This window comes from Meles meles, chromosome 15 (genome assembly GCF_922984935.1).
Source record: "Meles meles chromosome 15, mMelMel3.1 paternal haplotype, whole genome shotgun sequence".
Classification (NCBI taxonomy): Eukaryota; Metazoa; Chordata; class Mammalia; order Carnivora; family Mustelidae; genus Meles; species Meles meles.
The window spans coordinates 58,972,208-59,094,103 of NC_060080.1; the positions used below are offsets into that span (position 1 = coordinate 58,972,208).

Here is a 121,896-nt window from a genome sequence, read left to right on the forward strand (position 1 = left end):
AAAGACACTTGAGAGTCACTACAACAGGCCCCTCCCCCAGAAGATCAACAAAATATCCAGCCAGGACGAAGTTCATCTATCAAGGAAAACAGGTTCAATACCTAAGACAGCAGTGGAATTCCAGAGGAGGAGAAAGCAAAGCACGGAACTCATGGCTTTCTCCCCATGATTCTTTAGTCTTGCGGTTAATTCAATTTTTTTTACAATTTTTTTTTTCTTTTTTCTTCTTCTGCTAAATTTTTAAAAACGTTTACCCTTTTCTTTTTTAACGTTTTTTGACTAGTTTATCTAAAATGTATATTTTTTCTTTCTTTTTTATATATTTTCTTTATTTGTTTTATTTTTAAAATTTTTTTCTTTTTTTTTCTGAACCTCTTTTTATCCCCTTTCTCCCCCACCAAAATTTGGGGTCTCTTCTGATTTGGTTACAGTGCATTTTTCTGGGGTCTTTGCCACCCTTTTAGTATTTTATTTGATCCTTCATATCCTCTTATCTGGACAAAATGACAAGGCGGAAAAAAATCACCACAAACAAAAGAACAAGAGGCAGTACCGAAGGCTAGGGACCTAATCAACACAGACATTGGTAATATGTCAGATCAAGAGTTCAGAATGACGATTCGGAACGTTCTAGCTGGGCTCGAAAAAGGCATGGACGATATTAGAGAAACCCTCTCTGGAGATATAAAAGCCCTTTCTGGAGAAATTAAAGAACTAAAATCTAACCAAGTTGAAATCAAAAAAGCTATTAATGAGGTGCAATCAAAAATGGAGGCTCTCACTGCTAGGATAAATGAGGCAGAAGAAAGAATTAGTGATATAGAAGACAAAATGACAGAGAATAAAGAAGCTGAGCAAAAGAGGGACAAACAGCTACTGGACCACGAGGGGAGAATTCGAGAGATAAGTGACACCATAAGACGAAACAACATTAGAATAATTGGGATTCCAGGAGAAGAAGAAAGAGAGAGGGGAACAGAAGGTCTATTGGAGAGAATTATTGGAGAGAATTTTCCTAATATGGCAAAGGGAACAAGCATCAAAATCCAGGAGGTGCAGAGAACCCCCCTCAAAGTCAACAAGAATAGGTCCACACCCCGTCACCTAATAGTAAAATTTACAAGTCTTAGTGACAAAGAGAAAATCCTGAAAGCAGCCTGGGAAAGAAGTCTGTAACATACAATGGTAAAAATATTAGATTGGCAGCAGACTTATCCACAGAGACCTGGCAGGCCAGAAAGAGCTGGCATGATATATTCAGAGCACTAAACAAGAAAAACATGCAGCCAAGAATACTCTATCCAGCTAGGCTATCATTGAAAATAGAAGGAGAGATAAAAAGCTTCCAGGACAAACAAAAACTCAAAGAATTTGCAAACACCAAACCAGCTCTACAGGAAATATTGAAAGGGGTCCTCTACGCAAAGAGAGAGCCTAAAAGTAGTAGATCAGAAAGGAACAGAGACAATATACAGTAACAGTCACCTTACAGGCAATACAATGGCATTAAATTCATCTCTCTCAATAGTTACCCTGAATGTTAATGGGCTAAATGCCCCAATCAAAAGACTCGGGGTATCAGAATGGATAAAAAAACAAAACCCATCAATATGTTGCCTACAAGAAACTCATTTTAGACGTGAAGACACCTCCAGATTTAAAGTGAGAGGGTGAAAAACAATTTACCATCCTAATGGGCATCAGAAGAAAGCTGGAGTGGCAATCCTTATATCAGATCAATTAGATTTTAAGCCAAAGACTATAATAAGAGACGAGGAAGGACACTATATCATACTGAAAGGGTCTGTCCAACAAGATCTAACAATTTTAAATATCTATGCCCCTAACGTGGGAGCAGCCAACTATATAAACCAATTAATAACAAAATCAAAGAAACACATCAATAATAATACAATAATAGTAGGGGACTTTAACATTCCCCTCACTGAAATGGACAGATCATCCAAGCAAAAGATCAACAAGGAAATAAAGGCCTTCAATGACACACTGGACCAGATGGACATCACAGATATATTCAGAACATTTCATCCCAATGCAACAGAATACATATTCTTCTCTAGTGCACATGGAACATTCTCCAGAAAAGATCACATCCTGGGTCACAAATCAGGTCTCAACCAGTATCAAAAGATTAGGATCATTCACTGCACATTTTCAGACCACAACGCTCTGAAGCTAGAACTCAATCACAAGAGGAAAGCTGGAAAGAACCCAAATACATGGAGACTAAACAGCATCCTTCTAAAGAATGAATGGGTCAACCAGGAAATTAAAGAAGAATTGAAAAAATTCATGGAAACAAATGATAATGAAAACACAACTGTTCAAAATCTGTGGGACACAGCAAAGGCAGTCCTGAGAGGAAAATATATAGCGGTACAAGCCTTTCTCAAGAAACAAGAAAGGTCTCAAGTACACAACCTAACCCTACACTTAAAGGAGCTGGAGAAAGAACAAGAAAGAAACCCTAAACCCAACAGGAGAAGAGAAATCATAAAGATCAGAGCAGAAATCAATGAAATAGAAACCAAAAAAACAATAGAAAAAATCAATGAAACTAGGAGCTGGTTCTTTGAAAGAATTAATAAGATTGATAAACCCCTGGCCAGACTTATCAAAAAGAAAAGAGAAAGGGGGCACCTGGGTGGCTCAGTGGTTTAAGCCGCTGCCTTCGGCTCAGGTCATGATCTCAGGGTCTGGGATTGAGCCCCGCATCGGGCTCTCTGCTCAGCAGGGAGCCTGCTTCCCTCTCACTCTCTCTGCCTGCCTCTCTGCCTACTTGTATCTCTCTCTGTCAAATAAATAAATAAAATCTTTAAAAAAAAAAAAAAGAAAAGAGAAAGGACCCAAATCAATAAAATCATAAATGAAAGAGGAGAGATCACAACTAACATCAAAGAAATACAGACAATTATAAGAACATACTATGAGCAACTCTACGCCAACAAATTTTACAATCGAAAAAAATGGATGCATTCCTAGAGACATATAAACTACCACAACTGAACCAGGAAGAAATAGAAAACCTGAACAGGCCCATAACCAGTAAGGAGATTGAAACAGTCAACAAAAATCTCCAGACAAACAAAAGCCCAGGGCCAGACGGCTTCCCAGGGGAATTCTACCAAACATTTAAAGAAGAACTAATTCCTATTCTCCTGAAACTGTTCCAAAAAATAGAAATGGAAGGAAAACTTCCAAACTCATTTTATGAGGCCAGCATCACCTTGATCCCAAAATCAGACAAGGATCCCATCAAAAAAGAGAACTACAGACCAATATCCTTGATGAACACAGATGCAAAAATTCTCACCAAAATACTAGCCAATAGGATTCAACAGTACATTAAAAGGATTATTCACCACGACCAAGTGGGATTTATTCCAGGGCTGCAGGGTTGGTTCAACATCCGCAAATCAATCAATGTGATAGAACACATTAGTAAAAGAAAGAACAAGAACCATATGATACTCTCCATAGATGCTGAAAAAGCATTTGACAAAGTACAGCATCCCTTCCTGATCAAAACTCTTCAAAGTGTAGGGATAGAGGGCACATACCTCAATATTATCAAAGCCATCTATGAAAAACCCACCGCAAATATCATTCTCAATGGAGAAAAACTGAAAGCTTTTCTGCTAAGGTCAGGAACACGGCAGGGATGTCCATTATCACCACTGCTATTCAACATAGTATTAGAAGTCCTAGCCTCAGCAATCAGACAACAAAAAGAAATTAAAGGCATCCAAATCGGCAAAGAAGAAGTCAAACTATCACTCTTCGCAGATGATATGATACTATATGTGGAAAACCCAAAAGACTCCACTCCAAAACTGCTAGAACTTGTACAGGAATTCAGTAAAGTGTCAGGATATAAAATCAATGCACAGAAATCAGTTGCATTTCTGTACACCAACAACAAGACTGAAGAAAGAGAAATTAAGGAGTCAATCCCATTTACAATTGCACCCAAAACTATAAGATACCTAGGAATAAACCTAACCAAAGAGGCTAAGAATCTATATGCAGAAAATTATAAAGTACTCATGAAAGAAATTGAGGAAGACACAAAGAAATGGAAAAATGTTCCATGCTCCTGGATTGCAAGAATAAATATTGTGAAAATGTCTATGCTACCTAAAGCAATCTACACATTTAATGTAATCCCTATCAAAATACCATCCATTTTTTTTCAAAGAAATGGAACAAATAATCCTAAAATTTATATGGAACCAGAAAAGACCTCGAATAGCCAAAGGAATATTGAAAAACAAAGCCAACGTTCGTGGCATCACAATTCCGGACTTCAAGCTCTATTACAAAGCTGTCATCATCAAGACAGCATAGTACTGGCACAAAAACAGACACATAGATCAATGGAACAGAATAGAGAGCCCGGACATAGACCCTCAACTCTATGGTCAACGAATCTTCAACAAAGCAGGAAAGAAAGTCCAATGGAAAAAAGACAGCCTCTTCAATAAATGGTGCTGGGAAAATTGGACAGCCACATGCAGAAAAATGAAATTGGACCACTTCCTTACACCACACACAAAAATAGACTCAAAATGGATGAAGGACCTCAATGTGAGAAAGGAATCCATCAAAATCCTTGAGAACACAAGCAGCAACCTCTTCGACCTCAGCCGTAGCAACATCTTCCTAGGAACATCGTCAAAGGCAAGGGAAGCAAGGGCAAAAATGAACTATTGGGATTTCATCAAGATCAAAAGCTTTTGCACAGCAAAGTAAACAGTTAACAAAACCAAAAGACAACTCACAGAATGGGAGAAGATATTTGAAGCGACATATCAGATAAAGGGCTAGTATCCAAAATCTATAAGGAACTTAGCAAACTCAACACCCAAATAACAAACAATCCAATCAAGAAATGGGCAGAGGACATGAAAAGACATTTCTGCAAAGAAGACATCCAGATGGCCAACAGACACATGAAGAAGTGCTCCACATCTCTCAGCATCAGGGAAATACAAATCAAAACCACAATGAGATATCACCTCACACCAGTCAGAATGGCTAAAATTAACAAGTCAGGAAATGACAGATGCTGGCAACGATGCGGAGAAAGGGGAACCCTCCTCCACTGTTGGTGGGAATGCAAGCTGGTGCAACCACTCTGGAAAACAGCATAGAAGTTCCTCAAAATGTTGAAAATAGAACTACCCTATGACCCAGCAATTGTACTACTGGGTATTTACCCTAAAGATACAAACATAGTGATCCGAAGGGGCATGTGCACCCGAAGGTTTATAGCAGCAATGTCTACAATAGCCAAACTATGGAAAGAACCTAGATGTCCATCAACAGATGAATGGATAAAGAAGAAGTGGTATATATTCACAATGGAATACTATGCAGCCATCAAAAGAAATGAAATCTTGCCATTTGCGATGACGTGGATGGAACTAGAGGGTATCATGCTTTGTGAAATAAGTCAATTGGAGAAAGACAACTATCATATAATCTCCCTGATATGAGGACGTGGAGATGCAACATGGGGGGTTAGGGGGATAGGAGAAGAATAAATGAAACAAGATGGGATTGGGAGGGAGACAAATCATAAATGACTCTTAATCTCACAAAACAAACTGGGGGTTGCTGGGGGGAGGTGGGGTTGGGAGAGGGGGAGGGAGTTATGGACATTGGGGAGAGTATGTGCTATCGTGAGTGCTGTGAAGTGTGTAAACCTGGTGATTCACAGACCTGTACCCCTGGGGGAAAAAAAAAAAAGGATGAATACCCAACTTTTGTAGCAACATGGACGGGACTGGAGGTGATTCTGCTGAGTGAAATAAGTTAAGCAGAGAGAGTCAAGTATCATATGGTTTCACTTATTTGTGGAGCATAACAAATGACATGGAGGACATTGGGAGATGGAGAGGAGAAAGAAGTTGGGGGAAATTGGAAGGGGAGGCAAAACATGAGAGACTATGGACTCTGAGAAACTACCTGGGGGTTTTGAAGGGGCGGAGGTGGGAGGTTGGGGGAACCTGGTGGTGGGTAATAGGGAGGGCACGTGTTGCATGGAGCACTGGGTGTTGTGCAAAAACAATGAATACTGTTAACGCTGAAAAAATAAATTTAAACTTAAAAAAAAAAAGAGTATTTGTAAGAAACTATGGCAGGTAAGCAAAGGGAAGCTGTTATTCACATTTATGGATAAGTCAACCAAATGCTCAGGTTGAAGTGAAATAGCCCTTTATTTATTTATTTATTTAAAATTATTTTTATTAACATACAATGTATTATTTTCCCTTGTCCTCTTCTAAACTCCATGATGTTTGAGTTTGTGAATCATCAGGCTTACACATTTCACAGCACTCACCATAGCACATACCCTCCCCAATGTCGATAACCCAACATCCCTAATTTATATTCAGACATCAAAACCACTTTTAAATCACTGATTATTACACTGCTCTAAAACAACTGTTGCCTTTTGTACCTATTACCAACCAAAACACTCTCAAAATTTATTATCTAGGTCTTGATCAAAAGTATCTAAGAAGCCATCGAGTTCCTACATTTGACCCTGGGTCATTTGATCCACTTTTTCTGTCTTATCTAGTAAAATTCATGGTCAACTCAACAAAAATTTTGTCCTGACCCAGAAGTCCCAGGTCAGTTTCCAGGTCAAGACCGAGGTATTTGCACAACCAGTTCAATGCCCCATGGGTACAGTAATGGAGTACTATCCTCTCACTGGCCTGCAGGTTCTGTGTTCCAGTTTACTGGACAAACCAAAATGGACTCCAACCCATAGTTCCTCCCTTTAAGCATGAAGGGCCATGTTTTGTATCTCATAACCCAACCCCATGGTTGTTGCTGATTGGATCAGGGGATGGCATCTAATTCAAGGAAAGCCCCTTTGTAGACTGCCCAGAAACGTACATAGTCTGGTTCAAGAACACTTTCTGATAGTTGCCTGACTTGGACGAACTGAGTTCTCTCTCTTTGAAAGATGAATGTTTCAGGAATGAAGAGATGCAATGATGCAGAGAAAGTAAACTGGCCATTGGAAGTGGGGGAAGAAGACAGACACAAAAGAGAGCATAATAAAAGGGAATAGCTAAGTTACTCTACTGTAGAACAGCAGAGTAGATGTGGGCAACAAGGATCATGAACAACCTTCCAGTTCTATTTTCTGAGACAGCTGGTCACGGTTCTTTTTCCTGAGATGTTTTGTTTATTCAAATTTATCTGAGTCCTCATGAGCCCCAGAGCTTTGGTCAGATATGGTTAAGTTTTAACCAAATGGTTAGGGTAATGTGTAACATGAGTACCTCAGCAGTTTAATACAATGAAAGTTTATTTCACTTTTTGCAGAATTTGCTCCAGATTTAAAAGACAGTTCAGGGCATATGTTTTTCAAAATTCCAGATTCCTAGCTGAGAATTGGTCACTGACTCAAAAGTCCTCCTTATATATGATGTAACACTTCTGCTCCCAGTAATTGTCCAGAGCTTATCACAGGGTCCTGTTAATGACAAGGGAACTGAGAAATGCGATTTTCCAAGTACTGGGAAGAAGAAAACTGGAAATAGGAGTGAATCAGGTACCTAAATATGGGATACCTTGCTACCGTACTTTTAACCTTTTCTTGGTGCTTTACGTTAATCATTTTAGCCCTTCCTTTGCTTCACTGAAACCCACCAGGTAGTGTTACATTCATGTCATTTAACTCACATTTGATTCACTGTCAGACATACCTAGTCATGCCTCTCTAGTCACTAGCAAATTTGATGCTTCACAATAAATTTAACAAAAACTTGTAGCAAGCAGGGACTTGCACTGTTGAGTAGATGCTTTCAGTAGATGCTTTTTTTTCCCTACTAAAATAAGAACAGTAGCAGAGAATGACAGATTTTTGCCATGTGTCAGGTAAGGCAGGGGAGTAGGGTGAGAAGATAACGAGAGCTACTGGGATCATCTCGGCAAGATCAAACTACTGTAATTTATTTTTTTGTAATTCTGTAATTTACTTCTTCTCTAGGAAGAGTAAGTTCAATCTAAAAAGATAAAAAGGCGGGGGGGGGGAAGATGGAGCTAAAATTTACTGAGTATCTACTATGTGCCATCATTTCATACAGATATTACCTAATTTACTTACAACCAAGGAGTATCTATGGGTTAGATATTACTATTGTCCAGCTGGTAAAATTGAGACATGAAGAGGTTATATGATTTGCCCAAAGTCACACAGTTATGATGACTGAGAATTCAATCCAGGCTCCTAAATCCAGATATTCAAATCCATGCTTCAAACCCAAATCCACAATTTCATGAAACACAAACAGCAGCAAACCTAAAATACATCTTGGAAGACACAATCCAGATTATCTGGGGCTATTCCTAAAGGAAATAAAGTTCAGGAAGGATTGAGTTGATTTTAGAAAAATCCCTGAGGATTTTGAAGATGGTGATCTCATGCATTTAATTACTTATTCATTTATTCAAAAAGATTTAATAAATGAAGACCAAAAGGAAGTGAAGGTAAAAAGACAAAATGGAAAATCCCTGTTCTCAAGTTGCTCATGGTATTTAGGCATAGCCCCACAAGTAAACAGACAATTATGATGATATAGTGGAATTAGAGTTGTGATAGAAATAAGCAAGTGATGTTGAGAGTCCTAAGTCAGTGTTGCTATGTAGTTCCCTGTGAAATAGACTGTAAGGTGGAGATTTGTACATAGGAGTCTTGCTTTCAGGATTGATCACCTGTAGGGGAAGTGGAAGAAACTGAGCAGAAGAAGAAGCTGGGCTATGATGCAGTTACAACAAAGTTCTCAGCCTTATCACAGGAAGATTATAGGGATAGGATGCCCTGCAGAATTGTCCCAACCGGGAAAATGGGACCAAGCCTCTGTACTTCTGCATCAACTAGTCATTGCATATGGGCTGCCCATAGGAAGGAAGGCATAACCTTAACCAAGTGGTTTTCTTCAACCAAGGTCAATCTCCAAAATGAACTTGGCTGAGATCTGTTACCAACACTCTCAAAAGTTAGGGAATAGAATGTTTCAGTCCTGAGGCAGTAGAGGAATCCAAGCAGTCCCACTGGAATCCACTGGACCCACCATACCCACCTTCGTGGAAGGTTTTCTGAAGAGAACGGTTCTGGAGCTAAGTCCTAAAGGACAAGCAAGGGTTATCTAGAATGGCACATATGAAGATATAGCAGCCGGGGGAAAGTTTAGGGCAGTTTATCATGCCCTTGGGAACAAATAATGCATAAGAGAAAGCAGCAAGTGCTGAGGTTTAGATGTAGAGGTCAGATCCTGCAGAACATGGCACACTATGATAAGGAGTTTGACCTTCTTCCTGAAGGCAATGGGAGGGCATTCAAAACTTTTATTCAGGGAGTGATATAACCAGAAAGATCATTCTGACAATAGGTGGATAGTATATCAGATGGAATGAAACTGAAGGAAGAGAAGCAGACTCATTAGGAAGCTATGACAGTGATCCCAAAGAGAAGAATAATACCTGAATTCACAAGTAGCAGTAGCAGTGAGGACAGATAAAAGTGAATATTAAGGATATTGCAGAGATATTAAGTGGGCAAAACTGAGAAAACTCAAGAAATCAATTAAATGTTATGGGTAGGGAAAATTTTAAAGTCAAGAGTAACTCAGAAGATGGTTCCACGTATTGTTGATATAAATTCAGAGGGAAACATTTGTGGAGCATTCACGTGGGGATCTCCTCCAATAGATATTTGCCCTCCTCTGGAGCTCAGGAGAGAAATCTAGGTTGACGACCGAGTCAGAATTCACATATGGATGACAATAGAAGTTATGGGAATGGAAAATTGTGTTCTGATGTACATAGACACAGAAGAAAAACTATTTAAGGTGAAGAGGAGCAAACAAAGAAGAGCTAGGAATGTAGGTAGAAAATCAGGAGAAAGGGATGCCTTGGAACTGAAAAGAGAAGATAGTGTTAATAAGTTCCAAGTGCAGTTGAATGCCACTGAAAGATTTTTTAAAAAGACAATTTTCCATAGTATTGAGTAAGTTGGGGGTCACTGGTGACCTTGGCAAGGAACAGTTCATTGACATGGAAAAGATAAAACAAAGACAATAAAAGAAACATGACGGACCTTAAGGACATTATGCTAAATGAAATGTCAGTCACCAAAGCACAAATACTGTATGATTTCCTTAATATGAAGTACACAGAGTTGTCAAACTCACAGAGATAGAAAGTAGAATGGTAGTTACCAGGGGCTGCAAGTGGGGAGGAGGAATAGAGAATTATTGTTTAACAGATATAGAGGTTCGATTTGGGAAGTGAAAAAGTTCTAGAGTTGGGTGGTCAAGACAGTTGTAGAGCAATGTCAGTGTACTTGATGCCACAGATATACTCATTTAAGTTTTATGTTACGTGTATTTCACTGAAAGAAAAAAGAATAAATAGATTAAATGAGAAGTGAGAAAATGTAGGGACTGAATGTAGCCTTTTCTCAAGAAGCTTGGTTGGGAAGAGAAGGAGTGAGAGAAGGTAATAGCTAAAAGAGGGAGTATGGTCTTGGACGGCATTTTGAGAACCAGTAGAGAGACTCCCTGGAGGGGGGCCTGGGTGTCTCAGTTTTTAAGCATCTGCCTTTGGCTTGGGTCATGATCCCAGGTCCTGGGATTGAGCCCCACATCGGGCTCCTTGCTCAGTAGGAAGCCTGCTTTCCCTCTCCCACTCCCCCTGCTTGTGTTCCCTCTCTCTCTGTGTCTCTCTCTGTCAAATAAATAAAATCTTAAAAAGAGAGAAAGAGAGACTCTCTGGAGATGTCAGAGGTGCATCAAAAAGAAGCAGTTCTGTGATCTGAGCAAGACAGAAAGATGGTGAAATGAGGGCCTTGAGAGCAACAGTTGAATCTCATTCTGGTGAACACTGAGAAGGGTGGAGTAACATAACAGAATAACGACCTTTGACCCAATAAGGATAAAAAAAGGTCTTGCTCTGCCCAGATGATGAACTTCAACTGAGAAAATTTAGTAAACCATTAATGCTTTCTTGAGGTTTAAAAATCAACATCTAGGAGCACCTCAGTGGCTCAGTGGGTTAAGCCTCTGCCTTCGGCTCAGGTCGTGATCTCAGGGTCCTGGAATTGAGCCCCGCATCAGGCTCTCTGCTCTACAGGGGGCCTGCTTCCCCCTCTCTCTGCCTGCCGCTCTGCCTCCTTGTGACCTCTATCTCTCTGTGTCAAATAAATTAAAAAAAAAAATCAACATCTAGTTCATTTGACTGTTTTAAGCAGCTAATAGTTGCCACACAGTCTTTTACAGTTTACATTGGTCAATCACATAATATAGTGTGTCATATGCAATGAATAGACACAATGATAATATTGTGATATGTAAGTTTTTATTTTCCCATTATATGTTGGGTGACGTTTTATCCAATAAAGGACAAAAACATACATGAACTTCAGAACTTACTAAAATGTCAAAAAAAAGAATTGTCTAAATTTTAAGGGAAAGTATTGTCTGAAAGTTACACTCTTAAATAGTTCCCTTTTTCACTAAATTTGAAAATACTATATACTTTTATAGTATGTTATTTTAAATACCTAGAAGAAAAATACATTCAAATCACGGGTCCCCTTGAGTCGCTAGGGAAAAAAGTAGTAAAGTAAAACAACAAACTATTTTCTTCAGAGTGAAAAACAGAAGGGTCTTTTTAGAAGCACCACATTTAATTCATATATTTTTAGTCTGTCTAAATGGTCTGTGCAAATTAGTATCGTACACATCAGAAATAATGCTCAAACATTGCACTGTATTTATTTGTCTAGACATAAAAGTTTATAAATTACAAAGATAGAAATCTTTAATATACCTTTTTGTGAACATACACATACCCTCACAAAGTGCTTGGGGAAGTCATGGCTGTTGGCCATAATTATGTGAATTTGCATCATTTCTTAGTTATATAGAGACACAGCACCAGGAAATCAAATACAAACAGAAATGCTCTCTCACTTCCAGTCCCCTGACGTGAATGGAGTTTTGGGCTTTCTGTGGCAGTTTTTAGATTTACTCTATATAAATATGTAGATGGTTATAAGAGCTCTCCTGTTGGGTACATGTGTATGAACTTGTCATTAAAAAAACTTCAGGGTCATAATATGAAGTGGTAATAATGATACTAATATACAACTTTCTATGCCACTGTATGCAATTAACCTCAAAAAAAAGTAAATTTAAAGTCTATATTTGGCAGAAGGATGTCATAACCATCATAAGAGATGTGTAACACAAGTATGACACAAAAACAAGTATGTCTTAGGAAGCGCCAATATCACACCTGTTGTGTGTGCATGGACATTCGATATTGAGGATACGCCACATTCAAGATGAGAGTTCAAATTGTCCCCTGAGGTCTGGAACATGTGAACCAATTAAAAGTTGTAAAGAGAAAAAGGAAGGAAATTAAAAGATTGGTCTTCTCTGAGAAGCTGTCAAGCAGGTGAAGATAAGATTCCCTATCAACATTTTCTTTTTTCTTTTTTCTCCATTTTATTTTATTTCTTCTCGGTGTTCCAAAATTCATTGTTTATGCACCAAACCCAGTGCTGCATGCAACATTTTCTTCTAATAAGCAAGGAATAGTTACGTCCCGTCTTTATGTCTTAGCTGCTGCTAGAATGCTTCCTTTTCTTTAAAGGGGAAGAAAACAGGACATTGTGTTCTTTTAATGAATTTACTATCTGAGCCTCATCTAGGTGTGTAAAGTACTGTTCTAAGTCAATTGCTCAATTGTTGCTTTGACAAGGCCTGTCATACTGATTGAATGTTTAAATGATTTCTTAGAAAATAAAATAAGAGTAAATGTTTTTAAAAGGAGAAATGCTGTCCTAATAATAGATGGACTCTTCCCAACTTACAGACTAATCAATATACATACATGTGCTATTTGAAGTCTTAACCTGGAAGAAGGAATTTTCAGAGTATCTCTGGTATAATACAGCTTCATAATAGATCTCTCTATGTTGTTATAAACTCAGATCATGTTTCATAAAATACCTGAAGCCCATCAGAAGACCTGTTCACAATCAGTTACTCTTTATTAATTAAATGCTCTAAGTCTCCATGAGTGTGGGACCCACCTATAAAAACTCTCTGATGTTCCCAAGCACCGTTTAGAAACAAAGTCAAAGTAAGTGGGGCACCTGGGTGGCTCAGTGGGTTAAAGCCTCCACCTTTGGCTCGGGTGGTGATCACGGGGTCCTGGGATTGAGCCCTGCCTCCGGCTCTCTGCTCAGCGGGGAGCCTGCTTCCTCCTCTCTCTCTCTCTCCGCCTGCCTCTCTGCCTACTTGTGATCTCTCTGTCGAATAAATAAATAAAAATCTGTTTAAAAAAAAAAAAAGAGGTATTATTCCACATAGGAAAATTTTCCAGATACTTGAAGCTCATTCCTTTGAATCCCTTTGAATGTTTAATTTTAACCATATCTATTTTTAAACTTTTAAAAATATGCAGTACTTTCCCCTGTTTTCTTAAACAGAGAGTGATCAACATAATGTCACTGATTCTTGATTATCGGGGTCTTAATTGTACACATTTTATTGTACCACTGTTACATTCAACCACTTCATGTATTCAACAAAACTCTCAGGCTGGTGTTGTATGTTCAGCGCTCTTGCCTTTTATACAGAATTGTAGACAAAATGCTTTATAAGTTCCTGTGTTTCTTGGGCTTGTAAGATGGGTGAGGTGTAGGAGAAAGAAATTTAAGTTTCATATTAGACAAACATGAATTCAAACCCCAGGTCCACTATTTACTAACTATGCAATTTGGGGGGAATTTATTTAGTACTTCACAACCTCAATTTCTTCATCTAAAAAAGGGCTGCTTCTAAGTTACAGAATGGTTGCAAAGGATGAATTCAATAATAAATGTAAAGGGTCTGGTGCTCCCAATCCTCAGCCTCCTGCTGTTGTGCTATTGACATCAGTTCTTGCTCCTACCAGCTCACTCCTCTCACAGTTCCCCAGCCCTGTAGACCTTGACAGCAGGGGCCTCCCCAACCTGTTCATCACTGTGTTCACAGTTCCTGATGTCTGCCATTAATGCCCGAAAGGGTGGTCTCTGGTAAAACACTTGTGTTGGAATCCTGACCCTCCTGGTTTCTGTGTGATTGTGGGCATATTTAACCACTTCCCTCTACTTCTGTTTCCTTGTCTGAGAAGGGAGGAGAATCATAATACATACCTCATAGGATTAAGTTAGCTATTTATGTAACTATCCCTCACACATAGTAAATATAACGAACACAATAAATGTTAGAGTCTATAATAACTGGGGGTTAAAAAATATTGCTTCTAAAAAAAATATTGCTTCTAATTTTCTGTGACTAGGGGAATGAAATATCAAGTTTATTTAGATGAGTTTAATATTAGCACATTTTCTACTAATACAGTTGTGAGTTTTAGTATATAGCTTTTTAAACATTTTTTTGCCTTTTTTTTTTCCTAGCAGCTCAGAAGTTTTACCTTTGGGTTATTGGGTCCTGTTTTGATTGCTGGATTAATGATCTCAAGATAATTGGGATTTTTATGCCATAGAACTATGAGATAATCTATCTTTTTTTCTTTTTTCCCCCCAGTGTCATTTGGTTCCATTTTCTCTGTTCCATTTATGAAAATAGATTTGAAGTTTCTTCTAAGCTAACCGGTTTACCTGTGTGCAGGTATAGAAATGTTTGCCTTTTATTCATGTGTGGTTGACCATATCAATAGCCTAGGTCACAAATGGCCATGTCATCAGTAAAAATGCATAGCAGTTACATTTCTAAATCTTAGTGTCTAACTTATTTCAAAATGGAATGCTTACATTATGTATTACATTTCTTTATGTTAAGTATCACCTATTCGTCTTCAACTCCTGGCTCAGTCTAATCATCCTGTTGAATAATCCATTGGAATTTGAAATTGGAGAGTGAAAGATGAGGGTAGAGAACTATGGTTATGGAATGAATAGCAACAAATTGCTTTGAATAGCAAAATAATCTCATGAGTGTTATTATATGGTTCTAATTGAACAATGAAATTTAGAAATTAAATAAACAAAAGTTCAAACCGAACCTGCAATTATGAAAGTTTTTTTTTTAATTTCATATCAATTCTACTACTTTACATGTATAGGACAAAGTTTTTATTGAATTCCTGTTTATTCTTCTCAGTCAGCAAGATCACTTCTGAGTGGCAGAGCTTTCCTGAATTCTAGTCTTCTGGGGGATAAGAATTACTTTTCAGGATTTCCCTAAATGTTGTTAAATCTGGTAGTAAAAAACTAAAATGTAGATGTCTGTCATAGTAAGGATAATCTTCATATGAGTCAAATTGCGTTCTTTAAAAGTATATAATACTAATGGGCTTTTCCAGTACCATTTCCCCCTCTACATCAAGAAGATTTTTCCCCTACTTCCTAGAGATGATCTTTGAAATTCTTAAACCCAGAGAGAAACTAGTGAGTGCAGGCAAGATGTTCAATAAGCAAAGGGAGACCCAGGCTAGTGACCCATGATTTAGAACATGCTGTTTATGAGAGCGTCTTAGGAGAGGGAATTATAGGAGGGTTTTATGGGAATCCTGGTTGGGGCTTGGAAGGAGGCTGGAATCTCTCACCATAGGGATATAAGTGTTGTGGTCAAGCACTAGAATGTCTGACTTGACTTCAAGAAGTATCTTCAGCCTGATATCTAACCTCGAGAGAAATTTTAAGGGTAAGTCTGAAGCAAAAATCTAGTGGTATATTTTCTGCTATTGCCTCTCAAGAGAATGGTATTAGGGATAAGAGATGGAAAAGTAATTGTTATGGTATATTTGGAAAATATGGCCATTATGCAATGTGTTGCCTCTAGTATCTCTGATAGTTCTTTATACCAACATTTGCTTAATTTGTGGAAAGCCAAATGTATGACTATAATTTACAGAGGCCTTGGGGAGCAGAAAAATCTATCTCGATATGTAAATCACCAGGCATTCAGTTTTATTTATTATGCTGATCCGCTGCCACTTAATTAATCAGACTCTTTACAAATTGTTTTCGAGGTTCATACCTAGAATAAGACAATTTTTTAATCCATATTCTGGACTCACTTGGTCTATTTTTACTATTTTCCCATACATTTTATGGGGATACTATTTTATGTATTTTCCTATACATATACCCTCAAGTCCAAGTCAGAGCTTTTTTTCTTTTCATTAGTGAGGCAAAGGCTTTTCTGTTTCTATTACTTCTCAGCTCCCAGGTAAATTGATTCTTCTCATCACCACACATCTTCATTAGGTCGTATGTCTCTCACTCCCCATTCACTAAAATATGTTAGAACTATATTCTTTGCATTCATTATGTACAAAGCTCTCAGTCTTTTCTTCCTATCAAGTCAGATTTTAAGCTAGTTTTTTAGGCACTTTTACATTTATCTTTCTAGACATCATGCCATTTCTACCTCTACATTATGATATTGTTTTTCTTACCTAAGCAGGTTTCTTTTTTAGTAAAAAAGTTAGCCTATCTAAAACCCAATCTACCTACATCTGCTATCACAATGAGTTACAGTTACACTTAAATATACACATGTTTTGAGACAGGATACCCCCATCAAGACTAGTTCTCATGGGACTATAGTCCTATCGAGCTTGCTGAAAATAATAAATTTATTCTTCTTTTTAGTTGCCCGATTTCTGGGGGATTAGAAAGAGATGCTAACCCTCTTTTATGTATAGAGTTGATTCTCATTCTTCATGGAGTATGTGTTCATGAATTAACCCACTAGCTAAAATTTATTTGTACCCCCCAAATAAATGCTCATAGTGCCTTCACAGGTCATTCATGGACATGCAAAGAGCAGCATGCAAAGAGTGAGTTACCTGGCACCCGCATACTTAGCTGAGGCTGAACAAGGCAATGCTCTGCCTTCTTGTCTCAGCTCTCATAGTGGAAATAAATGTCCGTTTTGTGATCTGGTTAGCACCAAATTGTTCAAATTTTTTGCTTTTTTTATTTTGGTGATTTCAATGTTTAAAATGGCCCACAAACAGAGTGCTGAGGTGCTGTCTACTCTTTCTAAGTACAGGACAGCTATGACGTTGCCCTCAGAGAAAATAAGCATCTTGGATAAGCTTCATTTAGGCACGAGTTATAGTGCTGTTGACTGTGAGCTCAATATCAATGAATCAACAATATATACTAAATAAGTTGTCTTTAAACAGAAGTATACATAAAATAAGTTTATTTATCCCTCAGTTGACTAAAATGTTGTGACCAGATGCTCACAGATCTTAATCTTGTATTTCCTTGAAGAGGCATGGTTCAGTATTCACTAATTCAGTGTTTGCAGCAACTTTATAGATCATAGCTACTATGAATAATGAGATTCAACTGTGCATGTGTGTATGTAATTTCTATGTAGCAAAATTACTGCCACTGGCTAATACCAGTTACTGAACCACATATTATAGTTTATAATACACCTCTGAAAATCCTCTAAATTAAATCTTGTGAAATTATAAACACATTTACCTTTGATTCAACAATCTTATTTCTAGAAATCTATCCCAAAGTTATAGTGGCAAATAAAAGAACACCCATAACTGTGAATCTTCTAATGGAAGCACACAACTCCACCTTTGAAACAGTCTTGACAAAATTGAACTTGAATCTTTTATGCCTCTAGATCTAACTATCAATTTACAGAAAATTCAAGGGACAGAGGAATATGTAAAACATATGCAGATGCATGGGGCGCCTGGGTGGCTCAGTGGGTTAAAGCCTCTGCCTTTGGCTCAAGTCATGATCTCAGGGTCCTGGGGTTGAGCCCCACATCGGGCTCTCTCTGCTCGTCAGGGGCCTGCTCCCCCCACCCCACCTGCTGCTCTGCCTACTTGTGATCTCTCCCTCTCTCTGTCAAATAAATAAATACAATTTTTTAAAAAACATATGTAGATGCAGTCAACAGAATCCAGACTAGACATTCTACTGGACAAATGACCTTATTTCCTCAACAACAACCAACCCCCTACAACCACCTACACATATACACACACATCACTTAAACTTTAAGAGACTTAAACACTGGTAGTCTTATGGAAGAATGTTCATAGCAGCTTTACTCTCAATAACAAAAACTTTCGTTAACCAAATATCCATCAACTGGAGAAAGGAGACACATATTATAGTAGTGATAGCAATTATAGGAAGTAGACTAAATGAATCTCACAAACATTATATTGAGAAGAAGCTGGACTTAACGAGGAGAAAGGCCTAGAACACACACTAATGTGAGGTTCAAAAAAGTCAACATAGAAGTTTCCTGTGAAGTAGTAAGAGGCACAAGGGGACTATCTAGAGAGATGTAAATTCCTATGTGATGATAGGGATATGGGTTATATTGACATATCCATTTATCAAAACTGTACAGCTAAGATTTGTATGTTGAAATATATGTAACATTTTATCTCAAAACACTGTTTAAAAATAAAGGAATGGAAGTTGGAGAGTAGGTAGAAGTAGAGATGATACAAGGAGATAGATCACTGGTCATGGTTGAACTGGGTATTACATATATATATATTACACTGATACAAAGCTTTTTAAAGAAAGAGACTTAAGCGATAATAACAACCAATGGCATTTTGGCCATTAACAACTGTCTGGATAAGACTACAAGCTCTATTACAAAGCTGTAATCATCAAGACAATTTGGTACTGGCACAAAAACAGACACATTGATCAATGGAACAGAATAGAGAGCCCAAAAATGGACCCTCAACTCTATGGCCAACTAATCTTTGACAAAACAGGAAAGAATGTCCAATGGAAAAAAGACAGTCTCTTCAACAAATGGTGTTGGGAAAATCGGACAGCCACATCCAGAAGAATGAAACTGGACCATTTCGTTATACTACACACAAAAATAGGCTCAAAATGGATGAAGGACCTCAACGTGAGACAGGAATCCATCAAAATCCTTGAGAAGGACACAGGCAGCAATCTCTTTGACCTTCCTAGAAACATCACCAAAAGCAAGGGAAGCAAGGGCAAAAATGAACTATTGCGATTTCATCAAGATCAAAAGCTTTTGCACAGCAAATGAAACAGTCAACAAAACCAAAAAACAACAGACAGAATGGGAGAAGATATTCGCAAATGACATATCAGATAAAGGGCTAGTGTCCAAAATCTATAAAGAACTTATCAAACTCAACACCTAAAGAACAAAGAATCCAATCAAGAAATGGGCGGAAGACATGAACAGACATTTCTGCAAAGAAGACATCCCGATGGCCAACAGACACATGAAAAAGTGCTCCACATCACTCGGCATCAGGGAAATACAAATCAAAACCACAATGAGCTATCCCCTCACACCAGTCAGAATGGCTAAAATTAACAAGTCAGGAAATGACAGATGCTGGCGAGGATGCGGAGAAAGGGGAACCCTCCTACACTGTTGGTGGGAATGCAAGATGGTGCAGCCACTCTGGAAAACAGCATGGAGGTTCCTCAAGAAGTTGAAAATAGAACTACTCTATGACCCAGCAATTGCACTACTGGGTATTTACCCTACAGATACAAATGTAGTGATCCGAAGGGGCATGTGCACCCGAATATTTATAGCAGCAATGTCCACAATAGCCAAACTATGGAAAGAACCTAGATGTCCATCAACAAATGAATGGATAAAGAAGAGGTGGTATATATATACAATGGAATACTATGCAGCCATCAGAAGAAATGAAATCTTGCCATTTGTGATGACGTGAATGGAACTAGAGGGTATTATGCTTAGCAAAATAAGTCAATCGGAGAAAGACAGTTATCATATGATCTCCCTGATATGAGGACGTGGAGATGCAATGGGGGGGGTTGGGGGGTAGGAAAAAAATAAATGAAACAAGTTGGGATTGGGAGGGAGACAAACCATAAGAGACTCTTAATCTCACAAAACAAACTGAGGGTTGCTGGAGGAGGAGGGTAGGGAGAGGGTGGTGGGGTTATGGACATTGGGGAGGGTATGTGCTATGGTGAGTGCTGTGAAGTCTGTAAACCTGGCGATTCACAGACCTGTACCCCTGGGGCAAATAATACATTATATGTTAATAAAAATAGTTTTAAAAAATTGTCTGGATATTTGAGTGTATTAAGGAAATATTCAGGAAGTTATTTTTAGGTGTGATAATCATGTTATAGTTTTGTTTTTAAAATAAAGATACCCAGTTTTTAAGAGACATGTATGAATATGCAGATAAAATTATATGGCATCTGGGATTTGTTTTGAAATAAGCCGGTGGGTGTAGTGGAGGTAGAGACAAAACAAGGTTGGCCAGGAGTTGAAATTTCTTCAAGCTGGATGATGGATGCATGGGATTCATTGGAATACTCTCTGTTCTTCTGTATATTTTGAAATTTCATATAATAAAAGGATTTGTAAATAATGCATTAAGAACATTCTTCCATAAACTGAAAAACTCCAGGCTACTAAGTCTGGTCGAATGAATGGAACGATATGACTTGGCTAATGTGCAACTCTGATTTTATCAGAGAAGAGACAGGCTGGGGGCAGGAACCCTGGCTGGTAACACTAAAAGGGGGCGTGTGGTGACTCAGGTTGGGAGGTTGGGAGTTTTATACAGTGACACAGCAGGGTGGGGTTGTGAAGAAACTGATCTCTGAGAGGTAACTGTGGAGGCAGGACAAGCAGGAGACAGATGCTTAAGGCAGGTTGTGAAACTGAATGGGGGAATCATCTGAGAAAATATTAAAGCAGTACCAGTTCAGGAGACCTGGTTGGGAGGGATCAATCCTGAAAAAATAGAGCTTAACTAGGAAAAGTTTATTGGCAAAGTCCAGGATTCCTGTACTCAGGCCTACAAAGAGATGTTAAAACAAAATGAAATGAAACAAAAACCAATGAGTTTAGAGAGTAACTTACTACTTTACTTACTAATTCAAAGAACTAGAGAAGAGTACCAAGGAGGGATTGGGTTGTCGGGCACCAGCTTAGTTGGGAGGATGAAACAAGGAGACTTAGAGTGAGCACCATGAACTTATAGTCCTATAACTTGCCAACTTTAAATATGGCTGTTTACCCTAAATTCCCTCCACACCCCAGCCTGGCTCCCCAATATTCCCTAATTATGCCTTGAAAGTGTATATACTACCACTCCAGAGATGGTAATGCTTCACAGTCAGTGTATTTCTTTTGTACTTGAACATGAAGGAAGTAGTATTTTAGAAAGTCAGAAATGTTCTTAAAGGTATCAGTAAAAGATTTTTTTTTAAACATTTTATTTATTTATATGACAGACAGAGATCACAAGTAGGCAGAGAGGCAGGCAGAGGGAGAGGAGGAAGCAGGCTCGCTGCTGACAGAGGACCTGATTCGGGACTCAATCCCAGGACCCTGGGATCATGACCTGAGCCGAAGGCAGAGGCTTTAACCCACTGAGCCACCCAGGCGCCCCAGTAAAAGATTTTTTAAAAGAAGAATATAGGTAGTTGTGGCAAAATATTTGAAACTGCCTTTAAAAATGAGTGAAAAGTTAAAAAAAAGTGAAAAGTAGACTTCCACAGTATGGCTGACTGAGGTAATTGTAGCCACCTTTTCTCATACAAATACATAGACATCCTGGGTAAGTTAACAACATAGTTGAACTGAGAGAAATCCTTATTGCCAGAGGGGGAAAAGCATTGCGTCAGGAGAAGGGGACTCAAAGCCAGAGACCTAAATCTGTTTTAAGGGCCTGGGGCCAGGGTTTTAATGCCCCTAAAGGGATTTGTAGTAGTCTGGCAGTGCTGAGGTTAGAGCTGGGACCTCTGCTAACACCAGGACTTTCAGATAGCTGAAAGCCAATGTCCAAGCTCAAGGCAGTCAGGCAGGAGGAAATTCCTCCTTATTTGTGAAAGATTCAGCCTTTTTGTTCTATTCAGTCTTTCAACTGATCAGATAAAGCCTACTCACATTAGGGAGTACGATTTGCTTTATTCAGTCTAGTTATTCAAATGTCAGTATCATCCAAAAACACCCACAGAGACACACCCAGAATAATGTATAAGCAAGTATCTGGCCCAGTCAGACACATAAAATTAACGATCGCTAGTACTTATCTCATAGAGTTGTGTCAAAGATAAAATGAGATAACAGAGCAGGATGCTTGGTCTAGGTAAGATCTTAGTAATGCAATAAATGTTAACTGTTGTTATTACTCTACACACTCTCCCTGGGGAATATTTTTTTAAAGATTTATTTATTTATTTGAGGGGGGGCGGGGCAAAGAGAGAGGGGGAGAGAAAGAGAAGCAGATTCCCCACCGAGCACAGATCCTGTAGCAGGGCTTGATGATCTCAAGACCTTGAGATCGTGACCTGAGCTGAAACCAAGAGTTGGAGGCTCAACTGACTGAGCCACCCAGGCACCCCTGTCCCTGGGGCATCTTACCGATTCTTGGGTTCAGTGATGGCATGAGTCCTCAATATTTATCTCATGTCTACTGAATATCATCACATTCACTTCAAACTCTGTTGTCCAAAATGAAACTCATTATTCTCTACAAAGTTGCTTCTCCTCCTGTGTTCACTATTTTAATGAGTAACTTCAATGTATAATGCCCAGTTATACAGCCAGGAACCTCAAAATTACCCTTCTCTCCTCTTCTCCTCACTTCCCACATCCAATCAGCAATTAAGTCCCATTCATTCCATCTCTTGAATGTCTTTGGTATCTGCTCTCTTCTCTCCATTCTCCACAGCTACTTGGTTTGTCCATTATCTCTTACCTGAATCATTACATATTCTTTAACTGGTCACCCTGCTCAAACACAAATATGATTTATATCACTCCTTGGTTTAAATTCTTTCAACAGTTTCTCATTGCCAAACTCCACGGCATGGTATGGCATGGTATGGCATGGCATGGCATGGCATAGAAAGATTTCTGTGATCTGATCCCAGAAAAATTTACCTAACCTCATGATTCAGAGTGCCCACATCACACCCTATGATCTGGCCTGAACTGCTTATAGGTCTCCAAATGGGCCATGCTATTTCATCTTCCGTGTTTTTTCTTATAGTGCAAGCTGTATTGAAACGTCCTTGGTCACCTGGTAAGTACCTAGTCTTTTTCAGGACTCAGCTCAACCACTACCTCCTCTTTGAAGTGTTTTCTGACTGTATTCTCATGTAAAACGATTATTCCCTTGTCTACATATCCACTGTTTCCAAAACATACTTCTAGAAAAGTGGTAAGATTTTGTTTTACTTATCTATTTCCTGGCTTAGAAGCTTTTGGAGTTTTGGAAACATGACTAATTAATCTTTTACATCCATAGCTTGGCACTATGATCAATGAGTATTCAATGAAAGAATTAATGCATGAAATTTGAAGTATAAAAATACAAGTAATTATTCCGTGAACATATAAATCAATAGGGATGGAAACGCAATCTAAATCTTCTCTCCATGAGTTTTCCACTTCTCTCATTATTTAGTATTTTTTAAAGATCCAGAATGACTGCTTGCATATGTGCTGGTTGGCCTAATACTGAGAATATATAGGCTGCATTCTTTGGTATAAAAGCATACTCCTTTAAAACATTAAAATCTTAACTAGCTTGTCGTTGACATTTTCCAAATATATCGAAAATGTCAGAGACAGCATTTGGGGCCTACAAATCTTTTGAGTGAAAGCCCAGGCCTTCAAATTGTGTGCCATTCACAGGTTTAAAATAGGAACATGTTCCATGTTGACTGTGAGCTATTTGGAGACTCTGAGAACATTAAAAGAGAATAATTTTATTTTAGGGAGGACTATTGGAAGGTAGAAGTTTTAAGAGTAACCTACATAATATATGAATATTAAAATGCATGCCTCTCCCCCAAAACACACATTATTACTCTCAAATCTGAGAGTCTTAGCAAGAGTTCAATATGTGGTCTAGGTCTTCCTGATCCCAAAGAGAAGACTGCCCGCATTTCTAGTTTAAAAAAAAAACTTTTAACATACATGAACTAACAGGATATAATCATTTGTCAGTATATAATATGAGAAATTTGGACAAAAATATGAAAAGATACTTTCATATGCTACAGATGAAACATTTGCAATAAAAGGAGAAAAATAAGTTTGTAACAGTTTTTTTCAAGGCATAAGGAAAGATTGGTGTATCTAATTCATCCTCATTTACTAGCAAATTAGATTAATTGCATGATGTTTTGGAGAAAGGTATCAATATTGTGATTTTTTTCCTTTATATTCATATTCTAAAAACCACTGTCATGTATGTTTGGAATGAGGGTAGAAACACAGTTTTAGTTGATTTTTATATGGTCCGATGGTGGAGGAAACATTGGAATTTACTGAGCAAATTCTCAAGATCAAGAATTTTTTAGAATTTAAGAGATCTAACAAAACCCAAGTTATAAATCCTCCAGGATCTACTTTCTTACTGAAATGACTAGGTATTTGAATATACCAAATTTGAAAGTGCGATAAGCAAAAAGGATAGCTGTTATGGTCAAAGAAATGTTCAGTATTAAACTAGATACCTAGACTGAGTAGATGCTGGAAAGTGAAGATGCACTCATTTCCTGTGACTAAAGTTTCCTGAATTCAAAGCAGGGCAGATTTTGAAGAACTGTACAGAAGTGTATGGTGAACACAATTTCAAAAAAGAGAATCACTGATTTTCATATATAAATGAATACCACCTTGATTTTCTACCTGACTTTAGAGTACAAACCCCATAATGTCTAAATTGGGCTATTTCCACATCATTATGTTGGCTGTTTCAAAGCAATAATATTGACTGAACATTTGTTCTATTCCAAGGACTTTACATGTATTTCCTCTTTCAAGAAAAATTGATTAAGCTAATAATAAGTGATGCTCATACAAAAGATAAACTATTCCCGCAATTTTAGTGACAAGTACACAAACTCCAGAATTATGTTGAAGTTGCTGCCAATGAAACCAAATTTTGAGCGATGTGTGGGTCTACCTGATTTCATGAAGCTACTTTATTTCCTGAAACAGAAGAGCATGTAGCTCTTCTGATTATGTTCAGCTGTACATACATAGAATACAAAATAACAATGCCTATAAATAAGAAAGAAGTTTACTTCTGTCTCACTTAAAAGAGGTGAAGAGATAGAAATTTCCAGAACCCATGTCAGCTCTATGGTTATTAAGGATGCAGATTTCTTCATATTTCTGTTTCTACATTCACACATACTTTTTTTTAAGATTTCATTTTCTCTCCACTGTTGACTTATTAGCTATACCTGTTTTATTTTTGATGGGAGTTCTAAGATTTAGAATGCACATTTTTAATTTATCACACCTGACCTTCAAATAAGAGTACATTTCACATATAATTTAATTCTAACAATATAATTCCATTTCCCCGTTCCATCCTTTGAATTATTATTGTCAAGCATTTTACTTCTACGTATATTATGAACCCTATAAAACATTGTTATATTTTTAAGTAGTAATTATCATTTAAAATTTTTTAAATGGGGGGGGCCTTTTGTATTTACATAGTTACCATTTCCAGAACTCTTCATTCTTTATATAAATCCAAGCTTCTGTGTGTGTATGTGTGTATTTAATGCTGAAAAAGTTGCTTTAACATTTCTTGTGGTGCAGTTCTGCTAGCAACATTCTCTCAGCTTTTGGTTTCTTTAGCTTTCATTTTTGAAAGATATTTTCTCTAGATAGAGGATTCTATGTGATGGACTTTTTTTTCTTTCAGCACTTTTTAAAATCCCCTTTCATTGTCTTTTGACTTGCATAGTTTCTGATCAGGTTTATTGAATTTTTGTCTTTGTTTCTCTATACATAAGGTAACTCTCTTCCCCCCGGCTGCTTTTAACATTTTCTTCTTATCACAAGTTTTCAACAATTTAATGATGATGTCTTTTGTGGTGGTTTTGTGAGTATGTGTGCTGACTCTGCTTAGGGCTCATTGAACTTTTTGAGTCTCTAGGTTTATAATTTTTATCAAATTTTTAGCTATATTACTTCAAAGAATTTTTCTGTCACTCTTCTCAACTTTCTCTCATCTGGAACTCCAGTTGCACAAAAATTAGAATACTTGGTATTATCCTACCAAGATCACTGAGGTTGTTTTCCTTTTTTTAGCTTTTGTTGTCATTTGTTTTAGTTTTTTTCTTCACATGCCAGACTCTACTGCCTTGTCTTCAAGTTTACCAATCTTTTTTCCTGAGCATCCAATCTGCTTGAGTGTGAATCCCACCCAGTGAAATTTTTATGTTCAATGATATTTCATATTCTTATATATTTAATTTCTCCTTCAGTATATGGAGTATATTTATAATAATTTTTAATGTTGTTGACTGCTAATTCTGCCATCTTTGTCATTTCTGTGTTTATGTTGACTGACTTTTCTCCTGGTTATAGATTACATTTTCCTACTTCTTTGTATGTTCCAGTTCTCTTGCTAGTTCCCAGGCATTTTCATGATCTTCCTGCCTACGCCTTACGTGCTGGTGTTCCCCAGGATGCTATTATTGATTCTTCCTTTTCTGCTCTACATACTCCCCCTGGGATTATTTCATCCATTCCCATAATTTTGACTGCCATCTTAATGATGCTATATTCCAATTTTAACTTCTGCTGTCCAGATCTCTCTTCAGAGCACTAGAGTCATATATATATACATATACATATGTATATATGTATGACTGCCTACTCCACTTCTCCACAGAGATGTCCAGAATTATCTCAAACTCAACATATCCAAAGTGAATTCATCAAATTCCCCCTCAAAAGCTGTTCAATCTCCTGTATTCCTTAACTCAGTGAATGGCATCACTAGCTCATAAATCTGTAACTCTATATCCCTATAATAGATATTGTGGATCCCCCCACCCCCCAACCCGTCAGCCTTTGTTCTTCATTTTCTGGGCAATCACCTCAGTTTTCATTGGGATAGCCATACCTTCTCATCACAGCTTGGGGGAATCTGACTCCTTTGGGTCTATGGAAAGGGTATATGTCTTTATCCTTAAATAATTAGCCTCATGTCATCCCCTGGCCATGTACAGACATGTGAATCAATTCTTGAGGCTTCTGGGAAAGGTGTTTTCTCTCCTTCCTAAAAGAGTTTTCAAAAACTACTCTTTTTTTTCTTTTCATGTACCCAGATGATAAAACTTAAAACCATAGGAATTTCATAAAACCACTATCACTTGACCATAGGCTAATACTAAGGAAGGAAAAGCAATGAAACGAGAGAGAAACATGACATCTCTGAACTGTTGAATCATTCAGCTCTGTAGCTTACCTTTTCATTGGACTTTCTATCTAAGACAGGTAATACCGGTTTATTGGTTAAGCCAGTTAGAGCTGGGTTTTTGCTGCTTGCAACCAAAAGCATCATAATTAATAACTTTCCTTCACCTTTCACCCCCAAACATAGGCAATTGTTCACTAGATTCCATTAATTTTCTCTTTTAAATAGTGTCTGATTACCCTCGGTTCTGTCACTAGTGTCATTGTCACTGCCAATGCCTTAGTTCAGGCTCTCCTCTTTCTTTAAATGCATAAAATGCATTTCTAAAATACATATCTTATCAAAATTTCATCTGCTTACAGTCCTGGCATGAGTTTCCATTGCATCTAGAAAAGAGTCCACATTCCTTAGCATATTGTATAAGATTCTTCATGATCTAAGCAGTTTCCCTTACTTTTTCTGTGTCTTCTCTCACCACTCCCTCAAAGCCATTCCATCAACAATGCTGAACTCTTTGCATAATCAAAATACTGAACAGTCTCCTGCCTCCAGCACTTTGCTCTTACTACCTTTCAGCTCCACCCCCAAGGCTCCCACCCACTTCTCTCTTCCCCTCCTCCACCAAAATGCACAAACACGTTGACACTAGTCATCTTCAAGTCTGAATGTTTTGAAAGCATCTCCTGACCTTGCTTGAGTCTGGGGCAGCTGTGTATCAAAGTACCCGGTGTACTTTCCTGTTACAGTATTTATCACATCGAGTCCCTTTACTTACCTGTGTCCTCTGTGCATGACAAGCACTTTCAAAACAAGGAAACTTTCTTTTACATTCTTGTATCTTTACTTCTGAGAACTAATAAAGTGCCTGGAACATAGTATACTCAATAAATGTTTTTTTTGAATGAGTAATTATGTGGTCTACAAGCATAAGGATTTCTGATCTTGAGATTCTATTTGAAAACATCAATTTTTCTTTCACGAAAGGTGTTTCTGATTTATAAGCATTAATCTTTTTCTTCCAGGATATGGGCTTCCGGCTAGGCAGAACAGGAAAACAAAAGAGGTTGCTTGGGACAGGTTGCCTTTAGTCCTGTAGAGATCCAGTAACTGTATCCTGCCTTTCACCACCCTCCTCCACTACCAATTTGCACCTGAGTGCTCGATATGGGTGTAGACTTAGCTGACCAGCCCAGCAGCATGCGTAGACCTTAGTTCAGACTTCTGTTATTGCCAAATGAAAGTTTGCCAATATATGTACAGTAAACAATTTTCAACGTCCCACGTATTGTTTGAATTTATGCATATTTCTCAAAAATCGTAGACTGTAAAATAAACAAATCTGGATTATTTTACACTGAGCAAGTAAAAAAATACCAATCCAATCCTGAACTTTTACCTTTACTGGTCTTAAAGTTTGATGTGACTAATTAAATGAAAAAATTAACTATGGGATACCGACAGTGTTAATAATAGTTTCATCACTCGTTAGGTTACTGGAAGGCAACTACATTTCTACAAGTCTTAGGTAAAACAAAACAAAACAAAACCTTGAACTGAAAGCAGAGAGGATTCGTTTGAGGGAAGGGAAGGAAAATGGTATTTGTGATTCAGAATTTTGAAAGAAAATTAAGCAGCAAGGAAGACCGAAATAGCGACAGGAAGTCAGACTTCACTGGGCACTTGTGAGTGGTGAAGTTAGGAGCTGGGGGTGGAGCAAAGTAGGAAGGACTAGCTGAGGGCGGGATCCCTTACAGCACCTTAAGACAAGAAGGGCCTTGTTCAGCCGGCTGCAGCAAAGAACACGTTCTCTTCCTCGGTGTGTCGGTGACCATAGTAACAGTGGGGGCCGACCCTCTATCCTTGAGCATGCGCAGTGCGAAAGAGCGGGCAGCCTCCTGCACAAGGTTTCCCTCTTTTCTTCAGTCAGAAAACTACAACTCCCAAGAGACCACTCCGCGACGCGTCACCGCCTCCCGCCGTGGCCCTGCCTAGTCCCCTCCCTCCTGCCCCGCCCTCCTGTTAGTCCCCTCCCCTCCCTGGGAGTGTGTGTCAGTGACCCAGAGGCGGTGTGAGGCGGAGGGACCGTCGGGGGGCGCCGCCGCGGCCGCCGCCTCCACCAGCAGCCCTAGCCGTGCCGCGCGTTCGGATTTGCCTCGAGCCCTCCGGGAGCGCACCACAAAGCAGACTCCGCGCTTTTCCCTCCGCCCGCGGCTCCTCAGCACTCGGTTCCGTGGCCAAGTTCCCTCGCGGGGCTTGGCCGGTTGGCGAGGAAGGCGGCGCAGAACGCTGGGCTCTCTGCTCGCGCTCCTCGCGTACGCACACTTCACCCCCTCGCTCCGGCTCTCGGGGCCGTGCTGGGATTGCGGCCACCAGCAATTGTCCGGTGAGTGTGGCCACGGCGCGCCGCGGGAGGGATGGTGACGGGGTCGCAAGGGGTACGGGCAAGGCGGGCGCGTAACTTCCTCGGCGGCTGCTCGGGGCGACGGGCCGGCTCTCCCCACCCGCCTGCGCGCCCCCGCGCTGGAGGCGGCCGAGAGCGGAGTTTGCGGCGCGGACATCCCGCGCCCTCGCAGGAGGAAGCGCCTTTGTCAGGAGCCGGTCCGACGCGCCCTCCCCCTCCGCCCGGGAGTCCCGCGCTCGGCGGCCAAATCCTAGCCCGGCGCTGTGCGCGCGGCCGCAAGCTGCGGGAGGGGAGCTCTGCGGGGGCAGGGAGGAAGAGAGAACTGAAAGAGAAACAAAGGGGGCGGTGGGCTTTTCTTTTGTTTGTGTGAATCTGCTAACTTCTTTCTCCTTCCTTACATAACGCAGACTTCCAAGTTAGTCATTCTTTTTATTGTTGTGATTATTGTCATCTTCTCTGCGTGTCTCTCGCATTTGCTTTCATCTCTGGATCACAGAGCGTTCAAAAACACTAATTAATTACACCTCTGGGGTCCCTACGAAACAAGTTAATATGCCCGTTTTCGTAAGTGGGTACACTGAGGTCCGGAAGAGCTCTCTAATTGATGGATGCTCTTGATCTCCCGCCGCGCCTAATGTCTGAGGACCTGAAAGCATTTATGAGTAAGAACTCGTTCTCCAATGCCCCATGGAAAAGTTAAAGATGCTCATTTTAGTTACAGGTTAACTGAAGTCTAAAAGAAGTCCGGGTAATTGTTAGGTAGTTCAAACAATAATTCTTGAATAGTATTTGAATCTTAAAACATCAAAGGACTCTTGGAAAATGCTGTAAATCATAAACTCGCCTCAGCATCTACTTTTATTTTTGTACACTCAGGTCTCTTATGAGGCAAGAGAGCAATGATGGGGGGCAAGAGGGCAGAGGGTTTGTTTTTTTTTTTAATGTAGATTTGACAGATATTAATCGCTACACACAAGGAAATTTGTCTTGGTTTTAACAGCATCAACAGCCTTCCCATCATGTAGTCGTCAAACAGTATGTTAACAAAAAATTGAGGGAATATTTCATTCATACGGTGCCGATTGTGCCATGGACTGAAGCTTTAAGTGTTTGAAAAGGTCATCTGTTTGTTTTGGTTCAAGGCTGTGTACTTTTCCTCCTCTGCAAAATGTTTTGTTTTGGTAGCAGCTGATCTTTTGTTTCAGAACTGGCTTTGTCTTTTTCTACATTGAATATGTATTATAATTGAGGAGAGATGTAAAGTGCTTTTTTTTGTTTGTTTGCATTGTAGTGTGAATTTAAATTTTTGAATTGTGGAGAAGGTTCAGTCTTTCAGTTCTTCTGTTACAGTTTATGTTTCCTTTAAAACAGGAAATGTTTTCTCAGTGATCAGATTTACATCTCTCAAAATGTCTTTATTGTACAAATATATCATATGAATTCCTTTTGTTTTTTATTCACACCAACAACCTCTTCTGGAGGAAAATGCTTAACTCTGAGGACAAACTTGTTTATTTTGGTAGTTAACCAAACTGAAGGGTACCAAAAATTTAAATTAAGCATCTTTTCTCTTAGTTATTTCCTGAGGTGAATAATGATTAGAACTGTAGTAACAGTGAGTACTTTTACGTATCCTAATTACTCCTAAATTTAACTTTGTGTAATATATTTGTCCCCAAATTTTAGATTCTGGTGGTTCCATCAGAAAAGGAAAGTGAGATGTTTGCTCTTTTCATATTTCTCTGCAGTCCTCTAACCTGCCCCCTTCCTGTAGTATATTTAAAGAGGTCTTGAGTTTAAAAAAACAGTTGGAAATCGAACAGTTAAGTGTATGGAAAGTTGCATGTAGTGAAGTGGTTTTAATGCCTCATCTAATAAATTTGTACCTTTTAAAGGGAAAACTGTCATCTAGGTTTTAATTAATCTATTAGAGGTGCTGTATTGCAATAATGGTAGTATTTATTGACTTAAAGAAGAAGCTAGAAATTGTGTCTTAGTGACAGGTCTGGGGTGAAGGAGGAGAAACTGTGCTCTCCTTAAAATTGTCATTTCAGTAACCTTGCAGTTAGTTGGTTACGTTGAACTTTTTCTGAAAGCTTCTACAAACCAGATTTGCCAGAGGCATTTGTGCTTTAAGGAAGCTACTGACACAACATCTTTACTCAGTCACTGGAGTCCAAAAGCAGGAGCTAGTGTTGACTGGCAAAGGCTGGCATTGCAGGTTTCCTGATGTCTTTGGGGGAACCCTTAAAGAAATGACTGAAAAGCACAGGTCAGGGAACTGAGTCTGGTACCACCGAATGCTAGTCAGGCATGTTTCAAGGGGAAGCCTCTGTAGATTGCTATTTGACTTTGTTTCAGCTTCTTTTCAGATTGCCATAATGTATATTGGCATAATTGTATATTCAGAATTTTGTGATTCAGAATATGCCTTATGGGTAAGATGATAAGGACTATACTGTAGTAATCCTGCTTTGTGAACAACTGTTTACAGACAGAAACTTCTGGGGCTGATAAATATTTTAAGCCCGGACTTAGAATTGAAAACTATCTTTCTAACATTCTCACACACATACATCTTACCACTGCATATCAATATAGATCTATCCTTGTATTTATTAAATTAAAAATATTTGTATGGATTATTTTATTACAGATATTTTACCTGTACAGTATATATTAAAATTTCAAAATGACAGGTATGTGATGGCACTAAGATGGTCCCAGGAGTTTCTTTGGAAAAATCATGTTATTCCAAAAGTTACATTTATGTCATTTAATTAAAAAGAATGAAACAAATTTAAGAGCCAGTAGAAAGGAGTAAGAGGAAAATCAACAGAAAGAAGGAAACCTGATGATGTTTTTAAAGAGTACAATATAAAAGATTCCTGGCAACATTATATAAGGGACAAAATTCTAGCTAAAATCTATAAACAGTGAATTCCACTTAGCACTTTCTGTTTATAGATTTCTAGCCATCTTTTCCAGATTCCTTCTAAATATATTACACAGAAAAAGTAAACAAATCATTCTTTCAAGGGATTTGGGTTGTTGGAGATTTTTTTTTACACATGTGTTAAGGGGGTGGGTGGGTTATTGTTGTTTTTCTTTAAGTTTGACTTCTGCCAGAGAAGATTTCCCCCACAGTAATGTGTGGGAATCTCAAAACAAGAAATATTGGTCACTGAAACTAGACATAATTTCAAGTTATGCTACTAGCTTTTTCTTACATTGTCTTGAAAGACTACTTCTAATTTTCCTTTCAAAGACTGAAAATAATTGCCTAACATATTACAGTTAGTAGGCCCTACATAAGTTCTGTTGTTGTTACTGAATTAATTTGCAAGTAATAAAGAAGCAGCAATGATTTCTTAAGGGAATATCAGGGAATTTGTTTTTTTTTTTTCCTTTTTAAATAGAAATAAGTAATCAAAACATGAATATCTGATTGGAGCCTTTCAATTAGCATAGCTTCCTTCAGAAGTAAACTTAGGAAAAGAGCTTCATCAGGTAATTTAAGAGAAATGAATTGTAAATGAGTCTAAGAAGATGTGATTGTTTTTTCAGAATGTGTAGGCCCTGTTTTAGATTTTTTTTCTTTGCTTCAGTAAACTCTGTTTCAAAGAACAAGAATCTACATAGTATTCCTTGTATTACCCCTATAAGACTTTTTATACACCTCAAAATACTGTTTACAGAAAAATAGAATATGTTGCTATTGCCTGTAAATGGCAAAATCCAGACATTTGTCATTCCCCAGTTAATTTTGACCATTCATGTCATTTAAAAAAAAAGTTCTAAATTCAATACACATGCAATTTACTTCCTTTTCAAAGAATTTATTACTGATTTTTCTTTTATAATGAACCCTTGGGATGTTGCTAATTCTAAAAATATGTGGTACCCCTAGTTTCCCACCATCTTCTGCAGTTTCTTTTCCTATCATTTTTTGGGCTACAATTTACTTTATCCCCTAAACTGTCTAAAATGAGCTAAGAAAAGTTTTCACATACTGAACTAGAAATATAGTCAGTTATTTATGATGCTAAACTTCAGCTAAATTTCATTGTACAGTGTGCATTAAATTTGTTTTGGAGATAGAAGTATGCTTACTTTGAAAGAAGGAAGGTAAAGTAGGGATAACAAATTTCACCTTGGGTACCAAATCTGGCTCCCTGCACAATATTTAGAAAACTGGGAGTCCCAGTTCAGACTCAACAGGAAAGAGTGCTATGATTAGCAATCTCTGCTATTGGGTGGGCAATGGACTTCTGACATGAACGCCAAATATTCATTTGGTATTTATTGGATGTCTTTTATGTATTGGGCCCTGGTCTAGATGCTAATATCACTCACCCAGACTAAAAGTAAAAGCTCTACCTTAATGGTGTTTACATTCTAAACCAAGACACAGGCAATAAAATAAATAAGTAAAATACTTCATGTTTTAAGGAGAAATGGCCTCATTTCTTCTTCTTTTTTTATTTTTTTAAAGATTTTATTTATGTACCTATTTGAGAGTGCTAGAGAGCATGAGCGGGATGGGGGAGGATGGAGGAAGAGGGAGAAGCAGACTCCCTGCTGAGCAGGGAACCCTGATACAAGGCTCAATCCCAGGACCCTGGGACCATGACCCGAGCCTGAGGGAGATGCTTAACTGACTGAGCCACCCATGTGCCCCAAATGACCTCATTTCTTCAAAAAATAAATAATGAGAAATAAGAAATGGAGAGGAAGCTGTAAGATTAAAAGAGACTTCAGAGGCATATCCACCAAATGTATACTATATGGACCTTAGATCCTGCTTTGAGCAAACTAACTATAAAAAGATGTTTGTGAAAATTGGGGAAATTTGGACATTAGATATTTGATTAAAAGGAATTGTTAGTTTTTTGTAGGTGTGATAATGTATTATGGGGGTTATAAATAGTCCTTTTAGAGATCTAATGTATTTATGAATTAAAATACCATGTTTGGATTATTGCTCTAAAATAATTTGGAGGGGCGAGGGGCATAAATGAAACAAGATTGGCCATATATTGAAAGTTGTTGAAGGTAGATGATGGATACCTGAGATTTTTCATAGTCTATTTTTGTGTATGTTTGAAATTTTCTGTAATGAACAGTTTATACACAAACACATACACACACAGAGGGGAGGGGAGGGAGTAAACCTTGCAGATAATCCTGGGGCAGGACACAGGCAAAAAGAACAGCAAGTATGATGGCCCTGAGGTGGAGAATCTTGACTAGAATGCAAGAAACTACAAGAAGACGGGTGTGACTGCGTTAGAGTGAGAGAGTAGCACGAGGTTGGGTAAGAAAGGTAAAGGGAGGGGGCCAGGAGACCAGATGGTATAAGACCTGGTTGGTTATCCATCCTTGCTTTAAAGTAAGGACATTTATTTTATATACTTTACTTTAGTCACCCTGAAAGCTATACACTTATTTCAAAAATACTAGCATTATTCCAAATATTTTTGGAGCTACCTTTTTTTGGTAATTGCCTTCTAAGCCAGTTGAAGAGCCACACACGAAAATAACTCAGTACTTTATATTTGTTTCTTGTTTTTAAGGAAAAAGGGGGTATTAGCCACATGATATCTCATTTCATTTATCAGATATGATTCAGAAAGGATTTTGGACAGAAAGAAAATAGGAAATAACCTCAGGCTGTTTCTAAAATTCACATCTACTCTGAGAAGGCAATTACTATTTCTAAAAATCAGATCTACTTGTAGACTGAAAAGGAATTTTAATAATGTTTTGGACAATTGTAGCATCATTTAGAATAAGGATCTACCTCTGAGAGTGACTAATACGGAAGAGGCTATTACACTCATTGAGATACTTAAGTTTTGTCTAATGCATTAAAACACGTATACACACAAGACCATGCACACTTCTTAATAATTAGGTTCTCAAAACAATCATTGCAGGTAAGTTTCCGTGTTGTGTATTCAAGACTGAAGAGATGGCATTTATAATGTAATGAAGTTGTATTACTTTCTTGTTGCTATGGCATATACTTGGGGAATTGAAAGACTAGCACACGTTTAGTGTTAGAGACTAATCTGATTCTTAAGTCTTATATTCATGCTTTAGTTCTCAGATTAGTAGTTGCTTCCGGAACATGATGCCATAATAAAGAACTGTGTTTAAATCTTTTATTACTGGGGCACCTGGGTGGCTCAGCCGTTAAGCGTCTGTCTTTGGCTCAGGTCATAATCCCAGGGTCCTAGAATCGAGCCCCACATCAGGCTCCCTGCTCAGCAGGAAGCCTGCTTCTCCCTCTTCCACTCCCCTTGCTTGTGTTCCCTCTCTCACTGTGTCCTTCTCTGTCAAATAAATAAATAAAATCTTTTTAAAAAAAATCTTTTATTACTATAGAAAAATTGATCTCATCCTCCAAATGTTTGAAACTCCCTCTCAAAGAAACCCTCCATATATATGGATTTTTAAAGTCTTCCGTTCCTGGGACAATATACATGTGGAGATTACTAACTTTGAATGTCTTTACACTAAATTACTTAAAATTGAGAAAAACCAGGCTTTTTTTTTTTTTTCTTAATAAATTACTTAAAATGATAAATGATTTTCATTCTCTGTAGGGATAAGTTTTCCAACCTGAGAAACTAAACTTATTTCAGTGAATTTTACTGTGTTGATAACATTGAATTTTAAAACAATTTTTATAGTTAATTATGCATAATAGGAGGGCTTTTCTCTTGTATTTTTCATCAATAATATGTAGGATTTAATGAGATAAGTAGACTTTGTGAACTTTTATTATATAATAAATTGCAAGGGCACCTGGCTTCCTTAATCAGTAGAGTATGCACTCTTTATCTCAAGGTTGTGAGTTTGAGACCCATGGTGGGTGTAGAGATTATTTTAAAAAAATAAAATCTTAAAAAAATAGTAACAAAAAAGTTGCATAAAGTGACCACTGAGAATATAAGTAGGTAAACAGTATAAGTATACTTTAAAAAGCTCCCTATTTTAAACATTTTTCAGAAAACTCTTCAATTTCTTTAATTCAATCAGAGTTTTTGGTCCTTTTGGTGTGTATATATGTGTAGGTGTACATATAGATAAATAGAACCTTCCTTCATATACTGTATATATTATCAGGATTTAGATGTTAGGTTGGGTTATTTAATGTATTTTAAACACTAGTCTATTGACATGAAACAGAGCCCATGTTTAATTCCTGGGCTTTCCATTAACTCTGAAGATCTTTACAGGCTATCTTTGATTCACCTGTAAAATACAATAAAAAGAAAAATAGTTTTTCATGATGAACTTTGAAATTCTATGAGGGGAATTTCATGGTATGTGGCTCATCTTAGAAATTGTTTTTAGTCTGTTGATTTGGTAGTAGGATTATGAATCTTTTTCATTTCCATTTTTGTGGAATAAATAACTTACGATGGAGGAGGAAGAGTAAGAGGGGGAGGGGAAGAGAAGGAAGGAAAGAAAAAAATTGACTCTCACAAAATAGTAAACATGTCCATAGATAATTCTTGTAACTTGGATCTACTTAAGTGTCCATGACTTAATGAGCTAAGACTCAAATTTATAAATTAAGTGGAGAATAGTAATAATAATACACCTTCCATTTCAAGAAAAAAAGTTGCTTTGCAAAAGGGACATCTTAAATTTCATATTGGCTTAAACTTTGTCACCATGATAAAGCCTGTATTTATTTTGGGAAATAATAACAATAATGAATTGATAATAATGTTAATAATGATGGTGATGATAATTAACAGTAATAAAGAATTATTTGAAAATTCATACTTGGGGCACCGGGTGGCTCAGTTGGTTAAGTATCCAACTCTTGATTTTGTCTCAGGTCGTGAGTTGAGTTGAGCTCCATGCTCAGCGGGAAGTCTGCTTCTCTCTCTCTCCCTCCCTCCCTCTGTCCCTCTCGCTATTCACCTGCTCGCACGTGCACTTGCACGCACTCTCTCTCTCAAATAAATAAACCTTTTTCAAAAAAAGAAAGTTCACTCTATTAAACTCTGTAGATTTTTATAGCATCAGGTTCCAAGATGTTCTTTTCAACTTGTGCTTTGTAAGATATTAGTATTACACATCTCTGCAGCTCTCACTTCATCTCTCTCTTACTTTCATCTCTTTCTCACTTTGTCACTGGCTCTGTTTATCTTCCTTTGCTTGCTTTAGTGCCCATTGCTTCCATGTTTTCTACAGGTCTGCCATTTTTTATACTTACAGAGTGGGCTTGGAATGAATGAAGAGTGTTAAAGAAGTAACAGGTAGGTGACAAATATAACACTTGTCCTATTTGTGTCTTCCCTACTTAGCTTCTTTTTATCTTTTCTTGCCCCCCTTTTTTGGTGTGTGTTCTAGCAGAGTTAGCATATCCCATCTGCTAGGCACTAAGAGATAACTATGTGACCCAGAGAACACAGTACTTTTTGAACTGAATAATGTAGGAAATAGTAGTACACTCATTGAACTGAAAGCCTCATGAGTTAATTCTGCATCCATCCAGAACCTATACCTAACTAGCAAAGAATTTTTTTAAAGATTTTATTTATTTATTTGACAGACAGAGATCACAAATAAGCAGAGAGGCAGACAGAGATAGAGGAGGAAGCAGGCTCCCCACTGAGCAGGGAGCCCGATGTGGGGCTCGATCTGAGGACCCTGGGATCATGACCTGAGCCAGAGGCAGAGGCTTTAACCCACTGAACTACCCAGGCGCTCCTAAACTAGCAAAATTTCATAGAATTAGCAACCTAGTAGAATTTCAAAGGCTATTTTCAGCTCTTGGTGCATGTTGTCTTTTCCAAAAACATCAGTCAGGGACTTCATCATCACTGTAATAATAAATGGCCTTGGAAAAAAACTGTGTCTGGACTTCTGATAAGGTGCTTTTTGACAATGAAAAGGAAAGGATAAGAAAATCAGTAATGTGGTAAAGAAGTTTATAACTTCTCCATCCTTGCGTGTAATAAATTACAAGGTGATTGGCCCTGATTTTTGGCTAGTTAGATGCTCATTGTAGTGTTCAACATGTCAGTTGGCTTAATCCTTAGAAGGCCTCATAAAGTTTAATTTTATTTTTTAACAATAAGTAAAAACAACTGGAGGCGATTTATTGGTTCCTCAAAACCTTAGTATTGGACAGACTTCATGTATCTGAAAGCTTTTTAAATTACTTACTGCTTTACTCTAATTTTTGTTTAAAATGGGATGATTCAGCCTCTGAGCTAAGTCCTATCAGTTCACCAAAGGAGCAATAAATTTTGAGTTAGGCCCTTAAACTGTTCAACCTAGAATCATGTCTGTGACTTCAGTGACACCAGACCTTTTTTTTTATTTTCATCACTGATACTTAGTTAACAAAAAGAAAGTCACAACTTGATGGTTGTGTCTCTTTTAGAAATGGTATACCAGTTTATTTGTATATAGTTCACCTCTTAAAGACCAGTCTTTAAAGGCTTTAGCCAGAATCTGCCTCCTTAAGCTATCTGTAAAATGGCTTCCAAAAAGGATTTGCTAGATTTCAGGACTGAGTAGGTTGTTAATGATTCAGTATGCCCCCTCATTCTCCTCCTACTTCTTAAATTGAAAGCTCCTTCATAGCATCTAGGTGCTCTGAGTCATCATGGCCAAACTCTAAAGAATTTTAACATGGAAAAACTCACCATGATGTAAAATTGTCAGAAAATATGACAGAGTCATATTTCTGAGTCAGAAATCATTCACTGATCACTATGATACAACCTAGAGATTGTAGGCTTCATATAAATATTTGAATGTACTAACATGTAAGTCGTTGTTATAGGACTTATAAATCATGAGGACTTGTTTATTCTCAGTTAAATTTTAATTGGCTTGATTTTTGCTATACACAAAAAGGATTTTCTCTTTTATTGAATAAATGTATCAGGAAAAGCAGGTGGATTCTGGATAAAAACCAGTATACCAGCAGTCAAGAGACTTGGAGTTCTTGTCCATTTATTTGGTGTATGACTCATATTGCATTTAACCTCTTTAGGCCTTAGTTTCCTTATCTTTACAAGGTTAACAACTCTATGGTAGCCCTCTTTGGGACCAACCCATGGCAGATATAACTTAATAGCTGACCCCAAATCAGCTCATACTCCCTTTTTGGTACTGTATTGTCAGCAGCTAGATAGTTGGCAGTCTAGATGAAATCTGCCACCTCAACCTTGTAAGGTGTCTACTAACTCCATGATTCTAAATGACTTGCCAATAGAAAGTCTTTTTCTTAGTCTTTACTGTTTTTTCACGTTAAATGATCGGAGTTGAAACTTACTCTGTGAATTAAGAATTCTTTGTAGTTCTGACTACATGGCTGTAGTCTGGATAGCATGTATGTGTTTCATTTAGGACTATAGACTGAACGTTTGTATCTCCCCAAAATTCACGTGTTGAAACCTAATCCTTAATACGATGATGTATTTGGAGGTAGGACTTTGGGACAGGGTTAGGTAATGAGGGGCACCTGGGTGGCTCAGTGGGTTAAAGCCTCTGCCTTTGGCTCTGGTCATGATCCCAGGGTCCTGGGATCGAGCCCGGCATCGGGCTCTCTGTTCAGCGGGGAGCCTGCTTCCCCTCTCTCTCTGCCTACCTGTGATCTCTCTGTCTGTCAAGTAAATAAATAAAATCTTTGAAGGATTAGGTCATGAGGGCAGAGATTTCATCAATGAGATTAGTGATCTTATAAAAGAACTCAGATATCCCTCACTCCTTCTGTCAATCTGAGGACACAGTAAAAAAAGATGACCATCTTTGAACCAGGAAGCAGGCCCCTCTCCAGACACCTAATCTGCTAGTTTTGATCTTGGACTTCCCAGTCTCTGGTACTGTGAGGAATAAATCTATTGTTTATAAGCCATCCATTCTGTGGTATTCTGTTAGAGCAACTCAAATGGCTAAGGTATATTGTGATGTTAAAAACAGGGGTGCCCGGCTGGCTCAGTGGGTTAAAGCCTCTGCTTTAACCTAAAGCCTTCGGCTCAGGTCATAATCCTAGGGTTCTGGGATCCAGCCCCAAGCCCCGCATCTCTGCTGAGCACGGAGCCTGTTTCCCCACCTCTCTCTCTCTCTCTGCCTGCCTCTCCACCTACTTGTGATGTCTGTCTGTCAAATAAATAAATAAAATCTTAAAAAAAAAAAAAAAATTGGTGGGGGCACCCAGGTGCCTCAGTCAGTTAAGTGTCTGACTCTTGGTTTCAGCTCAGGTCATGATCTCAGGATTCGAAGATCTAGCCCAAAGTTGGTTCCACGATCAGCAGTGAATCTTCTTCTTTCCCTTTCCCTCTGACTTCCCACCGCTCTCTCTCTCTCCCACTACCCCCATCTCTAAAATAAAAAAGTAAGTCTTTAAAAAAAAAAAAAATTGGAGAAAATTCATGGGAACACTTAAAATTCCAAGTGAAGTGAAAACATTCAAAAGGTTTGGTGAAGACTTGTTTTAAACTCATTTCAACTCCTAAATGTTGTGATGGCAAAACTGCAGGTTAGTGAGGTTCAATGTGATGTGTCTGTTTGAAAGGTACATAGTGAATCAGAATTAATACTAGCCTGAGAGGCAAAAGGCCTGACTTCTAGCTCTGCAAACTGTTTTCTAGCCTGGTTAGTGTATTCATCTATGTAATGGTATCAGACCATTGCTTCTCAGGCATTAATGTGTTATGCAAGTTATCTGGGGGTCATATTAAGATGCATTTTCCGATTCTATAAGTCTGGATGAGCCTTGAGAGCCTACATTTTTAACAAGCTACCAAATGTGTTGATGCTGTATACCATGGAACATATTTTATAAAACTATTATGACAGTTTGATGTTCTTCTGGCTGGGTCTTTAAATATTAACTCTACTTCTTTTTCTCCAACTCCTTCACATGAAATTTTATTAAACTTGTTTTTGAAGCCTCATTTCTCTAGGTTCATTCCCCTTTTTCTCAGTCTGATAGCTCCTTTAATTTTGTTGTTTTTCCCTTCCCAGAACCGACTTCATAGGTGGTTAATTCAAGTTACAAGTAAGGTAGTATACAGAAAGAGGCTTTGATATAAAGAAAACTGGATTTAAATCCTTCTGCCACTGATTAACAGCTCTGCTGCCTTGGGCAGTTGACTTAGTTTACTTAACCTCTCAAAGCTTTGAATACCTTCTTAATAGGGTTGTTGTAAGGAACAGAAATACATAAAACCCTCAGCACAATGTCAGGCATGATGTAGGTCATCAAAAACTGGAAGCTGTTTTTATTCCTCCCGATATCTTGATTTGTAGAGGTGGAAGAAGAGAGGAAAAGATCTGTTCCCCAACTCAGGACCTCCCTCCTGTGTGCCACATTTAAATTTTCAGCTGCCTACTAGACCTATTAATCCAAATTCTTCAAACTTACCATTGTCAAGAAGATCTCTTCATTCTTTCAGTATCTGTTCTATCTCCTTCAATCCTGATGGAAGTTAAGGTTTCACTCTATAAATGCCCAAGCCAGGAATTTGTCAGTTTCACCTTGGTTTCTCAAGTACTGCTTTTCTCTTTCCTCAATGCCACATTCCCCTTTGCCTGGGCTCTCTATCCTTTCACCTGGGCTCTTTTTATCTGATCTTATCTTGTTGGTTCTAGTCTCCTCCTGTTTTTCACACCCTCTTCCTCTTCACACATCCTCCATAGTGCTTTCAAAGTTATTTTCCTAGAAATTTTTTTTCTTACGAGTATTTCTTAAACACTTTACTATGTAGAAGGCAATGTTCAGGCATTGAATATATGGTGAGAGAACAGAATGAGACAGTTCCTAATGAAAAATCACAGACTAGGAAGGGCAGTAGATATTAAAAACAAGTAATATACAAGTAAATACAGAACAGGGTGCTGAGAGAGATTAACAGGAAGGCACCTGTGTTATATTGTATATTGGATGGTCAGAGAACACTTTCTAAGGAATTAACATTTAAGTTGCTATCTCAAGAATGAGGAGCCAGCTAGGCAAACAACAGGGAATGTTGCTTCAGGCTGAGGGTATAGCATGAGCAAAGATGCTGAGTATGTTTTAAAAGTGATATGGTAGGGCGTTGTTGTAGACAGAATATAGAAAATGAGGAAGAAGGGGTTATTAATGACTTTCAGGTTTTTGCTGTGAGCAATTACTAGATTAATAGTGGTTCCATTTACTGAAATGGATAGGATAGGTTAGGGCAGGGGGTAGAATCATGACTCTAGTTTGTCAGGTTTGAGAGTCTGAAAAAAATATAGTCATGTCAGTCCATTCTGGTTCTCCAGTTAAGCATCTGACTCTTGGTTTCAGCTTGGTTGCAATCTCAGGGTAGTGAAATCAAGCCCCATGTTGGGGTGGAGTCTGCTTAAGACTCTTTCCCCTTCTCCCTCTGCCTTCCCCAGACCTCTGCCCCCAGCTTATGTATAAGCATGCACGTACTCCCTTTCTCTCTCAAATAAATAAATAAATCTTAAAAAAATGCCAAATTCTGTCTTGGTTTATAAAGTCCTTAAATTGTTGACCCTCATCTACCTTTAGCTTCTCTCTTACTTTCCTTCATTACTGTGCATGAGTCATAATGAAATTCTCATTGTTCTCAAAAATGTTTTGAACCTTTGCATATGTTATTGCATAGAATAAACATCTTTGGCTGATACCTTTTCATCCTTCAAAGCCAATCTTCAATATTACTCTTTTATATAATTTTCTCCAAGTTCTCCATGTTTAGTTTAGGGTCTCAGGCTTTTTTACTTTTTATTGTCATTTGGTTAATATTTGTTTAATACCTCTGCTATAGCACTGATCACATTGTATTAGAATTTCTCTTTTGACATGTCTAGACACATTTTACTAAACCATGAGCTATGTGGATCCAGAGATCTAAGCTTACTGCTTTTGTGTTCCTGGGGTCTAGTGCATAGGAGCTCCTCAAAATGAATGAGTGGGTATATTTCTTATACAAAGCAGTCTGACCATACCCCCTGAACTGGGATGAGTATTCTTTGCTTCCATGGGGTGCAGACACTACTTTTACCATATTACATTGACTTTAATTGTTTTACATACATTTCTTAAGGACAAGAACTGAGTCTTGGTTTTCCTTGTTTACCTAGTGCCCAATACTGTGCTTAATGTGCAATGAGGAAAATTATAGTAGGCTTATAGTTTCCTGGCAGAATATTTCACCAATATAGCCTTCCTTGGATGGGCATTATGGGCGCTGGAGTTAGGAAGAAGGGAGACCCAATATAATTATCAGCGTATCTCAAATGTTTGCTTGCTGTTTTTGATAAAGAGATGTGTAAGTGTGTTTAAAATAAATCCCATTGTTCCTTTGAAATGGCTGTGAAGATCATTTACTGTCTCCCTGCTGTATCAGTGATACTTTTTTTTCCCAGTATTTATCTTACTTGACCTCTCAGCAACATTTGACATTGCTGGCTACTTCCTACTTTTTGAAGCATTCTTCACTTCCAGGATGCCATACACCATAGACCAGTACTTTGATGCTGTCGCTTTTTAAAATCTCTTTTAGGAGGTGCTACTGTTCTTTCAGATTCCTAAATTTTTTTAACTCCTTAAGGCTTAATCTTGGGCTTTCTTCTCATACTGTATACTCATTGTCTAGGTAATTTCATTTGTATGTTGAAGGTTTTCAGGTTTGTATTTCCAGCCCAAGCTCCAGACCTGTATGTATAATTGCCTCTAATGCTCCATGGATGTCTCAAAGGTACCTCAAATTCCCATGCTCAAAGTCAAACTTATGGGAGCCTCAGCAGTACCTGGCTATAAAAGTTGTTGAAGAGTGATTTATTACCCTTCATAAAAATTAATTTCCAGGGTTGTCCTTCTCCCCCACCAAATTCTCTTTAGCAAGAAATAGTTTCTATACTAAAGTAAATATTTAACTGACAATATAAAAATCCAAGTACATATAAATTGACTATCAAAAGAACTACAATAAATCTTTATTGAACTACTACTATGAGCTAAGCACTTGGTCTAATTCTCAAAACAACCCTTTGAAGTGGGTAATCCTATATTGTTGTAAGGTAATAGACTGTATTGTTTTTAAGTATGGACTCTTAACCAAGACTTCTCAGGTTCCCATCCCAAAAGCCAGCCCTACCACTTATTAGCTGTGTGACCTCTGGTGATTTACTCATCTGGACCTCAGTTTCCTCATAAAACAGAGAAGATATTATTTGTCTCCCAAAAACATAATTAGGAGTTAAAGAACTAATATGTAAAGTTCTTTCAAAAATGCCTGGTACCTATTATGATAAGCACTGCATGCATGTTAATATTATTACTTATTGGGCGCCTGGGTGGCTCAGTTGGTTGACTTCCAGGATTGAGTCCTGCATCGGGCTCCCAGCTCCTTGGGGAGTCTGCTTCTCCCTCTGATCTTCTCCTCTCTCATGTTCTCTTTCACTCATTCTCTCTCAAATAAACAAAATCTTTTAAAAAAAATATTATTACTTATCTTGGGCTTATGGGTGAGGAGATTGAGCCTCAGTATAGCTATTAAATGACAGTGCCAGGAGTCAACATAGACAGTCTGACTACAGAATTCCCTCAACCACTCTATTTTATTTCATCTCAACTAATAATAATGTATCTCATCCCCTTGCATACAAGACTCCATATGATCTCACTGTGATCATACAAGTATTGTAATTCATTCTAATACTCATACCTGGTGTTTAAAATGTAAAAGATCTAAAATATGCAGTTAAAAGCTCACTTGAATATGATATGGGGAAACACAAGGATATACATCTAAATTCCATATTACTCCACATGCATTGTTTTTCTCTTTTTCTTGTTAGCTGTTAAGTCTCCAAAATCCCTAGAAAGGAGGAGTACTAATTTTATATTAGAAAGGAGGAGTACTAATTTTATATATTAAGGTATCTTTAGTTGTTGTGAATTACTTACTCTTTTAAATCTTATTTTGCTAAATATTTTCAGAATGACTTGGAAGCTCAAAAGCATGTCATATTCACATATTATGCTTAAAATCAGTAATTTTTATGGTTATGCTTAACTATACCTTTTGAAATCATGTAGGTATTTGCCTATTTTTAAAAGTCATAGACATTTCAATTTCTCAAGGAAAAGTTTTCCTTTTAATTTTTTCAGCTGCTTTTTGAATCAGAACTTTGACTTTAGTATTTTGAGGTCTTGTATTAGATTTTTTATGTAGTTGAATCTGCTAAATTTTGTAAGTTTTAGTCCCTGACTCTCATTTAGGCCTTTAGTTAAAAAAAAAAAAAAAAAAGTACATCTGGTTATAGTTTCTATAGATGATTTACTCCCCCACTTCCCCATTGCTTATTATTTCTTTTTTCCAGTGTTGGTTTTTTATTCTTATTTCTTTGTGGCCACAAGAGAAATTCCTTTGTTGAGACAATATAAAGGCAGAAGAGAAAAAGTCTTCTATAGCCTTTGAACTTAGCAAGGAGGGGATCTTGAGAAGGAGAGTGGACTTTGAAAAACAAAATCATTTATGAAGAAGAGTCTGTTTTACCGTGTTTTTGGAACGGAATTCTGTGGCCCAGTGTAATTTACTCTTGGGGAAACAAACTCTATTGTGACAGAAAACTCCACTCAGACTGGCTTAAGAGGGGAAAAGTTTTATTGGTCTGTGTAAACTGGACCAGGATAGGTGTGGCTTCAGGAATGGCTCCACCCAAGGATTTAATAATGTTAAGACTCAATTTCAGTGCTTTTCCTGCCTGGCACTATGTCCTCTCTGCTGGCTTTATTCTCCAGCCCTACCTGAGTAGAAGATAACTTTAACCCCTTCAGCTCCTAAATCCCTGCAGGGTTATTTGTATCCAGAAAGATGTGACCATCTTTTTCCTAGAAGGCCCAGCAAAAGCCTCACTGCACCTTATTGGCTCAGACTGGCCTGCTCTGTGGCCACAGGAATGTGAAGCTTGGATTGTCTGGGAGTGAGCCATATGCCTACCCATCAAGTTTGAGGGCATACGTAGTCAACTCCACCAGATATATATAGACTGTAATTTCCAAAAAGGAAATGAGGATACCATTATATTGCAGGAAGGGTGATGTATGCTGGGCAACAGAAAATAGATGTCCTTAACTCTTGTTGTACATTTTCCATTTTAAGAGTTGTGACTTAACTAAAGAAAGACCAGTTTGATTGTTGTTGGTTTTTTTTAATTTAGTATTCAGTGCTAATTTGGAATTTGTATGACTTCCCTTCCAAATTACTGTTTTAAAGCAATATATAAATGGAGTTGCTAGGACTTTTCAACTTTGAAGAGCTTTGAGAATATCAAAATTTTAAAATTGGGACTACTTTAACAAATTCCATACTATTAATTTTTGTATTAGTTATGGAATCACATTTGCGATAACTAGTTCTTGTAATATGCAACAGTCTTTAGGGATTCACATGTTTTTCTAGGTTAATACTTCTTTAATGCCTTAAGCAGATTGGGCTTTAGACCAAAAAGTTCATAAAGAACCATGAAATCTGAGGTTCTCCTATAGATACTCAGGGCCCTGGGGAGAGGAGGAGCAGTAAGTGGTGATGAGGGACACTAACAAAGGCTTCGTGTATTCATTTCTGTAACTGATTTTAGTCTGAAAATGGAAACTCAGTTATTACTGAAAAGGCAAATAAAGTACCTATTGTACTTTTATTCTTTTTGACATCAAAAATATGAAATGAAGTGGAAAATTGTATTTACATTTCAGTCTCTAATATAATTATTTAGATAGCTCCTCCTACTTATTTTTTTTAAGCTTTTATTTATTTTGTCAGGGGGAGATAGAGAGCACGCACACAAGCAGGGGGAGCATCAGGCAAAGGGAGAAGCAGGCTTCCCTCTGAGCAGGGAGCCTAGTGTGGGACTGCATCCCAGGGCCTTGGGATCATGACCTGAGCCGAAGGCAGAGGCTTAATTGACTAAGTCACCCAAGGGTCCCACTCCTTTCATTCTTTATGTCACATTCATATATATGTGAATGAGTACAAATATCCCAAAAGGCTTTACCATCCTATAGTGTTTAGAAAATTTTAGGTTTTTTCTTTTAAATTTCTTTCTCTTTTTTTTTTTTTTTTTTTAATTTTGTTTATTTGGGGGGGGGGGAGGGGCAGAGAAATTCCCAAGTAGACTCCACACTGAGCACAGAGCCTGACTCAGGGACTGAGCCCAGAACTCTGAGATCATGACCTGAGACGAAATCAAGAGGTGGACGCTTAACCAACTGAGCCACCCAGATGCCCCCAAATTTCTTGACACAACAGAAATATTTATGCTTTACTCACCAAATTAAAATGAAGACTTCAGGGGCGCCTGGGTGGCTCATTTGGTTAAGCACCTGCCTTTGGCTTGGGTCATGGGGCTCCCTGCTCAGCTGGAAGCCTGCTTCTCCCCTTCCCCTCCCCCCTGCTTGTGCACTCTCTGTCTCTCTCAAATAAATAAAATCTTAAAAAATGATAACAAAATGAAGACTTCATAAGATCTAACTTAAACATACATTTAACATATTCTTTTCTTTTATTAACTAAGTTCTGCAAAATGAGCAAGGCAATTTTTCCCTTAGAAGAGTTTTCAGCTTTAATAGGAGGTGGCACAAGACCCATATCTACTGTAATGCAAAGCTGGATATAAGGATAAGTATTTAGGAAATGAAGACTTCTCACTGGAAAAGGCATATCAAATGGGTCTTGAAACATTATCAGAATTTTTTACAGGTAAATAGCGACAACATTAAAACAACCATTGTTTACTGAGCATTTAATTATAATCAGTTTCTTTTTTTTTTTATTCATTTGACAGACAGATCACAAGTAGGCAGAGGGGCAGGCAGAGAGAGAGAGAGAGAGGAGGAAGCAGGCGCCCTGCTGAGCAGAGAGCTCGATGTGGGGCTCCATCCCAGGACCCTGAGATCATGACCTGAGCCAAAGGCAGAGGCTTAACCCACTGAGCCAACCAGGTGCCCCATAATCATTTTCATTTTTTTTGTCAGAAACATGTGATATATCATTTTTAAATCTGGGGGAAAGTTGGAAGAATTTGAATTATGGTGGATCCTAAAGACACGTGGTTTAAAACTTAAAAACCAAAAGTAATGGATCTTATTGGGACACATCATATGGGACGCTTTCTATTTCAGCCACCACAATAACTCTTTGTAGTATAAATAGAAGTTGAAAACCATTTCTAACAAAAATTACATTGTTTCTCAAGAAGTAATCGATGATTTAAATAAAAAAATACTACACACATTTCCTTTAAAGGTTCTAGATTAATCTTCTAACATTGTTAAAGAAATTCCCATGATTGTATATGGACCAGCAATATTAGTAATTGTAGTCTGTACTCTATACATCTTCTAGAATCAACAACATATTAATGTGCTTGGTTTTTATATATGTATTAATGTGTTTTTCAAATGTAAGATCATTCATTTAAAGTGAGCTTTCCAAAATACAGTGTGACTTTAAATGAGTGGTCTTGGAAAATTTATAAATACTCCAAATGTTTACTGAAGAACATTTTTCATAATCACAAAGAAGAGAATAATATATTTCATAGTTATTAAGAAGTTAAGTCTTCTTTTGAAGTACTAAGAGGAGTAATTAGGCAAAATCTATTCAAATATTATTTTAATTGCAGTTTATTGAGTTACATATAAAAAAGAGCCCAAATTAGTTTAAACAAATAAGATTTGAATTTATGGTATCCTGAGACTTGTATTTTTTCATTGAATGTCAGGGGTATGTTAAAGTTCCCACATTTATGTTTCTCAACAAAAGATTGTTCTGACAGTAAGTTTAAGTCATTTTCACAAATTATTGCTGTCTAAAAATTTCCCTTGACTTCACATTTTGTTCTGAATGTCTTAGTTCTTTCCTCCTCCTACACAATGTAGAAGGCAAGTGAAGCAGGAGTTGCAAAGTAACACAGTAAATTTAAGAATGCTGGCTTTTTTCCAAAACAAAAAAACCTTTATTATAAGAATGCTTTTTATTGATACCGGGGGGGGGGGGCTTTTGGCAAGTGTTCAGTAAATGTGTGAATAACCTAATTGATTTAGCTGGAATGAATAGCAGAAGCTTTGCCATTTGTCCTTGTAGATATTTGGCTCAGTAAACACAGTAATAGACCAAACACTTTATGGTGAAAGGTTAAGATAAAAAAAAATCCACCGAACTTACTGATCCAAATATCAGCAATTTTATGTCTGTGTCAGGGACTTCAAAGAGAAAGAATAATATGTTAATTAAAATATGTTTTATTATATTATGAAAAATTAATTGTTAACTTATATAAAACCCAATTTTTTGACAGCTGTTAATATGTGAAAATATTAATAGAGGAGATCCTTGCTGAGAATTGTAAGCTATATGAATTTTAAAGATGTGTGTAGAAATTTAAACGTATTGTCATATACTCTACAATAAAACTCCAGTAAAAGCAGAAATCATTATTAGGACAAATAATTAAAGATGACAGTAGAAGCAAATTAAAATTTTTTAAAAATTCATTATAGATATCACATTAGTTTTAGCTCAGTCTTTAACTGTTTAAAAATGTAAAATTTTAGGAAATTTTTGAGATCCTGTAAAAAAATATTTTCCCTAGTGAGAGGAAGAGAAGAAAGAAATGTTGATGGCAATTGAAATGCATACAGTACTTTTATTCATTCATTCGTTCTTTCATTTATGTGAGAGAGAGAGAGAGTGTGTGTGTGCACCCAGGGGTGGGGAGTGGGGGGTAGAGGGGCAAAGGGAGAGAGAGAATCCCAAGCAGGTTCCATGCTCAGTGCAGAGCAGACCCTGGGCTCAATCTCACAACCCTGAAATCATGACCTGAGCCAAAATCAAGAGTCAGCTGTCCAACAGACTGAGCCACCCCAGTGGCCCTATAGTGCTTTTATTTATTTTTTTTTATTTTTTTAAGGTCTTATTTATTTATTTGATAGACAGAGATCACAAGGAGGCAGAGAGGCAGGCAGAGAGAGAGGGGGAAGCTGGCTCACTGCTGAGCAGAGAGCATGATGCGGGACTAAATCCCACAGCCTGAGATCATGACCTGAACCGAATGCAGAGGCTTAACCCACTGAGCCACCCAGGCGCCCCGCTACGGTGCTTTTAAAAAGCACATTACTGGGCACCTGGGTGGCTCAGTCAGTTAAGTGTCTGCCTTCGACTCAAGTTATGATCCCAGCGTCCTGGGATCAAGACCCATGTTGGGCTCCCTGCTCTGTGGGGAGGTCCGCTTCTCCTTCTTCCTCTGCCAGATGCTCCCCCTGCTTGTGCCATCTATCAAATAAATAAATAAAATCTTTTAAAAATTAAAAATCAAAAAATAAGAAGTGAATCCAGCTTTCAGTTTTAAAAGCATAGAAGTAGGGGCACCTGGGTGGCTCAGTGGGTTAAAGCCTCTGCCTTCAGCTCAGGTCATGATCCCCAGGGTCCTGGGATCGAGCCCCACATCGGCCTCTCTGCTCGGCAGGGAGCCTGCTTCCCCCTCTCTCTCTCTCTGCCTGCCTTTCTGTCTACTTGTGATTTCTCTCTGTCAAATAAATAAATAAAGTCTTAAAATTGCAAATCCTCTTAAAAAAAGCACAGAAGTATACCATGTATAACTTTATTTGCTTATAAAACCATCACATGATTTTAAAAGGATATCTCAGAAAAATTCTAGCGGCAAAAAAGGGTGTTTTTCCTAATTTTAATAGTTCCTTTAGAAGAGGAATATTTCTCATTTAATCTTTGTATCTGCAGCTCCTTGCACAGTAGCTGACCCATTGTAGGCACCATGTAAATGTGTACTGAACTAACCTCAATTTTAGAAATTCCGAAATAGGACAGTGTTATCTTTCTGGGCTTTAAAACTATACTTCTCCCCTCCCCACACACCCACTTTTGTATCTCAATTTTGGTACAAATAGGTTCTCAGTTTTGAGTGTGAAGAAAACTGGTTGATATTTTCATCTCCCCAATCTTAGTTTGAGCTGAAAGTACTTAAAAGAGAACTGGATTGAACAGCATACCATCTTTTCAGGTATCTACAGTAGAGAATATAGTTTCTAAATGATATGAATGGGAAGAATCTGTTTTTATCTGAGATGATTGATGGAAAAAAGTAAGTCAACCAAGGAGAGAAGCTTTCTGAAAAAAGGATCTACTCCTATCTAGCAGTCAGTCCTAATGAATGTAATTAGAGGGAAGCTAAATTCTGATTTTCAAATGTTAACTGAGGCAAAAACCTAGATTTTCCAGATAAGTTCCAATATCAGGTATAGTAATCCTTTGACAACAAGGAATAGAACTGTGATTAGCCAAGTTGCATTTGTTTCAGTCAAGCTCTCATTGGAAACAGACTTGGAGAAAAACAGTTAAAACAGCATTAAATGAATACATTTTTAGCAGAACAGAGTTCCGGAAGACATCCACTACCAATTCAAGCCATATTCACCAGGGTCAAAAACTCAACTCACTTAACATTGTTTAGGAAATACTGTTATGGTATTGTAATCTACTAAAGCATAGTCTCCCAACAAGTGTATATGGAATCGTGCCTCTGAAAAGTTTTCAAATCAATTTTTTTTAATTTTAAGATTTTATTTATTTATTTGAGACAGAGAGGGAGAGCGACAGAGAACACTGGCAGAGAGGAGAACCTAAGAGACTCTTAATCTCAAAAAACAAGGGTTGCGGGGGGAGGGGGTTAGGAAGAGGGTGGTTGGGTTATGGGTATTGGGGAAGGTATGTGCAATGGTGAGTGCTGTGAAGTGTATAAACCTGGTGATTCACAGACCTCTACCCCTGGGGCTGCTAATACAATTTATGTTAATTTAAAAAAAAAAAAAAAAAGCAGGCTCCTGGTTGAGCAGGAAGCCCGACTTGGGGGCCCACCCAAGACCCTGAGATCATGACCTAAGCCAAAGGCAGAGGCTTAACCAACTGAGCCACCTAGGTGCCCCTCAAATCAACTCTTAATGGCATGGAATTTGATGGGGTTTATGCTTTAATTCTACCTTGTTGTATTGTTTTTGTTTAATAAGCATCAGTAAAAAGGTTAATAACAACCTGGGCTTTTGCAAATTAATATGTTTTGAGGAAATGTTTTTTCTGGTCTTGCTAGTCTATCCATCATTGAAAAATATGAGGTAAAGAATTTTCTCTTGTGAAGCTATAAAGGGGAATCAAATTTTTGTTTGCACTAAAATTTTTTTTTAAATGAAGTGTTTTATTTTGGTGTATAATACTAAAAGTCATAATTGGTGATTTCTTTGGTTTTCTTCCAACTTGCCCACCCAGCTTCTCTGTATATGTGCTGCCAAAGCGAGCACAACCCAGCTTCTCTGTAAACTCAGACTTGGTCAAATTTGTCCTGGTTCTCAGTACCTTAAAATATAAAGACCATGTCAAACATCAGAGATTTCTTTTGATCAGTTTTGACCTGCCTGGTTTCAGATAGTTTCATAAGCATCTTCTAGCTCCATATACAGTTTTTTATTCCCATTACATATTTGTATTGCAGAAGCATCTATGCAACTCACCTCACTTGAGGAGCCATATTACTGGCCTGTTCTTAATCCATTCACCCTGAGAAAAAATAGAGATATAAACCCATCCCTCTCTGGTAACCTTCCTTAGGAAAAGAGCCCTCCCTCTGGGAGATGTTGAACAATACACAACAGTACACAAATGCTGAGGGATCCCACACCAGCCCCCTATATTCATCAATATAGATTTTCCTAAATACTAAAAAATTGATAAGACATGTGAGGAGAATCAGTAACTAGAAAAAAAAGGCCATGCTGCCTGTGCCTTTGGGGCTTCCCATAGCTTACTTCATCCATTTTGGCTTAATGCATATGGCATATATTTCCCTCTCCATATTCAGATTGACTTCTCATATTGGTTTACTCTATTCTGAAAGAGAACTCTTTTTTTGAGATGACTTCCCAAGAATCCCTAAAGTGAGTTTCATGTCTGCTACTACAGCCTACATTTTGGGTCATACTATTCTAAAATTCCACCCAAATTTGGCAAAAACCCATTTTTCCATAATTTGGTGGTAATCCAGACTAAAAATATGAATTTGACATAATACATTATTTTTATTGTAGACATTTTTGGCAGACAGCGTCTGGCCCTGGTTTGATTGATTGATTGACCTTTGCTGTGTAGAATGGTGGAAAGGACAGGGGCTTAAATTCAGATCATAACTTTTGCCACTCAGTTACAAAATGACCTTGAGCAAATTATTTAGCCTGTTTTCCATATCTGTTATAAGTCAGTTATAAAGTTTGAGTTTAATGTATATAAAGTTCTTAATACCTATTACCTAGTAGATAATATGTTTGGTTGTGTTTTTTTTCGCCTCTCTGAAACCTTGTTTAAAAATTTTGATTAATTCCAGGATAAAGTTCAGTCTCTTTACCTTACCCTGATCCTTAAGGCCCACTATATAGGGCACTTCTTTGCCTTTTAGCTTTATCTCACTCAGTTATTAGACATTTATTCAGTGCTGGCTGATAGTGACTGAGCTTATAGAGACATGCTGCTTTGATTTCCGGACTTACTGTTTATTGGTCTAACCAGTCCCTCACTCGAGGGAACCTGCTTACTTGTTCTTTCCTGAGACTAACTACAGTTTTTACTCCTTCCCTTTTTTTGTCTTGATGTATGTGTTTCTTCCACCTGACCTGCCATTTCTCTGGTTTTGGTAGTCTGTCCATCATCTGTTTCACAAGGCCCAACTCAAATACCCCTCCTATGAGGATTTCCCTGGATGTTCTTCCACTGAAGTGGTAATACTTTTCTTTGAGGTCTAACAGTACCTCTGGTCTTTTGCTTTAATATAGTTATCTGTCCTGTACTGATTTAGGTTAGGCTGATTGATTTGTACCCTTTTTCCTAACAATAAGGAAATAAGTGGTGGTATAGGGAATCACACCATTTGCATTCATTTGAATACTCCCGTAGCTTCTGGTATTATAGTGAATGCTCACTAATAATTTGTTGGATTAGTAATTGCATTATTAGTTATCTAGATGCACAAAATTAAAAGTAAGGAGAGGGGTGCCTGGGTGGCTCAGTAGTTAAGTGTTCAACTATTGATCTCTGCTTAGATCTTAATCTCAGGGTTGTGAGTTCAAGCCCTACATTGGGCTCCACACTGGGCATGGAGCCTACTTTAAAAAAAAAAAGTAAGGCGACCACAGCCCTCAGTATGAAAACTGTTCAAACATCTAAGTTAATTAAACTGTAAGGGAAGCCTACAATTGCTGTTGTAAGTAGAAAACAATCACAAATAAGCATTTAATGGAAAATACTAATCTAGAATATTGGAAGAGGGATGGCTCTTTATAATCTTGTTGTGTAGCGAGATCATCATCTAGTAACCTAGAAATAATAGCTTTTAAACTATTGTTAGTTATTTAACCAAATAGGACTGTAAGCTAATATTTGTAGCTAATATTTCCTTTTATAATAAGGTGGTAAATGTAAATGAAGTGTATTCCTGAGTTGTGTGAGTCATATTAGTAAATTATGGAACATGTGGGGTGGGGCATGGAAACCCCCGATTTATAGCCTGTTAGTCAGAAGTAGAAATAGCCTGGGATTTGCAACTGTCATTGGAAGTGGGATGGTCTTTTGGGACTGAGCTCTTTAACTTGTGGGATCTGAGTTAACTCCAGGTAGGTAGTGTCAATTGAATTGAATTGTTGGACACCACTTGGTGCCAGAGAATTGATGAACTGATTGATGTCAAAGGTAACACTGCTCTATTGCATTCATTGAAGGTGATGCAAGATGTCAGCAAAACATAAACCAAGAAAACTCATGTCTGCAGTTAAAGCCAGATTGAAACAATATGAGGTTAGAAATTCCAAGCCTAATTGTGTATTTTGTGATTTCTGGTACCAAAAGCATTTGGTTTGGGAAAGTCTTAAGCTGTTTGTAAAAACTTGTAGAATATTCAAATGATTACTTCCTTCCATTTCTCTGGTTCAACAAGTAATAGGAGTTAAAATAGGTAGAGTTTTTTAATTTGCAGATTCTAAAGTTGGATAAGTTCTTCTGATCTTTTATTCTTCAAAAGATCAGTATTTGAATTCCAGATGAACTCTAGTATTCAGTAATCTCATTTATGGCAGGGTTTTGTTTTTTTTTTAATGTGGTACTATTTTGTTTCTTTGTTATTTATTATAACAGCTTTATTGAGATGTAATTTATATACCATACAGTTTACCCACGTTAAAGTGTATTCTTCACTGGATTTTAGCATAGTCACAGAGTTGTACAACCATCATCACAATCAATTTAGGACGTTTTCATCAGCTGGAAAAGACACCTCATAGCCTTTAGCCATCAATCCTCAAACCCCACTTACCTGCCCTCATCCTGTCTCTGGATTTGCCTATTCTGAACATTTCATATAAATGGAATCATATAATAATGTAGACCTTTGTGAGTGGCTTCTTTCATTTAACATGATGTTTTCAAAGTTCATCCATGTTGTAGCATCTATCAGTACTGTCAAAAGTTCATAAAGAAAACAAAAGCAATATCAATTACTTATGTAGAAATTAGTAAAAGTTTATTGAGCACACATCAAAAATACAGTTTGCAAACCAGGAGCACTCAAACCAAAACATGGAATGAGGCTCAGAGGTATATTGTTATAAAGCACCTTATATAGTGTGAAGGCATGAATGTTAATTCTTTATGGTGATAACTTGCAATATTGGAATTTTCCTAAAGAGAACTGGTTACTCTTCACCCCTTATCAATTTGGGGGAACTATTTTGCTTATGATTTTTAGAAGTGAACCAGGTCAAGTTAACATCACTTACGTTGCTTAATAAGCCAAATTAAACTTTGTATGACTGCTCAGGGAGTTCTCAAGTCTGGTCACCATTTGTGTTTTATTCTAACAGGTCTTTATTCCTTTTTATTGCCAAATATTCTATTGTATGGACAGACGAAATTTGGTTTATTCATTCATCAGTTGATGGACATTTGGGTTGTTCCACTCTGACCATATGAATAATGGTGCCTTGCACATTCGTCCATAAGTCTGTATGTGAACATATGTTATCATTTCTCTTGGATATATACCTAGGAGTAGAATTTCTGGTCGTATGATAACTTTATGTTTACTCTTTTAAGGAACTGCCAGGCTGTTTTCCAAAATGACTGCTCTGTTTTACTTTCCTACCAGCAGTGATTGAGGATTCCACCTTTTCCACCTCCTTGCCAATACTTATTTTTATCTGTCTTTTACTATGGTCATCCTAGTGGCAGTACCTTTGATTTCTAGGTTTCTTTGATTTGTTTAAGGAGACTTCCAGGTTAGCAAAAGCCCACAAAGTGGGAGAGTGAACAGACAGTTCAGGGAGGCATAGCCCCTCTGATGAGCAAAAAGAAACAAATCTCCATGATATGCCTGTCATCAAACTTTTATTTATCTAATTTTCAGCTTCCTCTTTATGATATAAATTATTATAACAACCAGCACAACAAATAATAGAGCTAAAGGTGAACACTTGGCTGTCTCATATGATAATACTTGCACAGTATAAGATATGAGTTACATGTTGGGTGACTGTTCTTTTCTTTAGTGCTTGTGGTCTTGCCTCCAAAACTAGTGAAACAGATCAACAGAAGTCAAAAAATCTGGGGTTGGGGGAAGAGAAGAAGTCAGAACTTACCCTCTCTGGGTATAGATTTTTCTCATCTGTAAAATGAGGGAATTGAAAGGAAAATTGTGCAAGTTGAATAGGAAGGATATTTTTTAAGGTTCTTTCCAGCTTTAGAATGTGATTGTTTGGTGCAGTATTACCAGTGACTTTCTTCTCCTTCCTTTTCTTCTTCCTCTCCTTCTTCTTCTTCTTATTCCTTCTTCCCTTTTCCTTTTTCCTTTCCCCCACTCCTTGTTGAAAAATCTTAGGCTCCATTATGTCTTTTTCTCAGAAGAATTGGAGGTAGATGGACTTGGCAAGTGAAAAACCAGGAACATGTACTCACTAAAGACGTTATAGAATAGCCAATGCCATCTGTATGAATTTGCTTATGTATTAGAAGAACATGACCTACACATCATCAGTGAGGCAGAACTAAAGGATGAAATAATTTACACACCTGCTGTAGGCGTGGCTAGAGGTAAAGGGAGTATGAGGAGTAAGTCCTTAATTGCTTCCGTGGAAGTTTTCAGAGACCATTAGAGAAGAAGCACGCTCTCAGAGGTTAAGTTGTGTCCAAAGGTGAAATAAAAACCTAAACTACAACTTATAAGAAGAAAAACAGGACCATAAGAAAAGAAACATCTGAAAAGGCCTAGAAATTATGAGGTAAGTATACTTTGTTTTGTGTAGCCTTTTTCTAGAATAATTTTTAAAAGTTTTGAGGGTACTATAAGTTTATCACTGGTCCTGAAGCTCAACTGAGATACTTGCCTGAAGTTCAGACACTGTAGATAGAGACCAGAAGTTTAAGACATCTGTAAACCAAGCTAGATATGGAGTAGGGGGAAGGTTACTGAAATTCAGGCCCATTTGTCAACATTTGGGAACTTTGATTCCCACCAACCAAGAAAAGTGCTTAAAGTTTTTGTTTTTGTATTTGACTGGTCTACATGGTATTATTAATCAGACATTCTTATAAATAAAGCACATGTGAAAAGCAAAAAGTAGGGGCATCTGGCTGGTTTAGTAGGTATATCATCTGACCCTTGATCCTTGCAGTCATGAGTTCGAGCCTCACATTAGGTGCAGAGATCACTTAAATAAATAAAACTTGAAAAAAAGGAAAAGATAGAGAAAAGTAGAATTCAGACTGGGAAAGAAGAACTTGGGGATTTAATTCTAGCCCTTCCGTCCCTTATGTATATGGGCTTTGTCTCATTTATAAAAATAACTCACCATACTCACTTAGAAAATATGGAGGTTTTGTCTTTAATGTTTTCTTAGAGTTCTTTAAGAAAACTATATTCCCCCAGAAGACTATTTGGTATAAACACAGAGCTTGAAATACATAAGGATCTTTTATAATCTTAATGCTCTAGTGTTAATCATTAAGGTGGTTCAGGAGCTACTTATATCTCAGTTACCTTAGTTGTTGAGCAAGAAACACACTCCCAAAATTAAGAGAGTCGATATGTTGGTCTAAAGACTGGCACGTCCTCAGGTTTTGTTGTAGACTCATGCTTAAGGCATAGTCACAACCACATTTTATTTCGTATGAGTATTGGACCTGTCATGTCTGGCTTCTGGAGCAGTTTCATCAGCCCAGAATCATATGACAAGGCAGGATCACCAAAAAGCAAAATCTTAAAATATGTCCAGGTCATTTCTACAGATATATTTCCTGAACTGGACATGCATCTACACTAGTTAGAGGAAAGCAGACCACTGGAGCAGATTTTCTTCATGGTAACTGAAGGGGGCCTGCTCCCAGCAGAAGGGGCGAAGGAAGCATTATGCAGATTTACTGAAGAACAGCTTCAGGGGATATGACACAGATATGGAATGCTGGGAAGCAAGAGAAGTAAACTTGCAGCTATAACATGGGGGGGGGGATTATTTTGTGCCAGGGTGCCAGGTATTATAAGACTTGGGCCAACTGAAAGCATTTTTGTATAAGGGAGTATCAGCTCCTGTTAGTGGGTAGAGAGTATAGATGGGCTTGCATGTGCGGCTCATTGAACAGGTATGAACTAGCCTTTACTCTTGTGACTTAATTGGCATGCTTTAAAAAAAAATCTTAAATATAATTAAGCACAAATCAGGTTCACCTTTGACTGTAGAGGAATAACTGAGTTCCATGCACACCCTTCACCTTAAGAAAACACATGTCTTAGGAGGAATGGGGGAATTTGGAGTAGCAGGGAGTTAACCCTTCAAATGAAGTTTACAAGAGCAGCTGAAGTCAGTAAGTAGGGTGCCCTCAGTAGCTATTTGATGAACATTAAACAATCCCAACTCACTGTTGGGTATTGCTGTTGATTCTCCATGAGCACCAGATAAAGCTAATTTATTTTAAAATACAAAACTAGAAATAAAAAAACATGATCAATTGAAAATGTGATTTAATGTACAGCTGTTCTTATGCCTGGGTTAATGTAGTGTTTTGTAACAAGACCAAAAAAGTCTGATTCATTAGATAATGCCAAATGTATACTGTTTCTTTATATGTGAATTGCATTGATTCTTCTGGTTTCTTTTTAATGGAATATTTCTTAACAGATTTTTATATTAAATCTGTTAAAAATAGATTATTACACTATCATGGGAAGGTAGTTCGGTATCGTAGTTATACCGCTGACATTTTTAGAGCATTTATATAGTTAATTCAGTCAGCCTTTTAAGAAATAGAATACTGCCTTTTCAGGTGCCTTATTCCATAACTTGAAATTAAGCCTGTGTTAAAAACTGTTCTGTGCTTCCCTCTTACTTCCGTTTCTTCCCTTTTGGGCTATAGGCTTCCTTAGGGAGGACATGAGGGAGAACTGAGTTCCTACTTCAGCCAATAGAATTTAGAATTATATAGTGTTTACCTATTTTGCGTAACACAGGCCCACCCACACACATTATGAGGTGCTTAAGTGAAAGAACACTAGCAGACAGCTATTCAATGTGTGATTCCAAGTGTAATTGGGAGATGCTTTAATACTGTCTGGATTTTATCTACTGGTGAGAAGATTGTTTATCTAGCTTATGCTGATAGCAATGGAATAAAGAGGTAGGTATTCTGTAGCTTTATTTTAAGTGTCACATTGTCAGTACTTCAGGTTAAAGGTAAGGTTCTAAGAGGAACGATTTGAATCATAATCAGATCGCTTATGTTTAATTTTTTCACATTCAGCTTTAGAAGTATGTTATATATGAATTATATTTCCTTCTGTCTTAGAGAAAGGTTTGAATAAATCTCAGCTCTGAGGCTTTTGTGTTTTTAGGGAGGCTTTACACTGTTAATCTCACCTCCATCAGTCCTGAGAAAAATATCTATAGGTGTTTATTGCCTCTTGACTGTTGGTCAACAGAAACCTGCAAACTCTTCATGTGTAGTATTTTTCCAGTCCAAGCTAGTGTATGTAGCTTTTTTTTTTTTTACATGCTTTAGAACTTAATGTTGTCCATTATTTTCTTTTGAATTATTAAATTTGTGAATTTTGTTGCTCTCTGAAGAAAATTGTTTGGAAACCAGAATAATGGTGCTGTCGTTGTACTTTGGTTAGCTATTGAGAGTTTATTCAGAATCTTGTTTTTTGACCATAAATCTCCTCTTGAGATTCTCTCAAGAGATCTGGGCCTTTGAAATAAATACAATTTACTATTTAGACATTTTCACATGGTGGGAAAAAATTATTAAGATTTTTAAAAAAATATTGAGTCTTGCTTTATAAGGATTTTAAGTCATGTTCCTATCCTGAATGTTTTGTTGTTCTTCCTCTGATATGATGGGAAGAGATTTAATAATTTTAGATCTGATCTTTGATGAGAGGGGACTCCTTTCTGCTTTAAAATGAACAATCATAAGTTCCCAGTATTCCTTTCTAAAGCATTGTGTTTTCATTAAAAGAAAGGGTTATAATTGAGGTTTATTTTTCTTTTTATAGGAAATTTATTAAAAATTGGATCTTTTTGCTAGAATACTGACATGCTGCCTAGTAATGTGTGTTCATTTTTTGTCAGATTTTCTAATTTGTGAGGGGACGTATTCACTCTTGTACATGTATAAAATGGAAGTAATAGGGAAAGTTGCAAATTAGGAGGAAAAATTGATCGTAGTAATTTTGCATAATTAGGGTATTTGTAATGTGATAATATAACAATAATCACAGTAGAGAGAGGAAATTTGTAAAACTACCTCAGCTGTATATATGTATGTATCATTTTCCTAATGAAAAGAGTTAAGTAGGAATACCACACTGAGTGATTTAAAATATTCACTCTGCTAAAAAATAGATGTTCTTAGCCTCCCACACACAATGTCTCTAAATTACTGCTATAAAAATTTATGGGGAAAACATGATTTGGTCAAAGAAAGATCAGCTACTACTTTGAGAACTTTTCATGAACTAAAGAGAAAACTAAAATTCTCAAAAAATTAAACTTTTTTTTGTCACATGAATAATAGGTGTCATCTTATAATAATGTTCTCTTTCTATATAGCTGACCTTACTTTTAGAAACAGTATTGATGATTCATTTGTAATTTGAATTTTCAACTACATTTTTCCCTTCCTTTTTAATAGAATTTATAATGGAATTATGAAACTATAAGAGTTAAAGTTAACTTCCTTTTAAGAGCAGGGAATACATACACTAACTCTGACTCGACTTGGGTTTGCTGTTTTTCCCCGTTTTTGAAAATCAAGCATTTAGACCACATTCAACCTTGACACTAATTGCAATAATTTTTGAGGCCTTTGATTGTATTTCAAGCCTGTTGTTACATGTTACGAGTAGTAGAAAACTAGAACTTGCATGGTGTCAGTTATCTAGCAACAAGAGATTATACACATTTGTTTAGATACCAAGAAATAAAGATGAATCTCAGAGAAAATAAATCTAAAATGATGGAGCAGAATTACTAAGTATTAGTAAGACCTAACTAAATGTAGTGGGTATTTAGCAAGTACTTTTTTAAAGAAAAATTTACATTACATTAGGTCCTTGAAAATCCCTGGTTTAACCCTCACAGTTTGAATAATTTACCAAGCAGATGGCCCAACATCCAAATCTCAAAGCAACTTTGTTCTCATTCAGCCCTGGTGACAAATTCTATGAAGTGTGGAAAATACTATTGTCATTTTATAGGTAGAGCAAATCACTTACCACAGAATAGGTTTAATATTCAAGGACCTTGGATATAGCCCTCATGACTATCAGGGACTAGAATTCTCAGGGTTGGCCCTAGGCAGTCACAGCTTGAACTTTTACAGTATCTTCTCTAATCTGAAGAAAACAACATTGTAATGAAGTAATTTAGTGAATAATTCAGGAAAGTCCTTGACTTTCTAGCTTTTCAAGATTTTGTTTTAATGAAGTATACCAGAATTACACTTTGATGCTGCTTTTTCCTAACTCTTCTTCCTCCCAGCTCCCTTTCATAAACTATTTAAGATGAGGATTCATTCATGTGTGTAGGTGGACAGAACTCAAATTCAAACACTGTTAAAGATTTCTACCTGTAAAAGTACATATATTAACTGAATTTACATGTATTAACTGACTTAATCCACAGAACAACCTAATGAGGTAGGCACTGTTATAACCCTGACTTTATAGATAAGAAAAATAAATGTAAATGCATTAATTCAGAAGCTATGATACTATTGCATATACAGAGTGTTTTCTAATAAAGCCACCTACAGTAGATAGTAAAGTTGCCCTTCTGTGTCATAACTTCTGTTTCTTTCTTAAAGAAAAATCCATGAAACATAGTTCTGCAAAATTCTACTCTTTGTGGGAAATGGATCACTTTGGGTCTGGTATCACTCAGTCTATTGAGTGGCCATACTTGTATAACAACCTTCTTGACCAAGGGGCTGTGTGGATTGGCAGTTTCACATCAGAGAAAGGATGGGAGGCTTAGGAGGTTCTTTGACTTGATAGGACCAGCACAGCATGGAAATAATTATACTCTTAGGTTGTGAGAAGGCTAAAAGGAGGTCAACTTCGAGTTTTGAATTTGTTCTTTAATGCCTTTTATTAATTTTAAGGGGCTATTTTGTGTATTTTCTGTTTTTATTGTCTTGTTTTTACTTTTGATTTTGGAGTGATTTTATCTTATAGAAAAATCAGAAAAATAATTCGACTAGTTTACATATACCCTTTTCAGCTTTCTCTGATGTGAACAGTCTATATAATCAGATTATATTAATCAAAACCAGGAGATTAACATCTGTACAATACGATTAACTAAACTATAGATCATATTCAAATTTAACCAGTTTTCCACTAATGTCTTTTTCTGTTTCATGATCCCATACCCCAGACAGTTACTGCATCTCCTAATCTCTTCCAATCTGGGAATTTCTCAGTTCTCCTTTGTCTTTTATGACTTTGGCACTTTGAAGGAGTACTGATAGTTATTTTGTAGAATGTCTGTCAGTTTGCATTGGTCTGACATTTTCTGGTTACTAGATGGAGATTATATGCATTTTGTGGTGACATACCATGGAGGCAATGTGTCCTTTGGTGCAGCCTAATCAGAGGATACATGATATCAAATGTCTTATTATAGATAATGTTATCCTTGGTCAGTTGATTAAAGTGGTGTCGGCCAGGTTAAAACACTGCAAAGTTTGTTTTCTTCTGTATAAATAATAAATGTCTTGGGGGAGATATTTTGAGACTGTTGTTGCCTTTTTTTATTATTTACTTGAGAGAGAGAGAGAGCACACGTGCACAAGTGGTGAGGGGGAAGCAGAGGAAAAGGGACAAGCTGACTCCCCACTGAGTGCAGAGCCTGACTTGGGGCTCAATCCCACAAGACCCTGAGCTGATGACCTGAGCTGAAATCAGGAGTCTGTTGCTCAGCTGACTCAGCCACACAGGCGCCCCTGTTGTTGCCTTTTTTAAAATGCATGTAACTTGGTCAGTGTTTCAGTAAACATAAGGACTAGAGAAAACCCAGGTTATTCTCTTTCTGGGAGAAATTTAAGTGTCCAAAATAATTATTACATCATACTCTTTTTGGAAGGGCCCATAACCTACATTAGATTAATATGGTTTACCACTGGAATATGAAAAGATGACGAGGGGCTCAGTGTTCCATTTTTAATTTCATAGGTTAGTATACATTTAAAGTGGCTGCAAAGAAACCATTTTATTCATTTTTTCCATGTTTAAATTTTATTCAAGGGACTTTTAAACTTTTTTTTTTTAAGATTTTATCCATTTATTTGACAGAGATCACACGTAGGCAGAGAGGCAGGCAGAGAGAGGAAGGGAAGCAGGCTCCCCGCTGAGCAGAGAGCCTGACATGGGGCTCAATCCCAGGATTGAGTGTGACTCAAGTGTGTAAGCCCAAGTGTAACTTGTTTAGTTCATTTCACCCAGGTATACTTTCTAGGCTCTCTCCGAACCCATAGTAGAGTCTCCTGTTCTTATTTAGGAATTACCCCCACCCAATCTTGTATGGGATTTGATTTGTGGTATCAGAAAACCCAGGCTTTAACCCACTGAGCCACCAGGTGCCCCTCAAGGGACTTTTAAATTCAGCTTTAATCAGTTAGTTGAATTACTGAGAAAATTTTAAATGGCTAGTATTTATTCCTGTGTTAGGACAATAGCATGTAACATGTAGCCTGTAAACTCTCTTTAAAATTTTATATTAGGAATAGTTAGAGGATATTCTTGCTTATTGTTTACCATTGTAGTTCTCTCTGTACCCACCTCCTGCCATCTTTTAAATTTCGTTATTTCAGCAGTTCCAGAGAGCTAGAGTTATAACCTTAGTTTTCTTATCTATAAAGTAAGAATTGAAATAGTTCCTATCTCATTAAGGTTGTTCTGGGGATTAAATCAGTTAATACATGTAAAGTGCTTAGAACTGTGCTTGGCACCTGGACAGAACCCAGTAAGTGTTAGCCACTATGAAAAAAAAAAAAAAGGTAGCATAAGCGTGATTTGACTGCCAGTGTTGAGTGCTGACTTTAGAAAATGATAGAATTTTCCATGGATATACTCTTATCTGATGTTTTTGTTCCAAATAGCTGTCAAAGCCCACTGAATTTGCTGCTTTCTACAGACTTTTGTTTGGGATTTTAGTGGTTAAACCTAAGGGAATTTCTGGTCTTGCTTTCTGAGAAGCATATTCTCATTTTAGGAACTTTGGAAATCTGAAAGGGTTGCACACAGGCCAAGTATGGGCAGAGACAGTAAAAATGTTTGAGGCCTTATTTGAGGCTTTTTAAAATACATTTCTAGGTGTAGGGTATTAAGTGATCATTTGAGGTCAGCCAATCAGGAATACTGCCCTGTAGTTTTTTCTTGGTTGTTACTTTTTAGGATGGACATGAAGGCTTCTGTCCATAAGCTGTCTTGACTCACTTCCAGTATATGTTTTTCTTTCCGATGGTACCAGGAATTTGCCTTAGCGTAATACCTTGCTTTTCATCTTGGTTTCCTTTCTCCCTTTCCATTTTTTAAACAACCGTGCAAAGTCCACTTCATTTACTGAAGTTTTTATTATTGGTTGCTACCAGGAAACAGGATTGACAAATACAGTGAGCAGTGAGGAAGTAACAGTTTCAAACAATCTCAAAAAACACTAGTTATAGTTGCATAGTTGTTACTGTTCTATACCAGAGTGTAACTTGTTTAGTTCATTTCACCTAGGTATACTTTCTAGTCTCTCTCCTAACCCAGAGTCTCCTGTTCTTATTTAGGAATTAACCCCACCCAATCTTGTATGGGATTTGATTTGTGGTATCAGAAAACCCAGACTACGTAACTTGTAGGAGCCACAGTTTCTCCATTTATAAAATAGGGATAAATGAGTTAATGTATGTTGAATTAATATATGGGTTTCAGTTCTAGCTTTGCCAGATACTACCTTTTTGGCCTTGAACCCAGTAGTGGCCTTTCTGACTAACACACTCAGTTCCCTTATCTGGAAAATGGAGTTAATAAGACTTTTCCTATCTAATTCACAGGGCTATTGTGAGGGTCAAATAAAATAACCTTATGTGAAAGCACTTTGCTAATTAACATTCTGTGCAAGTGCAAGATAGACTTTAATCCAAGGTTGATTCAAGTTGACACCCCTTTTGATTTAAAAAGATTCCCCTATGCTTTCCAAAGCTTGCTTTTAATTTCTCTAGATATGGGCCCCCTAGGTCAAGAAGATATTTGCTTATCTGGCCGTCACGGATTAGCCTTTCTCCAAATGTCAGACTACCCCGCACTGTCCTGTAAGACTACTTCTGTGGTCACCTCAGCTCCAGTCCCTTTCCTTCAACCACTTAAGAGAGGTTGCTACAATATTAAAATATTTTAAATGCACAGAAATATTGATAATTAATCACCATCAAGGTAAGGTGATAGTTCAGTTTTCACTTCCAGCCACTCTTATCAATTCTAACTGAAACTGCAGCTACCTTCTAAGCCATTGCCTAACACGAGATTTAGTAATAACCATTTAAGACATCAGATAATGAGGTAAGAAAGCAAACATTTGTTAATTATCTTACTATGTACCAAGCATTATGCCAAAAATAGGGGAAATTCCCCTCCTAAAAATAAACTGTCATCCTCAATCTGAGATTAGAACAGTGGTTCTCATAGGGTGAAGGGTGAGAAGGTGGGACATTTTTGATCATCACAAGTAGGGATGCCCCTGGCTCCTAAGGGGTGGAAAGGCCAGGAGTGCTACCGGAGCCTCCTACAGTGAACAGGCCAGCCACCCCACAATATCAAAATATCGGTAGTGCTGAGGTTGAGAAGCCCTAGTTTAGAGGAGCAAATATTGTCCATGTGAAAGATGTTAACTGCTTTCCCATCAGGATGAAACTGTCTTGTCCCTGTAAGTGGTAGAATATCAGCGTGTCATTTGGCTATCCTGACGGGAAAGACTAGGTGTTTGCACAGGAAGTGCCCTGTATTTTGGGAAGGGGAACGTGGACTTCACTTCCTCCATTGCTGTATTAAAAGGCTTAAAGTCATTGACAGGCAGTAGTAACCTCATATTCCTGTTGGCTCCATTGTTTCTTCTATCCGTTCTTTTTTTTTTTTTTTCTTCTGTCCTTTCTTTTATGGAAGAATGCTGCTTATTAATCCTGCTGATTGTGAAAGAAGGTGATTTGATTTTCACTCTTATCAAGGAACTGCTGTAAATTCACCTCCCTTCAATCGTAGCTTAATTGGTTTTATAAAATGGCTCCACCACAAATATACCTAAACAGTTCTGTTTGAGTCATCCTTTTGAAATCAACCAAAGGGGAACTCTAGTGTAGATGGGAATCTGTTTCATTAGAGGTAATATATGCAGTCCACACCATTTTTCACCATAAAAGAAGCATTTCATGTTTTAAAACATTTTTGTTTTTTTTTTCTCAGCATCCCTTTGTGCCTGTTCACTTCCCCACTAAAATAGAAGTGTTCAAAAGATTATGTAAACATCTACATAAGATCAGTTTTGCTCTTTGTTTAGTATTTGTTTTGCTTCTTTTTATTTTTCAGGGCAGGAGTTCTGTGTTTAGTAGGTAGTAAGCAAGAGGCTGTGTGCAATGTAAATAAAAGAAAAAAACTGTGTTATGCTGAGGGAGCAGTTTGAACAAAGATTGATTTCCCAGTTTTCCTTCTTTAAGTGAAACTGACAATTATATGTTAAAGAAAGTCATTCCTTTGGGAAGAGTTGATACAAAACTTTAAACAACAAATGATTAGAATGTTTTATCAGTCAAATTAATGAGACTGTTTATAAGAAAACTAGTTTATAGCTCTTTTTTTATGTTTTCCCAGCCTACACAGAAAATAACGCTATTTTAGAATGCGTTTCTTAAAAAAAAAAAAAATAGAATGCATTTCTTTAAAAACAATTTAACTAGGGAAGGTCTCTGCTGATGAAAAACATGCTTACTTTCTAAGGATCAAGCGGAGTTTTAAAATAATAGGTATTATAGAAAACAGCCTTATTATTAGCAAGATCTTTTTCTTATCATATCCCAGTCTCAGGTAGAATTGTGCTATTTAATGTTCTTTTTGTTAGATCATCACATTGGGATAGAACTGAATATATGAGATCAGACCAGCTAACTTAATTGAGTATCAACAGGTGGGGCCAGTAATTGAGGCACTAGAATATACTTTATAGAGGTATTCATTTCACATTCTCAAGTGAATTTAGGAATGACTTTAGGAATTAATTTTGAAGAATTCTGTATTTTATTCAGATTTTAAATATAGAGAATACAGAAGGAGGGTGGGTACAAGAGCACCATCTAGCAACTTGGCTTTGTTAAAGATTCTAAGCCACTCAAAATCATGACTCTTCAGAACATGTAAAGATTCTAACACTTCTTTCCAACAAACTCCTGTCAACATGTATTAGAATTACAATGAAAGGTTCCAGAAGTAGCTGTCATAGCATATGTTATTCATAGTTTAAGAATGCCAAGTTATATATCATTGGTTATATGCCATTTTGAATTTAAGAAAACTTTGTCTTGGGTGATTTAAGTGTATAAACAGTACTACTAGAGTGTTTTATTATGGGTTTCAGATTATTAGATACAGAAGTAAAAGCCAAGCTTGAGTGTGTTCCTGTGATTGAAACGTTGATATTACTGATAAAATATCCCAAAATCTAAGGGACCTAAAAAGAGTAAGAATAATTGAAAGTCTGTTGATTTTTCTTGGCTAATTTGGCCAGAGTCTCTAGGAAGTATGGAATGGTGGATGTATGCTAGCCCTATTCCAGTTGTCAAAGCTAAAAATTGTTCCTTTTGCTATCAAGGCGATGGAACTAAATCTATAGTCCTACATGTACATTCCTTATAAATTCTTATGTTAGAACCAGATGGTCTTGTATTTTTTACAGCTCCAAAATTCTCTTCATTTGACTTTAGTCCCATCATTTTTAGAAATGAGGGAACATTGCTTTGTTCAAAGAACTAGAACTAGAACATAGGCTAATATTTGTTAGCCATGCTATACGCTAGTATCAGCCAAATAGGGGCTTTCATATATATCACTTTCAGATTTCAGCCATATATGTGTACTTATTGATACCATTTAATACTACTAAATTGACTTACCTCTTGAAGTAAGTGTTTTTAAAAGGAACATTTTACTACTATAAATGGAAAATTATCACTCCCTAAAAATAGAAAGTAACTCTAAATAGGAGTCTAAATCAAGACAAAACCACAATATTAAAATTTAGTTTAAACTTTAAATTTAATTCTTGTTATTAAATTTTTAATTTTTGCTGTTCTTGGTTAGAAATATATCAAAGCAATTTTTTTTGTGTTTGATGGCAGTACTTTAATTGTCTAACAAGAAAAGCACAGTTAAAGCTTCTAATTAAGCTTTGCTCATCTTTTTGTAATGGGATGTTTCTGTTGGGGGGAATAAGAGGGTATGAATTCTTACTTATATATGAAAATCTGATTTAATATTGATCAGAAGGTCTTCGTAAATGGAACCAAAATTGTTCTTTGGTTAATTTGAATTAATTTGTTTTAAAACTCTTCAATTTTTTTCATTGAAGGTTTTAGTTAGCTTCATGTTATTTCTTTTTTTTAAATGGAGGATATGATCAGTATTGTTTATTTTACTGAAATAAAACATTTCTTTGGGGAGTTGAGAGGATTTCTTTTTTTATAGAATTGTAGCTCTTTTTTTAATTTTTAATTTTTTTAAAAGATTTTTCTTTATTTATTCAACAGAAGAGATCACAAGTAGGCAGAGAGGCAGGCAGAGAGAAGGGAAAGCAGACTCCCTGCTGTGCAGAGAGCCCCGATGCGGGGCTTGATCCCAGGATCCTGAGATCATGACCTGAGCCAAAGGCAGAGGCTTAACCCTCTGAGCTACCCAGGTGCCCCGAGAGTTGAGAGAATTTTGTAGAATATTTAAATGGAGGAAATTTTTAAAAAATAGTTCTTATGAAAACACAACAGTTCAAAATCTGTGGGACACAGCAAAGGCAGTCCTGAGAGGAAAATATATAGCGGTACAAGCCTTTCTCAAGAAACAAGAAAGGTCTCAAGTACACAACCTAACCCTACACTTAAAGGAGCTGGAGAAAGAACAAGAAAGAAACCCTAAACCCAGCAGGAGAAGAGAAATCATAAAGATCAGAGCAGAAATCAATGAAATAGAAACCAAAAAAAAACAATAGAAAAAATCAATGAAACTAGGAGCTGGTTCTTTGAAAGAATCAATAAGATTGATAAACCCCTGGCCAGACTCATCAAAAAGAAAAGAGAAAGGACTCAAATAAATAAAATCATGAATGAAAGAGGAGAGATCACAACTAACACCAAAGAAATACAGACAATTATAAGAACATACTATGAGCAACTCTACGCCAACAAATTGGACAATCTGGAAGAAATGGATGCATTCCTAGAGACATATAAACTACCACAACTGAACCAGGAAGAAATAGAAAACCTGAACAGGCCCATAACCAGTAAGGAGATTGAAACAGTCATCAAAAATCTCCAAACAAACAAAAGCCCAGGGCCAGACGGCTTCCCAGGGGAATTCTACCAAACATTTAAAGAAGAACTCATTCCTATTCTCCTGAAACTGTTCCAAAAAATAGAAATGGAAGGAAAACTTCCAAACTCATTTTATGAGGCCAGCCTCACCTTGATCCCAAAACCAGACAAGGATCCCACCAAAAAAGAGAACTACAGACCAATATCCTTGATGAACACAGACGCAAAAATTCTCGCCAAAATACTAGCCAATAGGATTCAACAGTACATTAAAAGGATTATTCACCACGACCAAGTGGGATTTATTCCAGGGCTGCAGGGTTGGTTCAACATCCGCAAATCAATCAATGTGATAGAACACATTAATAAAAGAAAGAACAAGAACCATATGATACTCTCCATAGATGCTGAAAAAGCATTTGACAAAGTACAGCATCCCTTCCTGATCAAAACTCTTCAAAGTGTGGGGATATAGGGCACATACCTCAATATTATCAAAGCCATCTATGAAAAACCCACCGCAAATATCATTCTCAATGGAGAAAAACTGAAAGCTTTTCCATTAAGGTCAGGAACACGGCAGGGATGTCCATTATCACCACTGCTATTCAACATAGTACTAGAAGTCCTAGCCTCAGCAATCAGACAATAAAAAGAAATTAAAGGCATCCAAATTGGTAAAGAAGAAGTCAAACTATCACTCTTCGCAGATGATATGATACTATATGTGGAAAACCCAAAAGACTCCACTCCAAAACTGCTAGAACTTGTACAGGAATTCAGTAAAGTGTCAGGATATAAAATCAATGCACAGAAATCAGTTGCATTTCTGTACACCAACAACAAGACTGAAGAAAGAGAAATTAAGGAGTCAATCCCATTTACAATTGTACCCAAAACTATAAGATACCTAGGAATAAACCTAACCAAAGAGACTAAGAATCTATACACAGAAAATTATAAAGTACTCATGAAAGAAATTGAGGAAGACACAAAAAAATGGAAAAATGTTCCATGCTCCTGGGTTGGAAGAATAAATATTGTGAAAATGTCTATGCTACCTAAAGCAATCTACACATTTAATGTAATCCCTATCAAAATACCATCCATTTTTTTTCAAAGAAATGGAACAAATAATCCTAAAATTTATATGGAACCAGAAAAGACCTCGAATAGCCAAAGGAATATTGAAAAAGAAAGCCAAAGTTGGTGGCATCACAACTCCGGACTTCAAGCTCTATTACAAAGCTGTCATCATCAAGACAGCATGGTACTAGCACAAAAACAGACACATAGATCAGTGGAACAGAATAGAGAGCCCAGAAATCGACCCTCAACTCTATGGTCAACTAATCTTCGACAAAGCAGGAAAGAATGTCCAATGGAAAAAAGACAGCCTCTTCAATAAATGGTGCTGGGAAAATTGGACAGCCACATGCAGAAAAATGAAATTGGACCACTTCCTTACACCACACACAAAAATAGACTCCAAATGGATGAAGGACCTCAATGTGAGAAAGGAATCCATCAAAATCCTTGAGGAGAATGCAGGCAGCAACCTCTTCGACCTCAGCCGTAGCAACATCTTCCTAGGAACAACGGCAAAGGCAAGGGAAGCAAGGGCAAAAATGAACTATTGGGATTTCATCAAGATCAAAAGCTTTTGCACAGCAAAGGAAACAGTTAACAAAACCAAAAGACAACTGACAGAATGGGAGAAGATATTTGCAAACGACATATCAGATAAAGGGCTAGTATCCAAAATCTATAAGGAACTTAGCAAACTCAACACCCAAAGAACAAACAGTCCAATCAAGAAATGGGCAGAGGACATGAACAGACATTTCTGCAAAGAAGACATCCAGATGGCCAACAGACACATGAAAAAGTGCTCCACGTCACTCGGCATCAGGGAAATACAAATCAAAACCACAATGAGATATCACCTCACACCAGTCAGGATGGCTAAAATTAACAAGTCAGGAAATGACAGATGCTGGAGAGGATGTGGAGAAAGGGGAACCCTCCTCCACTGTTGGTGGGAATGCAAGCTGTTGCAACCACTCTGGAAAACAGCATGGAGGTTCCTCAAAATGTTGAAAATAGAACTACCCTATGACCCAGCAATTGCACTACTGGGTATTTACCCTAAAGATACAAACATAGTGATCCGAAGGGGCACGTGTACCCGAATGTTTATAGCAGCAATGTCTACAATAGCCAGACTATGGAAAGAACCTAGATGTCCATCAACAGATGAATGGATCAAGAAGATGTGGTATATATACACAATGGAATACTATGCAGCCATCAAAAGAAATGAAATCATGCCATTTGCGACGACATGGATGGAACTAGAGCGTATCATGCTTAGTGAAATAAGTCAATCGGAGAAAGACAACTATCATATGATCTCCCTGATATGAGGACATGGAGAAGCAACATGGGGGGGTAGGGGGATAGGAGAAGAATAAATGAAACAAGATGGGATTGGGAGGGAGACAAACCATAAATGACTCTTAATCTCACAAAACAAACTGTGGGTTGCTGGGGGGAGGTGGGATTGGGAGAGGGGGAGGGGGCTATGGACATTGGGGAGGGTAAGTGCTATCGTAAGTGCTGTGAAGTGTGTAAACCTGGCGATTCACAGACCTGTACCCCTGGGGATAAAAATACATTATATGTTTATTAAAAAAAAAAAAAGGGGCACCTGGGTGGCTCAGCGGGTTAAAGCCTCTGCATTCGGCTCAGGTCATGATCCCAGGGTCCTGGGATCAAGCCCCGCATCGGGCTCTCTGCTTGGCTGGGAGCCTGCTTCCTCCTCTCTCTCTCTCTGCCTGCCTCTCTGCCTACTTGTAATCTCTATCTGTCAAAAAAAAAAAAAAATTTGGAAGGGGAGGCGAACCATAAGAGACTATGGACTCTGAAAAACAACCTGAGGGTTTTGAAGGGTCAGGGGTGGGAGGTTGGGGGAACAGGTGGTGGGTAATGGGGAGGGCACATTTTGCATGGAGCACTGGGTGTTGTGCAAAAAGAATGAATACTGTTACGCTGAAAAAATAAATAAAATGGGAACAAAAATGGTTCTTAAGCATATTTTATTTATTTAAAATAACTTCAGTGTTTCTTAAATTTACTAACAATAAAAATTAGTGTGTTTGTCTGAATTGCTGATCTAAATGTATATGTCAGTTATGAGGGATAAAAGAGGGTCAGAATGGTTAAGCCTTCTCCTTTTACTTGTTCTTACTCATTGGGCTACAAATAGTCTGTGTTGCCTTCTCTCCAAAAGTGCTGCTGTAGAGGCCTTATTTCACTGTACTACAGAAAAAGACAAATAGGCATTTTTCATTCATTTGTTTCCTATGAAACTTGTTGGTAGAAGTATAAAGTCAGGAGACTGTCATGGGTTAGCTAGTAAGAGTTGTGAAAAACCTTTTTAACAGGTCTAACAGGAAGACCATGGAGAGAATAGATGTAGGAAATAACTAGTCCCATTAAGCTGCTGATGAAATAGACATAGTATTATGGGGATTGTTTATTGTGGCATTTCTTCTGGCTTATCAGAAATATTAGTCTTGTTTTTCCTGTCAAATTTATTTTTCTTAATTAAGCTTTTTAATTTGAGATCATTGTAAATTCATATGTGGTCATAAGTAATGAGACAAGAGATTCTGTGTACCCTTCACACAATTCCCCACAATTGTAGTATCTTGCAAAACTATAGTAAAATATCACAACCAGAATATTGACACTGGTAAAAATACAGAACATTTCCATCACCACAGGGGTCCTTTCTGTTGTCTTTGTGTTGCCACCCCCACTTCCCTTTTACTCCCACCTACTCCTTAATATCCTAGCAAGCATTTATGTTTTTCCCATTTCTATAATTCTGTCAGGTTAAGAGTGTGACATAAATAAAATCATTTATGTAGCCTGTTGAGGTTGGCTTTTTTTTTTTTTTAACTCAGCATCACTCTAGAGATTCATCCTTGTTATTTCTTGTGTGTTCCTTTTTATTGCTGAGTACTATTCCACAACATGAATGTACCACAGTTTAATCATTCACTCAGTAAAGAACATCTGGACTATTTCCAGTTTTTTGCTATTATGAATAAGGCTGCTATAAGACATTCATGTACAGGTTTTATAACATAAGTCTTCATTTCATTTCTCTAGGGTAAATGCCGAGGTATGCCATATATAATTGTCTTAAATATTCCTTTACATACATTTGAAACCACCTCTGACAGTGTTAATAATTTTTGCTTTGACTTTCAGACATACTGTAGAAATTCAAGAAAAGGAAAGTTCATTGTATTTACCTGTATTTTTACTTACTGTGTTCTTTCTTCGTTTCTGATGTTCCAGGGTTCTGTTCTTTTATCATTTTTCTTAGAGAATTTCTGCTAGCCGTTCTAATAGAGTAGATCTGTGGTGACAACTTCCGTTTAATTTTCTCACACCTGAGACTATCTTGATTTCCCCTCCATTTTTGCTGGGTATAGGATTCTGGGTTGACAGTTCTTTTCTTTCAGCATCTGAAAAAAATATGTTATTTTCTTCTGGCTTCTATGATGTATTTTGGCATGGATTTTTTTAGGTTTATGCTCTGTGAGTTTTGTTCAGCTTCTTGAATCTGTGGTTGTGGTTTCTCTTTCCAGATTTGCTAAGATTTCAACTATTATGTGAATACTTTTTCAATTCCATTCTCTTTCTTCTCTTTCTGGGTTCCAGTGATACAAATATTAGATCTTTTGCTGTGATCCCACAGATTCATAAGGCTCTGCTCTTTCTTCATTTTTTTTTTTCCTCGTCCTTCTTCTGGTCCATTTTCCCTCCTCCTCCTCCTCTTCCTCCTTCTTCTTGTCTTTTTTCCCTCCTTCTCCTCCTTCTCCTTCTTACCTATTTTCCCTCTGCCTCCCCTTCCTCCTCCTCTTCTTCTTGTCTGTTTTCCTTCTGTTGTTCCTCTTCTTCCTCTTCTTGTCTAAAAATGTTGTTCATATTAAGTAATTTCTCTCTTCTGGTTCACTGATTCTTTTATTATGTCGCTTTTATTCTGCTGGTAAGCCCATCCTAAAAAGTGAGCATTTAAATTTTTGTCTCTTTGTCCAGACTTTTTGTTTGTCCCAAATATGTTTGCATCTTACATTTTTATCATGATTGGTTTAAAATCCTTGTCAGGTAATTCTGATATCTCTGTCATCTCAGCTTCGGTATTTACTTCTTTTTGCATTGTCTTAAATCTTTATAGTTCTTAACACAATGAATGGTTTTCTGTTGAAACCTGGACATTTTAGTATTATGTTTTGAGACTCTGGATGTTACCTAAACCTACTATTTCCACTGTCTTTACTGTCACTGCCTTGGCTGGGGAATAGTGGCTGCCTCCTTATTACTACCAGATAGACATAGAAGTCCAGGTTCCATACTCAGCCTTCATTGACACCCAACGCAAGGGAATCCTTGTTACTGCCATATGGCAATGGAAGTCCAGGCTCCCCTGACACTGCTAGAGTAGAGGTGGGGGCATGTTACCAACCAGCAGGGTGAAAGTCTTGGATCCCTACTTGACTGCCTGTCCGTACCTTGGTTGGAGGCAGGGGGCTAGGCTTCTTTATTTTGGCCTTGTGAGGTGGAAGTCTAGGCTCCCCACTAGGCTCTTACTTGTGGGCAGTGGTAGGGCCAGTGTTTTCTGTGGTGATTGGCTATAGTAGAGTAGTTATTGTCAAAAGTTATCTCTCTTTCCAAGGCTGCCCCTTCCTCATTCCTTTAACTGGAGAGATAAAGCTTTTGGGGTGGCTTTTTGTTTGTTCATTTGTTTTTTGTCTCTGCCAATTGCTATTTCCAGGTTGCTGGATTCTTTAGCTCTAAATCTGGTATATAGTAACCATAAAGAAAACCCAGAGAAACTCAGCACTGTGTCATTCCTTGTGCCCCAAGGGCACTAGCTGGTCTGTCTGCTCTCTACTTTTCAGAGTCTTCTTATGTTTTATATATAATGCCCAGAGTTCGCAGTTGTACTTAGTGGAAATAATAGGGAAAAATTACTCCTATTCCATCTTCCTAAAGTTACCAAATTTACATTTGTAAACTATTTAAACAGTAGAACCAAATATACAACCATTATTGGGGAAAATATCATGCACTTTCTGTATTATATGATAACTTTGCATAATATTGTGCTCACAAGGTGCTGGAAGATAACATCTTTATTTAAACTGAAATTTATTGTTCACATTATTAATGAAAACTTTTTGCCTCTAGGAGATAATGCAAAAGGTGTCCCAAGGCTCCTGACCAGTGAACAAAGATTTGAGAAAGACAGCCAAGCTCATGTTTTCTCCTGATCAAGAAAATCATCCATCCAAAGCACCAGTAAAATATGGTGAACTCATTGTCTTAGGGTAAGTTTTCTCCATCTGATGACACATAATATTAAATAATATATAGTGACTTTAACATCCAGATTAAAATTACTTTTTAGATTGTATATCCTATCTATTTCCAAAAATGATTTAAAGCTACAGGATAATTATCTCAAAATAATACTGATAATGTTAAATCAAGAAACTCTTAATCCTCATTTTTATGCCGTCTCCTAAAAGTGCTCACATATGCCTAAATTTTGTCTTACCCTTACTTTCAGAAAGAACAAAGCTTCTTAAAGATGAAAAGTGTAAAATCTAAATGTCTGAAGTCATATAATTATTCCATTTGTCTTCCCTGTCCCATCTTTTAGAAAAGTTTGCCTCAGCTGCCTTTACCAAAATCCCTTCCCTGTTTAGGTCATTTCATGTAAGTTAGTATTTATTTGTTCCTTTGTCTTTCTGAGATAGTTGTTGCTTTATGCATATGGTCCTATTCTTCTTGTGATAGAGTTGTACAGGCTAAAGATATGATGACTCTGAAGCCCAGAGTCTCAATACTTATTTGCTTCCTAAGTGTTCTCATCCATACAATTTACATAGACACAATCTAAAGAATAAGGACAGATGATTCCATATTTCAGTTTATTCAGTCTAAACTTGCATTAACTGTCAAAACTGAGAATATTAATCCATTAGCTAGAGATTTCAGAACTAGGAATTACAAATTTTACTTTCCCCCTGATGTTTCTTTTCTTCTGTCTAGAAATCAGCTCTAGGAACAACTATATGACTTTAGATATTTGAAACAACATGTTTTAGAGTCATGTTGGTACAAGTTCTTGTTTAAGTGAGAATGTGTCCCTTGTTTCAGAGGAGAGAGTGATAGAGTGAGAGAAAGTCGGAAGATAATATGGAGTTCATGAGCTTGACTAGAAGTCATGACTGCGAGATTCCAGTGCCTATTCTACCATTGCTAGTTATATGACCTTGGGCAAGTCACTTCACCATTCTGGGTCTTGGTTTCCTCTTCGGTAAAATGACAGACAAGATCACCTAAGGCCCATTGAGACTTAAAAATCTCTTTTCTCAAAAACAACTTAATACAACTTCAGATCACATAGATCTTAATATAGTAATGACTAACAGCTTCTAATTACCAAAAATTATTCAAAGTTAAATTCTTCTACCAGGAATTCTGAGTCATTTGAAGACTGGAATTTAAAATTTAGTATATGGTTTAAACTGCCTTTCTTAGCCCAGCAGTTTCTCATAGTAGTTGTCTCTGATTCTGGCACTTGGTTTCTTAAAATACACATAATACTTCTTTCCAGCCCTCAGGAGAAATAAAGCTGATAAGGTTGTCAGTTTGGTGTTGTTGCTACTTTAGAATAGAGTTTTGAGCTACAGAAACACAGTGTTTGGGAATAGAGAGTATATCCCAGAAGAGAAAAAAGTCAAGTAGCTAAGCAGACAGAACAGTCAGGATCCACAGTGGGACTGGTGGCAAAACACAGTCTAGAATTAGTGTTGTATTAACTAAGGGGTGTGACTCTGAGCTCTTTAGCAAGGCTAGCAAGATTAGCAAAGGCTTTCTCCAACAGAAATCAGTGTGTTTTATTTTTTGTAAAGAATCAATATATATATATATATGTGTGTGTGTGTGTGTATATATATATATAATTTCTATATATGGCAGTGTGAGTAAAGCCCCTTCTCTTCCTTGTCAGGCACTACTGTAGGCCATTTTACAATCACATTCTCCTCCAACCTCAAAACTGCCCTCCAACCTCAAAACTGCCCCTGGTCCCTCCTTCATTTTCCCTCAAGATTGACCAACTATATATGAGAGACCAGGAAACAAACCAAAGATTTGTCAGGGGGCAGGGGACAGTGAATGAGGAGAGATTATTATTATTATTGTTAAGCCACTGCTCAGGCCAAATGAAGCAAAAAAGAATTTTAAAAAGCATGACAAACACCTGGATTCAAATTCTAGTTTTTCCATTGTCACTTATGTGACCTTCAGAAAATGTCTTAATTTCCCTGAGCCTCTAAGGAATTTTATTCCCCTGAGGAATAACTTAAATTCCTAACCTGTAAAAGCTGAGTGATGCAAATCTCTAGAGTTTTTATGAGGATGGACTAAATGAGGGACTATATGGTAGAGAACACAATAGTGCCTAATACACGGTAAATACCCAAATGTTTTCTTGTGAACTTCTTTCCTATCCAATCCTCACTTACTTGCTTATTTTCAGGACATGTATACAGTATCATGGAGAAATGGTTATAAGATCTGAGTGACAAAAATGTGTTTTGTCACTGTTTAGCAGGCATCTTAATTGGATAGGTTTTGCCAACATAATGTGAATGTGTATGTGTGCATTCGTGTCCTAAGACTTATTAGACTTATCAAATGAGTCTAAAAATTTCTTATTTCAAAAGTTAAGCTATTTAAAGTATTTAGTTGACAATTAAAGGAGATTCTGTTTTAGACAATTCATACTGTACTTTTAAAGGTTGTATTAGCACATGCAAACATCTACCTTTAAAAAACATAGAATGAGTCATAAGGAATCAGAAATGCCATTAATCAGCTCTTGATTATCTTGAATAAAAGAGGGAAGAAAAATACAGATAATTTAAAGCTATTTATAATCCAAAAAATACTTCTTTGTGACTTGGAATGTAACCAGAATATCATTTTGTTTCATACTCAGACAGCTGGTCTAGGGATCAGCAATTACTAAAGGGAATTTGAGATATTTACAGTGTGCTAATAAATGATTAATTGGAGATCGATCCATATTTTAAGGCAAAGTTAAACATTTGTTTCAGAATTGTGTGGTTCTTACAAGAGATCACCTAAACTTTTTCCCCCCCACCAGGTATAATGGATCTCTCCCAAACGGTGACAGAGGAAGAAGGAAAAGTAGGTTTGCTTTGTTTAAAAGACCTAAGGCAAATGGGGTGAAGCCCAGCACTGTGCATATCGCTTGTACTCCTCAGGCTGCAAAGGTAAAAAGCAAACAAACCCAAATTAAACTAAATAAGTTGACTTGAGAAATTGAAAGACCCGTACGTGTTGTTTATGTTCTCTAGCGTTCCCCTCACATTCTGTACCAGAAGTTTCCTTTTGTTTCGATGGGAGCTGACACTTTGGAGACATTACTTGAAAGGCTGCCATATGGAAGGGCATCAGACTTTTTTTTTTTTTTATGACAAACCAGGATCAGTGGGTAGAAATTAGGAGAAAACATTCCCTTTCAATAAGAAATTTTTAAAAAGGTAGGTTGGGACCAGGGCTTTATCTAGTATTTAGAATTATACAGCTTTCTACCCTGAGAAGTAGGGAGTTTCCACTGTTACTAGAGGGGCCTTGCCAATGAATGTAGTATATAATAAGCATACTCAGGTAGTAGAAGCATTGTTTAGATGAGGTGATTTTTTTAAACTAAGGGTTAATAGTGTGATTCTTACAGGAGATCTTTATCAAAGATTCTGCTTATGCACTTATTTTTTTGTTTGCTTGTTTTATGGGCCCCAAAGCTTTTAACATAGTGCCTTGAACAAAATGGACCTCAGTTAACTATTAAATTGACTCAAAACTATAAAAGCAAATACCCAACTGTAGTGGCTCCTTTTTCTTTCCCTGCCAAAATCTCCAGAACCTGCACCATCATTTCAGGACACTTCGGCTTTTCCTGGAGTGATAGACAGTTTAGGGGGAATTTTAAATGTTTCCATTTCTGTGAATTCTTCTGCTTCCAGTTTCATAATACAGAATTTGTATTGGATATTGTGTTGAGTGAATAAAAATTACAAATTCTCTCACCTTCTGGAAGTAATTGTATCTTTAGCTAGGCAGCCCCAACATGTGCATTAATATTATACCACCTGAGATATATCTTTGTAAGTTAAATGAACAAGAAATGGAGAAATTGGCATATGGTGACTTGTTTTAGGTCATAGCTCCAGTCCCTGAAGTTAATTGAATTTTTGTATCCCACATGGTGTCTACAACAGTCTTCATGTCTTGATGCGACCACCTCTATTACTGTTTGAAACCCAGTAAATGTAGAAAACGGACAGTTTCTTTCAAGTGTTTCTTTTTGCTCCTTTGCAGAGAAAGGTTGTGCTAAGCAGATAGTGAGAGTGAGTAAAAGCTCATGACCCAACCCAAGGAGCTCGATGCCAGACCTGCCCTGGCAGCAGTGCTTTTGCACTAGCTGTACGCCACTTCTTTGTGCAGGGCTGTCATACCTGTTGTCCCCAACCACTAATGCCATGTAAGCCTGCAAATCACAGCCAGAAAGTGCTCCTACATATTTCCAAGTGCCCCTTTCACAGCTACTACAACCTCTGGTTGAGAACCACTAGCAGAGGGAAAATAGTTATAATCCCTATTTCTAAAATACCCTATTCTGGCAGTCATCTGGGATAAGGTTAAACTCTGCCTTTCAGTCCAGTGAGAACTTAACTAGACATAGTTCTTACTCTTAATCTAAGACTAGGTTTAATTGCTAAAAAAGCCAGAGATTACAATGTCAAAATACACAAAAACCTGTGTTTTTAAAATCCCTTTAGCCATTAAGAACACATTACTTCCAAGATTCTGGGCAGTTATTTGATTGAAAAATCATTGCTCTATGCTAAGTTAAAGTAATTATAGGTTTTAAAACTCTATAAACAATTTTTTTTTCAAATATTTTATTTATTTGACAGAGAGAAATCACAAATAGGCAGAGAGGCAGGCAGAGAGAGAGGAGGAAGCAGGCTCCCCGCGGAGCAGAGAGCCCGATGTGGGGCTCGATCCCAGGACCCTGAGATCATGACCTGAGCCGAAGGCAGAGGCTTTAACCCACTGAGCCACCCAGGCGCCCCCTCTATAAACAATTTTATGTTTATTTTTAAAACGTCAGCAACATGGATGGGAATGATCTACATGCATTAATGAGGTTAGATACCTCTATGAAGAGAGCAGAGTGAGAGAAACATGTAAGCAGCCTTGATACTCTGTTGAATTTAAGAAACCAGAAGCAAAAATGGCATTGTTATGCTTTGATAAAGCTGGGTAGTTGGTACCCAGGTGTTTTTTTTTTTAATTTTCTTTAAATATTTGAAAATTTCACAACCTTAATTAACTTTAAAGCTATTATTTTAAGGCTTTATCTATTACAGATTACCTACAAATTGAAACCAAGTGAGGTTTTATAATGCCACAGTTCTAATTAAGAAACGTTTTTTGAATTTAGCTTCTTTGCTTTATGTCTTTGTATCTGTTTTCCTTTTATGCCGCCTGTTTCCACTTCCTTTGTTCAGGTTTTCCCCCTTTCTGATATTATCTTCAACTCAAATACATAGAAAACGCCCAAAAACAAAACCGAAAAGTTCTTTTTAGCAATGTTTTTAGTTTTAGTTCGGGATAAGTCAGAAGTACAATCGTAAGCATTATGTCCATTTCCTTTGGTGTAAGGTTTAATCATTCTATGAATTTTTCCATATTTGCCCAGCATATGGCAAATATTTGTCACCTATAGAGTCACAGAATGATTAAGAAAAACTTTTTAATTCTGCGTGTTGGTAACTTGTTTATAACTCTTTGAATTACTTTAAATATAAGAATCTTATCTTGCAAAATTTTATATTTTCTCCTTAATAAACTATAATTGAGTACTATTTTCAGTTTCTACATGAGGTTTCATTTTGATTACTTTATAATTTAAAATATTTATAAGGGAAACCCAGATTTTACAGTGTTTTTATACAATGAAATTATGTTTACTCTAGAATCTTCAAAGTATTCTTGTACACCCCACTCAATCTGAGTAACTACTGTCACAGCTCACGTTACAGAAGAGTTACTAATTTCTACCTTAAATTTTGGGAGAAAATGTGTCAAACATGATAGATTACTTTTCTTTTTTGAAATTGATTTGATTGACCTACCAGCTAATTTTTGCTATTAATATTTTCTTTCTTAGGCAATAAGCAACAAGGACCAGCACAGCATATCATATACCTTATCTCGGGCCCAGACAGTGGTGGTTGAATATACTCATGACAGCAACACTGATATGTTTCAGGTACTATAACATCTGAATTTTTTTTTTTTTTTTCCTTAAAAAAACAAGTTGACAACCTATTATCAGTGACTTTTGCTGTGGTCAGTTTAATGATTTTCATATTTTAGTCATATATTACATTAAAATATATATTGATTTCTGAATCTCATATATAGAAGTCAGCATAGCATGGTTAAGAAATGGGCTCTGGTGAACATTACTTAATCACTCTGTGCCTCAGTTTCCTCCTATGAAGTGCAGATGTTAGAGCTTCCTTCATATGACATTTAGGAGGCTTAAATGTGTTAGTACATATAAAGTGCTCAAATCTGGGCCAGGGAGCTGGTAAATGCTTAACAATTAATAATAGTGGTTATAAAAATAGCTTAGTTAGCTGTTATCAGGAAAAAAAACAACAAATATTCTGCACATACTTGTGACTTTTTTTTTTTTTTAAGATTTTATTTATTTATTTGACAGAGAGAGATCACAAGCGGACAGAGAGGCAGGCAGAGAGAGAGAGAGGGAAGCAGCCCCCCGCTGAGCAGAGAGCCCAATGCGGGACTCGATCCCAGGACCCTGAGATCACGGCCCGAGCCGAAGGCAGCGGCCCAACCCACTGAGCCACCCAGGCGCCCACTTGTGATTTTTTTTTTTTTCTTTTAATTTTTTATTTATTTATTTGACAGAGAGAGATCACAAGTAGAGAGGCAGGCAGAGAGAGAGAGAGAGAGGGAAGCAGGCTTCCCGCCGAGCAGAGAGCCCGATGCGGGACTCGATCCCAGGACCCCGAGATCATGACCCGAGCCGAAGGCAGCGGCCCAACCCACTGAGCCACCCAGGCGCCCCTTGTGACTTTTTTTTTTGCCACTCTTTCCCATCTTCCTCTCTAGGTAGCAAAATGTACAGGCCATCTCTAATTGTCTATTTGTCTAATCTCTAATTGTCATGTTTGTGATCAGACTTGTTTTTTAGCACATATTTGCTGCTACTAATGCAGTTAAAGTTTTTTTTTTATCCTCTCATTTTTGTACCAATCCAGTGCTAATGTTTTCATAAACTTAATAGATGATAGAATAGTCAAATCCAAAGATATAAACAGAATCCATGATATCTTCTCTTATTTGGCTTTGTAGAGCTTGGATTTTTGGAAACAAATAAGACATAAAGTACCCAATAATGTTGCTCTTGCAATTCCTGTCCCAGTGACTTCTCAAATTTGTTTTGTTTTGTTTTATAAGATTGAGCAGAAAAGGCCTGGAGATGTCTTTAATTATAACCAATAGCAAAATATTTCTCATTGAAGTCACTTGTTCCCTCGGTAGCCCTTCAAGTAGAATACTGAATTTTTTAGAATAGTGTCTCTATAGTTAATATCAGAGTGCGGATGTATGTTTATCTTTCTTGCTCTTGCCAAAAATAATTTAAAATAAATAACACCCTTAATGAAGATTAAGGTTGGGATCTTAAAGAGAACCTAACACAAGCTTTAGGATGATTTTCCACATTTTATTTCGCTGACAACCCATTAAAATAAATATGCTTAATTAGCTTTTTTAAAAAGTCAAGATGTTACCTAGATGTTTGACCCCAGACTAGGATTTTTGTTTCAGAAAATACCTTGTATTCATTTGTTTACCCCTTGTTTTTTGTCAGTAAAGTTACTGAAGTCTTGTGAGTTAAAGGTTACAGTTAGTTGGGGGCAGAATTGGGATTAAACCAGGCATTCTGAATTATAGAACAGTGTCTTTGCCATCTTAGGAAGGTCCTTAAATAAGTTGCAACATTTTTTTTTTCCTTTTCATAAAGGAATAGAGTTTTTCTTAAGTAGTCGTCATAATGTTCTTTCTACGAAGCATGATACCAGTGAAAATCCAAATATTTCTACATCAGAAAAACCAGAGATATATCCGAAACTACCCTGATAAATTAGCCAGTCTTTGAGGAACTGGTTTTATAACCATTCTGGGATTGTCTGCCTTCCTCACTGAACAAAGAACATTTATTTATTGTTCAGTTCATCAACTGTTCAAACTCTGACTCTCTGCACTGGTTAACACTATGAAGTAAATAAAGGAGACATTACAAGTTGCTTATATTCATAGGTGGTACACTGGCAGTCTAAATATGAAGTACAAGTTTCTGATTGGGTTGAAGAAGGGTGAGGGAAAGACTTGATAATAGTGCCTTTAATCCAGATATGTTTGTTTTTTGTTTTTGTTTGTTTGTTTTAATGAAGTTAGAGTAGGATTTTATCAGTCCAGCCAGTAGAAAGGCATTCTGACAAAAGAGATGGCGAAGTGTGGTAGAAGATTGACTGATGATGGGCACCTGGGTGGCTCAGTGGGTTAAAGCCTCTGCCTTCAGCTCAGGTCATGATCCCAGGGTCCTGGGATCGAGCCCCCGCGTTGGGCTCTCTGCTCAGCAGGGAACCTGCTTCCTCCTCTCTCTCTGCCTGTCTCTCTGCCTACTTGTGATCTCTGTCAAAATAAATTAAAAAAAAAAAAAAAAAAAAGAAGATGATGATGATTGACCGATGAGCTGATTGCAGCTAGAATATACTTTTTTGTGTGAATAGCAATGATAGGAAATTAAGCAGGATCAGTGGGATGCAAATTGTGAAGTCAGTTTCTAATTATTACAGAAATAAGAAACTAAGAAGTTTGAATAGTCTGTAAGGAACCATTAGGGTTTTTGCAGTCAAATGCTCTACCCCTGAGCTATACCCCCGTCCATTAGGGTTTTTAATGAGAGTGGGAGGGAATGACATGATAAGATCTATACCTTTAAAGCTAATAGTGGCAGTTAGAAAGAGGAGGAATTACTAAAACTTATCTTAACACATAGTTCTATTTTGGCAACTGATCATGATCACATAGGTTTTTTTCTCTTTATAGATAATTAACATATCTTCCTTCTTACCAATCTTGACCAATATTGCTTTGATGTCTTAAATCTCTTCTAAGACACAGATCAAATATCAACTGTTTTGTAACAATCTCTCCTTCCAAATAAGTACTCCGTCTGAATATCTTGATTCTAAATACCAATCCTCAATCCATTCCTGGGCATACATCTTTTGGATCTAAAGGAGTCTTTTATTCTTAGAACTATTTTTAGTTTCAAAAGGCTGAGACCATTTTCTTTGGATATCATATCTTAAAAAGCAGGAAAAGGGACATCCAGTCTTAAGTTTGCTAACCAGCCAGTTTTCTTCTAAAACTATCCAAATCAAAGAAAGACTTACACTTGATGATAGGACAAAAATGCTAAAAGGATCTTATCTAAAAGTGTGTGGTTATGAGGAATTCTTGAGACTCAACTATGCTAAGAATGACTTTGAAGTGTCATCATCATTGTAGAAGGTCAGTGTTTTTTTTTCAGTATCCACTTCCTTCAATTTTATGATATTACTTTATAACCAGTACATGAATGAACTCATCATTTTTAAATGTTTACTTTAAAACCCTGTGACACTTGTCAGGTCTGTCATCTATTCCATAAATTTCCTTTTTTCTTTTCATTTTTTTTTAAATGTTTACTTTAAAACCCTGTGACATTTGATCAGTTCTGTCATCTGTTTCCTTTTTTTTCTTCTCAACTTTCATCTTTCAAAATGAAAATTAATTTATTTACTACCTAGTACCTCTGAAGATGTTTAATTTGCCCACCCATCCACCAGAACTCTGATCTGGGAACCTTGTCTCTCTAAAATATGACTGAGAACCAGGAAGAAAATAAAAAGGACATCTAGGCATATAAAATAAAGGCCACGAAGGCCACACACTAAAATTCCTTTTCTTTGCTCCCTGGAGAATCTTTTAGGTATTTACCAAGAACCTTTTTGAAATACTATTCTGTAAAGTTCAGTTTTTTTTATTTCTCAACCCGCAGTGGAATAATAGTGACTAGTTAGAGGAGGGGTATGCTGCTAGAGTCAGGTATGCCCAGCCACAAGAAGTGATAGCTGACAACCTCGCAGAACACACAAAAATATCTATAAAGTATACATAAGACCTCAGAGGAAGGTATGTAAACCCATAACGTAAGGATCAGCCTTCTTGTACATTGTTATAGCACCTGAAGACATCACTGCATTCAGTGTAATATAAATGGTATTCATAGTTCAATGTCCTGGAGTCATCATAAAAGATTTACTTGTATGTTCACTATATTCTGTTAAAGAAGGTAGAGTAATACAGGGTAGGCATATTTCCATCCAAAGGGATTAAAATTAAAATCTGCAGCCATCTAGAAATCTCAGCCATCCTAAATTCTGCATTCCCTGAGGGTTTCATATGTTCTGGATGGTAAGTTCCTACTTACTCCTATGTTCTAAATAATTATTAAGTCACAACAAGTTTGACAGATTAGTTTTCTAGGGTGTAGATGCTCTCAGAGTTAAGTATAAGTTTGCACTTTAGAAATTTCAGAGGCTTAATGATTTCATCTTTTTGTATCTTTTTTTTTTTCTTGTACCTTTCTTTTTTTTTTTTAATTTATTTATTTGACAGACAGAGATCACAGGTAGGCAGAGAGGCAGGCAGAGAGAGAGGAGGAAGCAGGCTCCCCGCTGAGCGGAGAGCCCGATGCAGGGCTCGATCCCAGGACCCTGAGATCATGACCTGAGCCGAAGGCAGCGGCTTAATCCACTGAGCCACCCAGGCGCCCCTCTTGTACCTTTCTTGAATGGATTTTCCACAGTGTTCCTTTCAATAGGTTTATAGATATTTCTTTTTCCCTTAGATTGGTCGGTCGACTGAAAGTCCCATTGATTTTGTAGTAACTGACACAGTTCCTGGAAGCCAAAGTAATTCTGATACACAGTCAGTGCAAAGCACTATATCAAGATTTGCCTGTAGAATCATATGTGAACGGAATCCCCCCTTTACAGCACGGATTTATGCTGCAGGATTTGACTCTTCAAAAAACATCTTTCTTGGGGTAAAGAGCTTTTTTCCTGAATGATGCATTATTTTTAACCATTTCTGTTTCCAAATTCCAAAGAACTGGAAGCTCACTATTTTTATTGCTACTAGGAGAAGGCTGCCAAATGGAAGACATCAGATGGGCAGATGGATGGTTTGACCACTAATGGCGTTCTTGTTATGCATCCACGCAATGGGTTCACAGAAGACTCCAAGCCTGGAATATGGAGAGAAATATCAGTGTGTGGAAATGTATTTAGCCTGCGGGAAACCAGATCAGCCCAGCAGAGAGGAAAAATGGCAAGTATTAAGATGTAGCTTCTTACTTACTTCCGCTAAACACATTGGGTGTGTTGGATTGAATGCATTACATAATTCCAAAAACTTAAATCTCTTGCTGACACAGAGTACTTAAGTCTGACTATCAAAAATGCTGACCACTAAATATTATACTAGAGGGTATTATCTTAAGGTTTCAATCAGGACCTTTAAAAATTTGTTCTTTCATATTATGTTAATATACTTTAAAACCTAAGCTTTCCTAAGTTAGATAACACTGTGTATTTTCTACCTCTTTGGCCATGATATATATGGGAAATACTAGACTTACTGAGTAGCCAGGTATTTTAATCATAAATTGTCTTTACTATAAGGCTGAGAAGAAATATGTTTCTGTTCAATATTTTATCCTTGATTTTCAGACTTAAATTTTTCATGACTGCCAGTAGAGTTTCTTATATTTAGTAATAATCATAGGAAATCTCAGTTCTTGAGTAAGGCGCATATAAGACCAAAACTCTCATGTAAAAATTGAAAACACAGTGGTGAATGTGTTTTTTGATTTTTGTTTCCTCTAGGTGGAAATTGAAACCAATCAGTTACAAGATGGCTCATTAATTGACCTCTGCGGTGCAACGTTGCTGTGGCGTACTGCAGAAGGCCTTTCCCACACTCCTACAGTGAAGCATTTAGAAGCTTTAAGACAGGAAATCAATGCAGCACGACCTCAATGCCCCGTAGGGTTCAACACACTAGCATTTCCTAGTATGAAGAGGAAAGATGTTGTCGATGAAAAACAACCATGGGTGTATCTAAACTGCGGCCATGTGCATGGCTATCATAACTGGGGAAACAAAGAAGAACGTGATGGAAAAGATCGTGAATGTCCCATGTGTAGGTCTGTTGGTCCCTATGTCCCTCTGTGGCTTGGATGTGAAGCTGGATTTTATGTGGACGCCGGCCCTCCAACCCATGCGTTCAGCCCATGTGGGCATGTGTGTTCAGAAAAGACAACTGCCTATTGGTCCCAGATCCCGCTTCCTCATGGTACTCATACTTTTCATGCAGCCTGCCCCTTTTGTGCACATCAGTTGGCTGGTGAACAAGGCTACATCAGACTTATTTTCCAAGGACCTCTAGACTAACAGTTGTCCTCCAGGACTACATTATAAATTTATAAGCTAAGTGAGTTGGGTTTTCCAACCTGTTGTCCATGTCACAGTTTCTCTGCTCTGGTAATTTGCATTAAGATGAAGAATTTTTTTAAACATTTATAATAAAAAGTAACAATTTCTGATCAAAAAATCTGGGAAACTCAAGGAAAAGAATTTCTGAAAGTACCAGACTTCTAAATTCTGAGTTTTGGAAATATATTTTGAAGATGAAAAGACACAGTCTAATTTGTTGCCTTCCTTTTAGTGTTTTTGAATCACCCATCCTCAGTGTTGAAAAATTGTTTTATATAACTGAGGGTACTGTTGGTTCAAACTATGTTAGTTTACAGTTTGTTGCAAACATTGTAAAATACAGCAACATGTATATTAACTTTTTTCTATTTATCTTTATTATAGAAAACATCTTAGAATGTTCTTGATAGAGTAGCATGGTAATGACGGTGTCACACTCTTGGTGTGAATGGTAGCTTAGTGAGCACAGCTCAAGGATTTGCAAGCTTAGAAAGAAGGACAAGAGAGCCTCTCTCCCTACCCCCTTCTAAATATGGAATTTGGTAAATTAAAATACTTTGTAAAACCAAATTCATATTAATTATTATTGTGTAAGAGCTGTTTGTTTTTAACCACATTGAATATAATCAGGAAAGTTTTTTTCTTAATGTTTCTCTCAAGTGTAGTATATAACAAAAAATGCTAAGAAACATTTTATATGCTCCTTTGAATATGCAATTTAATCTAGATTATCTATTTTTCTCCCATGATAACTAATCTGTTTTTAGTACCAGCAACATTTGGCAAGTTTATTTTTTAGATATAAACTGTGGTTCATCTGTTCTCTGTTTCTAGAAAAAAAAAACATTCTCATGAGAAAATGCATAAATTAACAAGGAGGAGAGTGACTTGATTGCTTTTAGAAAAATAAGTAAGTTGATTATTCTGTGTGTGGTCTTATCCAGGCATTAAGAAATGTAGAGAGATATAAAGGGTTCAATGACAATAGTGCCCCCTCTTTTTTTTTTTAACCTAGCAGACCAGCCTTAACTTTGTGGGCTTTGAATCCTAAGGAGAGTTGCCACCGTGTGACTCAAGGAAATGTTTGGTTGGCAGATGAGCACCAGTGACAGCCGAGTAGAGGAACATACTTGCATGGTATGTTTATTCTCTAATTCCAATAAGTTCTTTGCTTAAAGAAGCAAGAAAATGTTTCTTCACTCCCTCCCCTCCCCTTTCTTTAATACGCAACAAGGGAAGTATAGACAGTTGCACTACATCAAACCCTTTGTGACACTTGTAGAAATCAGTACACTTTTAGAGTAGACAGAATCTTTTTTTTTTAATCTTTTGATTTGTTTTTCCTTTAGTTCAGAAGTTGTGTAATAATTGACTCTAGCAAATTTTCGTATGTGGTAGTATAGCTTTAATTTATCATAACTATTACTATGCTGTTCTGAATTTTCTTTTGGTTTAAAAAAAAAAACAAAAAACAAAAAAAACCTTGTTGCTTAGAAGCCATGAACTATTTTACTTTAATTCAACTTGTCAAAATTTCCTTGTTTTTAAAAAAATGATGATTTGGGTTCACTCAGGAAATGCATGTCAGGAAACTTGTATTATAAGTTTACTAGTTGTGATGTATCCGTAACTGCTGTTACCCCCTTTCAAAGAAATATAATTGATTCTGAAGTTTTCTAGTCACATGCTTTGTGACTAATGCAAGGAAATCAAGCCCTGTGTTGTATTTGTTCTAGTCATTTCTATTCAGGCTATATATTGTAGCTAATTTTTATTTGCAATTAATTTATTCAAACTAAGTAAATACTTTTCAAAATAGACACTTGAATTTGTCTCTCTGAGTTCGTTTTTGCATAACTGAGAATGGGAAACCAGAAATGAAAACTTTTGGACAAATCTCCCCTTGACTTCAAAAATATTCACTTGAAATAGATAAAGAGTTTGCATTTAATGTAACACTTCAAATCTCTGGTTCTTTTAGGAAAGCATCTCTTACTTATTGATAAAAGAACCTTGTTTAGTGGTCAAATAATTGAAGCTTTAGTTAAGTCCTGCTAGGGAGTTGGCTCTCTGCAAGAGTGTGATACTAGACTGTTGAAACAGTGCTTCACTGACTATGAGAAGTCAGGTTCATTTTCTACCAAATCCAAGTTTTGAAAACTCCAATAACTTAAATCATTAGGTGTATTTCTGTTCAAGCATTTTGAATATTGGTTCTGTCATTTTGCTGATGCCTAATGGAACACTTTTAGTTACTTAGTTGTATTAAGGGAATATCAGTCTCCTGGCCAAGGAGAAAAAGTCATATTTAGATCTCCCAAATGTACTTGAAAGAAAGATCATTTTTACGACTTAACTCCTTTATCAAAGTGATCTTACCATCTAAATGTTCCTTAATTTATATAGGGAAGTTCCCATCATCTAAAATGTTAGGGTCTTGATGTGAGATAGGCTAAATAACCAGAAGGAGGAGTCTTTTACCAGGCTATCTTCTGGAAGCTATAATTGCTTACTTCTACCATTTTAAAAATATTCTGGAACATTTAAAATAGGATAGGAATATATAATAAGTAAATAAATATATAATTACATCTAACATGAGTACTCCTACTCTACTTTTCTCTCAGGATACCTCAACCATGGGTGATGCATGATCTTCTGACACATAGACTGAGTGAGTGAGGGCACCAGTGAAAGTCCATCCATTATTCTTTAGGACTATATTTTTCATATAAATTTAAACACTTGGGCCCTCATCCTGATGGGTTATCTTGTTCTATCCCACTTTAGAGACCACTAGATCTCTTAGATCTATGATCCATTCTTCCATAATTTGTGTTCCAAGCATTAACCCTGTAGCAAATCAGATTACCAAAATACTGCTTAGGGAACTATATTATTCTGTCACCCACTCCCACTTTCAGAAATAAGTATACTTAAGACCATGCCCTCAAATTTTATCTACACATTCTTGCAACAGATATTTGACTATCTGCTACACACCAAGCCACACTGGGTGATTTAACAGGAAAAAAATACCTGCCTTCATGGGACTTAAATTTTAGTGGGGAAGATAAAAGTGAATAAGAAAAATAAAAGACACAGCATGATAGACAGTGAATAGTGCTGAAGGTTCAAATAAAGCAGGAAAGGGAGATACAAAATGTCATGGGTCGTGTGTGGGATGTTTGCAATATTAAAGAGGAGAGCAAGAGAAAGCCACACTTAGGGAAGAGCATTTAGACAGAGGAAATAGCAACTGCAAGAGTCTTGAAGTAAAAGCGTGCTTGGAATATTTACGTAATGGCAAAACGGCAGTGTAGCTATATAGTATGAGAGGGAGGAGTAATTGGTAAGGCCAAAGAGGAAAAGGGATGAAACTAGGTCATGGAGTGCCTCCTGAGGCTGGTTTTTATTCTGAGAGAGATAGGAGCTATAGGAGGAATTTGAGCAGGAAAGTAACATGATCCGACTTACGTTTTTTATAGATGCAAATAGACTGAAGTGATTAGGGGGAGACCAGTTAGACCATGGCAGTAACCCTGGAAGGAAATGATGGCGGCATGGGTCAAAGTGGTGGCGGTGCAGCCGGTTTGAAAAGTGACCAGAATCTGGGTATATTTGAAGGCAGAGCTGACAGTATTTGCTGGCAGATCAAACATAGGGTGTAAAAGGAGAGGAGTCGAGAATGACTTGGCCTTGGGGTGCCTGGGTGGCTCAGGGGATTAAAGCCTCTGCCTTTGGCTCGGGTCATGATCCCAGGGTCCTGGGATCGAGCCCCGCATCGGGCTCTCTGCTCAGCAGGGAGCCTGCTTCCCTCCTCTCTCTGCCTGCCTCTCTGCCTACTTGTGATCTCTGTCTGTCAAATAAATGAATAAAATCTTTAAAAAAAATAAAAAAGACTGGCTTGTAAAGGGTGAAAGTGGAGACCCATCAAGCAGCATTCAGGTCATACGGACTGGAAGACGCCCTTTAAAAAAAAAAAAAAGAATGACTTGGCCTCACCAGTTGGAAGAGTAAAATTACCACTTAAATAAAGTGGAGATTATGAGAAGAGAAGTTGGGGAGGAGGGTTTGCTACTTGATAACCAGGGGAGCGTTGGCCATTATTAGACTGAGACTCCTCTATTAGACAAGGTACTTGCCAAAGGTAAGCTGGCTCCGTTTTTTTTAAGTTGCTGTCCAAGTTCTTTTTTTTTTTTTTTTAGATTTTATTTATTTGACAGAGATCACAAGTAGGCAGAGAAGCAGGGGGCGGGCGGGGTGTGGGGTGGAGGAAGCAACCTCCCCGCTGAGCAGAGAGCCTCATGTGGGAGTCCATACCAAGACCCTGAGATCAGGACGTGAACGGAAGGCAGAGGCTTAACCCACTGAGCCACCCAGGTGCCCCTGCTGTCGAAGTTCTTAACCATCATGAACAAAGTTCTCCGTATATGCTCTGTTAGCTTAGAAACAAAGTGTTTCTCCTGATTAATGGCAAACTTCCTGTCATTAGATAGAGTTGGGACACCTCTCATGTTTCTCTTTGCTTTGGCTGCCCTCTGAGGAAATGTAGTTCCGTTTTCAACTATAGTAACTTCCTTTAACCAATGTGTTCTAATACAGTTTTTCTCCCTTCTCTTCATGTACATCTTTTTTCTGTTGCTCTTGCCTTTAAAAAAACAAAAACAACAAAAATCCTTTGAATCTTAATATTTTGCTGCTTCAAATTCTTTCTGGCAGTGGCAAAGTGCAAGTTGTGTTTTGTTTTTAAAAAATGTCAAATATTCAGGGGCGCCTGGGTGGCTCAGTGGGTTAAGCCGCTGCCTTCGGCTCAGGTCATGATCTCGGGGTCCTGGGATCAAGTCCCGCATCAGGCTCTCTGCTCAGCAGGGAGCCTGCTTCCCTCTCTCTCTCTGTGCCTGCCTCTCTATCTACTAGTGATCTCTCTGTGTTAAATAAATAAAATCTTTAAAAAAAAAAAAGTCAAATATTCAGATGTTTACAGAAAACAAATCTTGAACCTATAAATCCAAATTTCAATATTCAGCTTCCCTTAAAGAAGTATGCCTGTATTTGATAATACTGTCAGCAGAAAACAGAGTAAATGAGATTAGAGTATCAGAGTTTCCCTAGTGACTGCTGTAAAGCATCATGTCCAAACATTCTGCTAGATGATACGGTGGGAATACTGGTCTGTTTAGGTTGACATTAGATTGTAAACTCAGCTACATGTGTTAAAGTTCAACCACGGTATAAAATAAATTCCTCACAACTAACATATGACTATTTGTTATGTGTCAAGCACTGTTCTAAATGCACAATTTTACGTATATTATTTAAAGCTGAAAAGAGCTCTGTGACACAGGAATTCTTGTCTCCATTTCATGACAAAAACCAGGTACATTGTATTCTAGTATCTTGCCCAAGGTACCCATGGCCCACGACTACAGAAGTTGGAATTTGAACCTTGAAATTCTTGCTCCAGTGCGCCTGGGTGGCTCAGTGGGTTAAAGCCTCTGCCTTTGGCTCAGGTAATGATCTCAGGGTCCTGGGATCGAGTCCCACATCGGGCTCTCTGCTCAGCAGGCAGCCTGCTTCCCTTCCTCTCTCTCTTCCTGCCTCTCTGCCTACTTGTGATCTCTGTCAAATGAATAAATAAAATCTTAAAAAAAAGAAAAAAAAAATTCTTGCGCCATTCCTGTGTACACAGCTACCATGTTTGCTCCTTAACCCTTTTTTATTGAGTGGGATTTGAAGTCTGTTTCTTTCACTGTTTTTAAAATGATTTATGGTAGCTAACCAAAATTGAAATTAAGATTAAAACATCAATAACAAACATTTTTAAATGAACAACAATAAAAAGAAAAAAAAAAGGGTTTGAAATTAGAACAAAGTAAAATAGAACCAGAAGTGGCATGAGCACATGAATGGGTTTAATGAAGACCTATAAACTTGTTAGATGAGAGTCACAAAACAGTCTAGCACTAAGGTGTTTAGTGGGTTATTCGGTAAGGGCAACATGATCAGTTATAAGATCCGGGCAGCTGCTTAGAAAGTCACAGCAAACTCACTGATGAAGAAACTCATGATCATTTCTAATCCTACAACCAGAGAAATTCACATCTGGGAAATAGTACCATTCCTTCATATAGGTAGATTCATGCAGGATTATCTTTCTGTGACTGGCCTATTTCACTTAACATAATGTCCTTAAGGTATTATCCATATTGCATATTGTAAAATGTCTTTTTAAAGGCTGAATTGCATTCCAGAGTATGTATATACCATATATTCTTTATTTGTTCACCTGTTGGGCTTTTAGGTTGTTTCCATACCTTGGCTCTTGTGAATAGTGTCATGGTGAACATGGGAGTGCTAGTATCTCCTCTGGAACCTGATTTCAATTCTCTTGGGTAATACCCAGAAATGGGATTGCTGGATCAAATGGTAGTTATATTTTTAACTTCTTGAGGATTTGTGTGTGTGTGTTCCATAGTGGCTGCACCATTTTGCATTTCCACCAACAGTGTGCAAGAGTTCCAATTTCTCTACAACCTTGCCAATGCTTTGTTGTCTTTTTTTTTTTTTTTTTTTTTTAATAGCCAACCTGACTGGGGCACCTGGGTGGCTCAGTCAGTTAAATGTCTGCCTTCAGGTCAGGTCATGATCCCAGGGTCCTGAGATCAGCCCTGTGTTGGGCTTCCTGCCCAGCAGGGATTCTGCTTCTCCCTCTCCCTCCCCCCAGCTGTGCTCTTGCTTGCTCTGTCTCTCTCAAGTGAATAAATAAAATGTCTTAAAAAAAAGACCCAACCTGATAGATATGAAATGACATCTCCCTGTGGTTTTGATTTGCATTTCCCTGATGATTAGTGACATTGAGCATTTTCATATACTTATTGGCCATTTGTATATCTTAAGAGAAATAGCTATTCAAGTCCTTTGCCCATTTTTTAATAAACTTTAGTTGTTTTTTTTTAAACTATTGAATTGTACGAGTTTCTTCTCAGATACAGTTTGCAAATAAATTCTTCCATTCCACAGGTTGCCTTTTCGAAATTCTATTGTTTACTGTGCTGCGCAAAAGGGTTTTAGTTTGATATTGTACCACTTGTTTATTTTTGCTTTTGTTGCCTGTGCTCCTGGTGTCCTATTTGCTCCTTCCCCACGTTAATGAGAGAACACACTGAAGGAATTCTTAACCCAGTTGATGAGCTATCATGGTGCCTCGCACATGGTAGATGCTCAAAAACTATTTCTTAGTTAATTGTAGGAAACTGTTAGAACTCTGAACTATTAGCTACCAAAACAGTCTCTAAGTAGGAGCATTAACAAAAACAGTCAAAAGAAGGAAGGTTACAGAAGCTATTTGTTTGATCAGAAAATGGTTTTTATTGGCTGAAAAGATAAAAATGGAAAATGTGGAGATATAACAAAAGGTGACAATAAGTAGGTAACTGGGCAACAAAAAGGAACCCAGGGATGATGCCAGAAGAGAACAAAAAGGATTCTCCTGGAGAAAAGACAAGGAATATTAATTACAGCCCAAAAGTATGTCATCCAGACTTGAGAGTCTGTCTTTGGTAGCAAAGGCACAAAAATCAATCCAAGACTGAAAGGAAAAATTAAGATCTGTCCACCTTGGAATTTCCTAAAGTTCTACTATATCGTATTACTGTAATTAATAATTAATAACTATTAATGAAAATACAGAATATGAAACTAGAACTAACCCTCATCAAGCGAGTTACAGTTGAGAAACCAAAGCCTAGTCAGGCAAAGTGGCTCTTGACTGATAAATTTGGTACTAGAACCTCTGTTCCTATGTCTACCTAATTCGGGGACTTAGTCACCAAGATTCAGTTAAATTCCCAAGTTTTCTTTGTTGAAGCAGAGATAACTATGTTGCACTTTAATAGTTTCTACTTTTAAATTATAAGTCCCAGTAGAGTCAAAACATCAACTGTCATTGTGTTATAAACAATGATTCCCAATTGTAAGGGATGATCTGCTTCACAATTCTTTCAACTAAAAGACTGCCTAGTTTGGAAATGAAAGACAAGAGGAGGAAGTGAGAATCAAAGTGTGCAGTAGTTTCACTAATAGCCCTTTGGTACTCTGCATGAATCATTCAGCTAACAGGAGCCCTCACTCAGTGACAAGGCTCTTCTGTCCCTTTTTCTGTTTATTGTGTGGTTAGCACAATTGTTTTGCATACCACACCTCTACAGGAATGCAGCATACTACTCACTTTGAATTGGCTTCTTTGTCAAACAACCTTTGGAAAATGAGTTATTTGAAATGGTGATGTAATGTCTCATTAAAATGTTAAAATTAGGGTTGCCAGGGTGGCTCAGTGGGTTAAGCCTCTGTCTTCAGCTCAGGTCATGATCTCAGGGTCCTGGAATCAAGCCCCACAGTGGGCTCTCTGCTCAGGAGGGAGCCTCCTTCCCCTTCTCTCTCTCTGCCTGCCTCTCTGCCTATTTGTTATCTCTCTGTTAAATAAATAAAATCTTTAAAAAAAAAAGGTAAAATTACTGTATTTCAGGCAACCCAAAAGCTTTTTTAATCCATGATGTAATTAACAATAGTCACCTGAATCCTAAGTGCCCATAAAGTTGTCCAAAGCTTGAATCATGAGGGAGAGATCCCTAGGTAGAGAGACAGTAGTTGACAGTTGTACCTAGCTGTACAAGGACAAAAGAAGGAATTTCCTACAAAATGGCTTCAAATACCTACAGCAGGTAAGAGCTCCCAAAGCAGAGATGGGCTCAGGTGCAGGTGAGAAAGGGTAAGGAAAGGAATTCTTTGTAACATATTAGGATCTTAGTAACATAAGAGGGGTCTTAGCAACATGTTAGGATCCCTAATTAGTAATTAGTTTCAGAGTTGAGTGTAAACGGGTTGGGGATGGGTTGGTGGGTTTGAGAATTAATTGTCCTCTCCCCTGAGAAGCCATAGTAATTATCCACATGTCCAGGTGTGGACATTATAAGAAGGAATCCTAAAAACAAGAGATTGGCAGTTTCTTGGAGCTCTCTGTCCCTCTGTCTCTGTCTCACACACACACCCACCAAACAGCTGCTTGCAATTCTGGAATAAGTATAGCCTCTCAAGATGACTTTTTGAAAGAAACAGTGTTCACTTGAGTGTGTAAATTCTAACAAGTTTGTTAGTGAAATTTCTATACTAGTCACACTGCATGAATGCAAATGTTAATTATATTTTTGATTGATTTTATTCAAAGAACTCAACTATGGCAGGAATTCCTGAATGAGGTGTCCTATGCAAAGTTGGTATCTTGAGGCAGAGGTAACGAATATAATAACTATGAAGTGATACCTGTGATATGATGAAGCAAAAGTCAGAGATACTACTCTTGAGACGTGGCCTTTTGCAGACAAGCTCTAAGAGAACATTTACCACTTTGGCATGTGCTTTAGGAGTTTAAAAGGTTAAGAGTTTATAATCAAGGGTTTGTTTAAAGGTGCTGTTATGGTTTCATTATTACTCCTGACTTCAAATATGACCATATTTATTTACCAAAGTGTTTTAATTCCTCTTTAAATACAAAAGGACCATTGAAAATGTCTGGGTGGAATTTTACAAACACAAGGAATTCTTCAGACAAGGCATGAGTCCAAGCCTTAATCCAGTCTGGCCCCAGATACCAGTGCTTAGATGTTCTTTTCTCAAAGTAGGTAACAATGAGCAGTTATTCGCTGTAAATAAACTAGAGACTGAGTGAGGGGAGTTTGAAAATATGGAGATAAGTAGTCCCCTTTTGGAGATGATCCAGTTATGCTGAAGCCAGCATTTCCTGTAATTTTGCAACATACTTTTTATGTTTAGCTCCCCGGCTCTACTGTGGTTAAGAATCTCATTACCTGGGGCGCCTGGGTGGCTCAGTGGGTTAAAGCCTCTGCTTTCTGCTCAGGTCATGATCCCAGGGTCCTGGGGTCGAGCCCCGCATCCGGCTCTCTGCTCAGAAGGAGGCCTGCTTCTCTTCATCTCTCTCTCTCTGCCTGCCTCTCTGCCTACTTGTGATCTCTGTCAAATAAATAAATACAATCTTTAAAAAAAAAAAGAATCTCTTATAAGAATCTCATTACCTGCTAACCTATGGGACCAAGATAATCCGACTCTCTGGCATCAGTGCGTTAGTACTCATTCTACCTCATCTTAGTCCTTTAGGACTTGGGTGCTGGTCCTTTGTGTGGAATGAGACTTGTCAGAGCAGATGGTCCCAGACTGAGAAAACTTCAGTTGAAGAGCTCAGTAGCCTCTCTGAAATATAACAGAACCAGAGAGTCTTAAAGAAATTCTGAGATTACCTTCAGTTTGAGTATTTTTAAGTCATTTAATGGCTAACAAAAAGGATACTCCAGGGGCGCCTGGGTGGCTCAGTTGGTTAAAGCCTCTGCCTTCGGCTCAGGTCATGATCCCAGGGTCCTGGGATCGAGCCCCGCATCGGGCTCTCTGCTCCGCAGGGAGCCTGCTTCCTCCTCTCTCTCTGCCTCTCTGCCCTTGTGGTCTCTGTCTGTCACATAAATAAATAAAATATTAAAAAAAAAAAAAAAGGATACTCCAAATTATTCATGGCTGAAACACTTCTGAAAGGGTCTATCTAATTTGAGAGGACAGAGGTCAGTGCAGTGATGCAACACTTGAAATCCTCTAACAGATTCCAGGCTAATACATATTAGCCTGTATTGCAATTTAGTTATATGTTGATCTAGGACAGCAGTTTGAGTATCTTTTTGATCTGCAAAAATATTTGGTTATGATGGGAATTTGAATAGATAGTTGATCTTAACCTTTTTATGTATTTCTTTATTATGATGAATTAAGCCTGCTCACCCATAAAATATACCGTCAAATGAGAGAGACATGATTGAAAGAACGGGCAACACATGTAGTAGTTTAAATTTTTACTGCGAATTAATTTGATGTAGGTCATTATCGTTGCTCATAATGGCTGACACTTTGAGCTACCAGTCAGCTTCCTGGATTCTGAAATACCCTTGGTCTGATTTGTAAGTTCACCTGTAACCACATTCACTAGAGAAGATTTACGGGCAAACAAGTGAGAATATTTCCAGAAAACCTATTTTGTGACTTTGCTTTTTTACAGTTTCTCTTTATTTGGAAAGGTGATAGAAGTCTTTATTTATTTGGAGAACTAGGTGTAATGAAACAAAATGGAATCTTAGGCAGTGACATTATCTTCCTGGCTGGCAAACACTCTGACTTTTCAGGCCCTCTTTCATTTGCTTCTGTTTGCATGCTTTATTTCCAGCTAACACAGCATTTCTGAAATGCCAGCATTGGCTTTCTGTTTTCTGGTGTTGTGTTTAAGCGAGCTCAACTTACATGGGGGCCAACAAAAGTAATGCCATGTTTTTGGAGAATTCCAGGAGTTCAGTTCTCTAAGTGAAGTTGGAGATAGTGAAATGGGTTTTTTAATAACACTAAAATTTTTTCTGATCCTTTCTGAACCAATTATCTTCTCATGGAGAAAACTATTTTATGACCAACAAACATGTATCAGGGGCTAATATATACAGATCTTCCTTGATTTACGATGGGGTTGAAATATAAGTTGAAAGTTGAAAATATCTTAAGTTGAAAATGCTTTGAATACTACTGCACATCATAGCTTAGCTTCACCTACCTTAACTGTGCTCAGAACACTTACATGAGTGCACAGTTGGTGAAACGAAGCCTATTTTATAATAAATTCCTGAATATCTCATGTAATTTACTGAACTATATTGAGAGAGAAAAATAGAATGGTTGTATGGGGACAGAATGTGTGTAAGTATATTGGTTGTTACCCTCCTGACTGCAAGGCTGACTGGGATGCTCTTGCCCAGTGTCACAAGAGCTCAAACTGTCCATCAATAGTCCGGAATAAGATCCAAACTTAAAATTCATTCTACTGAATGCATATCGCTTTCGAACTATGATAAAGTCAGAAAATTGTTAAGTCAAATCATTAAAAGTTAGGGACCACCTGGAATGACTGGATCAGAGCATGTAAGTAGTGCAACGCATCGTGATCAATATGATTAGAAAAACAGCTCAGAGCAAAATTTTTTTTGGTGTCTTAAATCTGTAATGTGATTTAGACTTGAATGACTGTGCCTGAAACTATATCTCTGATTTCATTCTGCTTCTTAAAGGCCAGGGGGCCTCTTGAAGGGAGGTCTGCGAGAGAATAAAATACTTGCAAAAGACAAAAGTTTGATCCTTCTTTTTTTTTTTTTTTTAGGTTTTTTTAAAAAAAAATTTTTAACATATAATGTATTAGTAGCCCCAGGGGTACAGGTCTGTGAATCGCCAAGTTTACACACTTCACAGCACTCACCATAGCACGTACCCCTCCCCAGTGATCCCTCTTAAAACCTGAAATTGTGACAAATAAGAGGTGTCTTGCATATAGTCAGCATTCAGTTAAATATTCATTGAATATTTGAGCAGAAGTGGACCCTTCATCCTTCATGAATGATGAAGAACTATTTTTAATTTTTTAGCAACTTGAGATCACAAGATGGAAGAGAGAGGAACTCCACTCCTGCATGGAGTAGGAAATTAATAAGGGTCTTTGCTAACAGTTAAGATATACCTTTTCTCTCTCCTTAGTCTGTGGGACTCCTGGGGAAACCTCAAAGAAGGAAGCCTGTTGACAGCTCAATTGGAAAGCAAGAGCTGATTTTAATTTGATCTTTTTCTCTGAGTGAGCATCACAACTTCCAGAGCTTTGTTAAACTTAGCAATATTAAAAAAAAAACAAACAAACATTAAATAAAAATGTCTAAAAAGAGGGATTCTTTCTTTTCACTCACCAGGAACGTTGTTTCACTGAGTATCTCTCACTTGCCTAACTAGTCAGATGAGTTTAGCCACTGAGAAAAGGACACATGTATTGCATACCAGATACCGACTTTGGGTTCATGTAGTCACTAAAAATATATTGAGCATCTACTAAGCGGGAAACACTGGGGATATAAAGATGAGTAAAATAGAAATGATCCCTACCCTCGTAATGCCAAAAATCTAGTAAAAGAAAGTGGATAAGTAAACAATTACAATGTGATGTGTAAGTGCTAGGACAGAAATAAGATCTCAGTCTTTGTGGTTGGCAGAGAGCACATAGGAGGGGTACTGAACCAAACTTGGGAGGTCAGAGAAGGTTCTTGAGATGAAAGTGATATCAATCAGGGATCTGAAAGAAGGGGGAGGTAACCAAGGATGAAGGAGGGTGGCAGATGAGGGCAGTGGGGAGAGGATTCCCAGCAGAGGAAACAGCTTAACCTGTTCAGAGTCTCAGCACAACTAGGGAGCCTCACGTATTTGAGGAACTGAAGTTGAATGCGGCTGAGTGGAGAATAAAAGGAGGGAAATGGCAAGAGAAGAAGCCTAAGACACAGGCTGGAGACATATCAGACAGCTTTTGTAAGAAAGCCAAGATATTAAGCTTTATCCTAATGGCCACAAGGAATCAGGGAATGCCAAGGGCAGATCTGTTAAAGCCTCTGCCTTCGGCTTGGGTCATGATCTCAGGGTCCTGGGATGGAGCCCCGCATCCGGCTCTCTGCTCTCTGCTCAGCAGGGAGCCTGCTTCCCTTCCTTTCTCTGTGCCTGCCTCTCTGCCTACTTGTGATCTCTGTCAAAAAAAAAAAAAAAAATCTTTAAAAAAAAAAAAAGATCTGCACTTTCAAAAGATCACTCACTCAGCTGTACTGCAGAGAATGGGTGTGCAAGGCTGGAAAGCAGGGCTTAAGCTGTAGAATAGGGAGAGATGGTGGAGAACTGCATGAGGGAAGTAACAGTAAGAATGGAGAGAAGTGGATGGATCTGAAACACATTTAACACATTTAAGAGTAAACTTGGCAAGACTTTATGATTGATTAAAGAAGACCCATGACTGTTTTGGACAAGCAGATGGGTGGTTGTGATGAAGGTAGTTTGATATCACTATAATACCTCCATGATGCTGCTCTGTTGCTTGTTGAATGTATGACTCTGAACCCCCAAAATGAGATCCACCTTGGAGATGGTAATGAAGATTTGGGGATCACCAGCCTGAGGTCCTATAAGTGAATGAAACTTCCGAGGAAGTCGTGACCTAGACAGACAGGAAGATTAACATTTATGGAGTAAAGAAAAAAAAAAAAAATAACAAGGACTGAGAAAAAGATGTCATTGGAAAAAAAGACAAAGCCAGAAGAGATAAATGATGTGGAAGCTAAGAGAAGAGAATGCATTAAGGAGTGGTGGGTCTACAGAGTCACATTACTGAGGAGCAAAGCAAGTTGGGGACTGAGAAATATCCATTGATTTGGCTACAAGGAAGGTGTTGGTGACCTTGACAACAGTATTTTTGTGGAGTGGTGGGAGCAGAAACCATGCTCTGGAAGTTTGAGAAGATCCTGGAAAAGTCAAGTAGTTTGCCTGTGGAGAGGAGGAGATGGGGAGGGTGTTAGAGAGGGAAGAGGGAGGAGAGGGAAGCAGGGAAGAAGAGAAAACTGGACAGGAATGCAAGGCTGAAGGAAGGTTTTTATGTGTTTGTTTTGCAAATGAGAACTACTTGAGGATGCTTGAAACTGAAAAGGAGCACGGTAGTAGGGTAGTCTCTTAGTAGGATGGAAGAGACTGGGTCCTTAGCAAGGGAAAGAATTAGCCTTCAGAAGCTAATCTCACTGTAACTGGGGGAAAGGGAAAAAAAATGGGTGTGGATATGGATAATCTAGGAAGTGGGTCATGGGGCGGGGCTGGTCCCTATCTAATGGGTTTTTGTATTTTCCTTCTGAAATAAGGAGAGACCAACTGCTGAGAGGGAAAGGGGAGAAGGAAGAGAAAAGTTTGAAGAGCACAAATGAGATCTGAAGTGGTGACTGGAGAAAACTGGACACACTGCTAAGCAGCACAGGTGAGGGGGGAGAAGGTTCTAGGTATTGGCTGTGATCTCTTAGTCATCTGACCATTAACATTTAGAAACCCCAGGATTGGTATGGGGGAAGAAGTTAGAATGGTCATGACCCAACTTTGTTATATTCATTAGATTAGGTTACAAGTGACAGAAAAGCCCAAGTAACGTAAACATAAGAGGTTCACTGCTCTCACACAAAAATCCGGCTAGACTAATAAGGCCAAAGTGAGCACCGAGGTGTCAAGAACCGTGTTTCTTTCTAGCTCCTAGTTTTACTGTCCTCAGGATTTGACTTCCACATCCTGGTCCAGCAGTTTCTTCAATTCCTTTTTGTTTGTGTTCCAGTCAGCAGGAAGGAAGGAAGGATCAGGAGAAGCCCATATGCTACGCATATTTAAATCCATTAGCCATAGAACATGAGACATCTAGTTGCAAGGGACACTGACAAATAGACTTTATTATAGGTGGCCCTGTGCCCTGTTACATTTTATTTATTTATTTATTTTTGAGATTTTGTTTTGACAGAGAGAGGTCACAAGTAGGCAGAGGCAAGCAGGGAGAGAGAGAGGAGGAAGCAGGCTCCCTGCCGAGCAGAGAGCCCGATGCGGGGCTCCATCCCAGGACCCTGAGATCATGACCTGAGCTGGAGGCAGAGGCTTTCACCCACTGAGCCCCAGGTGCCCCCAGTTACATTTTAAATTAAAGGCTTGAACCCAGACCGTAGCAGATACTAATAGGGTTTATCAAGGTAGGTACAACAGAATGGGCGTGGGAAGAAGAGATATGCAGAGTCTGGGCAGATGCAAAATCTTTTAAAAATTAATCTCCGTTCTCTTGGACTGGGGGTTGAGAGTAATTAGAATGATTCTAGCATTGTGTTAGGGTAGCCCAATGAGGTCTGTATGAACTCCACTGTGTGGAAGAAGACTCAAGTCTCGCCCAACAAATTGAAGCTTGCAGAGCTCAGTCCTGGTGAGTTTGACTCCCGTGCCCAAATTCTTTCCATTACTTCCACGCTGCTCTTGGATGCCAAAGGGATAGACATGTCCAGCATGGGGACAAATACCCCTCATCCATCCTTTCCACACCTCAATCCAGGATGGCAGGCAAGACTGGGTCAGTAGGATTATTTTCCCTTTAGAAGTGATGGCCTACCCACTGTATGTGTTTGGGGTACAAAGCACAGACGGCATAGGCAAGCTGGAGAGGCAAGATGGACAGCTTACAAAACATTAGTGCCAATGAAAGGAACAACCACAAGGTGCACAGGGAAGATTCCTGGCAAGATAAAAAGTATTTCGTGTCAATTGTCAAGCATTCAGTATCAGATTCTATGTATCTGCCTTTTTCGGTTTATTTATTTTTTTGTAATCTCTACACCCAATGCGGGGCTCAAACTCACAACTCTGAGACCAGGAGTTGTATGGTCTACCTACTGAATCAGCCAGGTGCCCTGCATTTTTTTTTAAATTTCAGAAACTGTTCTTTTTCCTATTTTAATTTATTTTTGAAAGTTAATGCTTATGCCTGATACAGCTGCAAAAGGTACAAAAAGTATACAGTAAAAAAATATGTCTTTCTCCCTCTTCTGTGTCCCAGTTAACTTCCCTGGAGGCATCCAATGTTGACAGTCAACCCTTGCCCTCTTCTTTCCTTTCTCCCCCGTCCCCATTTTGGGTGAGGTACATCAAGCTGAGCTTTCCTCATTCAGTAAAAAGAAACAGACCTTCCTAATGTAGCAATCTTGAAATGTATGCACTAAAAATCAGATATGCCAATAAAACAAAATATTTATTGTCTATAATGACTTCTTGCTAAAAAGCTCCCATTCCTTGTGTGAGTGGAAAGAACCTGATATTGCTGATTTAGCATAGCTCAGTCCCTTTAGATTTAAAACAGTCCGTCTTGGCAAACCTTCAGTCCTTCCTCAGTGTTTATCCTTCATCCCCAGGCTTCTCTTCTGCAGGAAAGCTGCAGGGAAAGTCTGTCTGCCAACTTCCAGGCCTTCCCAGCTTCCTCTGGTGAGGAGATTGTTCTCGCCAGGCTTTGGGCCTACACTGAGTCCACATTCTACCAACAGCTACAGTCCCTGCCACAGCCTGCAGGGGTAATGTCCCTCACACCTTCTTGGCCCAAAGCCAGGCCTCCTCCAGCCCATTCATCCTGTTAGCCTTTGCCATTCTCTCCCACGGAAAACACAACAGGCCCCTAGAACTGGAAGCACGGTCATAAGGCCTCTTGGTGCTTAACCACGGTATTTCCACTTCTGTGTAGTTGGCCTGGTTCCAAATGGAAAGCAGGGTATACATCTCTTCAGCTTTAGGGCTCTGCCACCACTCGCCTGGGGCAAGCCTGTGCTTATACCCTCCGAATCTTCCAACTTCCTGCCTGCTGCTTAAACTTGATCTTTTTTGCCTCTCATGGGAAAATGACTCTGATGTCATATCCTGTGTTCTTCCTGGCACTATCTGTGATCTGCTCGGGGGCAGTTCTCCAAGCTCTGCCTCATTGGTAGATAAAGTTACATTTTTTTCCCCCTCTCAACATAGTCTGGCCTTTGCTAGTCAAAAGCAGTTTGATTTCAAACTATTGTCTTGCCACCGATTTTTTAAAAATCCTACTTTGAAACTCAAAACTAAATGATGACTTATCCATTCTTAGCTTTTTTTTTTTTTTCCTCTCTCTCACTCGCTCTCTGTAACTCAATGCATGCCACTGACTCAATGGGTGGGGAGCCATGTGGACAAGGGTTGACTGGGAAGGCAACATAAGTTGGTTGGATATTTCACAAATGCTATTTCCAGAGCGTCAGCATAAGGCTTCCGGTGCTGGTCGAAGTGGTAACTTCCTTCCATAGTCAAACTACTTGACTTTGTCCTTGTGATAAATGCTACTAAGTTTGCATGTTGGGAAATGGGTACACCCACTTTATGGTGTTGTAAGTGAACGTGACCAAAACTGAACTAGTGATTCCACCACAGTCCACCCCATTATGCCTGTACAAACCTGAGTCAACTGGCTTCCTTTCTTCTCCACACCCCACATTTAATCCACCTGGTATTTGGGGCCACTAAGGGGAGGGGGAGACATTCTCATCTTCACAGAAGCACTGTAAGGGCCAGCATGTCCTCTTTACTGAAACCCTAGGCCAAGCCACCAGCTCCTGCAATTGTCTCCTCCCAACCATTGTCTCCCCATTTTTGTGTTTAATTCCTAAAATCCATTCTCCACAAAGCCCCAGACTTATCTTTTTCACATATCAGTTAGATTGTATCAACTTCTCAGCTTTCCTGCTTTAAATCCTCCATAAGTTTCCTGTGGGTCTTTCATCTGGCTGGGTTTCCCTCTTAAGTCTCATCTCCTCATCCCTTTCTAAGCTGTCCCTCTTGCTCTGCTCCAGCCCCACTGCCCATCTTTCTGCCTCACGTACATCAGGTTCATTTCTTTCGTGTTTGTTTTTGTTTTTGTTTTAGGATCTTATTTATTTGAGAGAGCGGAGACGAAGAGAGCACAAGTGAGGGGTGGGGAGGGGCAAAAGGAAAAGAAGCAGACTCCCTGCTGAGCAAGGAGCCCCATGTGGGGCTCAATGCCAGGACCCTGGGATCAGGACCTGCACCAAAGGCAGATGCTTAACTGACTGAGCTACCCAGGGACCCCACACCAGGTTCATTTCTACCCCAGATCCTTTGCACTTACTTTCTCTTTGCTAGCAGAGCTCCTCCCTAGAAGGCCACACTACTGCCCTCTTCTCAGCCTTCAGGTCTCAACTCAGATGTCACCAAATAACCACATCCCACCTCAGGTTCTATCTGCCATATTACCCTATTTAATCTTATTCATGGCACTTAGTTCCTGAAATTGTATTTATTTATTTACATGTTTATTACCTACCTCCCTCTCCCTTGGAATGCAGTCACCATGGACAGGGACTTGGTTTGCCTTCTTCAGTACTGTTATTTTTTGCAGCAACAGTGCCTGGCACATGGTAAACACTAAATATTAAGGGACTGACACCAGCTAATTTCAATCAGAGGGACAAAGAAGGAAGACAATGTTTTTTGAACTTCACAAGCACTAGTGGATACCTTTTTATTAGTTTACCATTTAGAATAAATCATTCTACTAGTTTCCTTGTAAGGGAATCCTACGATTAATGTGGCTTTCTAGGGAGAAATGTGGCTGCAAGACAGAACAGAACAGTATCTACATTTATACCACAGGAAAGCAATTTTTTCAAATAATAAGTCAGATCAAAGCATAAATTGGTAGTCTTATTTGCCAGGTACGAAATTTGAATGATTGCATGTGTGCTGGTGTGTGCTTAACCTGCTGCCGGCTGCTTGCTATTTTAGGGTCCGTGACTGCTGAATGTTGTTGACTTGATTTCTTTCCTTTTAAGTATGACTAAAGAGGCAGGGCTGATCAGAGGCAAGATGTGAAAAAAGAGGCAACATGAATGATTTTTTTCAGCCACACTATGAAACAATTACCAACAATCTTTAGGTATTTCTTGTACTTTCAAAACTGAACACAAGGCTCTCCTTGATATAGGCTATGAATTTAAAAAAGTGATATACCAGAAAATCTTGGAACGGCTGCATAGAACCAAAGCAGGGACTTTAAATTGTGTCTCCAGGTGACACATGTTAGAACAAAGATAAGAGAAAAATTAGGCTCCTCTTGGTCAAAATAGATGAGGTCAAAATCCTTCTCCTACGCTGGTGTCAAAGTCTGAAATGCCTACTTTTAGAGCTTCTGTTTTTATCCAGGGTTTTGCTTTTAAAATGCATGTATTCCTGGAAATAGAGGAGACTGATTCATGAAGATATTGGAACTAATCAGATCCATGTTTCTTCCATGTTTCTCTGTAAGAGAGTCTGAAAGAGAAAGGCAGAAATGCACTGGAGGAGACTAGAAGCAGCAAGTCTAGCTTTTCTGAACATAGAATGGACCCAGTACAGTATAGTAGTCATTGAATCATTGAACTACTTTGGAGGATAATATTGTGGGGAGAGTTTTTGAGAGTGAGTTTTGTCATGTGAGTTCAACTGAAAAAAAAAAAAAAGGGATTTTTTAGACTTTGTGTTGCTATGCAATATGAATTTTGATGGATTTTTTTCCTAGTTAAGGTCCCAACAGGAAACAGATGGCACACTTAAATTAGGATAATTTGAAGAGAGTTTCTTTTCAAAGAGACTATTTACAAAGGACTGCAGGGGTGTAGTGGAAACCCATGGGATAGTCTAGGAAGTAGGAGTTAGAAGCTGCAGAGTGGCTGACACCCTTTAGCCCTAAAGGAGTGATTTTCAGAGCTTGGAAAGGGAGAGCTATTCAGAGTAGACCACAGTAAGAGGAGCAATGACCTTGACACAGCCAGCCAGAGGCAAACCCATTGGGAAAAAGCCAATAGATGAACACTTTGACCTTCTTCTCCCTTCCTCTGGTCTTCCACCAGGGCTCCCCATTGGCCAAACCCAACTGGAGGCTAAAGGGAAAGGGGACACATTCCTACAGGGCCAGCCTCTCTGGGCAGAGAGGAAGGTAGGCCATGAAATAGTGGGTCTCAGGAGCAAGCGGAAGATACCCAGCATAATGATGCTTCTGTTCACTTGATAAGAAGTTCTGAGAAAGAGCCAGCCAACATCCCTCCCCTTTCCCACTCCAAGCTTTCAGAGTGAAACTGTCGTGGGCTGTGGAGAGGAAGGAATGTACCCTTAAAATCAGATTCGGAGTTCTGATTAATATCTTAGAACTATACCTAATTTCTGCATGAAGAATGTGTTTCTTTTTTAGTTTTTTTTTTTTTTAGATTTTATTTATTTGAGAGAGAGACAGAGTGAGAGAGCATGAGAGGGGAGGTCAGCGGGAGAAGCAGGCTCCCCATGGAGCTGGGAGCCCGATGTGGGACTCGATCCCAAGATTCCGGGATCATGACCTGAGCCGAAGGCAGTCGCTTAACCAACTGAGCCACCCAGGCGCCCCGAAGACTGTGTTTCTTTTTTTTTTTTTTTTTTTTTTTTTTTTTTTTTTTAAAGATTTCACTTATTTATTTGACAGAGAGAGATCACAAGTAGGCAGAGAGGCAGACAGAGAGAGTGAGAGGGAAGCAGGCTCACCGCTGAGCAGAGAGCCCGATGTGGGACTCGATCCCAGGACCCTGAGATCATGACCTGAGCCGAAGGCAGCAGCTTAAACCACTGAGCCACCCAGGCGCCCCGAAGACTGTGTTTCTAATGGAAATTGTTAGTCCATGACATCAGAATGGCTGGAAAATTTAAGGGCCTATCAGAATTTTCATCCCAGAGCAGAGAAAGGTGACCTTGCTCTCCTCTTGGACTACCTGCTGACTTCATATATGTGTAAAGTCACAGTGGGGACAAAAATAAATAAGGGTGCATTTCGGTTAGGTCAGAAATTTGTACTTACTCAACATACCACTCACATCACCTTTACCAACTTTTTCACTTTATAGGTCATGAAACTGCATTCCAGAGAGCTTGATTCCCATGCCCCATTTTGGCAAATTTCACAGTCAAATCCCAACTAGAGGTAGGACTTAAGACATCTATAGGATATGCAGCTACAGACTTCCATAGGCAGCATGGGGGAAAATTTCAACCAGATCACATACTTGTTTAGCTATCTTGGCTGTCTTTTGGGCTGCAGACATTAGCCTTAGGTGGTGCAGTTTATGGTGAGTAGGGAAGTCCCACAGGCTAGGCCAGCCTTCCTTGTTACAATGATCTAGGCCTCTGCTCTGAGGTTTAGACTTTAGTTTTATAATTCAGAAACTCAATTCATCTGTTCACCTGAGAATAATCAGGTCCTGATGAATTGATGCATTTGCCAATCTGGCTACAGGTTTCAGTCAAATGTCCATTGAATTACCCTGAGAAATGTTACTGTCGAAAAGGCAAGAGTGGTGTCAGCTGGTCAACACTGTGTGGCTGAATTGTTTGGAGAAGGAACGTAGACAGATCAGACTTTCACTTCCATTCTCAAGAAAGTAACTCAGATTGTAAGTACCACCGATTGTAGGTCAAAGATAAAAATTCACACGTAAATGACAACATATACTATTAATGATTTACTTTACTGATATGCCCTGCATTTTACAAATTCCTGGGTGTTTATTTGTGTATATGACAAAGTAGAAAAACCCTGGCATCATAAAACTTTGACCAGCCAGAACTTAATTAGAACCCTAAATTTAAAATGATTTCTTTTGGGGACACCTGGTTGGCTCAGTCAGGGGAACATGCAATGCTTGATATTGGGGTTGTGAGCTCGAGCCTCACGTTGGAGGGAGAGATTACTTAATAAATTAAGGGGTTTTTTTTGTTTTTTTTTAAGAAAGACTTTATTTTGGTACATATTCTAGTTAACTAATTCTTCTCAGCTCCAAATCTACTCTTCAGTGTCCTGTTCTGTGACGCGGCAGCTGAAATTAAACATTTTTCCTTTATAGCTGGCCGTGATGGTTTGTGAATAAAGAGCACTGGAGGGCCACTGCAGGGGGAAAGTTCTTTTCTTCCCTGTGTTGAGGGGACTTTCCTTCTCCTGCGGTGCATGGCAGCCATGGGGGCCAGAATTTCAGCTGTGCTCAGTCCTGCAGCAAGTCTCACAGGCACCCCAGTCGATGACCTCTTGCTTCCCCACCTGCCTTCCAGCACCTCACTACACCCTCTCCAGTGAGGTCAGCCTCTCAGGCTTGGGGGAAGAAAGGCTCTGTTAACTGTATTCCTTCCTGGGGCCTGCAACCCTAACCCTAAAGCAGGCGTCCCCCCAGGGAGCAGGATGGGGGAGGGGTGGTGGTGAAAAGGCCTTCTGGAGGCAGGAGGTTGGTGTGAGATATCAGGGATTTCCAATGGTGTGTGCAGCCCTCCAAAGGAGCACAGAACTTAAACAGATATACAGTGTATCTGCAGCACTAAAATTGAATGCAAGGGAGGCACAAAGGGGAAAAAAGTCTAGGAAATCTCTTTAGGGGAGCAATAATGGAAAAAAGTTAGGGAACAGTGTTCAAAAAGCAGCAGCGGCTCCCCGTACCCACTCTCCCTCATTCTTTAGGATCCCCTTTACTCCATAGTCGTTAATCCCATTTTTAGTTAATCTAATTCATATTACACTTTCCCTGTTCCAATATTATAAGGTTTCTGTCATCTAAATGGACTTTGATACAGTGCACTTGACTTTTATGATAAAAAGACAAATCAGAGGCTGAATTTTAAAAAATTTCAAGACATTTTCTAGAACCTGCAGAGATTAATCTCCAGCTACTCATATCTTGTACAGTAGGAATATATGTTCAGGATGATGATCTGGAGACCGTAATGGATACTGAATGACCAAAGATAGGCTGTTAATCTGAACTTGGTGAAGCAGAAAGATTGGTAAAAACTACAGTTTGAAGCCACACAGGTTTTCTGGATAGCATTTAACTGGTCCAACATGTACTATCACAATTGAACACCTTTCTTGCTTGTAACTCTTAAATGCCAAACTCTGTAGTAATGATGATGACAGTGATAGTAAAGATAGCCAACGTTCACTGGCGACTTACTAAGTTCCGTCACTTGGACAAGAGGGCTGAGAATGAATAGGAAAAAGCCCAAAGTACGAGGAAGGAGGCCAACGAGGAAGCTGCTACAGGAGTCCCGGCATGAGCTGACGGTGGCCAGAACAAGGGAGACAGAGGGCATGCAGCTGCCTCACCGGTGCCCAGAGCAGAAAGAGCTCTCTAGCCAGTTCAGCAATCGTTCGGTTTACCACCAGAGAAGCAGGACTTGAGTTAGAGGTAGAATCTTTAGCTCCTACCAGGTGGCCAGTACTCTGTTACCCAAAGGTAGGGGGACCCTATAATAACCACACGCTCCCTGGTGCCTTGTGGGCCCTTAGAAAACTATAAAATGATAATGCCAATAGAAGAACACGTAGAATATATTTCAGACTTTGGAGTGGGGAAGAACTCTATAAGTCAGACCCAAAAAGCACAGCCATAACCCAAAATTGTGGCAGATTTAGCCTCACCAAAATTAAGGATTTCTGTTCAATGAGGGCTATTGTCGACTAACTTATGCAGACAGAGGACAGACAGAAAAAAATATTTAGAAGATATTTCAAACCAACAGAGAATTAAAACCAAACATATAAACGATTTCACTCATATGTGGAATTTAAGAAACAAAGCAGGGGCACCTGGGTGGCTCAGTGGGTTGGGCCTCTGCCTTTGGCTCCGGTCATGATTTCAGGGTCCTGGGATGGAGTCGCGCATCCGGCTCTCTGCTCAGCAGGGAGCCTGCTTCCTCCTCTCTCTGACTGCCTCTCTGACTGCTTGTGATCTCTGTCAAATAAATAAAAATCTTTTTAAAAATATAAAAACAAATTTTTAAAAAGAAACAAAACAAATGAGCAAAGAGGAAGAGAGAGAGAGAGAGAGAGAGAGAGAGAGAGAGAGAGAGAGAATCAGGCAAACCAAGAAATAGGCTCTTACCTCAAGAGAGCAAACTCATGGTTACCAGAGGGGAAGTGGGTGGGAGATGGGTTAAATAGGTGATGGGGATTATGGAGGGCACTTGTGATGAGCACAGGTGTTGTGTGGAAGTGTTGAATCCCTATATTGTACACCAGAAACTAATATCACACTGTTAACCAACCTGGAATTTAAATAAAAACTTTTGAAAAACTTAGACTATATAAGGAGCTCCAGCAAATCAAATAAAGTACCCAAAAGAAACTGTTAGAGAAGAAAAGTACTCAATGACACTTGTTAAAAACAGTAAAGCAGATTTTATTCAGGACGATCGCCGTGGGGTTTTACTGTAGGGGGAATTGGGCTCAACTCGGAATACAGTGTGGCCAAGTGGGAATTTGTAGCTAAGGAGGGGGCTGGGGTCAGTGGGTGGGAAATTACTAAGAGGAAACATCGGGAGTAAGGGGGCATCTGGCTAACCCCAGGTCCCAAGATTCTTGCTGAAGGCAGGCCAGGGAGACAGACAACCCCTGGGGGCAGTGGAGCACAAGGAACCTGATCAGATATCAGGGGTGCGGGGTTCTTGCTGAAACTGGATTTTATGAAGAAGTGTGCATAATGGGCCTAGGAGAAGGTTCAGGAGACTGAGTAGTTCTTTCGAGCACAGAATTTTGTCAGAGCATCAACAGAGCCTATCAATAGCCAGTTCTCAGGAGTGGAAAGCTGACCTGGAAGAATTGAAGTGCAATATTACAGGTAAACAGGGAAACTGCCAATTAAGACTAATTACTTTCACATCCAATAGATTCGTAAAAATTAGAAAGCTGGGCAATGACTTGGCAGTCTTGCCAAAGATGTGGGGAAACAAGAACCCTCACATGCCGCTGGCATGACTGTAATTAGATATGGGCATTCTGTGTGCACCCATGCTTGCATACATGTACACTAGAATTCTATGGATGACTCAGGAATCCCTCTTGACACATGTTCCTAAGGAGACATGTATGAATGTACGAATGTGTTTATCACAGGCTCCTTCATGGTACAAAGGAATTGGAGTCAGTCTGGGTACTTATCACTAGAGGAGTGGATATGTTAAATGTATTAGACACAAAAGTATGAAACTTTATTGCAGCAGTTCAAAGAAATTAGCTACATGTGCATAAAGGAACAAGGAAAGAACTTAGAAACAGCATTGTGTAAAAAAGCAATGAACAGGGATGCCTGGGTGGCTCAGTTGGTCCTACTCTTGATTTCGGGTCAGGTCACGATCTTAGGGCAGTGAGATTGAGCCCTGTGTTGCCCCGTGTCACACTCCCCACTGGGTGTGGAGCCTGCTTAAGATTTTCTCTCTCCCTCTCTTTCTGCTCCCCCCGAAAAAAAACGCAATAAACAGAATAAGAGCCATTGAACAATACAGATTGAAAACACATACATTCATAAAACAACAGTATAAAACCCAACTCAGGGATACGTGCATTTCCAAGCACATATTAAATTCATTAGAATAGCCGTGGATGCTGGAGATGAGTGGGGAAAGGGAAAAAAAAAAAAAGAAAAAGAAAATAATAAAGTAAAATAAAACAAGAAAAGGCCTCGCATGGATGATTGTGTAGCATGAGCTCCGGAGGGTGATTAACTCAAGTCTTTGCAAAGTCCAAAAAAAAAAAAAAAAAAAGAATCTAAACCCTATATTTCTTTAACTTTTTTCATTCTGCAAATGAGAAGTGATGTTTGCCTTTTTTAGGTAATCCATGTAAGCAGCCGAGTGAGTAGCCCACCCATCTACCCAGGCTTTTCCGGTCTCAGGGCACATTTGAGCAAAGCAGACATCTACAAAAAGCCAGTGGGTGAGAACAGTGTGTAGGATACACCTGTAAACTGAAGTCTAGAAACCAAAGCCTAATAGCAGCCTTATTTATGAAACTAGAAATGCAGTGCAAAACCCATAATGAACGTATTGTAGTGGCAGATCTGTGACCTGACTTGGTTATTTCCATCCAGCAAAAAGAAAATTTGAGATATTATTTAACTATGAAAAGCAGAAGAGACAAACAGTTCCCAGACATCCGCAAAGACAATTCAGTTGGCAAAGGGGGATTATGTGGCATCAGCATGCACTATAAAAATGCATATACATATCAGGGCACCTGGGTGGCTCAGTGGGTTAAGCCTCTGCCTTTGGCTCTGGTCATGATCTCAGGGTCCTGGGATCAAGCCCTGCATCGGACTCTGCTCGGCGGGGATCCTGCTCCCCCTGCCCCTGCCTGCCTCTCTGCTTACTTGTGATCCCTCTCTGTCAAATAAATAAATAAAATCTTTTTTAAAAAATGCATATACATGTATGTCTGTGTGTCTATAAGGATTTTTTAAGGTGAATTACCTCAGGATTCTGTTTGCTTCAAAATGCCTTCAATCAAACAGGACACAGCCCTGGTTTGATTCCAGGGCTCTTTCTTTTTAAACCTGCCAGGTCTGTCCTCTTGAAGGGAACGGGAGCGAGTGAGCCTGAGTATTGCTCTGTTTCTGAGAAGGACCAGATTTCACCACCTGCAGAATAAATCGGTTTGTCCTTTTTCAGTTCATTCTTTCTCTTTTTCAACTGCCTGCCTAGACAGTGGATCACTGGGAATTCACTTGTCTTTTGTTTGGGGTTTGCGTTTTGGGTTTTTTTTAATTTTTGGTTTTTCGGTTACCTTTAAAACTGTAGCCACCTAACTTAAAGGACACTCTGAAGTTGTCAGGATCTACTTTCCAGAGAAAACCTGAGAGATGGGGAAGTGAGGGAATGAGGAGTAAATTCTTTTTTTTTTTTTTTTAAGATTTTATTTATTTATTTGACAGAGATCACAAGTAGGCAGAGATCGAGGAGGAAGCAGGCTCCCTGATGAGATCATGACCTGAGGCTTTAACCCACTGAGCCACCCAGGCACCCCAGGAGTAAATTCTTGATTCTTTAGTGCTACACTAACACTCGCTCCCGCCTGAGTTGTCCTTTGTCCTTAAAAGCCCCTTTCTTTGCCATTAGAAGGAATAATTCTATAAAATGTATTCCATCAGGATATTGAGTTATTTGAAAACATTTTCTTGCCTTACACAGGTCTCACCTGCAGGTTTCGCTGCCAGTCTATCAAGCTAGGCTTCAGCAGCAGGCCAGGTTTAATTAAAGAGAACTTTAAAATGTATGTACACGTGAATGGATACAAGTTTTCAAAACGATATATCGATATACTACTAAATTAAGCTATCAAATTCTTAGAACTTCATAGTAGAAAAGAACCTTAGCAATTACTGACCTCAGCTTCTTTATTTCTTTTCTGTCTCCCCTGCAACATACTCAGTAGCAATATTTCAACATAAGGAGTCCTACCCAGGAAGGACAAACATCTATACCATAGCTTGGAAAGATCCCCTTTCTCATTCTTACCTGACACCAAGCTTATTCATTTTTAGAGAACATTTGGTGCCAGTGGGTGATAAAAATGATAGTGTGATTTATAGACTTTTCTTGTTTTATTGACGAGACTATCGCTTCATCTTGAACTGGAAGACATAAGGCAGCCGTCTAGGGGGCCCTGGAATTTGAAACGAGTCCCCACCTGCAGAGCAGCTCTGAGTACCTGTATACAGTTTACTGCCCTTTTTAACCTTACAATCAAATTCCACACTGCCTCTGCTATTAATTAATGTATTCAACTAAAAGGTTTCTATTGGCTAGTAGTATTAAAGTATTTGCTATATTATCAAGAGCCTAATGGGGTGCCTGGCTGGTTCAATCAGTGGAGCATGGGATTTTTGATCTTGGGGTTGTTAAGTTCAAGCCCCAGGTTTGATGTAGAGAGTAATTAAACAAACAAGGGCGCCTGGGTGGCTCAGCGGGTTAAAGCCTCTGCCTTTGGTTCAGGTCATGATCCCAGGGTCCTGGGATTGAGCCCCGCATCAGGCTCTCTGCTCAGCGGGGAGGCTGCTTCCCCCCTCTCTTTATGCCTGCCTCTGTCTACTTGTGATCTCTGTCAAATAAATAAATAAAATCTTTAAAAAGAAATAAATAAATAAACAGCCTAAAATATTGTTAATTAATTAATGATTTTTATGATACAGTATCTGAATGGTTTTTCAAAAGCCGGCATCTGGCTTTTAAAAAAAAATTTTTTTTTTAAATATTTTATTTGTTTATTTGACAGAGATCACAAGTAGGCAGAGAGGCAGGCAGAGAGAGAGGGGGAAACAGGCTCTCCGCTGAGCAGAGCGCCCGATGCGGGGCTCGATCCCAGGACCCTGAGATCATGACCTGAGGCTTTAACCCACTGAGCCACCCAGGTGCCCCTGGATTTTTAAAAAATTTTAACGCACATATTCATGTAGAAAAGTTGCAAAATATGGCCGAACAAAAAGAGACAACTTTTCATAACCTCACCACGTACAGAAAATAGCATTTTCCCATATATACTTCTACTAACTTTTGTCTTAAACAAGATTTTACTTTAAAATTTTCACTCAGATAGACCTGTTTCTACAAAGGTGAGCTTCTGAGAAACCAACTTCCTTTGTGCAGACAGCAGATTCTGCTGTGGAGGGAAGGAAGTGGCGCATATCCTGCCTAACAGGGGATCATTGTTTCTCTATCAGAACTGGCTTAGCGCCTTCTTCAGCCAAAAGGACAATTATGTGACAGAATCCAAGAGCTGGACCTGCCTTAGAAGAAAGTGGCTTAAAGGCAAATTTTACTCACACATGGAGTGTGTTAGGCACTTTCCACGCCTTCTCTATGATTATTACAATCCAGAAAAACTTGAGCTTGAATCCCAGCTATTCCTTTACTAGCCTGGTAATGGTGGGTAAGTTAAGAAGGCCCTTTGCCACAGTCTCTTCATCTGTTAAATAGGGACAACAAGAGTATCAACCTCACCAGGTTCTCGTAAAGACCAGTGAGCTTACAACCGAGTGCCTGGCCTGCTGTAAGACTTCAACAAATGTCAGCAGCATTATTGTTGTGGTTGTGGATTGCCATGGGGATTATATGAAATACTGTATTTGAAATTCCTGCCACACTTTGGCATTATTATTACAATACTTAGTATTACAGGGAGGGTTTGTTTTTAACCACCCACATTTTCCTTTGGCAACACTCCCCGGTTTTTGACTCCAGTCCAGGGCTGTTTGGTAGAACTTGCTGTGATTATAGAAATGGTCCATAATCTGTGCTGGCCAGTATGGTAGCCATCCACCAAATGTAGCTAGTGAGCTCTTGAAATGTGGCTAGTACAACTGACGGGTTGAATTTTTAGTTTTAATTTTAATTTTCTTTTTTTAAAAATTTTATTTATTTATTTGACAGACAGATTACAAGTAGGCAGAAAGGCAGGGCAGAGAGAGGAGGAAGCAGGCTCCCTGCCGAGCAGAGAGTCCGAGGCGATGCGTGGCTCGATCCCAGGACCCTGAGATCATGACCTGAACCGAAGGCAGGGGCTTAACCCACTGAGCCACCCAGGCACCCCTAACTTTATTTAATTTTCATTAATTTAAATAGTCACAGCTAATCCCCTGATTTCTCTCTGTTCCTACTCCTGTCTGATTGCTTTAATTGCCTTTAAGCATATGCAAATTCACCTGTAGGGACTCTAGGGAAGGTCTCCTCATTCACATTCAGTTTTGAATAACGTCATTTTTTACATGGTACGTTCTGGGTAAATGATAAATTACAGTGCCATCCGTTACAGTGCCGCCGTTCATAAAGTAAAAACAATCTGGATGTATTTCCAGCGTCAATCTTTCCACCAAGTCTGGCTTTCCATAAGCGTTTTGGGTTTTTTTGTTTTTATTTTTAAGATTTATTTATTTTAGAGCAAGAGCATGGGTGAGGCAGAGGCAGAGGGAGAGAAGCAGACTCCCCACTAAACTTGGAGCCCAAGGCAGGCCAATCCCACCACCTCTGAGACTGCAACCCAGACTGAAACCAAGAGTCCAACGCCAACCCACTGAGCCACCCAGGAGCCCCTTCATCAGCATTTTGTATGTAAACTTGCATGAGAAGAACTTAATAACCTTAAAAAAATTTGGCAGTTTAATCTAAAAGGCTGTTTTATCAAGCCCCACGTTGAGAGAGCTTACTTCAGAAGGAAGGAAGGAAGGAAGGGAAGTAGGAAGGAAGGAAGGAACGAACAAAGGAATAACTGCTTTACAGATCTGGAATGAAAAGGGAATGATATCTCTGCTGTCAGCTACTCTCCCTCACAGTCCCAGCCGGGTAATTCTTGATCTCCTCTGATTCTGGGTCAGTTCTGTGCTTCCCTGTGGACTCTAGCTCATGGCACCCCTCCTGAGCCTCAGGCTGACAGCCTTCACTCATCCCTGCTGTGGAACCAGAGCTGGATAGGCTCCCTGAGGGCAGCCACTGAGTAACTCCTTTTCCAGGTTCCAGGGTCCCTGGTCTCTGTTATGAAGCCAATTTCAACTTCAGTGTTTAGATAAATCACCTGACCCTCATATCAAAGAAAAGTTGTAAAACCCAAACCAATTTTCTTTAGGGAAGCCTAGCTCTTCCCTCTCCTGGGGAAAGGCTGCCACCTGCTGTACGAGATCAGCATTGGGTTTTTCCAAGGTCACTGAACAGCCACTTCCTCTATACAAATGAGTGTCTTGCACAACCCCACCGGCCTTCCCCTCAATGTGTCAGGAGTGCAAGGAGGAAAACCAGTAGACGTTCCAAAACTGGAGGGCACCAAAGCAGGCTCATCCATAGGAATGGTGCCCAGAAGGAATTGGCATCTCTCTCTGATTAGAAGAGCATTTATTCTTTACCACTCAGCAGCATTATTTTTTCAAGTTGGCTCATAGTAACCTACATAAAATCTCCTGTTGTTGAGAGGCTGATTATTTCTCCACTCTTCCAGTTCTATGTATCTTTACCTATTCTTCACCATCCTGGCGAGTCTTTGGTAGGAGAAAGGATGAGAAAAGAATAAAAACTGATGATTTACATGATAGCATCCTTGAGCCTTACACTCTTTCTTCAGAAATCCTAAAACTCAATGAAATACACTGTAGTGACGAGCGCCGATGGCTGCCATCCGAGACATGGCTGAATCTTAGAAGCAGCACGTTGAGTGAAGTAAGCCAGACACCAGACAATATGCCAGCTACTGATGCAAAGTTTGGTAATGGAATTCTATGTCTATAAAGTTCAAAAACAGTCAAAACTCAATGAAGCTGGTAGTGGTTAACTGTGGGGGTGGGGCAGTGGTAGGGTTTAGGACACACAATCCCCAAAGATGGCATCTTGGCATATTGAATATTTTAAGCTGAGAGAGTTAGAAAAGAGAAAACAGGAAAGTCACTCTGACCTCTCCCCCTCATCATTTCCCCCTTCTCCTCTGAAACAGGTCATAAAACTCGTGTGAGAGGTGCCCTACCTATACCAAGAGGAAAGACTCATTCTTAACTTGGAAGATAAAGAGACGCCAGGAAGAATCCTAACAAACAGACCTTGCTAAGTTCCCCCAGTTTACTGTAATTACCTCATACTCTTTAACCTATCACAGTCCTCCATAACTGTCCATTTGTCGTCAAACCTCGCATTAATACACAGCTCTGTAGTTTTTTGGGGACCAGGGGGGTCTTCACTTCCTGATGAAGGTTCTTAAGTAAAACTCATATTAAATAAATGTGTATGCTTTTCACCTGTTAATCTGTAAGTTTAATTTTCAGACCCAGCCAAGGACTCTAAGAGGGTCGAGGAGAACCTGTTCTTCGCCTACAGCAATGTATTGATTGATGTAGATGATTGA

The 121,896-nt window shown here is 38.3% G+C and overlaps 1 protein-coding gene across 6 annotated transcripts; it reads left to right on the plus strand.

Moving 5' to 3' along the window:
- The first annotated feature begins 29,359 nt into the window (after positions 1-29,359).
- Positions 29,360-121,676, plus strand: PELI1 (pellino E3 ubiquitin protein ligase 1). 6 transcript variants are annotated; one of them, XR_006815125.1, is made up of 9 exons: positions 29,360-29,686; positions 77,161-77,300; positions 80,153-80,282; positions 83,249-83,350; positions 88,076-88,273; positions 88,369-88,557; positions 89,115-90,633; positions 90,739-90,860; positions 104,525-104,623. XR_006815125.1 is itself a non-coding variant. In XM_045979621.1 (7 exons), exons 2-7 carry the CDS (start codon positions 77,230-77,232, stop codon positions 89,679-89,681), a joined length of 1,257 nt encoding a protein of 418 aa, XP_045835577.1. In that variant the 5' UTR covers positions 29,360-29,686; positions 77,161-77,229; the 3' UTR covers positions 89,682-91,551. The 6 variants fall into 6 exon arrangements, 1 of the variants encoding a protein (XP_045835577.1); XR_006815122.1 differs by lacking the exon at positions 104,525-104,623 and adding an exon at positions 121,492-121,676 and having other exon boundaries at positions 89,115-90,860; XR_006815123.1 differs by having other exon boundaries at positions 89,115-90,860; positions 104,525-104,622.
- The last annotated feature ends 220 nt before the right edge of the window (positions 121,677-121,896 follow it).

What these genes read in the sequence shown, in the direction of transcription:
- PELI1 (XM_045979621.1), top strand. Translation starts at nt 77,230, where the DNA reads ATGTTTTCTCCTGATCAAGAAAATCATCCATCCAAAGCACCAGTAAAA. An exon ending in GTACTCCTCAGGCTGCAAAG is followed by an intron (nt 80,283 to 83,248) that starts GTAAAAAGCAAA and finishes TTTCTTTCTTAG; the next exon opens with GCAATAAGCAACAAGGACCA. An exon ending in CAAAAAACATCTTTCTTGGG is followed by an intron (nt 88,274 to 88,368) that starts GTAAAGAGCTTT and finishes TATTGCTACTAG; the next exon opens with GAGAAGGCTGCCAAATGGAA.